The 144179-nt window shown below is 43.7% G+C and overlaps 6 protein-coding genes and 1 long non-coding RNA gene across 9 annotated transcripts in view; 5 read left to right on the top strand and 2 right to left on the bottom strand.

Moving 5' to 3' along the window:
• dnase1l4.1 (deoxyribonuclease 1 like 4, tandem duplicate 1) overlaps positions 1-3503 on the top strand; it is a 4610-nt gene extending 1107 nt beyond the window's left edge. For both annotated transcript variants that reach the window (XM_021610728.2, XM_021610727.2), the window contains exons 2-10: positions 1056-1141; positions 1278-1366; positions 1465-1551; positions 1692-1804; positions 1981-2093; positions 2293-2450; positions 2657-2753; positions 2934-3000; positions 3204-3503. In XM_021610728.2, coding sequence (XP_021466403.2) covers positions 1061-1141; positions 1278-1366; positions 1465-1551; positions 1692-1804; positions 1981-2093; positions 2293-2450; positions 2657-2753; positions 2934-3000; positions 3204-3223 — 825 coding nt within the window. In that variant the 5' untranslated portion in view covers positions 1056-1060 and the 3' untranslated portion in view covers positions 3224-3503. The remainder of the gene's footprint in view (positions 1-1055; positions 1142-1277; positions 1367-1464; positions 1552-1691; positions 1805-1980; positions 2094-2292; positions 2451-2656; positions 2754-2933; positions 3001-3203) is intronic.
• Positions 3504-8550: 5047 nt separating this feature from the next.
• Positions 8551-10623, bottom strand: tma7 (translation machinery associated 7 homolog). Its single transcript, XM_021610731.2, has 4 exons — positions 10461-10623; positions 9946-10001; positions 9691-9778; positions 8551-9239 (listed from the first exon to the last, which is right to left on the bottom strand). Exons 1-4 carry the CDS (start codon positions 10474-10476, stop codon positions 9205-9207), a joined length of 195 nt encoding a protein of 64 aa, XP_021466406.1. The 5' UTR covers positions 10477-10623; the 3' UTR covers positions 8551-9204.
• A 3864-nt stretch (positions 10624-14487) lies between these two features.
• ccdc51 (coiled-coil domain containing 51) lies at positions 14488-17435 on the top strand. Of its 2 annotated transcripts, none has more exons than XM_021610725.2 (4): positions 14488-14643; positions 15199-15603; positions 15966-16130; positions 16363-17435. In XM_021610725.2, the coding sequence occupies exons 2-4, from the start codon at positions 15259-15261 to the stop codon at positions 17167-17169; spliced, it is 1317 nt and encodes a 438-aa protein (XP_021466400.2). In that variant the 5' UTR covers positions 14488-14643; positions 15199-15258; the 3' UTR covers positions 17170-17435. The 2 variants fall into 2 exon arrangements, with proteins under 2 accessions (XP_021466400.2, XP_036840101.1); XM_036984206.1 differs by lacking the exon at positions 14488-14643 and adding an exon at positions 14816-14996.
• Positions 17436-17768: 333 nt separating this feature from the next.
• Positions 17769-37854, top strand: LOC110528595 (DNA replication licensing factor mcm2). The gene is made up of 16 exons (XM_036984205.1): positions 17769-17871; positions 18808-18998; positions 19181-19344; positions 19512-19630; positions 20519-20657; positions 22338-22557; positions 22809-23016; positions 23231-23365; positions 23655-23846; positions 27737-27830; positions 28049-28299; positions 28826-29065; positions 29218-29460; positions 29729-29911; positions 33789-33944; positions 37236-37854. Exons 1-16 carry the CDS (start codon positions 17866-17868, stop codon positions 37344-37346), a joined length of 2652 nt encoding a protein of 883 aa, XP_036840100.1. The 5' UTR covers positions 17769-17865; the 3' UTR covers positions 37347-37854.
• A 7659-nt stretch (positions 37855-45513) lies between these two features.
• podxl2 (podocalyxin-like 2) lies at positions 45514-78814 on the top strand. The gene is made up of 9 exons (XM_021610722.2): positions 45514-45808; positions 63518-63661; positions 64017-64214; positions 66408-67165; positions 67818-67892; positions 69960-70116; positions 70366-70427; positions 74778-74957; positions 76257-78814. The coding sequence occupies exons 1-9, from the start codon at positions 45778-45780 to the stop codon at positions 76509-76511; spliced, it is 1860 nt and encodes a 619-aa protein (XP_021466397.2). The 5' UTR covers positions 45514-45777; the 3' UTR covers positions 76512-78814.
• Positions 78815-80472: 1658 nt separating this feature from the next.
• Positions 80473-87941, bottom strand: LOC118965322. Its single transcript, XR_005052680.1, has 6 exons — positions 87721-87941; positions 87463-87513; positions 87246-87330; positions 86760-86890; positions 85420-85526; positions 80473-82717 (listed from the first exon to the last, which is right to left on the bottom strand). It is a non-coding gene; the product is annotated as an uncharacterized LOC118965322 (long non-coding RNA).
• Positions 87942-89392: 1451 nt separating this feature from the next.
• Positions 89393-95533, top strand: lsm3 (LSM3 homolog, U6 small nuclear RNA and mRNA degradation associated). The gene is made up of 5 exons (XM_021610723.2): positions 89393-89411; positions 89516-89601; positions 90465-90575; positions 90982-91077; positions 94939-95533. The coding sequence occupies exons 2-5, from the start codon at positions 89581-89583 to the stop codon at positions 95017-95019; spliced, it is 309 nt and encodes a 102-aa protein (XP_021466398.1). The 5' UTR covers positions 89393-89411; positions 89516-89580; the 3' UTR covers positions 95020-95533.
• Positions 95534-144179: the final 48646 nt, after the last annotated feature.

Consider the following 144179-nt stretch of genomic DNA (forward strand, 5'->3'; position numbering starts at 1 on the left):
ACTTCCTGGTTAAGTAAAGGATACATTTAAATAATGGTACAACTGCTGGCTCACAGTTGTATTACTGTATTAGAGTTGCAACCACAGACTGTGGAGCTGTGATATTGCTCCATAGAGAAATTGCCCTCTATTCTGTGGTCAGCAGATCAACTAATCTTGGAGCATTTGAATTTGAATGCCTCAGCTACAGTTTATCCAGCTCCATCCTACCTTGATCAACTGGTTTTACCTCCACCCAACCAGGAGTTACCGCTGATATGACAGGACCTTTAACCTAACACAATAAAGGGACATTTTAGCACAATCCCTTGATATACTTAAATAATTTATTGAAGGAGACTCTGGTCCAAATTAGATTTTCACTATTCAATGTACAATGTAATGACCGTCATATTACATAGTTTGTAAACTACTATTATGATCTCTAGCAGATTCATGTGTTGCGCTGTAATAGTCATGTTTTTTTCACACCATGAGGCGATCTTCTGCCATTGAAAATAATGGAGGGTTGTTATAGATCTCACAGGGCCACAGAACAAGGTGGATGACTGCACTCTTAGAAAGAGTTCTATTTACAGGGACCTTCTCTACAGAATGAATGGCTCTAAAAGGGTTCTTTGTTGGGTGAAAAGGTTCTGGAACCATAAAGGGTTCTACAGGGTCATGCAGAATAACCTTTTTTTAAAGGTTCTAAATAAGTGTACTCAGAGACATGCTTTCCAACCCTTTCACTAAAGTAGTTTCATCATGTGACCATGCCAATAGAAACACTACCTTTGCATCAGGAATTTTAACAAGAATGTAGCCAGATGTACTGAGTATATCCTAATGTATGTCCTGAAGCATGTTTTCCTTGTGTTGAGCCATTTATGAGACATTGCTGTTGTGCATTATCATAAAAACCCACACAGAGGGCAATAAACACGTGTAGACTATTAAACTCGTTTTGGTTTAGGTAATTACATCCTTTCTCTGTAATCGTTGCTTGTGTGATCAACTAGCAGTTTCTTATAGTTTTACATGGATTGGATTTTATTTTTCTCTTTTTCAAACAGTAGTCATGAAGGTTGCATCTTTCAACATCCAGAAATTTGGGAAGCATAAGCTATCAAACCCAAACACCCTTGCTACCCTTGTGAAGGTACAGATATATGATTGTATTCATGATTTCAGAATTCCCTCAGATAAACATTTGGCAAACTATCCTAAAACAAGGATGTTATCCTACATATAAACAGATAAACTAATGAACTTTTTCTTATTTTCCTTCCTTTCAGATTGTGTCTCGCTATGACATCATACTGATTCTAGAGGTGGTGGATAAGAGAGAAACTTCAGTGAAAAAGTTCCTGGAGGAATTAAATAAGTCAAGTGATTTCCCTCATGTGACGCTATAAAACATACAACTGGGGAACTCCTGGCCTTACATGATAAGTATCACTCATTACAGGTGTGTCATTACAGGGCCAATAAGAAGCAACACTACACTCTGCAAATCAGCTCTCGTCTGGGAAGAGACAGATACAAGGAGCAGTTTATGTTTCTGTACAGGTACAATTCAAACCCATTCAACTTTACCCTCATAAACCTCTATCTGATGCTATTGATTTTTTCACATTGTTATCTGATTAAAAAAAAGATTTAATGCATGACTAATGCTATTAAATGTGTTGTATTGTTTGTTCTGAAAGGGATGATTTGGTGGACTTGGTTGGTTCCTGGCAATATGAGGACAACCAGGTTGGAGATGTGGACGCCTTCGCCAGGGAGCCTTACATTCTCCGCTTCAAATGTCACAACACTGGTAAGGGGCACAGGAGTGCTAGAATTAAGCATGATCCAGCCATATGGCATTTAATTTAGCAAATAATATGAACGTGAATGGCAAACAGATAGACAGCTGGATATTGCAGCAGAGAATGACAGCCCAATCATAAACAGCTGTAATATATATTTCTCATCTCTTCCTGTGTTTCTCAGTGCTGGAGGACTTGGTACTGATCCCAGTGCACACCAAGCCTGACGATTCAGTGAAGGAGCTGGATGAGCTTTATGATGTCTTCCTGGAAGTGAAAAATAAATGGAAGACTGATGTAAGTTCTGAAATAACCATTGACAGAGCTTAACACCTCTCTTGGGTTTAGAAAGTGCACTTGTCACCAAAAACTATATATGAGCCTTTGACAAGTAAAATACAACACCAGACACATGGTGATTTCAAGATAACTAAAAACAGTTTCCTTATTCTGGATGAAACGTAACTTTGTTGTTGAATGTTTCTCTCTGTACCAGAACGTTATGATCCTAGGTGACTTCAATGCAGACGGTTCCTACCTTTCTAAAAAGGGCATGAAAGCCATCCGTATCCGGAGTGACAAAAATTTCCACTGGCTGATTAAAGATGATGTGGATACCACAGCAAACACAGGCAACGATAACACTTATGACAGGTGGCGCACTGTGATTTGTGAAATTCATTATTGAACGCCTCATGTATGAAACAGATGATCACCTATGGAGTTCATTTGACATTTCTTTGGTATTGTTTAAAGGAGGTTAAAATGTCATAAGAGCTGTCATAAGAACTATTATAAAACTAGTGTACTTGTGTGTAATATGGAATGACTGCTGACTTCCTTTTCTGATCAACATCTAGGATTGTGATCTATGGGGATGACATGCTTGACGCCGTCGTGCCAAACTCTGCCAAACCATTCAACTTCCAGATTGAATACGGGCTTTCAGAAGAAGATGTAAGTATGCAGGTTACAGACTAATTCCATCCTGGAAGATGGTTTGATTACAATATTATAAGTAGATGAAATGAACATGTTAGTAGCCTACATTGTGACAACCTGTCCTAGAAATACAGTGCATGTCAAAGTTGAGCCGTCTGGCTCATGTCTCAACATCTAACTACTCTGCTGTATTAGGCCCTGAAGGTGAGCGACCATTACCCTGTGGAGGTAGAGCTGAAAAGGAAAACACCAGCAGAACAGAGTAAGCAGCATCAACTTTCCTCTTAAAAAAAATAGTCAAAATGGGGTAAAGACAAAAAAACTAAACAGCATCATGTTTACAGACAAATCATTCCACACAGACGTTCACATATCCATCCATACACAGATGCACATACACAGATGCACATATCACCTGACACAGAAAAATAATTGTAGATATAACAAAATAAATCTGATTTTTAGGCTCTGCGACTGGGAAATAGAACCCTGTACATGGACAGGAGGATGGAGGAAGTGAGTGAAGAGGTGATGGTGATGGAGAAGAAGCCTTATCCAACCAGAGATGCTGAATTTAGAGATACTGGTGCTGAAGATTCGGATGGTCAAGCTTAGGAACACTTACGTTGATCTCTGATTAAATCTTACCACAATACTAGTCATATTAATACTGTATATCATGTTTGTATGTCTAGTGTAGCTACTCATCTAATACTGATTTGTATCTTGACAGAATCTCAAATAAAGATGATGGAGTGAAAATCCTGCAGTAGTTACAATACTTTATTATATACAAGACCACACTGGAATTTATAATTCAAAAAGGTCATTTCATTTCTTTTTACAATTGAAAAAAAACTGAGGGAGAGAGACGGAGGGGGGCTGGATTTCACAGGGGGCTGTGATTCAGCAACATATGAGTGCATGTCTTCAAATGCCAAATCTCTTCTTTCTAGACTTCTTGATTGTTCCAACAGCTGAAAAAAGTGAAAAATCTAGACATTGATAAAACCATGCTAAATACTGTACCAGTCAAAAGTTTGGACACACCTACTCATTCCAGGGTTTTTAAAATTATTTTTTACTATTTTCTATGTTGTAGAATAATAGTGAAGACTTCACAACTATCCAGTTTGCTGAGTAGTGTTTGAGGCTATTTTATAGATGACATCGCCGAAGTCAAGGATCGGTAGGATGGTCAGTTTTACGAGGGTATGTTTGGCAGCATGAGTGAAGGAAGCTTTGTTGCGAAATAGGAAGCCGATTCTAGATTTAATTTTTGATTGGAGATGCTTAATGTGAGTCTGGAAGGAGAGGTTACAGTCTTGCCAGATACCTCGGTATTTGTAGTTATCCACGTATTCTAAGTCAGAGCTGTCCAGAGTAATGATGCTGGATGGGCGGGCAGGTGCGGGCAATGATCAGTTGAATAGCATGCATTTAGTTTTATTTGCGTTTCAGAGCAGTTGGAGGCCACGGAAGGAGAGTTATATGGCATTGAAGCTCGTCAGGAGGTTAGTTAACACAGTGTCCACTGAAGGGCCAGAAGTATACAGAATGGTGTCGTCTGCGTAGAGGTGGATTAGAGAATCACCAGCGGCAAGAGCGACATCATTAATGTATACAGAGTATTGTGGCACCCCCATAGAGACTGCCAGATGTCCTGACAACAGGCCCTCTGATTTGACACACTGAGCTCTATCAGAGAAGTAGTTGGTGAACCAGGTGAGGCAATCATTTGAGAAACCAAGGCTGTTGAGTCTGCCAATACGAATGTGGTGATTGACAGAGTAACAAGCCTTAGCCAGGTCGATGAATACGGCTGCACAGTAATGTCTCTTATCGATGGTGGTTATGATATCGTTAAGGACCTTGAGCGTGGCTGAGGTGCACCCATGACCAGCTCGGAAACCAGATTGCATAGCGGAGAAGGTACGATGTGATTCAAAATGGTCAGTAATCTGTTTGTTAACTTGGCTTTCGAAGACCTTAGAGATGCAGGGTAGGATAGATATAGGTCTGTAGCAGTTTGGGTCTAGAGTGTCTCACCCTTTGAAGAGGGAGATGACCGCGGCAGCTTTCCAATCTTTAGGAATCTCAGACTATACGAAAGAGAGGTTGAACAGGCTCGTAATAGGGGTTGCAACAATTTCGGCAGATAATTTTAGAAAGAGAGGGTCCAGATTGTCTAGCCCGGCTGATTTGTAGGGGTCCAGATTTTGCAGCTCTTTCAGAACATCAGCTATCTGGATTTGGGTGAAGGAGAAATGGTGGAGGCTTTGGCGGGTTGCTGTGAAGGGTGCCGGGCAGTTGACCGAGTTAAGGGTAGCCAGGTGGAAAGCATGGCCAACCGTAGGGAAATAATTATAAAAATTCTCAATTATAGTGGATTTGTCGAATGTAACAGTGTTTCCTAACCTCAGAGCAGTGGGCAGCTGAGATGAGGTGCTCTTATTCTCCATGGACTTTAGTGTCCCAGAACTTTTTAAAGTTTGTACTGCAGGATACAAATTTCTGTTTAAAAAAGCTAGCCTTAGCTTTCCTAACCGCCTGTGTATATTGGTTCTTAACTTCCCTGAAAAGTTGCATATCACGGGGGCTATTCGATGCTAATGCAGAACGCCACAGGATGTTTTTGTGCTGGTTAAGGGCTGGTTAAGGGCAGTCAGGTCTGGGGAGAACCAAGGGCTATATCTGTTCCTGGTTCTACATTTTTTGAATGGGGCATGCCTATTTAAGATGGTGAGGAAGGCACTTTTAAAGAATAACCAGGCATCCTCTACTGTCGGGATGAGGTCAATGTCGTTCCAAGACACCCCGGCCAGGTCGATTAGAAAGGCCTGCTCGCAGAAGTGTTTTAGGGAGCGTTTGACAGTGATGAGGGGTGGTCGTTTGCTCGCAGACCCATTACGCATGCAGGCAATGAGGCAGTGATCGCTGAGATCTTGGTTGAAAACAGCAGAGGTGTATTTGGAGGGTGAGTTAGTTAGGATGATATCTATGAGGGTGCCCATGTTTACAGATTTGGGGTTATATCTGGTAGGTTCATTGATAAGTTGTGTGAGATTGAGGGCATCAAGCTTAGATTGTAGGATGGCCGGGGTGTTAAGCATGTCCCAGTTTAGGTCACCTAGCAGCACGAGCTCAGAAGATATATGGGGGGGGCAATCAAATCACATATGGTGTCGAGGGCACAGCTGGGGGCAGAGCGTGGTCTATAGCAAGCGGAACGGTGAGAGACTTGTTTCTGGAAAGGTTAATTTTTAGAAGTAGAAGCTCAAATTGTTTGGGTACAGACCTGGATAGTAGGACAGAACTCTGCAGGTTATCTTTGCAGTAAATTGCAACACCGCCCCCTTTGGTAGTTCTATCTTGTCGGCAAAATGTTGTAGTTAGGAATTCTTCCTAAGCCAGGATTCAAACACGGCTAGGACATCCGGATTGGTGGAGTGTGCTAGGGCAGTGAATAAAACAAACTTAGGGAGGAGGCTTCTAATGTTAACATGCACAAAACCAAGGCTTTTACGGTTGCAGAAGTCAACAAATGAGAGAGCCTGGGGGATGGGAGTGGAGGTAGACACTGCAGGGCCTGGATTAACCTCTACATCACCAGAGGAACAGAGGAGGAGTAGGATAAGGGTACGGTTAAAGGCTAACAGAACTGGATGCCTAGTACGTTCAGAACAGAGTAAACGGAGCAGGTTTCTGGGCACGGTAGAATATATTCAAGGCATAATGTACAGACAAAGGTATAGTAGGATGTGAATACAGTGGGGGTAAACCTGTGCATATAGTCATAATGAAAGAGATATTGTCTCTAGAAGTAGCATTTAAACCATGTGATGTCACTGTGTGTGTGGGAGGTGGAACTAAATTGTTAGCCGAGGTGTGTCGAGCAGTGCTAGAGGCTCTACAGTGAAATAAAACAATAGTTACAAACCAGAACAGCAATCGACACGGCATGGTGACGTTAGGGAAAGGCATGCGTAGCCGGGTGATCATACACGTCCAGTGCGTGGCTTCAGGCAGCTAGCGGCACGGGGCTAGCAGGCTAACAGAAAGGCTTTAGAGGGATGACGCCACGGAGGGAAGTCATACAGCTACAGACCAAGTTGAGTCACGAGTCATAGACGCTCAAATCGAAGTTGAGTGTCAAGTGTTTTTTATTTTTGCCAAGTCATGTCTCAAGTACAACAATTTGCGACCAGAGTAGTACTCCAGTCCAAGTAACGTGACTCGAGTCCACATCTTTGTTATTTGCTAAATCAAATTGCATTTGGATGGATCTTAATTATAGCTCTCCGGTTTCCCCTTACCAGTGTTGAGACATTTTAAAGCAGAGAATGCAAGGCTCCCTGGCGAAAAGAAACCCCATGTTAGTCTAGGTTGAATATAATTCATATGAACAAGTACAAGGCTGCTGCTGTTTGGCAGTTTTCATTCTCCCTAGGGCCATGCATTTTTTGCCGGAATTTCTTCAAAACCATGTGACCTGTTTTGAAAATATCTATACAGCTACGTGGAAGGTAGCGTAGTGATTAAGAGTGTTGGCCCAATAACCGTAAGGTAACTGGTTTGAATCCCCGAGCTGACTTGGTGAAAAATCTGTTAATGTGCTCTTGAGCAAGGCAACTTAACCCAAATTGCTCTGGATAAGGGTGTCTTGCAAAACATTTTTATCTGGTCTAATTGCCCGTATAAAACCCTTTTTACAACTAACTAATCACGGTCAGACCCTTTAGGGTCCTGATTTATACCTGCTTAGGTTATCAGATTAGGAAAAGCTCAGGGCCTCAGGGAAAAAAAATGTCCTCATCACTCTGGGACCTGTGCCACCTCTGGATCAGGGCATCATTGGTCCCAGAATTCGGTGCAGTGGGTTCAAAGACTATGTGGTAGTTCAAAGACTAGGTGGTAGTTCAAAGACTAGGTGGTAGTGGGGGGAAAAGGATGTAGTTTGTAAAACTTGTGGATCCAAAATGACTGATGCATTGCAATTGCAATGACATTTATATAAAACACTTAATCATTGACTTGAGGACAAAACCCCAAATTAGGGACATGTGATGTGACTTGACCTGAGCTGTGGAACATTGGACTACTCTTGAGACTTGCCCATTATTCATTGAAACTTGACTTGAGATGTATAGGTTAAGACTTGAGATCTCTTAGGACTTGCAAAATTGTAATTTGGTCCCATCTCTGGTGAATGACAGACTGACAGAAACACAGGTGGAGATTGCTGCAAATAATAAAAGCCCATTAATAAACAGCTGTAATATATACTTCTCATCTCTTCCTGTGTTTCTCAGTGCTTGGTACTGAGTGCACTTGTCACCAAAGACTATATATGAGCCTTTGACAAGAAAAATACAACACCAGACACATGGTGATTTCAAGGTAACTATGTATGCACCGGAGCTCAATTTTAGGTCTCATAAATGGTCTGAATACTTATGTAAATAAAGTATGTTTATTTGTAACACATTTGCAAAAAAAAAGTCTAACAATCAGTTTTTGCTTCATCATTATGGGTTAGAGGCAAAACGTGATCAATTTTAGGGTAAGGTTAACGTAACAAAATGTGGGAAACAAATCAAGGGCTCTGAATACTTTCCAAATGCACTAGATGAAATGAAAATGTTAGTAGCCTACATTGTGACAACCCGTCTATAGAAATACAGTACATGTCAAAGTTGAGCCGTCTGGCTCATGTCTCAACATCGAACTACTCTGCTGTATTAGGCCCTGAAGGTGAGCGACCATTACCCTGTGGAGGTAGAGCTGAAAAGGAAAACACCAGCAGAACAGATTAAGCAGCATCATTGAACTTTATTCTGAATCTCCCAAACTTTCCTCTTAAAGAAAATTGTCAAAACAGGGTATTAAACACAGAACAAAACAGCAACATCTTTACAAATATCACTCCACACATACACAAAAAAAACTATGCAGAAAAATGCAGATAAGTATCACTCATTTTCAGGCTCTGCGACTGGGAAATAGAACCCTGTACATGGACAGGAGGACAGAGGAAGTGAGTGAAGAGGTGATGGAGAAGAAGCCTTATCCAACCAGAGAAGCTAAATTTAGAGATACTGGTGCTGAAGATGCAGATGGTCAACCTTGGGAAAAGTTACATTGAACTTACCACAATACTTGTCATATTAGTACTGTATGCGTGTTTAGTGTAGCTAATGATCTAATTAATACTGATGTGTTTCTTGACAGAATCTCAATATAGATTGAGTGAAAATACTGCAGTAGTCACAATAGTTTATTTCAGAACTTTCTTGACAAGAACACATTGGAAATGATTCAAAAGGGTCATTACATGTTTTTCCTCTTTCTACAATGGACCCAAATGAAACAAATAGAGTGGGTGGGTGGGGGGGTTAACAGGAGTTGATTTTGACAGGGGGCTGCGATTCAGCAACAAATGAGTACATGGTCTTCAACTGTATAATCACTTCTTTCCAGATTTCTTGATTCCTCCACCAGCTGAAACAAAAAGGAAAATCAAGAGAATGAGAAAACCATGAAAAATATGTTTACCTTTTTCTAGAAAACTTAAGTAGACAGAGGGACTACTAAAACAGCTGTGGCAAGCAGAGTACATTGAATGACAGGTCAAGAAAACCCAGAAAGCTAAACACTGCCACCTAGTGACATCAGAATCACTAGAGCTATTCTCCTCAGCTCAGCGTTGACTTGCAATGCTTTTTCTTTGGGCTAATGGGCGTTATCCACTGCAGTAAAAAACACTTACAAACACAAGGCAAGGGACAATAATACTCTGCATATGTGGAATCAGTGTATGGGGTTGTTGGGTAGATTTGGGGCGAATTGAAAGTCCACCTTTTGATTACTTTTGGCTGTTCAGTGAATCAGAAAAATTTAAGAATCCAGATTAGATTCGGATCGTCAACAAAAACAAATAAATGATTGTTACTTAATGGTCCCTTTCCTGCTGCTTTCGTCTTCAACGCATCCAAGGCTTTCTGGTCTTCTTTCTGCTTCTGTTTGAAGGCCATTTCATCCTGGATTTGACATAAAGCAAATGTGATAAGGATTACAATGGAAATACACTAGGCTGCTATTTAATTCCAAACATTTAGAAAAAAAAACACTGAGTGTTCCCTCATTAGAATAGTTTATTACATGATATAGACTACATATAACATCGTGCAAACAATGACAAACTCACATCATCCATCTCCTTAGTCGCTTTCTTGGCAGCTTTTAAGGGCTTCTTTTTACCACCTGTGAGACAAGAACATATCCCATTCAATCAATATGAATCAATGTATCGTGAATGAAATGAATGAATACCGCATAAGCGCGTCACACACAGAAGCCTTCAGAAGGTAGGAAGCTTGCTAGCTAAACTGATCATGACATGCGGGATAGTTCCACACTTTACACAGCTAACCATCTAGAATAACTTTGATATATGTATTACCTAGGAGCAGTTAGTAAGATGTTTTGAGCAAACAGCAATGTATGGGCATATATGGTACATACAAATGCCATCACAGTTTAAAAAGATTCAGCTTTCTAGCCTAAATTAGTAGTAAGGCTCGCCAGCTATTCCAGCTAGCTAGATACATACATTACGTTGCATGGGTTGCTAACCAACTTTCTATCTAGTAGCGTCAGTATTACTTTTCACCTTAAAATAAATATCGAGGTGCATGTCAAATATGTAAATGTGAATCTCACCTTCTCTTCCGGACATATTTGCGAGTGTTTCAATAAAATCTAAATAAAACAACTGAGCTAGCGTGTCCGCAGTTGCTTTCTAACAGAGAGGAAGAGGCTAAGCGAGAAATTCCACTCTGCCCAAAGTCTGTCCACGAAAATAAGCTTCTTCTTCTTCTTCTGGTTTATTGGCGAACTACACGCAAAAGGTGTATTGTCGCCATCAACTGGACGGGGGTGAAAAACTTCACTAAAGAAAAGTAATTCCGGTATCGGGAAAATATAATGATCAAAAATCCACACAAACAACGAAAAAACAATTAACAGAACCAGTCAAAGGTTTGGACACACCTACTCATTCCAGGGTTGTTCTTTGTTTTTACTATTTTCTACATTTTATAATAATAGTGAAGACATAAAAACTATGAAATAACACATCTGGAATCATGTAGTAACCAAAAAAGTGTTAAACAAATCTAAATATACTTTATATTTGAGATTCTTAAAAGTAGCCACCCTTTGCCTTGATGACAGCTTTTCACACTCTTGGCATTCTCCAGCCTTTTGAAGTGCATTTCAATTAACAGGTGTGCCTTGTTAAAAGTAAATTCATGGAATTCATTTCCTTCTTAATACATCGTTGTGACAAGATAAGGGTGGTAAAATACAAAGTCCATGTTATGGCAAGAACAGCACAAGTAAGCAAAGAGAAACGACAGTCCATCATTACTTTAAGACATGAAGGTCAGTCAATCCGGAAAATTAAGAACTTTGAAAGTTGTTCAAGTGCAGTCGCAAAAACCATCAAGCACTATGATGAAACTGGTTCTCATGAGGACCGCCACAGGAAAGGAAGACCCACAGCTACCTCTGCTGCAGACGATAAATTCATTAGAGTTAACTGTCACTCATGAGGACCGCCACAGGAAAGGAAGACCCACAGCTACCTCTGCTGCAGACGATAAATTCATTAGAGTTAACTGCACCTCAGATTGCAGTCCAAATAAATAAAGTAACAGACACATCTCCAACATCAACTGTTCAGAGGAGACTGTGTGAATCAGGCCTTCATGGTCGAATTGATGGAAAGGAACTACTGCTAAAGGACACCAATAATAAGAAGAGACTTGCTTGGGCCAAGAAACACGAGCAATGGACATGAGACCGGTGGAAATCTGTCCTTTGGTCTGACTAGTCCATATTTGAGATTTTTGGGTTCAAGATGCAGAATAGGTGAACAGATGATCTCTGCATGTGTGGAGGAGGTGTGATGGTGTGGGGGTGCTTTGCTGGTGACACTGTCTGTGATTTATTTAGAATTCAAGGCACACTTAACCAGCATGGCTACCACAGCATTCTGCAGCGACCATACCATCTGGTTTACACTTAGTGGGACTATCATTTGTTGTTCAACAGGACAATGACCCAACACACCTCCAGGTTGTGTAATGGCTATTTGACCAAGAAGGAGAGTGATGGAGTGCTGCTTCAGATGACTTGGCCTTCACAATCACCTGACTTCAACCCAATTGAGATGGTTTGGGATGAGTTGGACCTCAGAGTGAAGGAAAAGCTGCCAACAAGTGCTCAGCATATGTGGGAACTCCTTCAAGACTGTTGGAAAAGCATTCCAGGTGAAGCTGGTTGAAAGAATGCCAAGAGTTTGCGAAACTGTCATCAAAGCAAAGGGTGGCTACTTTGAAGAATCTCAAATATAAACTATATTTTGATTTGTTCAACACTTTTTTGGTTACTACAAGATCCCATATGTGTTATTTCATAGTTTTGATGTCTTCGCTATTATTCTACAATGTTGAAAATAGTAAAAATAAAGAAAAACCATTGAATGAGTAGGTATTCTAAAACTTTTGACTGGTACTGTACATATACATATCTACTGAACAAAATTATAAACGCAAGATTGAACAATTTCAAAGCTTTTACTGAGTTACAGTTCATAGAAGGGAATCATTCAATTTAAATGAATTCATTAGGCCCTAATCTATGGATTTCACCTGACTGTCACCTACTTCTTCGGTCACCAAAATAAGCCCATGAAGTGAGGAATGTTTGTATGGAGGTCATTGTGTCAAATTTGTTAAAAAAAATAAAAAAAAAATTGCTAATTTGCCACCTGAGGCTTATTTGATTTTGTAGAAGTTTCATGATAGTTAGTTAGGTTGTTATAATTGCACTGATATAAGTGGAGTCACATGGCATTTCAGCATTTTTGAAAAATTAATAACATTGGGTGCGTTTGTAAATTCGCTCTGGCTATCTACTCCGATTTCAGAGCACTCTCATCTGAGTGTGCCAGAGCGCAGAACAACTGACGAATTTACAAACGCTCAACAACCATTGAATATGGCCGGTGTCAGTTAACATCAGCAAAAAATGTAATTAAATTGTTTCCAGCAGCACAGTTACAGTCACCAATGCTCTGGATAACATGAACACTGCCTAACCAGCTCTACCAGGGTAAGTAAAATGGTCAGTGAGGTTCTCTCATTTGAGTCTGGAAGTAGCTAACAAGTTAGCCAGTTAGCTTTGGTGCTTGACTGCCATTGTGAGGTCAGAATGATTGCATCAACCCTACTCCTTGGCCAGAGCACCCAGTGTGCACTCTGAACACTCCGAGAGCAAAGCGCTCTGAATTTACAAACTGACAATGCTCTGAATTTATGAACCCCATAGCACATTCTGGCACTCCAGATTGAATTTACAAACACACTCTTTATATCAGAGTTATGACTGTTACTATGGAGATAAATAGAATACAATTTTTTATTTAACTAGGCAAGTCAGGTAAGAACAAATTCTTATTTACAATGACGGCCTACCCCGGCCAATTGTGTGCCCCCATGGAACTCTCAATCACAGCCAGGTGTGATACAGCCTGGATTCAAACCAGGGACTCTAGTGACATCTCTTGCACTGAGATGCAGTGTCTTAGACCGCTGCGCCAGTCATCATGGATATAACCTGTTATAGTGATGACATTGCCAATGAGGGCATCCACCATTTTAAAGGAGTTAACTGGGTGGTGATTCCTGAGTTGGGAGCAATCTGCCAATGAAGAAAAATAAGATGGACTGCTTTAAAATTGAGATAGCCTCAATGACGCTGCCCATGCTGTCGTAGACACTATAATGGCACAGATACAAAGATGAGTCCTAGCTATATCTATCTCTTTGGCCTGTTGTTCGCATGTTTATTTACTCTCTCATTGACTAGAATGGTCCCACCTGATCTGGTCTCTTCCTGCATGCTTTACATCAGAGAGGAAGAGGAAGAGGCCCAACTCGGTGGAAAATCTGTCTCCCTCCAGCAGGTGGCTATTTTCGTTTGTTTCGCTCACCAAGCATGGGGTTTTCAAACGGAGGTCAATGAGAGAGTGACGAATTTGGTCAACCAAAAAATGAATGGCTTATTTGCTATGTGAGGTTTATTTGATCGAATTGAAGTTTCATAATGCTTAAGTTGTTATGACTGTACTGATATAAGTAGGACACGTAACATTCCGGAAACTTTGAGAAAAAACACTTTATATTGGAGTTGTCTCGAGGTTGCAATACATACTCATAAAATAGGTCTCCCGAGTGGCGCAGCAGTCTAAAGCACTGCATCTCAGTGCAAGAGGCGTCACTACAGACACCCGGGTTCGATTCCAACCTGTATTACAACCGGCTGTGATTGAGCGGCGCATAATTAGCCCAGCGTCGTCCGGGTTTGGCTGGTGTAGGCTGTCATTGTAAATTAGAATTTGTTCTTAACTGACTTGCCTGCTTAGTTAAATAAATATATAGCGTCTCTCTTCATTGAATACAGGCTGTTGACGTCAACAACCCTCTTCAAATATTCAAAAAAATATGATAAAAATGAGATCCACTAATCGAAAGAAAGAGGCGGGAGCTAGACAGACGTTTTGTGGACAACGAATGTTAGGGCAGAGACGTGTCAGTATATCCATAATCTTTGCTTACATATTTGAGAACGCGTATTGTCTTTGTCAGAGCGGTCACTTGACTATCTTGGCAATATATTAGACAATCTTTGTTTCTAATCCGCGCTGTTAGGACCTTACTTCCACTCTAAACCGGATGCAGAATGTTTGTGATGTGCCTGATCATAAACATTTTATTATAAAATTACTCTCTACGTTTTGTAACCAGCTGATAATTTGCTTAATACTTGAAGACAACCGGTACGTGATTATTCTTATTATGTACAAAAAACAAACAAACCAGAGAGCAATAGCCAGGATTAAAACATGATGTGTATTTAGCCCTGTGTTGCCTAAAGCAAGTTTGAAAACTCAGCTGCTAGCTAGGTAGCTACGCTGGCTAGGCCGCTATCTATGGTAATTCATTGGGCGTCTAAACCACTGCATCATGGATGACATCCAAAATGGCCATAGATTTTCAATGAATCCATTAACACCAGCATTGTAGAGGTCAACAGAGCTTCTGCAGTGCTGCAGAAATGTAGATATTATCCTCTAGATAGCCCAGCATATTTGAAGCAGAGGTGATACAGGAAATGCCAGGGGGATACAAAGTACAGTAACTAAGATAGTGGCGTTTTGGAAGATCTAACTCTAGCGAACTAGACTGTAACGTTATTAACTGGAGTTATTCAATCATTTTTGACAGCTACGTCGAAACATTGATAAACATTCATTGATACATCAAACATCAACAGGCTTTGACTACTGTACTGTCTTGTTCATTATTATTATTTTTTATTTTTTTGTACACAGGTGGCAGCTCCAATGTCTTGTGCTTTAGCGTCATAGTGAATATAACCGACTGGCTTCTCAATGAGGTACAGAGGTAAACAGCTCCTACCATGGTGCCATGGAACATCATGTCTCTACCGTTTCCACATCACTGGCACGGTTAGAGGGACAGTGTCTTTCAGCAGGGCCTACAGCACACAACAACAACCGCCGCCGCCATCTTCAAAAGATGACGGAGCAGACAAACCTGTTGTTCCTATTCAAGAGCGTGCTGTGGCTACAATACAGAATCTGACCGACTTGGGGAAGCAGTGGGGACAGAAGTCAGTGAGCACGGCCTCAAACACAGTTAACTACTGGTGGGAGAGGTACGAGGAGTTTGTTGGCCTGAATGAAGTCCGAGATGCTCAGTCTCAAGTCACAGAGGTAAGTCCGTATGGAAGGCAAGTCAGGAAACTGAAGGTTGTGGTATTTTTCTCTAACAGTATCTCCCTATTTCATCACTTGAGGCTTAGTTTTTCCTGACCACATGACCTTACAAGAGGGAAAACTCTGGGTCCTGTGTATAGGTGTTGTCTGGAGACCTATAACTAGTGCCCAGAGTTCTTCCTGCTCAGGTCAAGTAGTCAGGGAAACTCCCGTTTCTATTTCTCACACAGTTTCCTAAACTTGTAATCTGAACAGCTCAAGACCCATAGCCTATAACTAAGGTCTATAACTAAGGCCTCTGAGGTTTTTCCGGTCAGATCATATACTTTCCCTACATTTCTAATCATCTGTATATTTAGGCAGAGAGGGCCTTCATGGTGGCCAGAGGCATGGTGCGCGAAGCCCATTGCAGTTTGGAGGCCCTACAGGTCAAGCTGAAGGAGGTGAGGGACCGACTGGATCGGGTCTCACGAGAGGAGGCCCACTACCTTGAGCTGGCCACACTGGAGCACAAGCTGCTGCAGGTAATACTGTTAATAGACATAATCAGATGTACAATCCATTGTTGAATATGACTGTATATTTTTGCTGTCACATTGCCCAATCCCATGAAAATACACACACACACACAGACGCACACACACAGTGTCAGCTGCAAAGCAGTTTGTTGTGCTTGAGTTGAGGAGACTCACATTGGCGACTTTAGTTGTTGTATACATTTCTAATAAATAAAATAAGACATTCTCACTTTTGTAGGAGGAGCGTCGCCTGCGGACAGCCTACGAGAATGCAGAGGGTGCAGAACGAGAGAAGTTTGCCTTATTCTCAGCTGGTGTGCGTGAGAGCCACGAAAAAGAGCGGACTCGGGCGGAGCGCACAAAGAACTGGTCTGTGATAGGCTCAGTGCTCGGAGCTTTGATAGGGGTCATGGGGTCAACCTATATCAACAGAGTACGCCTACAGGAGCTGAAGACCTTACTACTGGAGGCTCAGAAAGGACCTGTTAGTCTACAGGAGGCTATAAAAGTTCAGGCCGGTATGCATAAGTCTCAACAACAGGAGCTGAGAGGCCTTATAGACACTCTGAGGGTTACTCTTCAGCATAGAGCAGCTCAGGTGATAGCTGAGAAGGATGTGAAGAAGCCAGTGGCTGTTCAGGTTCCGGAACCCATTGTGGTTCCACCCCAGCCTTCTCCGAGTGCCTCCGAGGCAGTTCTGAAAGAGATATTGTTCTATAGTCAGAAAGCACAGAGTCTTATAGAAGGCATCCAGCCACAGCTAGGTCAGCTTGAACAGAGTGTTGGGAAGGTGGAATCAGAACTTCTGGCTGTTCAAAACTTGATTGAGACTTATCATAGGGAAGAAAAGCCGTCAGTAGTTATAAGTCAGCAAGATTCCCAGATGTTTGTTTGCGACACTAAGAGCGTCATGCAAGGTCTTGACCAGACGGAGAAAAGACTTGAGGCCTCAATAAGCCAGACTACCATGTACAACACTGTTCTGGCTTACGGTGCGCTTGCTGTCACTGTTCCTGCGCTGTATATCCTCTTTAGAGGTGTTTGACTAATGTTATGTACTGTAAGAGTGATATTAATCTTACAGGGTCCATCTTGATTTACAATGAAATAATTACATATTAATATTGTGATTGCTGTTTATGTTTTTACTACAGGCAAAATGAACCATGCACTGATGTTAAATCAATACTGTATATATTGAGTGTGAAGCTAAAATAATTTGGTTGCATTATCTAGATAAAAAGCAAATGTAATACATTATGAAATATTTGAATTAGAGTACTGTCTATTAAAATGTATTACATTGTCAAATATTTTGTCATCTTTTTAATGTAAATGGTTCTAAACATTAGTGCAGAAATAATGTATAATTCCTGTAAAAAATGAGCGTAATATGTCATGTGTATTTCACAAAGAAAATATGGCCAATATGTGAGAACACGCCACAATTCTGTTTCTCACGTCTTCAGTAAAACAACTGATAATCAGCCACCCGGCTTTTTGAGTGAAACAAATCGAGCGCATCATAGGTATCCTGCTTTGCATTATATTGACCTATCACAGAGTACTCTTTTTGCTCCGACCAATCATAATGCTGCTCTTTGGTACCATTATTACATATTCATGATATTTCGCGCGTTTTGTATATCACGTGATGATTTCGCGGGAAAAGTAAGTGGTAAAAAAAACAAAAAAAAAAAACGTTTTCGTGGCAGCAATAGAGACAAGCAAGCACGAAATAATGGCGGTGAGTGATTATTAGCAAAATCGGCAATATATTCACCTTATACGTTTCAGCATATTTCCTATTTGACAGATAGTTGATTGTTTATTTCACGTTTATCTATTCCACTTGCTCTGGCAATTGTAAACATGTTTCCCATGCCAATGAAGCCCATTGCATTGAAAGTTGGTTATGTTCCTTGATAAATTATCTGAGGATTTCTGTTCGTTCGTGATGTCTTTTGCTCGCCTGTCAAAGTTGAGAAAGTGTTAGGAATCGACTCACGGTGTCTGGGACAGACAACTCATGTGCTGGTTAACGTTGTATCCATGATTGTATTAATCTTCATTAGTTCGCTAGCTAGTCAGACATCAAACTGATCTAAAATCTGTAGTTAATCGTTTATATTATATAGGTAAGTTCAGTGTTCATTGCCATGTAACGGTAACTAAATTACACAAAAAAATGTGATCTGCATGGCTTCTATTGTTAGCCAGGTAGCTAAAGTGTGCCATTTTGTCAGCCATCATAGCTAGGCACATCATTGTCACTATGAAAGTTAGCTGCTAAGAGCGTTGGGCCAGAAAAGTAGCTGGTTCGAATCCCGAAGCCCATCAAGTGAAACATCTGTCACGTGCCCTTGAGTAAGGCACTTAACCCTAATTGCTCCTGTAAATCGCCCTGGATAAGAACGTCTGCTAAATGACTAATTTTAAATGCAGCAATAAATGACTGTTAACGTTAGCTAGCTGGCTAGTAAAACTGCTTTCCATAGTTTGAGCCTTTGTTCACCATTTTTAAGGAATATGTATATTAATCTTAGCTAGCAAGCTATCTAGCACTGAACTGTGTGTTGAGACAATAGCTGGACTCTGTAATATATGAAATGCAACGTCTGTAGCAAATGTAACAATGCAAAAATACATCTGACTTGACTGCTTGTCTTTTTCCCGTTGTCAGGATTCATCTGAGTCATATCACATGGCAACCAGCCCCAGCAGATTCTCCAGGCGGGGGGAACTGACCTCCAGCCCCGGGAGAGACTTGCCCCCCTTTGAGGATGAGTCTGAGGGGCTCCTGGGTGAAGGAACTCTGCCTGGGGAGGAGGATGAGGGAGACGGGGAGGAACTGATTGGAGATGCAATGGAGAGGTGAGCAAGGGAGGGGAGAGAGAGGTGTTCAGACCCTGTAGTCTTGTACTGTAGTGCTTTACATGCAGTGTTTTCAGGTTATAGCTATGTTATCGCATGCTTACTAAGCACTTATACCAGGAATTATATAGGTTTATAATACAATATTTGCTTATACATTCTTCCCATCCCTCCCCATGCAGAGACTACCGAGCCATTCCTGAGCTGGACAGGTATGAGGTGGAGGGTCTGGATCTTGATGAGGAGCTGTCGGAGCTGTCTCCTGGAGCCAGGGCTGCTGCTGAGGACGCTATGAGGAGGAGAGACCGGGAGCAGGGAGGCAGGCTGAGGAGAGGACTGCTGTATGGTGAGAAGTTCTCTTTTTCATAGTCTGTTATATTTTCTGACCATAAGATTAGTTGTTCTACTCTTAGATAGTGGGATTGAAACGACACACAATGGTCAGTTTTTAAGAAACTCCTCATCGCCGTTCAACTCTCCACCTCCTCATCACCTTCCTCTTCCTTCTAACAGACAGTGAGGATGAAGAGCGCCCGGCCCGGAGGCGTCGCCTGGCGGAGCGGGCTGCAGAGGGCACAGGGGTGGACGATGAGGAAATGATCGAGAGCATCGAGAACCTAGAGGACATGAAGGTAATGAAATATTTATTATAATTCATATTATTGATTTATTTTTCTGTGAAGTCCACTGTATTTTTGCCTACCTTACCTTGTACAACACGTGCTATACAAATGGTTGATGGATGAATTGGTTGGTGGATGTATTGATGGTGGATGTATTGGTGATGGATGGATTAATTGGGTGGTGGATGTATTGGTGGTGGATGTATTGGTGATGGATGGATTAATTGGGTGGTGGATGTATTGATGGATGGCTGGATTAATTGGGTGGTGGATGTATTGATGGATGGATGGATTAATTGGGTGGTGGATGTATTGATGGATGGCTGGATTAATTGGGTGGTGGATGTATTGATGGATGGCTGATTAATTGGGTGGTGGATGTATTGATGGATGGATGGATTAATTGGGTGGTGGATGTATTGATGGATGGATGGATTAATTGGGTGGTGGATGTATTGATGGATGGATGGATTAATTGGGTGGTGGATGTATTGATGGATTAATTGGGTGGTGGATTTATTGATGGATGGATGGATTAATTGGGTGGTGGATTTATGGATGGATGGATTAATTGGGTGATGGATTAATTGGGTGGTGGATTTATTGATGGATTAATTGGGTGGTGGATTTATTGATGGATTAATTTTGAGTGGTGGACGGATGGATTAATTGGTTGGTGGATGTATTGATGGATGGCTGGATTAATTGGGTGGTGGATGGATGGATGGATTAATTGGGTGGTGGATGTATTGATGGATAGATGGATTAATTGGGTGGTGGATTTATTTATGGATGGATGGATTAATTGGGTGGTGGATTTATTGATGGATTAATTTTGAGTGGTGGATGGATGGATTAATTGGTTGGTGGATGTATTGATGGATGGATTGCTTGCAGGGCCACTCTGTCAGGGAGTGGGTGGTCATGGCCGCGCCACGTCTGGAGATCTACCACCGCTTTAAGAACTTCCTGCGCACCCACGTAGATGAGAACGGGCACAATGTGTTCAAGGAGAAGATCAGCGACATGTGCAAAGGTACTCATACAAACAAACAAACAAACAAACAAACAAACAAACAAAAATATATGGACACACCTTCAAATGAGTTGATTCGGCTTTTTCAGCCACACCCGTTGCCGACAGGTGTATAAAATCGAGCATACAGCCATGCAATCTCCATAGACAAACACTGGCAGTAGAATGGCCCAGTACTGAAGAGCTCAGTGACTTTCTTCAACGTGGCACTGTCGTAGGATGCCACCTTTCCAACAAGTCAGTTTTCAAATATCTTCCCTGCTAGAGCTGCACCAGACAACTGTAAGTGTTTATTATTGTGAAGTGGAAATGTCGATTCTGTGCTTCCAACTTCGTGGCAACAGTTTGAGGAAGGCCCTTTCCTGTTTCAGCATAATAATGCCCCGTGCACAAGGTGAGGTCCATACAAAAATGGTTTCTCGGATCAGTGTGAAAGAACTTGATTAGCCTGCACAGAGCACTGACCTCAACTCCATTAAACACCTTTGGGATGAATTGAACGCTGACTGTGAGCCAGACATAATCGCCTAACATCAGTGCCCAACCTCACTATAATGCTCTTGTGGCTGAATGGAAGCAAGTCCCCGCGGCAATGTTCCATCATCTAGTGGAAAGCCTTTCCAGGAGAGTGGAGGCTGTTATAGCAGCAATGTTCCAACATCTAGTGGAAAGCCTTCCCAGAAGAGTGGAGGCTGTTATAGCAGCAATGTTCCATCATCTAGTGGAAAGCCTTCCCAGAAGAGTGGAGGCTGTTATAGCAGCAATGTTCCATCATCTAGTGGAAAGCCTTCCCAGAAGAGTGGAGGCTGTTATAGCAGCAATGTTCCAACATCTAGTGGAAAGCCTTCCCAGAAGAGTGGAGGCTGTTATAGCAGCAATGTTCCAAACATCTACTGGAAAGCCTTCCCAGGAGAGTGGAGGCTGTTATAGCAGCAATGTTCCAACATCTAGTGGAAAGCCTTCCCAGAAGAGTGGAGGCTGTTATAGCAGCAATGTTCCAACATCTAGTGGAAAGCCTTCCCAGAAGAGTGGAGGCTGTTATAGCAGCAATGTTCCAACATCTAGTGGAAAGCCTTCCCAGAAGAGTGGAGGCTGTTATAGCAGCAATGTTCCAACATCTAGTGGAAAGCCTTCCCAGAAGAGTGGAGGCTGGTATAGCAGCAAAGGGGGGACCAACTCCATATTAATGCTGAATATTTCAGAATGAGATGTTCGCCGAGCAGGTGTCCACATACTTTTGGTCATGTAGTGTATTTGTATCAGGAGCTTTGTTAGGTCTGTTCTGAAGTCGGACTGCAGAGTCGCAAGGTGATTTGTAATTTTCAGTATCTATAGTAGGGCCGGGAATTGCCAGGGACCTCACGATGTCATAATACGTAGGTGCCGATCCAATATGTATTGCTATTCTCACGACTCTATGTATTGCGATTTGATGTTCCTAACATTGCTCGCCTATACCTCTGCTGCAGAGACGAGAGCCATGAACTAGTTTTGATCAGTCAGGGGGAAGTGCTGAAAACCATGTTGACTCACTATTTTTCTTTAAAAGAGGATAGAGAACAAACTATATGAACTACAACATTAGGGATTCTGCACCTGGCTGTACTCTACTGTGTCCTAAAGGTTCACGGTCTTGACGATAGACTACATTACTGATGTATTTGATCCAACCCCATCCAGAGAACAAGGAGAGTCTGGTGGTGAACTACGAGGACCTAGCGGCCAGGGAGCACGTCCTGGCCTACTTCCTGCCCGAGGCGCCTACTGAGATGCTGAAGATATTTGACGAGGCAGCCAAGGAGGTAGTCCTGGCCATGTACCCCAAATACGACCGCATCGCTCAGGAGATCCACGTCAGGATCTGCAACCTGCCCCTCGTCGAGGAGCTGAGATCCCTCAGGTTAATATTGATCACATGTCTTCCATGATTAAAAAAAAAAACTAGACTCCGCGATTACAAATTTAGCATTAGTAGATCAGGCCGACTTTTGCAATAACAACAGAGCGAGAGGCTCGTCTCCTCTACAGTTGTCACAGAGCTACAACGTGGCAGTAGAGTTAAGGGAACTCACATGCACACAGGCTGATACTGAGCCTCTTGCATCACTTCCTCTCTATAGGATTAATATGAATGCTTTTTCTCCTCTCCAGACAACTCCACCTGAACCAGTTGATCCGTACCAGTGGAGTGGTGACCTGCTGTACAGGTGTTCTACCGCAGCTGGGAATGGTCAAGTACAACTGTAACAAGTGTAACTTCATTCTGGGGCCATTCTTCCAGTCCCAGAACCAGGAAGTGAAGCCAGGTTCCTGCCCTGAGTGCCAGTCTTTCGGCCCCTTCGACATTAATATGGAGTTGGTGAGTCAGACGCCCAATAGAAATACTCTTAAAAAGGTTAGAAACATGAGTGGACCAATAAAAATAGTATCTAATGAGGTTGAACCAGGAAGGGAAGCCAGGCTTATGCCCTCAGCGCCACAGCGGATTCTTCACCAGAGTGTGAAGGCTGAGGGGCTGACTAATAGATAGACTAGGCAAGAAGTAAGATGTTTTTATTGTTTCTTTTTATCAGACTGTGTACCAGAACTACCAGCGAATCACCATCCAGGAGAGCCCAGGGAAGATCGCCGCTGGCCGCCTCCCACGCTCCAAAGATGCCATCCTGTTGGCTGACCTGGTGGACCAATGCAAACCTGGAGACGAAATAGTGAGTTTGACTCCTAACAGAACTAATCTCTCTCATTCTCAACACTGTAGGGCGCTGTAACATTGTCTGCTTGTGGGATGTACGGGGCTGTGAGACGAAAGACTCATGTCATTGCATCAACTATTATTTTAGTAGGTACTTGATGAATGCGAGGCCATTCTGAACAGCCATGTTTATTTTCTCATCCCAGCAACATGTCTGGAGTTAACATTCTAGATCCTTCTTGTCAAAGAGAATGTTGACTTAACCTAGCTAGCTGGTCGTAATAATAACTGCTCTTTTCCTCCAGGAACTGACAGGGATCTACAACAACAACTATGACGGCTCTCTGAACATGGCCAACGGCTTCCCAGTGTTCGCTACGGTCATCATGGCCAATCATATCGCTCGTAGAGACAACAAAGTGGCCGTGGCTGAGCTCACTGACGAGGACATCAAGGCCATCGTGGCGCTGTCCAAGGACGAGCGCATCGGCGAGAGGGTAAGTTAGTAACACCTACTGGTAAACTGTCAGACCACGAGCACATCAGAGTTAGGTGGGTTAGGTGGGACCCTGCTGGTAGGGTGGGACCCTGCTGGTACGGTAGGGGTGGACCCTGGTGGTACGGTAGGGGGGCGGGGGACCCTGGTGGTACGGTAGGGGGGCGGGGGACCCTGGTGGTACGGAAGGGGGGCGGGGGACCCTGGTGGTACGGTAGGGGGGCGGGGGACCCTGGTGGTACGGTAGGGGGGCGGGGGACCCTGGTGGTACGGTAGGGGGGCGGGGGACCCTGGTGGTACGGTAGGGGGGCGGGGGACCCTGGTGGTACGGTAGGGGGGCGGGGGACCCTGGTGGTACGGTAGGGGGGCGGGGGACCCTGGTGGTACGGTGGGGGGGCGGGGGACCCTGGTGGTACGGTAGGGGGGGGCGGGGGACCCTGGTGGTACGGTAGGGGGGGGCGGGGGACCCTGGTGGTACGGTAGGGGGGGCGGGGGACCCTGGTGGTACGGTAGGGGGGGCGGGGGACCCTGGTGGTACGGTAGGGGGGGCGGGGGACCCTGGTGGTACGGTAGGGGGGGGCGGGGGACCCTGGTGGTAGGGGGGGGCGGGGGACCCTGGTGGTAGGGGGGGGCGGGGGACCCTGGTGGTACGGTGGGGGGGCGGGGGACCCTGGTGGTACGGTGGGGGGGCGGGGGACCCTGTGGTCACAAGTCCTTCAGTCTTTTTCTTTTTTTTTGATGTATGGTTTATTTAAAACCTCTGATCTCCCCATCCCGGATCCGGTATCGTGAATATAGACTCAAGCTCATTACCATAACGCAACATTAACTATTCATGAAAATCGCAAATGAAATGAAATAAATATGCCATCTCTCAAGCTTAGCATTTTGTAAACAACACTGTCATCTCAGATTTTCAAAATATGCTTCTCAACCATAGGAAAACAATAATTTGTGTAAAAGTAGCTAGCTAGCGTAGCATTTAGCGTTAGCATTAGCGTTAGCATCCAACACGCAACATTTCAACAAAAACATAAAAGCCTTCAAATAAAATCATTTACCTTTGAAGAACTTCGGATGTTTTCAATGAGGAGACTCTCAGTTAGATAGCAAATGCTCAGTTTTTCCAAAAAGATTCTTTGTGTATTAGAAATAGCTCCGTTTTGTACATCACATTTGGCTACCAAAAAAACCCGAAAATTCAGTCCTCAAAACGTGAACTTTTTTCCAAATTAACTCCATAATATCGACTGAAAACATGGCAAACGTTGTTTAGAATCAATCCTCAAGGTGTTTTTCACATATCTCTTCGATGATATATCGTTCGTGGAAGCATAGTTTCTCCTCTCAATCAAATGGAAAAATACTTGCACCTGGCTTTGCGCACCGATTTCGACGCAGGACACCAGGCAGACACTTGGAAAATGTAGTCTCTTATGGTCAATCTTCCAATGATATGCCTACAAATACGTCACAATGCTGCCGACATCTTGGGGAAACGGCAGAAGGTCTAAGCTTATTCCTGTCGCATTCACAGCCATATAAGGAGACATTAGAAAACAGAGCTTCAGAAATTCTGCTAATTTCCTGTTTGATGTTTCATCTTGGTTTCGCCTGTAGAATGAGTTCTGGGGCACTTACAGACAATATCTTTGCAGATTCTGAAACTTCAGAGTGTTTTCTTTCCAAAACTATGCATAGTCGAGCATCTTTTCGTGACAAAATATTGCGCTTAAAACGGGAACGTTTTTTTATCCAAAAATGAAATAGCGCCCCTAGAGATCCAACAGGTTATTAATAACAGATACAAGCCCATTGACATACTGTGGAAACAATTATTAATGGCTTGTGGCACAATATACACTGAATGTACAAAACATTAGGAACACCTTCCTAATATTAATTTGCACCCCATTCTGTTTTGCCCTCAGAACAGCCTCAATTCATCAGGGCATTGTATTTAAAGCGTTCCACAGGGATGCTGGCCCATGTTGACTCCGATGCTTCCCACAGTTGTCAAGTTGGCTGAATGACCTTTGGGTGGTGGACCATTCTTGATACACACGGGAAACTGTTGAGTGTGACAAACCCAATAACGTTGCAGTTCTTGTCACAAACCGTTGTCCCTACTACCATGCCCTGTTCAAATGCACCTAAATATTTAGTCTTGTCCATTCACCCTCTGAATGGCCACATACACAATCCATGTAGCAAGACTTAAAATTCCTCCTTTAACCTGTCTCCTCCCCTTCATCTACACTGATAGGTGACATCAATAAGGGATCATAGCTTTCACCTGGTCAGTGTCTATAGCAAATGTTAATTGTCTATCTGTAGATTGGCTTTTAGTCATATTTTCTTTCGTCTCATCCCCCCCCACCGTGTCCACCCTGTTCATCCCCCACCCTGTTCACCCCCCCACCGTGCCCACCCTGTTCACCCCCCCACCGTGCCCACCCTGTTCACCCCCCCACCGTGCCCACCCTGTTCACCCCCCCACCGTGCCCACCCTGTTCACCCCCCCACCGTGCCCACCCTGTTCACCCCCCCACCGTGTCCACCCTGTTCACCCCCCCCACCGTGTCCACCCTGTTCACCCCCCCCACCGTGTCCACCCTGTTCACCCCCCCCACCGTGTCCACCCTGTTCACCCCCCACCCTGTTCACCCCCCACCGTGTCCACCCTGCTCATCCACCCTGCTCATCCACCCTGTTCATCCCCCCTGTTCATCCCCCCTGTTCACCCACCCTGTTCATCCCCCCCACCGTGTCCACCCTGTTCACCCCCCCCACCGTGTCCACCCTGTTCACCCCCCCACGTGTCCACCCTGTTCATCCCCCCCCACCGTGTCCACCCTGTTCGTCCACCCTGTTCACCCCCCCCCCACCGTGTCCACCCTGTTCACCCCCCCCCCACCGTGTCCACCCTGTTCACCCCCCCCCACCGTGTCCACCCTGTTCACCCCCCCCACCGTGTCCACCCTGTTCATCCACCCTGTTCACCCCCCCACCGTGCCCACCCTGTTCATCCACCCTGTTCACCCCCCCACCGTGCCCACCCTGTTCATCCACCCTGTTCACCCCCCCCCCGTGTCCACCCTGTTCACCCCCCCCCCCACCGTGTCCACCCTGTTCACCCCCCCCACCGTGTCCACCCTGTTCGTCCACCCTGTTCACCCCCCCACCGTGTCCACCCTGTTCACCCCCCCACCGTGTCCACCCTGTTCACCCCCCCCACCGTGTCCACCCTGTTCACCCCCCCCACCGTGTCCACCCTGTTCACCCCCCCACCGTGTCCACCCTGTTCACCCCCCCACCGTGTCCACCCTGTTCATCCCCCACCCTGTTCACCCCCCCACCGTGTCCACCCTGTTCATCCCCCACCCTGTTCACCCCCCACCGTGTCCACCCTGTTCATCCCCCCTGTTCACCCACCCTGTTCACCCCCCCACCGTGTCCACCCTGTTCACCCCCCCACGTGTCCACCCTGTTCATCCCCCCCCCACCGTGTCCACCCTGTTCATCCACCCTGTTCATCCTCCCCCCGTGTCCACCCTGTTCGTCCACCCTGTTCACCCCCCCCCACCGTGTCCACCCTGTTCACCCCCCCCCACCGTGTCCACCCTGTTCATCCACCCTGTTCATCCTCCCCCCGTGTCCACCCTGTTCGTCCACCCTGTTCACCCCCCCCACCGTGTCCACCCTGTTCATCCACCCTGTTCACCCCCCCCCCCCCCGTGTCCACCCTGTTCACCCCCCCCCCCACCGTGTCCACCCTGTTCGTCCACCCTGTTCACCCCCCCACCGTGCCCACCCTGTTCGTCCACCCTGTTCACCCCCCCCCCGTGTCCACCCTGTTCATCCCCTGGGCTGTCTCCTGTCTCTCTGCAGGTCTTTGCCAGTGTCGGCCCCTCCATCTACGGCCATGAAGACATCAAGAGAGGCTTGGCTCTGGCTCTGTTTGGCGGAGAGCCCAAGAACCCAGGTTGGTGAACCATTCAACATCAGCGGTAGCCAACGCTCCTTCTGGAGAACAACCTTCAAACTGAGTTGGCTGTTGGATAAAATAAAGAAGCATTTTCAGTAGTTTTTTTGAATGAGGGCCACCCTGATTGGCTGCTCAACCCTCTGCTATGATGCTTCTATCATCAATCATTTATCCTTCCTCAGTTCTGGGCTCTTACCTTTCCCTCTTTTCTCCAGGTGGGAAGCACAAGGTGCGTGGTGACCTCAACGTGCTCCTGTGCGGTGACCCCGGTACGGCCAAGTCCCAGTTCTTGAAGTACGTTGAGAAGGTGGCCAGCAGAGCGGTGTTCACCACAGGCCAGGGAGCCTCCGCTGTGGGCCTGACCGCCTACGTACAGAGACACCCGGTCACCAGGGAGTGGACCCTGGAGGCTGGAGCCCTGGTGTTAGCAGACAGAGGGGTCTGTCTCATTGACGAGTTTGACAAGGTGAGAGGGAGAAAGGGTTGATATGAGACAGGCATTTGGGTTAGACTAAGACTCTAGAGGCTAGGACCCTGGTGTTAATGGACAGAGGGGTCTGTCTCATCGACTTTAAGGTGTGGGGGGAGGAAAGAGGTTGTTAAGGTGTGTGGGGGGGGGGGTTGTTAAGGTGTGGGGGAGGAAAGGAGATGGTTAAGATATGTGGGGGGGGGTTAAGATGTGGGGGGGAAAGGAGATGGTTAAGGTGGGGGGGGGGGAAAGGAGATGGTTAAGGTGGGGAGGAAAGGAGGGGGTTAAGGTGGGGGGGAAAGGAGGGGGTTAGACTTGAGAGAGCAAGTATAGTATATTTCCAGCCACATTCAAAGTAAAGGATTTGTTCATTTAAAGCTGTTCAGTGCCTTGTGCAGGGCCATGAGTATTTTCAGGTCAGGAAGATCTCCTAACAATAACATGGAAGTGTAGGTTTTCCTGTCTGTGACACTCCTGTCCCCCTTCTGTAGACTGCAGTGCTCAACATGTCTCTTCTCTCCAGATGAACGATGCAGACAGGACCAGTATCCATGAGGCCATGGAACAACAGAGCATCTCCATCTCCAAGGCTGGCATCGTCACCTCGCTCCAGGCACGCTGTACTATCATCGCTGCTGCCAACCCTATCGGTGGTCGCTACGACCCGTCTCTGACCTTCTCTGAGAACGTGGATCTGACCGAGCCCATCGTGTCTCGTTTTGACATCCTGTGTGTGGTCAGAGATACTGTGGACCCAGTGCAGGTAAAGACTATTGGCCAACTTCTCAGCTTTCTGTTGTTCTCTCTCATCCCTGTAATGATATGACCGGATGTTTTGTTAGTTAGCTGATTGAATTGACACTTGTTCTTTGCAATATTGCAACCTTCTAACTTGTCTTTGTCTCTCATTTACAGGATGAGATGCTGGCTCGTTTCGTGGTGGGAAGCCACATCAAGCATCACCCCAGCAACAAGGAGGGTGGCATGGCTGGTTTGGAGGAGGTGGTTCTGCCCAACACCACAGACGTGCCTCCTATCCCCCAGGAGCTGCTGAGGAAATACATCATGTACTCTAAGGAAAGAGTGCGGCCCAAACTCAACCAGATGGACCAGGATAAAGTGGCTCGCATCTACAGCGACCTGCGCAAAGAGTCCATGGTGAGTGTGTCACAACCGGTGGTTTGAGCCCTCAGCCGGTAAGACCGTAAGCTAGCTAGCTGAGCTAAAGCCTGGGGAGATAATGCAAGGCCCTTAGCTGGCATGGGTCGATTTCATGCTTCAATTCACTTTCTGAGTTGATGCCGAACCTGAAACGGATACTTTAACATGTAGTTAGTTGTATTTTATCCTTGAGGGGTTCGTGACCTTCATCTGTCCAAACTGTCTACTGTCAATAATAATTGAATAACTTAATGTGTCTGTGTAGGCGACAGGCAGCATCCCCATCACGGTGCGCCACATCGAGTCTATGATCCGTATGGCGGAGGCCCACGCCAGGATGCACCTCCGAGACTACGTAGTGGAGGACGACGTCAACATGGCCATCAGAGTCATGCTGGAGAGCTTCATCGACACTCAGAAGTTCAGCGTCATGAAGAGCATGAGGAAGGTAAGCCCCTGGGAATGTGCTAGACTATTCGTGGTTCGCGTTCACTAGAGCAAATTGTAGCAAACCATTTTGCATCGGAAAGGGGTAGTATGTGTTCTTCTAGTTCTGTGAAGGGTAAGATGGTGCAGAAGGGGGGAAAAGCCCAAAATAGATTTGTCTCCACTTAAGTGGTCATACACTATTAATATAGAAGGGTTGGACTGTCTGTCACAATAATAAGGTGAATACAGTATGTCTAACACTGGTTCCTGGTCCTCTTGACGTTACCTGGCACTCAGACGAGATGACAAACTGCTGCTTTTAATTCTGAAACTAATTCGGACCTGCCAACATGTACGCATTTTGCGTACCAACTATGCAATTCTCTGTCCAGGTACGAGATCCGAGTTAAACGTATGCAGAAATGAATAGGGCCTGATTTGGGTTTTTTTTTTACAGAAAAAAAAAACAGAATCTCACATCCCGATTCTCGAACTGCAACACACAGACATGTACGGAGTTTGTGTCAACGGCCATGGAGATGAATACATCATTATTGAACGTAGCTGCCCCCTGTCTGCCCCCCCTCCTGTTTGTTGTGAAGCTGAGTTTGCAGACTGTCAGCTGTACGTCAACACATGGACAAATCCCTTTTCGACCCCGTGTGTTGTGGAAAGGTGAACACTAATTGTTTCAAGCTAACGTCAGTGAACATAAGATGGACATTCAGTGGGCTCTGAAGGGCCAGCAGTTCACTCACATTTTGCTATTGAAATGAAATAAAATGGAAATACGAAAAATAACTGGTTGCGTTTGTGGGAGTGGGATACACATTTTAATTCTGCATCCCATTAGTTGTATTTTCCATTTAACATGACGAGGATCTGATAGACGGTAACTAATTTTGATCCACGTCACAAAAACTATAATCAAAAATACAGTGCCTTGCGAAAGTATTCGGCCCCCTTGAACTTTGCGACCTTTTGCCACATTTCAGGCTTCAAACATAAAGATATAAAACTGTATTTTTTTGTGAAGAATCAACAACAAGTGGGACACAATCATGAAGTGGAACGACATTTATTGGATATTTCAAACTTTTTTAACAAATCAAAAACTGAAATTGGGTGTGCAAAATTATTCAGCCCCCTTAAGTTAATACTTTGTAGCGCCACCTTTTGCTGCGATTACAGCTGTAAGTCGCTTGGGGTATGTCTGTATCAGTTTTGCACATCGAGACTGAATTTTTTTCCCATTCCTCCTTGCAAAACAGCTCGAGCTCAGTGAGGTTGGATGGAGAGCATTTGTGAACAGCAGTTTTCAGTTCTTTCCACAGATTCTCGATTGGATTCAGGTCTGGACTTTGACTTGGCCATTCTAACACCTGGATATGTTTATTTTTGAACCGTTCCATTGTAGATTTTGCTTTATGTTTTGGATCATTGTCTTGTTGGAAGACAAATCTCCGTCCCAGTCTCAGGTCTTTTGCAGACTCCATCAGGTGTTCTTCCAGAATGGTCCTGTATTTGGCTCCATCCATCTTCCCATAAATTTTAACTGTTCCTGCTGAAGAAAAGCAGGCCCAAACCATGATGCTGCCACCACCATGTTTGACAGTGGGGATGGTGTGTTCAGCTGTGTTGCTTTTACGCCAAACATAACGTTTTGCATTGTTGCCAAAAAGTTCAATTTTGGTTTAATCTGACCAGAGCACCTTCTTCCACATGTTTGGTGTGTCTCCCAGGTGGCTTGTGGCAAACTTTAACCCACACTTTTTATGGATATCTTTTAAGAAATGGCTTTCTTCTTGCCACTCTTCCATAAAGGCCAGATTTGTGCAATATACAACTGATTGTTGTCCTATGGACAGAGTCTCCCACCTCAGCTGTAGATCTCTGCAGTTCATCCAGAGTGATCATGGGCCTCTTGGCTGCATCTCTGATCAGTCTTCTCCTTGTATGAGCTGAAAGTTTAGAGGGATGGCCAGGTCTTGGTAGATTTGCAGTGGTCTGATACTCCTTCCATTTCAATATTATCGCTTGCACAGTGCTCCTTGGGATGTTTAAAGCTTGGGAAGTCTTTTTGTATCCAAATCCGGCTTTAAACTTCTTCACAACAGTATCTCGGACCTGCCTGGTGTGTTCCTTGTTCTTCATGATGCTCTCTGCGCTTTTAACGGACCTCTGAGACTATCACAGTGCAGGTGCATTTATACGGAGACTTGATTACACACAGGTGGATTGTATTTATCATCATTAGTCATTTAGGTCAACATTGGATCATTCAGAGATCCTCACTGAACTTCTGGAGAGAGTTTGCTGCACTGAAAGTAAAGGGGCTGAATAATTTTGCACGCCCAATTTTTCAGTTTTTGATTTGTTAAAAAAGTTTGAAATATCCAATAAATGTCGTTCCACTTCATGATTGTGTCCCACTTGTTGTTGATTCTTCACAAAACAATACAGTTTTATATCTTTGTTTGAAGCCTGAAATGTGGCAAAAGGTCGCAAAGTTCAAGGGGGCCGAATACTTTCGCAAGGCACTGTAAATATAAACCTCTTGTAATTAAATGGAGTCGTGAGTTTAGAAGACGGTGCGATGAAGAATGAACGAGTGTCCGTTATAGAGGCAATGCTTCTGAAACGCCTTGGCACTAGATTTGAGATTGTATCAATTTCAAAAATCTGAAATTATGAATGCGCTGCAAAGAAATACAATGAGCACCTTTTACATGGGCTGAAACACCGGACTCTTCTAGCGAACAGCGGTCAGTCTCTTTGTGTTAGCCTACTGAACAGCGGTCAGTCTCTTTGTGGTAGCCTACTGAACAGCGGTCAGATTCTCTTTGTGTTAGCCTACTGAACAGCGGTCAGATTCTCTTTGTGGTAGCCTACTGAACAGCGGTCAGATTCTCTTTATGGTAGCCTACTGAACAGCGGTCAGATTCTCTTTACGGTAGCCTACTGAACAGCGGTCAGATTCTCTTTACGGTAGCCTACTGAACAGCGGTCAGATTCTCTTTACGGTAGCCTAATGAACAGTGGTCAGATTCTCTTTACGGTAGCCTAATGAACAGTGGTCAGATTCTCTTTACGGTAGCCTACTGAACAGCGGTCAGATTCTCTTTACGGTAGCCTACTGAACAGCGGTCAGATTCTCTTTACGGTAGCCTACTGAACAGCGGTCAGATTCTCTTTACGGTAGCCTACTGAACAGCGGTCAGATTCTCTTTACGGTAGCCTACTGAACAGCGGTCAGATTCTCTTTACGGTAGCCTACTGAACAGCGGTCAGATTCTCTTTACGGTAGCCTACTGAACAGCGGTCAGATTCTCTTTACGGTAGCCTACTGAACAGCGGTCAGATTCTCTTTACGGTAGCCTACTGAACAGCGGTCAGATTCTCTTTACGGTAGCCTACTGAACAGCGGTCAGATTCTCTTTACGGTAGCCTACTGAACAGCGGTCAGATTCTCTTTACGGTAGCCTACTGAACAGCGGTCAGATTCTCTTTACGGTAGCCTACTGAACAGTGGTCAGATTCTCTTTACGGTAGTCTACTGAACAGTGGTCAGATTCTCTTTACGGTAGCCTACTGAACAGCGGTCAGATTCTCTTTACGGTAGCCTACTGAACAAGCTTAGCCTAGTTAAGCTTTGTGTAGCCTGACTTCTACCATAGGTGTAAATGGAATGCTGTCAAAGTATTCCAACGTTTTGCAAGACTTGATTTAGTACAATTGCGATCAGACTCACAAACAGCATGCGCACGAGCGTGGGGGGGGGGGATCTCAATTCGGCGTGTGTTGAATCTCATTTGCCGCACGCGTCTGGCACTCTAAAAGGTTGGACAGGGTTGGCAGGTCTGCTAAACTTATCCCTTGTTTCCTCCTCTCTCTAGACGTTTGCCCGTTACCTGGCGTTCAGAAAAGACAACAATGAGTTGCTGCTGTTCATCCTGAAGCAGCTGGTGTCCGAGCAGGTGACGTATCAGAGGAACCGGTACGGAGCACAGCAGGACACCATCGAGATCCCAGAGAAAGACCTGGTGGACAAGGTAATGAAGCCGGTGTCTTAATGAATGGTGTAAAATGTATTCTTTTAATTTCTACTGTAATGTACTATACCGAGCTGCTAACCATGGTGCAATCTCAATCTGAGATGGTTTCCTCTCGGTCTCCTCTCCCTCATTGTATTCTAGCAAGATGCTAACAGCGTCAGCGCCGTGGTAGTAGGATTCGGTCTTAGTCCTGCATTGAAGCTTTGCCTGTTTGATGGTTCGTCTGAGGGCATGGAGGGGATTTCATATAAGTGTCCCGCTCCTTGAAAGCGTCAGCTCTACCCTTTAGCTCTGTGCAGATGTTGCCTGTAATCCTTGGCTTCTGGTTGGGATATGTACGTACAGTCACTGTGGGGACAACGTCATTGATGAAGCCGGTGATGGAAGTGGTGTACTCCTCAATGCCATTTGATAAATCCCGTAACATATTCTAGTCTGTGCTAGCAGAACACTCCTGTAGCATCCTCGTCATCTGACCACTTCCGTATTGAGCGAGTCACTGGTACTTCCTGCTTTAGTTTTTGCTTGTAATCAGGAGGATATAATTATGGTCAGAATTTCCAAATGTAGGGTGAGCTTTGTATGCTTCTCTGTGTGGAGTAACGGTTGTATAGAGTAGTGTGAAGTTGCTTTCTATTTCTGTTCTTCCCCTTGGGGAAAATGTTTAAATTTGTTGTCAATGCTGATATAAACTGAACAAAAATATAAATGCAACATTCTATATCTTGACTAGATTAAACATCATTTGGGGCTATTTGTGAAGTTCAATAGTTTCCCCATATACAGTGCATTCGGGAAGTATTCAGACCCCTTGACATTTTCCACGTTTTGTTACGTTGCAGTCTTATTCTAAAATGAGGGGAAACGAGCAATTTAATCTAATCTACACACACATACATACACACACACACACATTACCTCATAATGACAAAGTGAAAACGGGTTTAGATTTTTTAACAAATGTATTAAAAATCAAACTGAAATATTACATTTTCACAAGTATTCAGACCCTTTACTCAGTACTTTGTTGAAGCCCCTTTGGCAGCAATATCAGCCTCAAGTCGTCTTGGGTATGAGGCAACAAGTTTGGCACACCTGTTTTTGGGGAGTTTCTCCCATTCTTCTCTGCAGATCCTCTCAAGCTCTGTCAGGTTGGACAGGGAGTGTTGCTGCACAGCTATTTTCAGGTCTCTCCAGAGATGTTCGATTGGGTTCAAGTCGGGGCTCTGGCTGGGCCACTCAAGGACATTCTTCAGAGACTTGTCTCGAAGCCACTCCTGCGCTGTCTTGGCTGTGTGCTTAGGGTCGTTGTCCTGTTGGAAGGTGAACCTTCGCCCCAGTCTGAGGTCCTGAGTGCTCTGTAGCAGGTGTTCATCAAGGATCTGTCTGTACTTTGCTCCGTTTATCTTTCCCTCGATCCTGACTAGTCTCCCAGTCCCTGCCGTTGAAAAGCATCCCCACACCATGATGCTGCCACCACCGTGCTTCACCGTAGGGATGGTGCCAGGTTCCCTCCAGACGTAATGCTTGGCATTCAGGCCCAAGAGTTCAATCTTGACCAGATAATTTTGTTTCTCATGGGCTGAGATTCCTTTAGGTGCCTTTTGGCAAACTCCAAGTGGGCTGTCTCATGCCTTTTACTGAGGAGTGGCTTCCATCTGGCCACTCTACCATAAACAGACCTTACAGTAAACCAACAATACGGTTAAAAAAATACATTAAAAAATACGGATAAGAAATAAGTAAGTCCCCAGCACAAGGTGCACCTGTGCAGCAATAAAATAACAATACCGTTTGAGGGAATATGTACAGTTATTGAAGTGACAATGCATAGATAACATGTTTTTATCTTTTTATTTAACTAGGCAAGTCAGTTAAGAACAAATGTATAATGACAACCTACTGGGGAACAGTGGGTTAACTGCCTTGTTCAGGGGCAGAACAACTTTTTTTTTTACCTTGTCAGCTTGGGATTCGATCCCGCAACCTTTTGGTTACTGGCCCAACACTCTTAACCACTAGGCTACCTGCCGCCCCTGATAACAACAGAGTAGCAGCGGTGTAAAAGGGAGGGGAGGCAAAGGGGGGTAGCCATTTGGTGTTCAGGAGTCTTATGGCTTGGGGGTGGAAGCTGTTTAGAAGCCTCTTGGACCTCGTCTTGTCGCTCCGTTACAGCTTGCTGTGCGGTAGCAGAGAGAACAGTCTATGGCTCAGGTGGCTGGAGTCTTTGACAATTTTTAGGGCCTTCCTCTGACACCGATTGCTTAATTTTGGCCAGGCGGCCAGCTCTAGGAAGAGTTCTTGGTGGTTCCAAACTTCTTCCATTTAAGAATGATGGAGGCCACTCTGTTCTTGGGGACCTTCAATGCTGCTAACATTTTTTTGGTACACTTCCCCAGGTCTAAACCGGTTTTTCATTTTGTCATTATGGGGTATTGTGTAATTTTTTTTAAAATAAGGCTGCAACGTAACAATGTAAAAAAAAGTTGAGGGGTCTGAGTACTTTCCGAATGCACTGTACACGGATCAAAAATGTAAACACAACATTTAAAGTGTTGGTCCCATGTTTCATGAGCTGAAATAAAAGATCCCAGAAATGTTCTGTACGCACAAAAAGCTTATTTTTCTCATTTTGTGCACAAATTTGTTGACATCCCTCTTAGTGAGCATTTTTTTGCCAAGATAATCCATCCACCTGACAGGTGTGGCATGAAGAAGCTGATTTTAACAGCATGATCATTACACAGGTGCACCTTGTGCTGGGGACAAAAGGCCACTCTAAAACGTGCAAGTTTGTCACAACACAATGCCACAGATCGCTCAATTTGAGGGAGAATGCAATTGGCACGTTGACTGCACCAATGTCCACCAGAGTTGTTGCCATTGAAAAATACCATAAGCCACCAAGTCATTTTAGAGTTTGGCAGTACGTCCAACTGGCCTTACAACACAGACATGTGTGGGCAAGCGGTTTCCTGTAAAATGAGTGCCCCCTGGTGGCTTTGTGGTTATGGCATTGCCAGACATAAGTTACTGACAACTAACACAATTGCATTTTATCCATGACAATTTGAATGCAAAGGAATACCGTGACGAGATCCTGTTTTTTTGTGGGGGGTGGTATCTGTATTACCAGTCATGTGAAATCCACAGATTAGGGCCCAATACATTTATTTAAATTGACTAATTTCCTCATATGAACTATAACTCAGTAACAATCTTTTTGAAATTGTTGCATTTTTCTTTTCGTTCAGTATAGTTGAATTGTTCTGTTCTCTCCTTCCCCAGGCCAGACAGATCAGCATCCACAACCTGTCAGCGTTCTATGACAGCGACGCGTTCCGATCCAACAAGTTCTCTCACGACATGAAGAAGAAGCTGATCCTGCAGCAGTTCTAAGTCTGTCCATCTGCTGTTGCCTGGGGGGGAAGACTAACTCATGCGTTCTAAATGCACCCTATTCCCTATGTAGTGCACAATTTTGGACCTGGGCCCACAGGGTGCTGTTTGGGGCACTATCTCAGTCTGGATGTGTAAATAATTGTAAATATTTGTCACCCTGTTGGGAGAATTCTAATAAGTCGTAAAATGGCCAATTTCATGGTCTGGATTCATGGTCTGGATTCATGGACTGGATTCATTGTACGACTTGTGTGAGTGTAACATGTATATTTCTTCATAATGAACTTTTCAACTTTCTCCTCTTGGAACACAGCTTGTGTGTTGTCAAATTGAAGTGTTTTTGTAATGTTGTGGTTTAGCTGTATTCATGTTTTTGAAAGATTAACTACAATAGTTCTGGGTTCATTTTGGTCGACCCAGAACTAAAGTATTGCATAATTTTTGACTGCACCATGTACACTTAGCAAAAAAATAAATAAACAGAACATGTAACGTGTCGGTTTCATGATTTGAAATAAAAAAAACTCCATTAAATTGTACATTCCTCTCATTTTGTGAACACATTTGTGTTCCCCTGTTAGTGAGCATTTCTCCTTTGCCAAGATCATCCATCCACCTGACAGGTGTGGTCTATCAAAGTTGATAAGGCATGATAAGTACACAGGTGCACCTTGTTGGATCCATAAAGGTGCTGTTTTGTCCACAATGCTACTGATGTCAAGTTTTGTAGGAGCGTGCAATTGGCATGCTGACTGCAGGAATGTCCACCAGAGCTGTTGCCAGAGTGATTGAGTGGTAATTTCTCTACCATAAGCCGCCTCCAATGTTGTTTTGGCTAATATGGCAGTATGTCCAACTGGCCTCACAACCGTAGACCACATGTAACCACGCCAACCCAGAACCCACACATCTGGCTTCACCTTTGGGATGGTCTGAGGGTGGGTGCTGAGGAGTTTTTCTGTCTAATAAAGCCCCTTTGTTAGGAAACAACTCATTCTGTGCCTGGCTCCCCAGTGGGTGGGCCTTTGCCCACCCATGGCTGCACCCCTGCCCAGTCATGTGTAATCCATAGATTAGGGCCTAATGAATTTATTTAAATTGACTGATTTCCTTTAATGAACTTGTACTCAGTAAAATATTAAAGTTGTTGCATTTTATATTTTCCTGTATATATTTACGTTGTCTGTCCGTGAGAGGTGTTGTGGATAGTCTGATTTCAGGTTGTACTTGTAATATGGTTTTCATCTGTACCAATGACTTTATGCTGACCTTCATGCATTCCAGTTCTGGTCTGGGACTGTAGAATTCAGGGATTTCTTTTTGGTTAATAAATGACAATTATTGAAGCTTGTCACGTGTACTGAAGACATGGTCAGAGAGTGTATTTAGCAGGACCCAAAGTGTAATTTGTGGACAGTGTGTCACCTGCTGCCACTGCAAGGATCAACATCTGTAGTCCTAGTGGCCTGCTGCATGTACAGCTCTATCAGCGAATCGACATTTATGGGTGTGTCGGTGACATAGAATACACATTGTTGTAGCCTCGAGTCTCGCCATTGGTAGAATTTATAAAGGCGGTTTCTTCTGGTTAAAAATCACTGCAAGCCAGGAGTGGCTTCTTTGCGGCCCTTCTTGACACCAGGCCATCCTCCAAAAGTCTTTGCCTCACTGTGCGTGCAGATGCACTCACACCTGCCTGCTGCCATTCCTGAGCAAGCTCTGTACTGGCGGTGCCACGATCCCGCAGCTGAATCAACTTTAGGAGACGGTCCTGGCGCTTGCTGGACATTCTTGGGCGACCTGAAGCCTTCTTCACAACAATTCAACCGCTCTCCTTGAAGTTCTTGATGATCTGATAAAAGGTTGATTTAGGTGCAATCTTACTGGCAGCAATATCCTGGCCTGTGAAGCCTTTTTTGTGCAAAGCAATGATGAATCAATCGCTGGTTGAAAACTGTTTTCTGCCACTCCCAAAATAAAGAATTTTGAGATAATTGTCCCTCTTTCTGGGACTCACCCACAAACAGGCCCAAGCCTGGCCTGTTGAGGAGTGACGGACTGCATCCTAGCTGGAGGGGTGCTCTCATCTTATCTGCGAACATAGACAAGGCTCTAACTCCCTTAGCTCCACAATGAAATAGGGTGCAGGCCAGGCAGCAGGCTGTTAGCCAGCTTAGTGGAGTCTGCCACTAGCACAGTCAGTATAGTCAGCTCAGCTATCCCCATTGAGACCGTGTCTGTGCCTCAACCAAGGTTGGGCGAAACTAAACATGGCGGTGTTTGCCTTAGCAATCTCACAAGAATAAAGACCTCCTCCATTCCTGCCGTTATTGAAAGAGATTGTGATACCTCACATCTCAAAATAGGGCTACTTAATGTTACATCCCTCACTTCCAAGGAATTTATAGTCAATGGACTAATCACTGATCATAATCTTGATGTGATTGGCCTGACTGAAACATGGCTTAAACCTGATGAATTTACTGTGTTAAATGAGGCCTCACCTCCTGGTTACACTAGTGACCATATCCCCCTTGCATCCCGCAAAGGTGGAGGTGTTGCTAACATATACGATAGCAAATTTCAATTTACCAAAAAAAAACGACGTTTTCGTCTTTTGAGCTTCTAGTCATGAAATCTATGCAGCTTACTCAATCACTTTTCATAGCTACTGTTTACAGGACTCCTGGGCCATATACTGCGTTCCTCACTGAGTTCCCTGAATTCCTATCAGACCTTGTAGTCATAGCAGATAATATTCTAATTTTTGGTGACTTTAATATTCACATGGAAAAGTCCACAGACCCACTCCAAAAGGCTTTCGGAGCCATCATCGACTCAGTGGGTTTTGTCCAACATGTCTCCGGACCTACTCACTGCCACAGTCATACTCTGGACCTAGTTTTGTCCCATGGAATAAATGTTGTGGATCTTGTTTTTCCTCATAATCCTGGACTATTGGACCACCATTTGATTACGTTTGCAATCGCAACAAATCATCTGCTCAGACCCCAACCAAGGAGCATCAAAAGTCGTGGTATAAATTCTCAGACAACCCAAAGATTCCTTGATGCCCTTCCAGACTCCCTCTTCCTAGCCAAGGACGTCAGAGGACAACAATCAGTTAACCACCTAACTGAGGAACTCAATTTAACCTTGCGCTAGATGCAGTTGCACCCCTAAAAACAAAAAACATTTGTCATAAGAAACTAGCTTCCTGGTATACAGAAAATACCCGAACGTAAATGGCGCCACACCAAACTGGAAGTCTTCCGATTAGTTTGGAAAGACAGTACCGCGCAGTGTCGAAGAGCTCTCACTGCTGCTCGATCATTATATTTTTCCAACCTAATTGAGGAAAATTAAAACAATCAGAAATGTATTTTTGACACTGTCGCAAAGCTAACTTAAAAAGCAGCATTCCCCAAGAGAGGATGGCTTTCACTTCAGCAGTAATAAATTAATGAACTTCTTTGAGGAAAAGATCATAATCATTAGAAAGCAAATGATGGACTCCTCTTTAAATCTGAGTATTCCTCCAAAGCTCAGTTGTCCTGAGTCTGCACAACCCTGCCAGGACCTAGGATCAAGGGAGACACTGTTTTAGTACTATATCTCTTGACATAATAATGAAAATAACCATGGCCTCTAAACCTTCAAGCTGCATACTGGACCCTATTCCAATGAAACTACTGAAAGAGCTGCTTCCTGTGCTTGGCCCTCCTATGTTGAACATAATAAACGTCTCTCTATCCACCGGATGTGTACCAAACTCACTAAAAGTGGCAGTAATAAAGCCTCTCTTGAAAAAGCCAAACCTTGACCCAGAAAATATAATAAACTATCGGCCTATATCGAATCTCCCATTCCTCTCAATTTTTTTTGAAAAAGCTGTTGCGCAGCAACTCACTGACTTCCTGAAGACAATGTATACGAAATGCTTCAGTCTGGTTTTAGACCCCATCATAGCACTGAGACTGCACTTGTGAAGGTGGTAAATGTCCTGTTTATGGCGTCAGACTGAGGCTCTGCATCTGTCCTCATGCTCCTAGACCTAAGTGCTGCTTTTGATACCATCGATCACCACATTATTTTGGAGAGATTGGAAACCCAAATTGGTCTACACAGAGAAGTTCTGGCCTGGTTCAGATCGTATCTGTTGGAAAGATATCAGTTTGTCTCTGTGAATGGTTTGTCCTCTGACAAATCAACTGTAAAATTCGGTGTTCCTCAAGGTTCCGTTTTAGGACCACTATTGTTTTCACTATATATTTTACCTCTTGGGGATGTCATTCGAAAACATAATGTTAACTTTCACTGCTATGCGGATGACACACAGCTGTACATTTCAATGAAACCTGTGTTTCAGACATAAGGATGTGGATGGCTGCAAACTTTCTACTTTTAAACTCTGACAAAACAGAGATGCTTGTTCTAGGTCCCAAGAAACAAAGAGATCTTCTGTTGAATCTGACAATTAAGCTTGATGGTTGTACAGTCGTCTCAAATAAAACTGTGAAGGACCTCGGCGCTACTCTGGACCCTGATCTCTCTTTTGACGAACATATCAAGACTGTTTCAAGGACAGCTTTTTACCATCTACGTAACATTGCAAAAATCAGAAAGTTTCTGTCCAAAATCGATGCAGAAAAATAAATCCATGCTTTTGTTACTTCTAGGTTAGACTACTGCAATGCTCTACTTTCCGGCTACCTGGATAAAGCACTAAATAAACTTCAGTTAGTGCTAAATACGGCTGCTAGAATCCTGATTAGAACCAAAAAAAAGGATCATATTACTCCAGTGCCTCTCTACACTGGCTTCCTGTTAAGGCAAGGGTTGATTTCAAGGTTTTACTGCTAACCTACAAAGCATTACATGGGATTGCTCCTACCTATCTCTCTGATGTGGTCCTGCAGTACATACCTACACGTATGCTACGGTCACAAGACGCACACCTCCTAATTGTCCCTAGAATTTCTAAGCAAATAGCTGAAGGCATGGCTTTCTCCTATAGAACTCCATTTTTATGGAATGATCTGCCTACCCATGTGAGAGACGCAGACTCGATCTCAACCTTTAAGTCTTTATTGAAGACTCATCTCTTCAGTAGGTCCAATGATTGAGTGTAGTCTGGCCCAGGAGTGTGAAGGTGAACGGAAACGGTTGAGTCACTGACGTGGTCTTCCTGTCTGGGTTGGCGCCCCCCCTTGGGTTGTGCCGCGACGGAAATATTTGTTGGCTATACTCGGCTTTGTCTCAGGATGGTAAGTTGGTGGTTGAAGATATGCCTCTAGTGGTGTGGGGGCTGTGCTTTGGCAAAGTGGGTGGGGTTATATCCTGCCTGTTTGGCCCTGTCCGGGGATATCATCGGATGGGGCCACAGTGTCTCCTGACCCCTCCTGTCTCAACCTCTGGTATTTATGTATGCTGCAGTAGTTTATGTGTCGTGGGGCTAGGGTCAGTCTGTTATATCTGGAGTATTTCTCCTGTCTTATCCGGTGTCCTGTGTGAATTTAAGTATGCTCTCTCCAATTCTCTCTTTCTTTCTCTCTCTTGGAGGACTAGGACCATGCCTCAGAACTACCTGGCATGATGACTTCTTGTTGTCCTTAGTCCACCTGGCCGTGCTGCTGCTCCAGTTTCAACTGTTCTGCCTGCGGCTATGGAACCCTGAACTGTTCACTATGATTACTATTATTTTACCATGCTGGTCATTTATGAACATTTGAACTTGGCCATGTTCTGTTATAATCTCCACCCGGCACAGCCAGAAGAGGACTGGCCACCCCTCATAGCCTGGTTCCTCTCTAGGTTTCTTCCTAGGTTTTGGCCTTTCTAGGGAGTTTTTCCCATCCACCTTGCTTCTACACCTGCATTGCTTGCTGTTTGGGGCTTTAGGCTGGGTTTCTGTACAGCACTTTGATATATCAGCTGATGTAAGAAGGGCTATATAAATACATTTGATTTGATGATGGCACGTGTTTCCTTGCAGGAAACCATGGTTGACAGAGGAAGAACAATAATTCCAAGTACCACCCTCCTTTTTAGGCTTCCAGCCTGTTATTCTTAACTCAATCAGCATGACAGAGTGATCTCCAGCCTTGTCCTCGTCAACACTCACACCTGTGTTAACGAGAGAATCACTGACATGATGTCTGTGTTCTGTCAGACAGGTAGCTCTTTATCCACAATATAGCAGGGGGTGTAAAGCCATAACACATATGTTTTTCCAGCAGCAGACTATGATCGATAATGTCAAAAGCTGCACTGAAGTCTAAGAAAACAGCTCCCACAATCTTTTTAGCATCAATTTCTCTCAGCCAATCATCAGTCATTTGTGTAAGTGGTGTGCTTGTTGAATGTCCTTCCCTATAAGCATGCTGAAAGTCTGTTATGAATTTGTTTACTGTAAAATAGCATTGTATCTTGTGAAATGCCGTTTTTTCCAGAAGTTACTAAGGGTTGGTAACAGGCTGATTGGTCGGCTATTTGAGACAGTAATGGGGGCTTAACTATTCTTGGGTAGCGGGATGAGTTTTACTTCCTTCCAGGCCTGAGGGCACACACTTTCTAGTAGGCTTAAAATGAAGATATGTCAAATAGTAACCATTTTCCTGTTTGACCGCTAGATTTAAGTGTATTATGACACCTCCATAATCTCATGTCGACTAGCCTATCAGCACAGTTGGCTACAGCAGCAGGGGGGACAGCTTTCAAGCTTCATACTCTTGTCCCTGTCGAAGAGTGGAGGGTTTCATTTTTCTGTAGGTATAAATTATATTTCTCAACTCTTAATATTCAGCTCAATAGCAACTATTTTAGAATCAAGATATTTTATATGGCTTTTAGATATAGAGCTGTATCCACGCATTTCACTCACCGGCCATTATGATGGAATAGGCCTATAGGTCTCATTGGGAGTAGACTACAACTGCAACTTTTGTTTTTAGGGCAAAATGTACTGTTGGATGAATACATGGCTACTAGCAGTGGGTATTATATTTAGAGTCGGTGATATAGTTAATGTGTTTTGAGTTTCCACTTCCTCAGGTGTTCAAACCCCAATTGAATTAGCCTATGATATTTTGGGGTGGCAGGTATCCTAGTGGTTAGAGTGTAGCGGGGGCAGGTATCCTAGTGGTTAGAGTGTAAGGGGGGCAGGTATCCTAGTGGTTAGAGTGTAGGGCGGGCAGGTATCCTAGTGGTTAGAGTGTAAGGGGGGCAGGTATCCTAGTGGTTAGAGTGATGGGCCAGTAACCAAAAGGTTGCTGGATCGAATCACCGAGCTGACAAGGTAAGAATTTGTCGTTCTGCCGCTGAACAAGGCAGTTAACACCTCTGTTCCCCGGTAGGCCGTCATTGTAAATAAGAATTTGTTCTTAACTGACTTTCCTAGTTGAAATAAAGGTTACATTTAAACTAACACACAAATAGTCTGGCTGGTTAGGACATAAGGACAGCTAGGCGTGATAAATGGCTGACCTTGGATGCACCGGTTCACGATTATCTGCACTAACTTGTACAGTTGATGGCAACCAGCCCACATCACTGCACCCCTTGGCGTAAGTTGTCACTAACTTGTACAGCCCATGACTTGGTCGGAATCAAATCATGTTATGAAGTCATTCATAATGATTTAGTCTATTTATTATACTTTTTAATAAATCATTATGAATGACTTTATAACATGATTACTCATGATTTGATTCCCGACCAAATCATGTACTGGTGCCGCCGACTGTAGAAGTTAGTGACACAACTGACACCAAGAGTGGAGGGATGTGGGCTGGTGTTAATAAAATGCCAGGGCTGAATTCTTGTCCCAGTCTGCCCCTGACCTATCCCCACTGTATTTGCTAGCTGTTGGCTAGAGTACACATGCCAAGACCTTGCAGGCACATTTGCTATGTATGCAAAAAAAAACAACACTATCGGTATAGTTGAAAATGTGACGGAAACACATTGAACTTTATATTTTTTTCAGTACATGAAAACGTAGTTTCTTTATGCACATTTTTTAATATTCGTATGAAAATCGGTCGCCAATTGGATGGAAACCTAGCTTGTAATGCTTATTATACCACCTCTCTCATTGACTTCCCAAACCTCGGCCTGGTCTGCTTGGTCTGGTCTCCCTTGTAAACGTTCCCGGAAGTCTCGCGATGTTGCGCCTCTGGGATTAGAAACTCTGTGGTAGCAGCGTCTGTCACAGCAAACTTGTCTCCACACAGCCACAGCGCTCAGTTGCAGATAATCGTGAACCGGCGCATCCAAGTTCAGCCGTTTATCACGCCTAGTGGTCCTTACGTCCTAACCAGCCAGACTATTTGCGATGACGTGTCTCCCATCTGTCCGCTACCGCAGCTGAAAAACAACAAATCAAACATCTCAATTTAAACATTTTAGAAGTGTTTATGCTGCCGTTATGGCAGGCCTGCATCGCACGCGTATATTCGGTAAGTATGTTTTTTTATTATGGCAGTTCTGCGCCGCTATTTCAGTGTCGCATGATTGGATACGCGGTCGATTTAGTCTACTCTTCCATTTGTTGCATTTGGTTGTTGAAACATTGGCTGATACAAGATTATGAATGAATCTATCGTTTCAATTATCATTGCAATTGTTTATTCTCACATGATGATGACTGTGGATTATCAACAGAAGCTATAATAAACCCTGCCGTATAGGATTTATAGTGATCATAAGGCTTGCTACCGTATTTTCCAAAGCAATATCCACAGACGCATAAAACTGTCAACATCATTCTAATGCCCAAGAGGCCTGCATGTATGGAAGGAAAGAAAAATAGGCTCAATCTATCATTGGCAACAAACTGCTTTGTTGAACGTGAGGTTCATTAGAAGTGCACTGATGGTTGCAATAGAGTGAATTCAAGAAGACCTGTGTTTGAATTTTAAACCTAAATCTGTCCAAGTAAGAGAAGTGGCATTTTAGTGAATTTACAATAATGTTCTAACAACATTAAATAACCCTAATTTGAATTTAGTTCTTTAACCTTTTTATAATCTAGAATCAGGACACGCTTCATATGATCCTCTAGAATCAGGACACGCTTCATATGATCCTCTAGAATCAGGACACGCTTCATATGATCCTCTAGAATCATGACACGCTTCATATGATCCTCTAGAATCAGGACACGCTTCATATGATCCTCTAGAATCAGGACACGCTTCATATGATCCTCTAGAATCATGACACGCTTCAAATGATCCTCTAGAATCATGACACGCTTCATATGATCCTCTAGAATCATGACACGCCTCATATGATCCTTTAGAATCATGACACGCTTCATATGATCCTCTAGAATCATGACACGCTTCATATGATCCTCTAGAATCATGACACGCTTCATATGATCCTCTAGAATCATGACACGCTTCATATGATCCTCTAGAATCAGGACACGCTTCATATGATCCTCTAGAATCAGGACACGCTTCATATGATCCTCTAGAATCAGGACACGCTTCATATGATCCTCTAGAATCAGGACACGCTTCATATGATCCTCTAGAATCAGGACACGCTTCATATGATCCTCTAGAATCAGGACGCGCTTCATATGATCCTCTAGAATCAGGACGCGCTTCATATGATCCTCTAGAATCAGGACACGCTTCATATGATCCTCTAGAATCATGACACGCTTCATATGATCCTCTAGAATCAGGACACGCTTCATATGATCCTCTAGAATCAGGACACGCTTCATATGATCCTCTAGAATCAGGACACGCTTCATATGATCCTCTAGAATCATGACACGCTTCATATGATCCTCTAGAATCAGGACACGCTTCATATGATCCTCTAGAATCAGGACACGCTTCATATGATCCTCTAGAATCATGACACGCTTCAAATGATCCTCTAGAATCATGACACGCTTCATATGATCCTCTAGAATCATGACACGCTTCATATGATCCTCTAGAATCAGGACACGCTTCATATGATCCTCTAGAATCATGACACGCTTCATATGATCCTCTAGAATCAGGACACGCTTCATATGATCCTCTAGAATCATGACACGCTTCATATGATCCTCTAGAATCATGACACGCTTCATATGATCCTCTAGAATCAGGACACGCTTCATATGATCCTCTAGAATCATGACACGCTTCATATGATCCTCTAGAATCATGACACGCTTCAAATGATCCTCTAGAATCATGACACGCTTCATATGATCCTCTAGAATCATGACACGCTTCAGATTGTAATCTATGATCATGACACGCTTCATATGATCCTCTAGAATCATGACACGCTTCATATGATCCTCTAGAATCATGACACGCTTCAGATTGTAATCTATGATCATGACACGCTTCATATGATCCTCTAGAATCATGACACGCTTCATATGATCCTCTAGAATCATGACACGCTTCAGATTGTAATCTATGATCATGACACGCTTCATATGATCCTCTAGAATCATGACACGCTTCAGATTGTAATCTAGAATCAGTCTAAGGCACTGCATCTCAGTGCTAGAGGCCTCACTACAGACTACGATTCCAGGCTGTATCACAAACAGCCGTGATAGAGCGGCGCACAATTGGCCCAGCGTTGTCCGGTTTAGGGTTTGGCCGCGGTAGGCGGTCATTGTAAATAAGAATTTGTTCTTTAACTAACTTGACCAAGTTAAAAAAAAATAACAAAGAAAATTAAACATACTTCAAATGTTAATCTAGAACTATGACAATCTTTAGATTATAATTTAGAATCATCACATGCTTCAAATGTTAATCTAGAACCATGACAATCTTTAGGTTATAATTTAGAATCATCACACGCTTCACATGTTCATCTAGAACCATGACAATCTTTAGGTTATAATTTAGAATCATCACACGCTTCACATGTTAATCTAGAACCATGACAATCTTTAGGTTATAATTTAGAATCATCACACGCTTCACATGTATGCCTATCAAATACGGTGTTGGTTTAAACATTTTAGGATAAGGGTTACTGTTCAAAACTGTGAATGAAGCATGTCTGTAGACAACTGGAACGCAATCTTTAATGTTGATGAAGAAGTGCTAGAGACTAGTCTAGGTCAAGAGAGGGCTATTCATTCTGATATTGTGGCTATGCTCTTGCAGCCTGGTCAATGCATCAGACATAATTAATGAGCACAGTCAAACCTGGTTGGAGATGAGCCAACTAATAGAGAGCAGACAAATTATCTTCACAAGTTTCCCTCAGATAAATGGCTTACCCTTTAACACATAGGTCTAATAGTGCAGGTTTGGCAAGTAACTGATTACAGCTGCGTGTAATCTGATTACAAAATGAAAATAACAAAACATTTCAGAAAGGATGTTTGCGAAATAAATACATTATGACACCTTTTCTGTTTCTTTCAATGACTTTCAATTCAGCTGTGAAAAAAGACAGAGACCACTATGATGACAAACCAAATGATGACCACCAATCAGAGACCACTATGATGACACACCAAATGCATTTCATGGATCCTTTTTGTCTTCTTCTAATGCCTCTTAAAGGGGAAGTAATCCACCCAACCATGTAAATGTGTTGGGCATCTGGCATGTAATTGCTTGAGACATTGTAAACAGTCATGGCATGCCAGCGACAGATCTGGGACCAAGTAACATCCCTTCACCAGATCCAGTTGAATAATTTCGTAGTTTTCATAGTTTGTATTATTGCCTCTCATATTCTCATAATAGCCAACGAGAATATGACTGATATTACCTCATTGTTCTCTATGACTGATATCACCCCGTTGTTCTCTATGACTGATATTACCCCGTTGTTCTCTATGACTGATATCACCCCGTTGTTCTCTATGACTGATATCACCCCGTTGTTCTCTATGACTGATATCACCCCGTTGTTCTCTATGACTGATATCACCCCATTGTTCTCTATGACTGATATTACCCCATTGTTCTCTATGACTGATATCACCCCGTTGTTCTCTATGACTGATATCACCCCATTGTTCTCTATGACTGATATTACCCCGTTGTTCTCTATGACTGATATCACCCCGTTGTTCTCTATGACTGATATTACCCCGTTGTTCTCTATGACTGATATCACCCCGTTGTTCTCTATGACTGATATTACCCTGTTGTTCTCTATGACTGATATTACCCCGTTGTTCTCTATGACTGATATCACCCCGTTGTTCTCTGACTGATATTACACCGTTGTTCTCTATGACTGATACTACCCCGTTGTTCTCTATGACTGATATCACCCCATTGTTCTCTATGACTGATATCACCCTGTTGTTCTGTATGACTGATGTCACCCCGTTGTTCTAGTGGTCCAGTGCTGTGACATACTGTAGAATACATTTGGGTTCTAGCACAGGCCCAGACAGAACAAGGGCAGCATTTCTGTACAGTTTACTCCTCTATCTCTCCAAATCCCTCGCTTCACCAGCTCTGTGATATGCGTTTACCTCAACACATTGCCTTCTTCTGCACTGGCTGGCTGACTGGCTGACTGGCTGACTGGCTAACTGGTTGGTTGGCTGACTGGCTGGCTAGCTGACTAGTTGGCTGGCTGGCTGACTGGCTAGCTGACTAGTTGGCTGGCTGGCTGGCTGACTGGCTAACTGGTTGGTTGGCTGACTGGCTGGCTAGCTGACTAGTTGGCTGGCTGGTTGGCTGACTGGCTGGCTAGCTGACTAGTTGGCTGGCTGGCTGGCTGGCTGACTGGCTAACTGGTTGGTTGGCTGACTGGCTGGCTAGCTGACTAGTTGGCTGGCTGGTTGGCTGACTGGCTGGCTAGCTGACTAGTTGGCTGGCTGGCTGTCTGGCTGGCTGGCTAGCTGACTAGTTAGCTGACTGGCTGACTGACTCACAACATGAGGAACGATTCAATATCCAAAATACTGTAACGCCGATGTTCCCCCAAATGGAAATAACCTTGACTGAATGCTACTTTTATACAAGAAGCTGGCGATGGAGGGACAGATATATTAAGCCTTATTACATGGTTATTTACTATGCTGACAGTGATATTAAGCCTTATTACATGGTTATTTACTATGCTGACAGTGATATTAAGCCTTATTACATGGTTATTTACTATGCTGATATAGATATTAAGCCTTATTACATGGTTATTTACTATGCTGACAGATATATTAAGCCTTATTACATGGTTATTTACTATGCTGATATAGATATTAAGCCTTATTACATGGTTATTTACTATGCTTACAGATATATTAAGCCTTATTACATGGTTATTTACTATGCTGACAGTGATATTAAGCCTTATTACATGGTTATTTACTATGCTGATAGAGATATTAAGCCTTATTACATGGTTATTTACTATGCTGATAGAGATGTTTAGTAGCTGTTTATGCTTCTCCATCCTGTATTTCACTGACTGCTTCAGAAGGAACCAAGATAGGGTTGTCTTCTACCTCTGACATCCAGACAGATATCAGACCTATCCTGAGTCAGACAGATATCAGACCTATCCTGAGTCAGGCAGATATCAGACCTATCCTGAGTCAGACATATATCAGACCTATCCTGAGTCAGACAGATATCAGACCTATCCTGAGTCAGACAAATATCAGACCTATCCTGAGTCAGACAGATATCAGACCTATCCTGAGTCAGGCAGATATCAGACCTATCCTGAGTCAGGCAGATATCAGACCTATCCTGAGTCAGACAGATATCAGACCTATCCTGAGTCAGACAGATATCACACCTATCCCGAGTCAGACAGATATCACACCTATCCTGAGTCAGACAAATATCAGACCTATTCTGAGTCAGACAGATATCAGACCTATCCTGAGTCAGACAGATATCAGACCTATCCTGAGTCAGACAGATATCAGACCTATCCTGAGTCAGACAGATATCACACCTATCCCGAGTCAGACAGATATCACACCTATCCTGAGTCAGACAGATTCACACCTATCCTGAGTCAGACAGATTCACACCTATCCTGAGTCAGACAGATTCACACCTATCCTGAGTCAGACAGATATCACACCTATCCTGAGTCAGACAGATTTCACACCTATCCTGAGTCAGACAGATATCACACCTATCCTGAGTCAGACAGATATCACACCTATCCTGAGTCACAGATATCACACCTATCCTGAGTCAGACAGATATCAGACCTATCCTAAGACAGACAGATATCAGACCTATCATGAGTCAGATATCAGACCTTTCCCGAGTCAGACAGATATCAAACCTATCCTAAGTCAGACAGACCTATCCTGAGTCAGGCAGATATCAGATATATCCTCAGTCAGACAGATATCAGACCTATCCTGAGTCATATCAGACCTATCCCGAGTCTGTCATATCAGACCTATCCCGAGTCAGACTCATATCTGACCTATCCTGAGTCACTCATATAAACCTTTGTGTATGAGTCTCTGTCCACTTTCCCTGCAGCTCACAGTTTTCTGCTGTGAACAATGTGCACTGCTGGCAGCCATGCCAAGAGACCAGGGACTATAAATCTTACTACTACCCACAGTTAAAGCTACCTAGCAGCCTACGCAGTGCTGCAAAGTCAGCCTCTGTCTGTCTGCAGCCCAGCCGTCCTCCTACAGCAAGCAGCCAGCATCCTGGAACCCATGCAGAGCAGGTAGAATAGTAATTCATCATGAATGCACATTGTAGGACAGATAACTGATTGATTACTGATGGAGATACCAGTTGGTAGTATAACGACCCGAACCATTCACATGTACACTGACACTGATCATGTGGTTTCACTACTTCATCCTTGTAAAGGATGTGAACGATGTCCCCTGTGATGCAGTGGTTGTAAAGGATATGAACGATGTCCCGTGTGATGCAGTGGTTGTAAAGGATATGAACGATGTCCCCTGTGATGCAGTGGTTGTAAAGGATATGAAGGATGTCCCCTGTGATGCAGTGGTTGTAAAGGATATGAACGATGTCCCATGTGATGCAGTGGTTGTAAAGGATATGAACGATGTCCCATGTGATGCAGTGGTTGTAAAGGATATGAACAATGTCCCCTGTGATGCAGTGGTTGTAAAGGATATGAACGATGTCCCATGTGATGCAGTGGTTGTAAAGGATATGAACAATGTCCCCTGTGATGCAGTGGTTGTAAAGGATATGAAGGATGTCCCCTGTGATGCAGTGGTTGTAAAGGATATGAACGATGTCCCCTGTGATGCAGTGGTTGTAAAGGATATGAACGATGTCCCCTGTGATGCAGTGATTGTAAAGGATATGAACGATGTCCCCTGTGATGCAGTGGTTGTAAAGGATATGAACGATGTCCCATGTGATGCAGTGGTTGTAAAGGATATGAACGATGTCCCCTGTGATGCAGTGGTTGTAAAGGATATGAACGATGTCCCCTGTGATGCAGTGGTTGTAAAGGATATGAACGATGTCCCCTGCGATGCAGTGGTTGTAAAGGATATGAACGATGTCCCCTGTGATGCAGTGATTGTAAAGGATATGAACGATGTCCCCTGTGATGCAGTGATTGTAAAGGATATCAAATCAAATATAATTTTGTTGGTCACATACACGCGTTGAGCAGATGTTATTGCGGGTGTCGTGAAATGCTTGTGTTTCTGTCTCCGACAGTGCAGTAATATCTAACAAGTAATATCTAACAGTTTCACAACATACACTCAATACACACAAATATAAGTAAGGAATGGATTAGGAATATACACTATCGTTCAAAAGTTTCACTTAGATATGTCCTTGTTTTTGAAAGAAAACATAACATAAAATTGATCAGAAATACAGTGTAGACATTGTTAATGTTGTAAATGACTATTGTAGCTGGAAACGTCTGATTTTTAATGGAATATCTACATAGGCGTACAGAGGCCCATTATCAGCAATCATCACTCTTGCGTTCCAATGGTATGTTGTGTTAGCTAATCCAAGTTTATATTTTTGAAAGTTTAATTGATCATTAGAAAACCCTTTTGCAATTATGTTAGCACAGCTGAAAACTGTTGTTCTGATTGAAGAAGCAATAAAACTGTCCTTTAGACTAGTTGAGTATCTGGAGCATCAGCATTTGTGGGTTTGATTACAAGCTCAAAAAGGCCTGAAACAAAGACCTTTCTTCTGAAACTCGTCAGTCTATTCTTGTTCTGAGAAATGATGGCTATTCCATGTGAGAAATTGCCAAGAAACTGAAGATCTCGTACAAAGCTGTGTACTACTCCGTTCACAGAACAGCGTGAACTGGCTCTAACAAGAATAGATAAGGCGGGGCTTTACCTAGCAAAGACTTATAGATGACCTGGAGCCAGTGGGTTTGGCGAAAAATATTTAGCGAGGGCCAGCCAACAAGAGCATACAGGTCGTAGTGGTGGGTTGTATATGGGGCTTTGGTGGCAAAACGGAGATCACTGTGATAGACTACGTCCAATTTGCTGAGTAGAGTGTTGGAGGCAATTTTGTAAATGACATCGCCGAAGTCAAGAATCGGTAGGATAGTCAGTTTTACGAGGGTATGTTTGGCAGCATGAGTGAAGGAGGCTTTGTTGCGAAATAGGAAGCCGATTCTAGATTTAATTTTGGATTGGAGATGTTTGATGTGAGTCTGGAAGGAGAGTTTACAGTCTAACCAGACACCTAGGTATTTGTAGTTGCCCACATATTCTAAGTCAGAACCGTCCAGAGTAGTGATGCTAGTCGGGCGGGCAGGTGCGGGCAGCAATTGGTTGAAGAGCATGCATTTAGTTTTAGTTTTAAGATACAGTGCCATAGTATAGAGTACAGTATATACATATGAGATGGGTGATGCAATATTTACAAACAATTAAAGTGACTAAGATACCGTAGAATTGTATAGAGTACAGTTTACACATATGAGATGAGTAATGCAGATACAGATACATTATTAAAGTGGCTAGTGTTTCATTTCCTTAAAGTGGCCAGTGATTCCTAATCTATGTCTATAGGCAGCCGTCTCTGATGTGCTAGTGATGGCTGTTTAACAGTCTGATGGCCTTGAGATAGAAGCTGTTTTTCAGTCTCTCGGTCCCAGCTTCGATGCACCTGTATTGACCTCGCCTTCTGGATGATAGCAGGGTGAACAGGCAGTGGCTCGGGTGGTTATGGTCCTTGATGATTTTCTTGGCCTTCCTGTGGCATTGGGTGCTGTAGGTGTCCTGGAGGGTAGAACGTTTGCCCCAGGTGATGGGTTGTTGATGCAGTTGCCATACCAACCGGTGATACAGCCTGGCAGGATGCTCTCGATTGTCCATCTGTAAAAGTTTGTGAGGGTTTTAGGTGTTAAGCCAAATTTATTCAGCCTCCTGAGGTTGAAGAGGCGCTGTTGCAGTGTGGGTGGACCATTTTAGTTTGTCCGTGATGTGTACACCGAGGAACTTGAAGCTTTCCACCTTCACCACAGCGGTCCCTCTGCTGTTTCCTGAAGTCCACGGTCATCTACTTAGTTTTGTTGACGTTGAGTGAGAGGTTATTTTTCTGGCACCACACTCCCAGAGCCCTCACCTCCTCCCTGTAGGCTGTGTCATTGTTGTTGGTAATCAAGCCTACTACTGTTGTGTCGTCTGCAAACTTGATGATTGAGTTGGAGGCGTGCATGGCCACACAGTCATGGGTGAACAGGGAGTACAGGAGGGGGCTGAGCACGCACCCTTGTGGGGTCCCAGTGTTGAGGATCAGCGAAGAGGAGGTGTTGTTTTCTACCTTCACCACCTGGGGGTGACCCGTCAGGAAATCCAGGACCCAGTTGCACAGGGCGAGGTTCAGACCCAGGGCCCCAAGCTTAATGATGAGTTTGGAGGGTACTATGGTGTTGAATGCTGAGCTATAGTCAATGAACAGCATTCTTACATAGGTATGCCTCTTGTCCAGATGGAACAGGGCAGTGTGCAGTTTGGTGGCCATTGCATCGTCTGTGGAGCTTTTGGGGAGGTAAGCAAATTGAAGTGAGTCTAGGGTGGCAGTTAAGGTGGAGGTGATATGATCCTTGACTAGTCTCTCAAAAACTAGTCTCTCAAAAACACTTCATGATGACAGAGGTGAGTGCTACTAGTCATTTAGTTCAATTACCTTTGCTTTCTTAGGTACAGGGACAATAGTGGCCATCTTGAAGCATGTGGGGACAACAACTGGGATAGGGAGATATTGAATATATCTGTATGAAGGGTGTCCAATGCAGTGCAGTGATTGTGAGTGCACCTACAGCAGACAGCAGGATCCTGGAAACTATTGCGAGCAGAGAATAGTCATTTATCATGCTATTGATCACCATGATGGGAAGACGCCTATGAAAATCCTGTAATGCAGATGACAAAGTAGCTGGAACCTGTGTCATTCTACTACATGTCATTCACACATATATACACACACACACACACACACACACACACACACACACACACACACACACACACACACACACACACACACACACACACACACAAAGATGAAGAATCACACACAAAATCAATGTCCAGTGGGGTACAGAGCAGCGATTGCACATGTGAAGGATGCCCTTGCAGTGTGGGGCCACTGGTTGTGAGAACAGTCCAAAAAGTGAAGGATACGGTTCACTTCCAGATGGTTAACAACATTGGTCCTTACAGAGATCATCAGGAGAGCAGAGAGGAGTCAGTCATAATGACAATCTAGCCTTAACATCACTACTGTAACGCTTGGACTTCATACTTATTTGACTTATTGACATTTTTTATTTGATTACTACTGTAATGTTGATTACTACTGCAATGTTGACTACTGTACTGCAATGTTGATTACTACTGTAATGTTGATTACTACTGCAATGTTGACTACTGTACTGTAATGTTGATTACTGTAATGTTGACTACTACTGTAATGTTGACTACTGTAATGTTGATTACTACTGTAATGTTGATTACTACTGCAATGTTGACTACTGTACTGTAATGTTGATTACTGTAATGTTGATTACTACTGTAATGTTGATTACTGTAATGTTGACTACTACTGTAATGTTGACTACTGTAATGTTGACTACTGTACTGTAATGTTGATTACTGTAATGTTGACTACTACTGTAATGTTGACTACTGTAATGTTGACTACTGTACTGTAATGTTGACTACTGTACTGTAATGTTGACTACTACTGTAATGTTGACTACTGTAATGTTGACTACTGTACTGTAATGTTGACTACTGTACTGTAATGTTGACTACTGTAATGTTGACTACTGTACTGTAATGTTGATTACTGTACTGTAATGTTGACTACTGTAATGTTGATTACTGTACTGTAATGTTGACTAGTGTAATGTTGACTACTGTACTGTAATGTTGACTGCTGTACTGTAATGTTGACTAGTGTAATGTTGACTAGTGTAATGTTGACTAGTGTAATGTTGACTACTGTAATGTTGACTACTGTAATGTTGACTACTGTACTGTAATGTTGACTATTGTAATGTTGACTACTGTAATGTTGATTTCTGTAATGTTGACTACTGTAATGTTTACTATTACTGTGATGTTGACTAATGTACTGTAATGTTGACGACTGTACTGTAATGTTGACTACTGTAATGTTGACTACTGTAATTTTGACTACTGTAATGTTTACTACTGTAATGTTGACTACTGTAATGTTGACTACTACTGTAATGTTGACTACTGTAATGTTGACTACTGTAATGTTGACTACTACTGTAATGTTGACTACTGTAATGTTGACTACTGTAATGTTGACTACTACTGTAATGTTGACTACTGTAATGTTGACTACGGTAATGTTTACTACTGTACTGTAATGTTGACTACTGTAATGTTGACTACTACTGTAATGTTGACTACTGTAATGTTGACTACAGTAATGTTGACTACTGTAATGTTGACTACTACTGTAATGATGACTACTGTAATGTTGACTACTGTAATGTTGACTACTGTAATGTTTACTACTGTACTGTAATATTGACTACTGTAATGTTGACTACTACTGTAATGTTGACTACTGTAATGTTGACTACTGTACTGTAATGTTGAGGGAGCTAGCGCACAACCTTTATACCTGCTGTAAGTTTGATTTGATTTGATACTCCACATGAATACCCTGCAACTCGCTGCAGCTCCCGAGTGGCGCAGTGGTCTAAGGCACTCCATCTCAGTGTTTGAGGCGTCACTACAGACACCCTGGTTTGAATCTAAGCTGCATCACAACCAGCTGTGATTGGGAGTCCCATAGGGCGGCGCACAATTGGCCCAGCGTCGTCCGGGTTTGGCTGGGGTGGGCCCTCATTATAAATAAGAATTTGTTCTTAACTGACTTGCCTTGTTAAATAAAGGTTACATAAAACAAACAAAACATTGGCTGCTATCTGATCCAGTGAACAGAGAGAATCTGACTCCAACAGGGAGATTTAGAGGGAATCTGACTCCAACAGAGAGAGATTTAGAGGGAATCTGACTCAAACAGGGAGATTTAGAGAGAATCTGACTCAAACAGGGAGATTTAGGGGCAAGAGAGAATTGGATCAACTGAAGAAGCAAAATATTTTGCACAATCACTCAGGGATCATCCTAAAATCCTGTTCCAAGTAAAGAAACAATTATCAAGAGTATCAATTTGATTTAATCCACAATGACTATCATTGATGCTGTTCTTGTTGCTGTTGTTTATGTGCATTGGGCGTGTATGAGCTAACTACATGTGAGGTCAGTAGTGTCCATTCACATCACATATTGGTCAATGAAATTACATTGAAAGTAAAGTTTTGTGAGTGGTAAAACTCCAGAAACATGGTCATAGCGGTTGTTTTGGAGTGTCTGAGATGGAACTGCGTTAGAACTGTCAAATCCACAAGTGGCTCCTTGCATTTTACCTAAAGCGGACATTGCCATTGGCTGCAGGGAGTCGCATTAACAGAATACAGCCTGGTTTACAGGTTGGAACACTGGAATGTGAGATGTAATCTACACCTCCATTAGGAACACTGGAATGTGAGATGTAATCTACACCTCCATTAGGAACACTGGAATGTGAGATGGAATCTACACCTCCATTAGGAACACTGGAATGTGAGATGTAATCTACACCTCCATTAGGAACACTGGAATGTGAGATGGAATCTACACCTCCATTATGATGATAGAAACCCTCATTATTTAGTTGAATGATTTTTCTATTTTCTATACAGCCTACACTTTCTCCTTCTGAACTTGTAACGTGAGTGGGACGGGTGTGGCAATGATCGCAAGATGGCTTCCAACGCAGTTCCATCTCCAAAACATCCGCTAATCGGGTGTCTGCTATCGCCAGTTAGCTTGATTTGATTGGACCTATTCCATAGTCTTTCTCCTGTGACCTTCAAGTCTTGTCCTTGAAGCTAAATGTAGAATACAGCACTGTTGTATACGTCAGCCTCTCAGTGATGAAGAGCTGCTTTCCAAATGGCACCCTGTTCCCTGCATAGTGCACTTCTTTTGACCAGAGCCACTATGTAGGTAATGGGGAGTCATTGGGAAGGTACCCAAGGTTAGCCACAGGCGCAGCCATGTGGGAACTTAGGGAGCACAGAGCCAGAGCAGTACTATGATAGTTGGCCAATAGCCCAGTGTAATGGATGTGGTTCAGTGGAACATGTTTCCATGATGCCATTCGTTGCCTGAGACCTGCCTGAAGGCTTGTGTTAGCTCCCTGAGCTCTAGCCTTTAGCTCGGCGGGCTAACACAAGCCGTATGGTGTGACTGTTCAGGAGATGTAGGATCAAACCCAGTTGATCACAGCAGTAGTGTTAGCCCGCTGAGCTAAAACCAAGGCATGCTATGTAGCCTACCAGCAGAGATACCAACATAGGCCCCTAGCCCCCTAAACCCCTAGCCCTTAAACCCCTAGCCCCTAACCCTTAAACCCCAAGCTCCTGTACTCCTAAACCCCTAGCCCCTGCAGACTGGCAAGTTATCCAGTGGAAGGTTGGGGGTTTCTCGCTTCTGCTAACTTTTATTTATGCATTAGCTGCTGAGAGGAAGAGACCCAGAAAAGTCACTTGCTTCTGAACATCCGCTCTGGCTGTATCAGTGAAGGGATTTAAATGTTTACTTCTCTGTGAAGCTTTTTATCTTGCAGCTGGGAGGGATTGGAGCTATTTAGCTGGTGGCTGGGAGAGATTGGAAACTTTTTATCTTGCAGCTGGGAGAGATTGGAAACTTTTTATCTTGCAGCTGGGAGAGATTGGAAACTTTTTATCTTGCAGCTGGGAGAGATTGGAAACTTTTTATCTTGCAGCTGGGAGAGATTGGAACTTTTTAGCTGGTGGCTGTGAGGAATTTAAGCTTTTTAGCTTGTGGCTGGAGGGATTGAAGATTTTTAGCTGGTGGCTGGGAGGGATTGAAGATTTTTAGCTGGTGGCTGGGAGGGATTGAAGATTTTTAGCTGGTGGCTGGGAGGGATTGAAGATTTTTAGCTTGTGGCTGGAGGGATTGAAGATTTTTAGCTGGTGGCTGGGAGGGATTGAAGATTTTTAGCTGGTGGCTGGGAGGGATTGAAGATTTTTAGCTTGTGGCTGGAGGGATTGAAGATTTTTAGCTGGTGGCTGGGAGGGATTGAAGATTTTTAGCTTGTGGCTGGGAGGGATTGAAGATTTTTAGCTTGTGGCTGGAGGGATTGAAGATTTTTAGCTTGTGGCTGGAGGGATTGAAGATTTTTAGCTGGTGGCTGGGAGGGATTGAAGATTTTTAGCTTGTGGCTGGGAGGGATTGAAGATTTTTAGCTTGTGGCTGGAGGGATTGAAGATTTTTAGCTGGTGGCTGGGAGGGATCGAATAATTTTAGCTGGTGGCTGGGTGCGATTGAAGATTTCTGGTACATACAGTACCATGAGCCTCATTCTTTGCTCTGCTTAGGAGCCCTAGCTTTACACACACACACACACACACACACACACACACACACACACACACACACACACACACACACACACACACACACACACACACACACACACACACACACACACACACACACACACAAGTGATGTGTTTGGAGAGCCAGCAGAGACAGAGCCACACCAGGAAGAGAACAGTGATGGGTTTGAGTTTTAATCAATGTGACAGAAGTTCTGCCAGCTCCACTGGCTTGTCCTTATCTAACTACAAGCCTCTGTGACTCTGCATATAAAAGCCACGGCTTGGTAAATGGAAAATGTGTTTTGAAGGAATAAACCTCTGTCTTGTCTTGGTAACTCTTTCTGCCATGTGGCTGGGCCGGTGTCCTGGCGTGTTGAAAAAGCCTGTTTTACAAGACTCCTTGACTCTGCATAGAGAAAGCCATGGCTAGGATGGAAAATGTATTTGGGGAATATGGAATAAACCTCTTTTGGTAGTCTCTCTTAACAGACTGTTAACTTAATCGAGGTAGCTGGCCTGCGCACACAATATTTGGTTCTATGTTCCACGATTGGTATTACTGTCTTGCCTCTTGGTGACACTTATTGCCATGTGGTCAATGACCTGGGCCTGGCCTGGTGACAGAAACACAGGGGATTAAGCCCAGTGTGACACCATAGTGTAGTAAGCATGTTCAGACAGTGTGGAGTGTGATACTACGCTGTTTGGACTCTAGGCCTTACTAAGCCATCTGGGACAGGCTGGGGTTAAGACTATGCTGTGGACAGGCAGCGGACTGCTGGGGTTAAGACTAGGCTGGGGACAGGCTGGGGACAGGCAGCGGACTGCTGGGCTTAAGACTAGGCTGGGGACAGGTTGGGGACTGCTGGGGTTAAGACTAGGCTGGGGACAGGTTGGGGACAGGCTGGGGACTGCTGGGGTTAAGACTAGGCTGTGGACAGGCTGGGGACAGGCAGCGGACTGCTGGGGTTAAGACTAGGCTGGGGACAGGTTGGGGACAGGCTGGGGACTGCTGGGGTTAAGACTAGGCTGTGGACAGGCTGGGGACAGGCAGCGGACTGCTGGGGTTAAGACTAGGCTGGGGACAGGCTGGGGACAGGCAGCGGACTGCTGGGGTTAAGACTAGGCTGGGGACAGGTTGGGGACAGGCAGCGGACTGCTGGGGTTAAGACTAGGCTGGGGACAGGTTGGGGACAGGCAGCGGACTGCTGGGGTTAAGACTAGGCTGGGGACAGGTTGGGGACTGCTGGGGTTAAGACTAGGCTGGGGACAGGTTGGGGACAGGCTGGGGACTGCTGGGGTTAAGACTAGGCTGGGGACAGGCTGGGGACAGGCAGCGGACTGCTGGGGTTAAGACTAGGCTGGGGACAGGTTGGGGACAGGCAGTGGACTGCTGGGGTTAAGACTAGGCTGGGGACAGGTTGGGGACAGGCAGCGGACTGCTGGGGTTAAGACTAGGCTGGGGACAGGCAGTGGACTGCTGGGGTTAAGACTAGGCTGGGGACAGGTTGGGGACAGGCAGCGGACTGCTGGGTTAAGACTAGGCTGGGGACAGGAAGTGGACTGCTGGGGTTAAGACTAGGCTGGAGACAGGCAGCGGACTGCTGGGGTTAAGACTAGGCTGGGGACAGGTTGGGGACAGGCAGCGGACTGCTGGGGTTAAGACTAGGTTGGGGACAGGCAGCGGACTGCTGGGGTTAAGACTAGGCTGTGGACAGGCTGTGGACAGGTTGGGGTTAATAATAAGCTGGGGAAAGGCTGGGGTTGACTAGACTGGGGACAGACTGGGGTTAAGGAGGCAGGGAAGTGGCAGTAGAGTATACTAGACAGGAGAAAGTGTCTTAGCAGGTTAAGTGCTTAGTTACCTCATTGTCCATCTGTCTCGGCCATGCCAGTGTCCTATCCTGTGGCCAGTCACCTACAACAGTTGCTTTAAATACACACAGGCCATATAAGACAGCTGCTTTAAACTGACCATCCTACGGATCCTCGACTTCGGCGATGTCATCTACAAAATAGCCTCCAATACCCTACTCAATAAATTGGATGCAGTCTATCACAGTGCCATCCGTTTTGTCACCAAATCCCCATATACTACCCACCACTGCGACCTGTACGCTCTCGTTGGCTGGCCCTCGCTTCATACTCGTCGCCAAACCCACTGGCTCCAAGTCATCTACAAGACCCTGCTAGGTAAAGCCCCACCTTATCTCAGCTCGCTGGTCACCATAGCAGCACCCACCTGTAGCACTCGCTCCAGCAGGTATATCTCTCTGGTCACCCCCAAAGCCAATTCCTCCTTTGGCCGCCTCTCCTTCCAGTTCTCTGCTGCCAATGACTGGAACGAACTACAAACATTTCTGAAACTGGAAACACTTATCTCCCTCACTAGCTTTAAGCACCAGCTGTCAGAGCAGCTCACAGATTACTGCACCTGTACATCTATAATTTAGCCCAAACAACTACCTCTTTCCCTACTGTATTTATTTATTTTGCTCCTTTGTACCCCATTATTTCTATCTCTACTTTGCACATTCTTCCACTGCAAATCAGCCATTCCAGTGTTTTACTTGCTATATTGTATTTACTTCGCCACCATGGTCTTTTTTTTGCCTTTACCTCCCTTATCTAACCTCATTTGCTCACATTGTATATAGACTTATTTTTCTATTGTATTATTGACTATGTTTGTTTTACTCCATGTGTAACTCTATGTGTCGAACTGGTTTGCTTTATCTTGACCAGGTCGCAATTGTAAATGAGAACTTGTTCTCAACTTGCCTACCTGGTTAAATAAAGGTGTTCTCAACTTGCCTACCTGGTTAAATAAAGGTGTTCTCAACTTGCCTACCGGGTTAAATAAAGGTGTTCTCAACTAGCCTACCTGGTTAAATAAAGGTGTTCTCAACTTGCCTACCGGGTTAAATAAAGGTGTTCTCAACTTGCCTACCTGGTTAAATAAAGGTGTTCTCAACTTGCCTACCGGGTTAAATAAAGGTGATAAAATAAAATAAAAAATACACACTATGGTATAAGACAGCTCTACAGTATGTAGCCACAATTGTAGAACACAACTGTAGAAAAATGGCAGAGAACAAGGCTATTTGACTGCTATTTATCTGATCCAAAAACAGTTGACAGTGAAAATCTTGTCTTGGTTTATTTCCCAGCTGATTTAAGCTGGTACTTACCTGGTATTAACTAAGAACTGTGTGGAAATCTTTCTTTCCTTCACTCTTTCTTTCCAGGCTCCATCTCACTGTTGTTCCTGTTGTCCTGTGACACCCTGTTGAGTGATGGACCACCCACCTTGCTGTCCACCTCCCAGCCCTCTCCTCTGTCCCTCATTGACCTGGATCTAGATGTGGAGGAGCAGCCTGAGATGATGACCGGTAGGTTAGAGAAGCGGGCCAGCAACCAGAGGGTTGCTGGTTCATTTCCAATATCCGACTGAAACATCTGGTATGGCAACTGGAGCCTCACTGGCATCAGTACCCTAGATGCAATCTGGTATGGCAACTGGAGCCTCACTGGCATCAGTACCCTAGATGCAATCTGGCATGGCAACTGGAGCCTCACTGGCATCAGTACCCTAGATGCAATCTCCTGCCGTTGTGCCTTTGAGCAAGGTCCAGGGAGAGTGTTTGTATCTTTGGGGTCGGGCTATAAGCAAAATACAAATGTCTGTGGATTGACAATAAAGTAAATAATAAATCAAGACAATAAAGTATAATTTTTTCTCTGTAGTTCCAGGCAGCCCCACCACGGTACCAGGCCTAACCTCCCAGGGACGGGAGACCTCCCAGCAGGACACGTCCCAGGAGTCCTCAGGGTTCTTCAGTGAGGACGGTGAAGACAACAAGCCTCTCCAGTCCTCTGTTCATCTCTGGGACGATGTCAGAGACCAAGTCAACATCACTGATCTAGACAGGAAGTCCCTCAGAGGTACGTAGACTATGTATATGACAGTGGTATGTCCTTCCTGTCAGACTTCAGAGTTCCCCTGCTACACCTTGTCCATTATTTCGTGCCAAGGACAGGAGAAAGACAAGGAAGACCCTCGATAGCGGGAATACATGGCAGCAGGTAACGTGTCTCAAACAGCAGCTCCAGACACACTGTAGAAGTGATTATGGTACTGCTGAAATGGGTATAGTTCGGCTCAGAACTGTTTATTTTGGTAGGCTGGGCACAGGCAGAGCACTGCAGAGAAAGTGGAGTCTGACTCGTGCATTATGCAGAAGGGGGAATGGGAATATCTTTCACAGGCCAAAGTGGCAGACCTGGATTCAAATCATATTTGAAATAATTGAAAATACTTAATCTGTGCTTGATTGAACTCGCCTAGCTTAAAAGACAAATGGAATAGTCCCAAAATGGCAAATCCCCACCCACATGGTACTCCAGGCAGGCTAGAGCAGACACTAAAATATCTGAAAGATTTCAGTTAGTATTTGAACCCAGGGCTGTACCACGGTGGCAAATGGGATTCCACGCTTCAGATATCAGGTGGAGTCGACTTTCAGGCAAAAAAACACCAGCAGCAGTTTAGTCTCTGTAGCCTGTGTGGTTATATAGTCTAGTTTAGCCTGGTGGTTCAGTCTATGTGCTGTCTATAGGAGTTGGCAAGACAGCACAAACAGATCTGGAACCAGGCTATGGTTTTGGAACCGAGTCTGTTTGTGTTTTTAGCTAGGTCCTCTCTGTCTCTGTTCGTTCAACGACATGACGAACATGAATGACTCGACAGAGATAGAAGAGTTACAGTGTCTGCAGTACAGTTACCGGACTCATTGTTATGCCAGTTGCCTTTCAGCATTAGCTCAGTCCTCCTCTCTTTCTTAGTACTAAAGCCTCTCTCTTTAACCCACTGACCTCAGAGATCACTGAACAGACGACACAAAGGAATCCATGTGGGGACATGCTGTCACTCTCAGTTTTCTATTCCAGAACGACAGGGTTTAATCTGTGGCTGGGAAATCGTTTCTGAATGTACATCGTGTTTCAATGGGACTGACTGTAATTCTGGGGGGGGCTGCCACTTTCAAGTTTCGAGTTTTGTTGTCATGTGTGCAAGTACAGTAGAATGCCTTTCTTGCAAGCTCTTTCCCAACAATGCAGTAATCAGTATCAGTACAAAAAATATTATAATATAAAGTAAAGTAGAACAAAAACACATGAGAAATAGAAATAGGAAGAACACGAGAAATTAAGTAAGCTATATTACAGGCTCAGTTCTAGGGCCAGTACTGATAATGTGATGGGATACTGGAGTGATGGAGGTAGATAGGGGTAAGGGGACTAGGCATCAGGATATATGATAAACAGAGTAGCAGCAGTGTATATAATGATCATATGTGAGTGTGTGTGTGTGTGTGTGTGTGTTTGTATATGTGAGCAAATGAAGTGTGTGTGTGTGTGTGTGTGTGTGTGTGTGTGTGTGTGTGTGTGTGTGTGTGTGTGTGTGTGTGAATGAGTGTGTGTGTGTGTGAATGAGTGTGTAGAGATCTGTGAGTGTACAAAATAAAAAAGGTCAATACCTGCCTGTAGTCCGTATAGCCCTTTTGTTAGCTATACATCAGTCTTATGGTTTGGCGGTAGAAGCTGTTCAGGAGCCTGTTGGTGTTGGACTTGCCGTTTGGAAGCTGAGAGAACAGTCTATGGCTTGGGTAGCTGGAGTCTTCAACCATTTTCCGGGCCTTCCTGTAACACCGCCTGGATGACAGGTAGCTCGGGCCCCAGTGATGTACTGGGCTGTCCGCACCACCCTCTGTAGCGCCATGCGATCGAAGGCGGTGCAGTTGCCATACCAAGTAGTGACGCAGTCAGTCAAGATGCTCTCAATGGTTTCAGCAGTATAACTTTTTTTTGAGGATTTGAAGGCTCATGCCAAACTTTTTCAGTAGGGATTGACATTCCTGTCTGTGTTGTGGATAATAAATGTGTCTCAGACACACTGACACATGTCACATGTCACATCACAGAGTTAAAGAGCCTCCCTGAGTTAAACCTAATCTGTTACCACATTCCAAATAAAACAACAAGTAATTCATCGGTTACTACTGTGTGTACTAGTAAATACCTGGTCATCGCTGTACTCTAAAATCAAGTACTACCATTTCTTCTTGATATTCTCAGGTTACAGTCAAACCCTCTCCCAGTCCTCCGCCTCTCCTATGGAGGAACCCAGACAGGGGAACCACACTTCTCCTTTCATGACTGCGATGGAGAACCTGGAGCGGGAGTTATGGGAGATGGAGAGAGAGTCCAGTGGCCTCCCCGTAGAGCCTGGCTATGCCCAGAACCAGGGCCTGTCTACCACCACCACCATCCCTGCTGCTGACCCGGTGGTTCCTGTAGACTCCACCACCTTAGACCCACAATATGTCCCTGTACACGGGGGCCAGGAATCACCTCCTGGGGATACAGTGGAGGTAGAGGTAGCAGAGGAGGAAGAGGAGATGGATGGGGAGATGAAGAGGGAGAGTCCCACCACTGAGCCTGACGTCTCCAGACCCACCCTCCCAGAGGTGGGTGTCTTCCCCAGCTTTGGGCCCCTCCAGCCAGACAACATTCATACAGAAGACCGGGAGGAGGTGGTGGAGGAAGAGGATGAAGAGGATGAAGAGGAAGAGGAGACAGTGGTCCTTGGAGGACCTGGGAGTGACAGGGGGAGAGGAGGGTCCATCTCTCCCCTGACCACGGTCCCCTCTGCTTCTTTGGCCCCCACAGTTGGCTTCACAGAGGACTCCTGGGATCGTCTGGAGGATGGGAGGGAGGGCCAGGAGGAGGAGGAGAGGAGGCAGGAGGAGCAGGAGGTTAAAAATGGAGGAACAGAGCTGTTAACAGAGACAGAGATCCTCCATGGTGCACACTTCTCACAGGAGATACAGCAGGTACAGGTTCAAGTTCAGGTACAGGTACAAGTTCAGGTACAGGTTCAGGTACAGGTTCAGGTACAGGTTCAGGTTCAGGTTCAGGTACAGGTACAGGTTCAGGTACAGGTACAGGTACAGGTACAGGTTCAGGTACAGGTACAGGTACAGGTTCAGGTTCAAGTTCAGGTACGAGTACAGGTTCAAGTTCAGGTTCAAGTTCCTCCATTCAGGTTCAAGTTCAGGTACAGGTACGGGTTCAGGTACAGGTTCATGTTCAGGTACAGGTACGAGTACGGGTTCAGGTACAGGTACGAGTACAGGTACGAGTACAGGTACGAGTACAGGTTTGGGTACAGGTTCGGGTACAGGTTAGGGTACAGGTTTGGGTACAGGTTCGGGTATGGGTTCAGGTACGGGTTCAGGTACAGGTTCAGTAGTATCTCTCATGTAGTTCAGTAAACTATGACCATATGATGAGTAACCTGAGACCTGAAGACTTTGTTAATTCCCTGAGGTAATGCCCAAGCTTTAGTTCAGCGGGTTACCACTTAGGACACTCTAGTTTGAACCCACTCTGTCACACTATTGAACTGTATATTTTGAGGGTTGTAAATTGGTTTAACAACCTCGTGCTTGCTCATATTAACTCCTCTCTTCATGTAACCACCAGGTGATCTGTGTGGACTGGAGCGATCTGGCTGGGAAGGGCTACATCATCCTCAACATGTCAGACAGCGTTGACTGTGTGAGTACCACAACGAGGACCATAAAGTGACTAACTAAACTCAGCAAAAAAATAAACATCCTCTCCCTGTCAACTCCGTTTATTTCCAGCAAACTTAACATGTGTAAATATTTGTATGAACATAACAAGATTCAACAACTGAGACATAAATTGAACAAGTTCCACAGACGTGTGACGAACAGAGATGGACGAATGTTTCCCTGAACAAAGGGGGGGTAAAAAAAAAAGAAGTAAAGTCAGTATCTGGTGTGGCCACCAGCTGCATTAAGTACTGTAGTGCATCTCCTCCTCATGGACTGCACCAGATTTGCCAGTTCTTGCTGTGAGATGTTACCCCACTCTTCCACCAAGGCACCTGCAAGTTCCCGGACATTTCTGGGGGGAATGGCCCTAGCCCTCACCCTCTGATCCAACAGGTCCCAGACATGCTCAATGGGATTGAGATCCGGGCTCTTTGCTGGCCATGGCAGAACACTGACATTCCTGTCTTGCAGGAAATCACACACAGAACGAGCAGTATGGCTGGTGGCATTGTCATGCTGGAGAGTGTCAGTATGAGCCTGCAGGAAGGGTACCACATGAGGGAGGAGGATGTCTTCCCTGTAACGCACAGCGTTACAAGCTCAGTCCAATGATGCTGGGAAGTTATTTGGATTTTTACTAATTATCTTTGAAAGACAGGGTCCTGAAAAAGGGACGTTTCTTTTTTTGCTGAGATTACATCATGCTGATTTTATAGGACCATAGTAATGCAGCACTATATTGCTGCTGTTTCTCAGACAATTCCCTACAATAATTTCATGCCTACTAGTTGAATCTATAATTGAATCAATATGGCATGATGGGATGCCATCAGCCTGGTTAAACTGTAGTGAGTGTAGTGTTCAGTCTGTTTTTAACCAGGCTCGCCAATAGATTCAGATTAGCTCCATTGTTGTCCTTCACTGTGAGACAAACAGGAGTTAACAGACAGACAGAAGACAGCCCTTCCTGTCCTCTGACAGTCGGTCCTTAAACACAACATCCTCCTCGCCATCCGCCACACCCCATCCATCACCCAAGAGTCTTCCGTCACCATGGAAACAGCACAAAGCAATGCGATTATAATCAATGTGACCTTTTGGGTTGTCACGCCAACCGCTGCAGAGTAACCAGTAGTACCCAGCAGGGAGGAAGAGAGAAACTCTCAGATCCACAGAACGACATGTTTTGTTTTGGAAACAGCAGCTCCTACACGGGAGTGTGATTAATTCAACGCAATACTTGGCAGTAGATTGATTTATTAAAACATGCATGCAATGACAACAACAGACAACATCACCACCTGGCCTTGTCTTTTATCCTCCACTGTTAAACAGTTGTGTATTTGTTTGTCTGTCTGTCTGTTTACTCTACCTTATCCTCAGGCCCCAGATCTTTTTTGTTTCTGCTAGTTCCCTAACTTCATAGGAGTTGGTTAAAAGCACAAAGCAAACTGATCTGACAGCAATCAGGCTACCTGGTTCCCCTGTTTTCACTGTGACCGTGACCTTTGACCTCTCCTTTTGTTATCAGGATGAGATCCGTGTGGAGAGTGGGGACCGGCTTTTGGAGCTACACTGTTAGAAAAAATGGTTCCAAACATTCCAAACAGCTACACAAACCCTTTTGGGTTCCATGTAGACCCCTCTGTAAAAAGGGCTCTACATGGGGTTCTACCTGGAACAAAAAGGGTTCTTCAAATTGTTCTCTTATGGGGACAGACGAAGAACCCTTTTAGGTTCTAAATACATTCTAGAACCTAAAAGAGTTCTACGGCTGTCCCCATAAAATAACACTTTGAAGAACCCTTTTTGGTTCGATGTAGAACCATTTTGGTTCCAGGTAGAACTCTTTTAGGTTCCAGGTAGAATCATTTCACATAGGGTAGAACATGTTAAACAAAAGGTTTCTACCTGGAACCAAAAAGGGTTCTCCTATGGGGACAACCTAAGAACCCTTTTGGAGTGTAGCTTTTAAGTGTAGAGACAGCCTTCTCTAACTAACTAACTTTGCCCTAACCCTGTGACATCTCTGTCTCCTGGTCAGGATGAGTTCCGTGTGGAGAGTGGGGACCGGCTCCTGGAGCTACTAGAAACAGCCTTCTCTAGGAAGATGGACAGTCCTCAGGGCTCCTGGCTCATCTCTCTCTCTAAACCCACCATGCAGGACCACCAGCTGCTCATCACACTGGCCAGCGAACACGGTAAGAGAATGTCTACAGACATACTCTATGACATCATTGGGTAGGACCTATGACTGTGTGTAGGACCCAGCTCTGGTTCACTTTCTCCCTTCATTCAAGTTCCAGGCCTACTTAATGGGCATGTTTCTACTGGAGATCATTAAGCAATGTGTGATTTTGAGTCAAGTTCTTCTGGAGTGGAGTACAAAACATGCTTACTTGGGCTTGTGCATATAATTGATTTATTTCTGAAATCTGCCTGTCTTTTAGGAGTTATTGCCACCAAGGATGTGCTGTCGATGTTAGGTGAGATAAGGAAAGGTTTACACGAGGTAAGACGCTTTTGTTCATTGGAATTTACAACCTTATATATGTTACAGCTAGCTGTACAGTAGTTTTTTAGTCTGATCCACATAGTAGGAATAGACTGAGCATAAACAGCATCTCTGGGACTAGGCTAGTAATTCATCTATCTGGACCAACCAGGCTAGTAATTCATCTGTCTGGACCAGGCTAGTACAGTGCCTTGCAAAAGTATTCACCCCCCTTGGCATTTTTCCTATATTGTTGTCTTACAACCTGGAATTAAAATAGATTTTTGGGGGGTTTGTATCATTTGATTTACACAACATGCCTACCACTTTGAAAATGCAAAATACTTTTTATTGTAAAAACAAACAAGAAATAAGACAAAAACACTGAAAACTTCAGCGTGCATAACTATTCACCCCCCCCCCCAAAGTCAATACTTTGTAGAGCCACCCTTTGCAGCAATTATAGCTGCAAGTCTCTTGAGATATGTCTCTATAAGCTTGGCAAATCTAGCCACTGGGATTTTTGCCCATTCTTGAAGGCAAAACTGCTCCAGCTCCTTCAAGTTGGATGGGTTCCTGTTTGTCTGTCTGTCTGTTTACTCTACCTTATCCTCAGGCCCCAGATCTTTTTTGTTTCCGCTAGTTCCCTAACGTCATAGGAGTTGGTTAAAAGCACAAAGCAAACTGATCTGACGGCAATCAGGCTACCTGGTTCCCCTGTTTTCACTGTGACCGTGACCTTTGACCTCTCCTTTTGTTATCAGGATGAGATCCGTGTGGAGAGTGGGGACCGGCTTTTGGAGTTACACTGTTAGAAAAAATGGTTCCAAAAGGGTTCTTCAGCTGTCCCCATAGGAGAACCCTTTTTGGTTCCAGGTAGAACCCTTTTTGGGTTCCATGTAGATCCCTCTGTAAAAATGGCTCTACATGGGGTTCTACCTGGAACGAAAGGGGTTCTTCAAATTGTTCTCCTATGTGGACAGCCGAAGAACCCTTTTAGATTCTTGACACAATCTAGAACATTAAAGTGTTCTTTGGCTGTCCCCATAAAATAACACTGAAGAACCCTTTTTGGTTCCATGTAGAACCATTTTGGTTCCAGGTACAGTGCCTTGCGAAAGTATTCGGCCCCCTTGAACTTTGCGACCTTTTGCCACATTTCAGGCTTCAAACATAAACATATAAAACTGTATTTTTTTGTGAAGAATCAACAAGAAGTGGGACACAATCATGAAGTGGAACGACATTTATTGGATATTTCAAACTTTTTTAACAAATCAAAAACTGAAAAATTGGGCGTGTACAATTATTCAGCCCCTTTACTTTCAGTGCAGCAAACTCTCTCCAGAAGTTCAGTGAGGATCTCTGAATGATCCAATGTTGACCTAAATGACTAATGATGATAAATACAATCCACCTGTGTGTAATCAAGTCTCCGTATAAATGCACCTGCACTGTGATAGTCTCAGAGGTCCGTTAAAAGCGCAGAGAGCATCATGAAGAACAAGGAACACACCAGGCAGGTCCGAGATACTGTTGTGAAGAAGTTTAAAGCCGGATTTGGATACAAAAAGATTTCCCAAGCTTTAAACATCCCAAAGGAGCACTGTGCAAGCGATAATATTGAAATGGAAGGAGTATCAGACCACTGCAAATCTACCAAGACCTGGCCGTCCCTCTAAACTTTCAGCTCATACAAGGAGAATACTGATCAGAGATGCAGCCAAGAGGTCCATGATCACTCTGGATGAACTGCAGAGATCTACAGCTGAGGTGGGAGACTCTGTCCATAGGACAACAATCAGTCGTATATTGCACAAATCTGGCCTTTATGGAAGAGTGGCAAGAAGAAAGCCATTTCTTAAAGATATCCATAAAAAGTGTTGTTTAAAGTTTGCCACAAGCCACCTGGGAGACACACCAAACATGTGGAAGAAGGTGCTCTGGTCAGATGAAACCAAAATTGAACTTTTTGGCAACAATGCAAAACGTTATGTTTGGCGTAAAAGCAACACAGCTGAACACACCATCCCCACTGTCAAACATGGTGGTGGCAGCATCATGGTTTGGGCCTGCTTTTCTTCAGCAGGGACAGGGAAGATGGTTAAAATTGATGGGAAGATGGATGGAGCCAAATACAGGACCATTCTGGAAGAAAACCTGATGGAGTCTGCAAAAGACCTGAGACTGGGACGGAGATTTGTCTTCCAACAAGACAATGATCCAAAACATAAAGCATAATCTACAATGGAATGGTTCAAAAATAAACATATCCATTTGTTAGAATGGCCAAGTCAAAGTCCAGACCTGAATCCAATCGAGAATCTGTGGAAAGAACTGAAAACTGCTGTTCACAAATGCTCTCCATCCAACCGCACTGAGCTCGAGCTGTTTTGCAAGGAGGAATGGGAAGAAATATCAGTCTCTCGATGTGCAAAACTGATAGAGACATAACCCAAGCGACTTACAGCTGTAATCGCAGCAAAAGGTGGCGCTACAAAGTATTAACTTAAGGGGGCTGAATAATTTTGCACGCCCAATTTTTCAGTTTTTGATTTGTTAAAAAAGTTTGAAATATCCAATAAATGTCGTTCCACTTCATGATTGTGTCCCACTTGTTGTTGATTCTTCACAAAAAAATACAGTTTTATATCTTTATGTTTGAAGCCTGAAATGTGGCAAAAGGTCGCAAAGTTCAAGGGGGCCGAATACTTTCGCAAGGCACTGTAGAACTCTTTTGGGTTCCATGTAGAATCATTTCACATAGGGTACAACATGGAACCCAAAAGGTTTCTACCTGGAACCAAAAAGGGTTCTCCAATGGGGACAACCAAAGAACCCTTTTGGAGTGTACAGCAATCTTTAAGTCATACCACAGATTCTCAATTGGTTGGATTGAGGTCTGGGCTTTGACTAGGCCATTCCAAGACATTTAAATGTTTCCCCTTAAACAACTCAAATTTTGCTTTAGCAGTATGCTTAGGGTCATTGTCCTGCTGAAAGGTGAACCTCCGTCCCAGTCTCAAATCTCTGGAAGACTGAAACAGGTTTCCCTCAAGAATTTCCCTGTATTTAGCGCCATCCATCATTCCTTCAATTCTTACCATGATGATGAAAAACATCCCCCACAGCATTTTTGTTTTATTACCTTAATTTAACCAGGCAAGTCAGTTATGAACAAATTCTTATTTTCAATGACGGCCTTGGAACAGTGGGTTAACTGCCTTGTTCAGAGACAGAATGACAGATTTTTGCCTTGTCAGCTCGGGGATTCGATCTTGCAACCTTTCGGTTACTAGTCCAACGCTCTAACCACTAGGCATGATGCTGCCACCACCATGCTTCACTGTGGGGATGGTGTTCTCGGGGTGAAGTGAGGTGTTGGGTTTGTGCCAGACATAGCATTTTCCTTGATGGCCAAAAAGCTCAATTTTAGTGTCATCTGACCAGAGTACCTTCTTCCATATTTTTGGGGAGTCTCCCACATGCCGTTTGGCAAACACCAAATGTGTTTGCTTATTTTTTTCTTTAAGTAATGTCTTTTTTTCTGGCCACTCTTCCGTAAAGCCCAGCTCTGTGGAGTGAATGGCTTAACGTGGTCCTATGGACAAATACTCTAATCTCCGCTTTGCAGCTGCTTCAGGGTTATCTTTGGTCTCTTTGTTGCCTCTCTGATTAATGCCCTCCTTGCCTGGCCCTTGAGTTTTGGTGGGCAGCCCTCTCTTGGCAGGTTTGTTGTAGTGCCATATTCTTTCCATTTTTTAATAATGGATTTAATGGTGCTCTGTGGGATGTTCAAAGATTTGGATAGTTATTTATAACTCAACCCTGATCTGTACTTCTCCACAACTTTGTCCTTGACCTGTTTTGACCTTGGTCTTCATGGTGCAGCTTGCTTGGTGGTGGCCCTTGCTTAGTTGTGTTGCAGACTCTGGGGCCTTTCAGAACAGGTGTATATATACTGAGATCATGTGACAAATCATGTGACACTTAGATTGCACATAGGTGGACTTTATTTAATGAATTATGTGACTTCTGAAGGTAATTGGTTGCACCAGGTCTTATTTAGCAAAGGGGTGAATACATATGCACACACCACTTTTCATTTAATTATAATTTCTTTTTTTGAAACAAGTAATTTAATTTAATTTCACTTCACCAATTTGAACTATTTTGTGTATGTCCATTACATGAAATCCAAATAAAAATCCATTTAAATTACAGGTTGTGATGCAACAACATAGGAAAAACGGCAAGGGGGGATGAATACTTTTGCAAGGCACTGTATATTCATCTGTCTGGACCAGGCTACTAATTAATCAGTCTGGATGAAACTGAACTGTTCCATATGTCTGGTTCTGCTTCCAGATTGGCATCCAGAGCTACAGCAGTGCTAGCACCTGTCACTCCAGACCCAGTCAGACGCGTAGTGACTACGGGAAGCTGTTTGTGGTCCTGGTGATCATAGGTTCTGTCTGTGTGGTCATCATCGCCTCTGGTCTAATCTATATCTGCTGGCAGAGACGCCTGCCTAAGCTGAAGACTAGGGTAAGACCAGTTTGATGACTGCCTAAGCTAGAGACTAGGGTAAGACCAGTTTGATGACTGCCTAAGCTAGAGACTAGGGTAAGACCAGCTTGGTAACTTTCTAAGCTAGAGACTATGGTAAGACCAGCTTGATAACTACCTAACCTGAAGACTATGGTAAGACCAGCTTGGTAACTGCCTATCCTGAAGACTAGGGTAAGACAAGCTTGATAACTGCCTACCCTGAAGACTAGGGTAAAACCAGCTTGATAACTGCCTAAGCTCGAGACTAGGGTAAGACCAGCTTGATAACTGCCTAATCTGAAGACTATGGTAAGACCAGCTTGATGACTGCCTAATCTGAAGACTATGGTAAGACCAGCTTGATAACTGCCTAAGCTCGAGACTAGGGTAAGACCAGCTTGATAACTGCCTAATCTGAAGACTATGGTAAGACCAGCTTGATGACTGCCTAATCTGACGACTATGGTAAGACCAGCTTGCTAACTGCCTAATCTGAAGACTAGGGTAAGACCAGCTTGATAACTGCCTATCCTGAAGACTAGGGTAAAACCAGCTTGATAACTTGGAAAGTGCTGGAATTTTTTTTGTTAGGAAGGAACGCATTGTAGAGGAGTTATTGGTGTGTTGTGCATACTATGTACTACATACTACAGACACACAAGCTCCCATACTCACAAACACACACGCACAGCCAACGCTCCGCTCCTGTCTCATGTACTATATATATGTAGAGACAATAAACACTGGACACTTCCCATTTCTTTTATACAGTTTTTCACACTGTGTGTATTCATATAGTGGATTATTCACATAGCTTATTCTAATATATCTACAAATGTACGTGGCATTTTGTTACACTATTTATATACACCACGTACTTATATAGTGGGATTCCTAACATTGTAATATATTTCCTGCTCTACATATCAGTCTAAGTACATCTTGTTTGTGTACATACTCAGATTGTATTTGGATTACTGACAGTGTTATTTGGTTTGTTAATTGGATATTCGTTCTGACATTCTTGATTTCTCCTTTTCTAGTTTTGGATTCTTTGTGTACTTGCTTGACATTTGAATGCACTGTTAGGAGCTATTAGCATAACCAGTATTTCGCTGCAGCCGCTATAACATCTGCTAAACAGTGTACTGACCAATAAACTTTGGTTAGATTTGATTTGACTAGTTTTACCAATGCAATGAAAGACTTGCATTCCAGTTTGTTCATGTGTAAGTCATTTTATATCATTGACGTTATTAAAACAAACAAAAAATTCTTCTCCTGGTCTCTCCCAAGACTCGAGGTGAGGAGCTTCATTTTGTGGAGAACGGCTGCCATGACAACCCCACCCTGGACGTGACGAGTGACGGGGGACAGCCGGAGATGCAGGAGAAGAAACATCACCATTACCAACACGCTAACGGACTGACGGCTGGGACCGGGTCTGGGGGGGTGGCCGGGGGGGAGGGAGGGAGTAGTGGCTGGCAGGTCCTGGTCAACAAACCTGGAGGGAAGGAAGAGGATAATATGGAAGAGGACACACACCTTTAGTAAAGAGACGAAGAAGAGTGAAGGAGGATGGAAAAAGGGTAGCCTGGATCCAGATCTATTTGTGCTGTCTTGCCGACTTCTATGGTCATTGTCACATTTGGCTTGGTAAAGACGGCACAAACAGACCTGGGAGTCGGACTAGGTTAGAAAGAGAAGAAGAGAAAGAGAGAGATGAAGAAGCAAAAAATCATCAGTGTTGTGAAACTTGTGAATGCATCGGCTGTCAAATTAGAAACACACGTGAAGTAAACTAATCAGACAAAACAACTTCTTTAAGCTACTTAGATGTTTTATCTATTGACTATGATTATATGATATGGACTTGATCATCTACTCTGCTTTCCTTTTTTGTCAACTAAGCATGATTCACATCTATTACTAAACACTGTACAGCGACAGGGACTTTTCAGAATGTTGAAACATTGAATGTTAGAATATCCAATCAGAGTGAATAGAGGAGATATCCCTCTGTTGTGAGTATGAATGTTCGTAGTGGAACTGCTGAAGTTAGGATATTGTATTTAACATGTTGAATGCAGACGCGATATGCTAGCTATTCTGTATTATGTCACGTTGGAATGACTCCTCTGTATCCGGTCAGTTCACACTGATCTTATTTCAAAATCACACAATAATTTGGAAGCGTCCATTACTCCCAGCCTCCTTACAATCAAGAATACGTCAATGAAATAACTAGTTTGGTTGCCGGATCTGATAGCTTTAGCAAACTGATCTCTGGCTGCTGTGGCATGGTAACAAACAAAGGGGTTGGCTAAAGCACGAGCACATCTGGCAACCAGACTGCAAAACAACAGAGCGAGGCTGGCAATATTTAAAACGCTTTCAGTTATATCACACTGAATTAATTGATTATAAGCACAGCTAATATTGTTTTGGGCTATTAACTGTAGAAGTGAAGGCCTGTAAATATGAATGTATTTTGAAATCATGCTGCTAGAATTTCTTCTGTGGCATTAATGACATTCTGTCATTTAAATGTGAACAATATATCTTCTCTGCCTGGCAGTATTGCCACTGCTTCAAAATGGTGGGATATGTTTTTAGTGCACAGTCAGCTTGAGGTCAGCTTATTTTACAGAAAGCGAACAATATCACCAAGCAGGCATGCTGGCACACATCTCCCATAGCCTACACTGTGCTTGGCCTATAAGTATTTGAAACGCTTAAATCAGTAACACAAGCTAAAACTGTTTTGTGTACGTGTGTTTGTGTGTGTGTGCGTGCGTGCTAGTGTGTTTGTGTGCGTGCTAGTGTGTGTGTGTGTGTGTTTGTGTGTGTGTGTGTGCGTGCTAGTGTGTGTGTATTGTGTGTGTGTGGGGGGGGGGGTAGCTTCCAAAACGAGTAAGATCTTATATTGGAGGGATAGGCTACTAAACCAATGCTGTCCCTTCCTTGTTTGTTGTATTTCGCATGACTAAACAAGCAGATAGCCACTATGTGTTTTAAATTGTGTATTGGAGGGTTGACCTCGCCAGGGTCGTGTTCATTAGGCATCAAACGGAAGAAAACTGACTGAATCAGGGAGGGACTACTTGACTTGTCCAATAAGAAACACAGATTTTCATATTCCGTCGCAAGATGTTTTAAAACATTTTCCATTGCGTTCCCTAATGAACACGACCGAGGAAAGTTCAGAGAATAGGAGAACCAATTCATTTATATATACACTAAATGACTGATAGGGGGCGCTGTGTTGAAGCCTCTGTGCCTCCATCTTGGTACTCCTCCTCCATTGTAATGAAGCCAATGCGCAGCCATCTTGGTACTCCTCCTCCATTGTAATGAAGCCAATGCGCAGCCATCTTGGTACTCCTCCAATGTAAAACATTTTTTGGGAAGCTATATAAATCCATTTATTCATGTCTACATTAGTTTTAAATTACATCATGTGAGCTAAACATATATATATATATATATAAGTAAAACATACTATTTAGAGATTATTAATGTTACTGTCCCCACTACAACCACAAAAATTACTTTAAAATGTAATTTTGTCCTTAAAATGTCATTTTGAAATACTGTAGAATTACATTCATTCCTATGGAGGACTGCTCCTACTGGGGAGTACCAGTATGGCGTCCCGAAGGCTAACAAAACCTCTCAATGGCCAATACATATCATTGGTCTGAGAAATCAGCAGTAGGTCTGTGTGGGCTGCTCTGATGTAATGCTCGTGCAGTGTTGTCTCTATCCACTTGAAAGCTACACTGAAATAAGTGTGGCTCAGTGTTGTTAAAATGTCGATGTTATTGTCGAAGTAATATCGCATCTTTAAGTGTCATCAAGTTTTGTGTGTGTTATTTCTATTAGAAGTGTACTGACCTTGTCCCCAGGCTCCATTGCTACGACAGAGAGAGAGAGAGAGAGAGGGAGAGAGAGAGAGAGAGAGACAGAGAGAGGTAGAGAGAGAGAGAGAGAGAGAGAGAGAGAGAGGGAGATGGCTGGAGACCAGATTAGAATATTTGTTATTTTTGATTTATAAATTAACATGATTTCTAGGTTTTCTCACAACTTTGTGTGATTTTTTTAATATATTTTTTATTCATATTAGTTTTCATTAATCTTTCACTGTTTTGGATTTATGTATCATGTAATATATAGAAAATAAACGTTTGGGAAATGTTCCTTTGGTAAGACTGCTTACAGCCTTTGTGATATTGTAAAATGCTACAATAGTACCATCTAGTGTACACTATCAAAGTAAAGGGCCCGTTCTGGAAGCATGTGTTCTAGAATCTGAATATTCTGGACTTTTTGACAATGGTTTGATGACACCATCTGATTGGTTGATGATGGCTTGATGATGTCAGCAGATTTGTTGATGTCAGCTGACTGGTTGATGATGTCAGCTGATTAGTTGATGGTGTCAGCTGATTGGTTGATGACGGCTTGAGGATATCAGCTAATTGGTTGATGATGTCAGCTGATTGGTTGATGATGGCTTGATGTCAGCTGACTGGTTGATGATGTTAGCAGACTGGTTGATGGCTTGACGATGTCAGCTGATTGGCTGATGATGGGTTGATGTCAGCTGATTGGTTGAAGATTGCTTGACAATGTCAGCGGATTGGCCCAATAGATGATAAGAAACAATGTCAACAAGATTTTGTTTGCTGATTTAATTTATTATTTAACCTTTATTTAAATAGGCAAGTCCGTTATGAACAAATTCTTATTTACAATGACGGCCTACCAAAAGGCAAAAGGCCTCCTGCGGGGACGGGGCGGGAATAAAAGAATAATATATATATATATAAATTAGGACAAAACACACATCATGACAAGAGAAACAACACAACATTACATGAAGAGAGACCTAAGACGACAACACAGCATGGTAGCAAAACAACATGACAACAACTTGGTAGCAGCACAAGACATGGTACAAACATTATTGGGCACAGACAAGAGAGCACCCTTACCTACCGATCTATAAATTATGTCTCCGTAATCTAGCACGGGTAGGATGGTCATCTGAAGCAGGGTTAGTTTGGCAGCTGGGGTGAAAGAGGAGCAATTACGATAGAGGAAACCAAGTTTAGATTTAACTTTAGCCTGCAGCTTTGATATGTGCTGAGAGAAGGACAGCGTACCATCTAGCCATACCCCCAAGTACTTGTATGAGGTGACTACCTCAAACTCTAAACCCTCAGAGTTAGTAATAACACATGTGGGAAGAGGGGCATTCTTCTAACCAAACCACATGACCTTTGTTTTGGAGGTGTTCAGAACAAGGTTAAGGGTAGAGAAAGCTTGTTGGACAATAAGAAAGCTTTGTTGTAGAGCATTTAACACAAAATCTGGGGAGGGGCCAGCTGAGTATAAGACTGTATCATCTGCATATAAATGGATGAGAGAGCTTCCTACTGCCTGAGCTATGTTGTTGATGTAAATTGAGAAGAGTGTGGGGCCTAGGATCGAGCCTTGGGGTACTCCCTTGGTGCCAGGCAGTGGCTGAGACAGCAGATTCTATGACTTTTTACACTGCACTCTTTGAGAGAGGTAGTTAGCAAACCAGGCCAAAGACCCCTCAGAGACAACAATACTCCTTAGTTGGCCCACAAGAATAGAATGGTCTACCGTATCAAAAGCTTTGGCCAAGTCAATAGAAATAGCAGCATTAGTTTGACACATGGGTGAGTAAACAATAAAAAACACTATTGTGGTAGCACTAAAATGTGCTATCAATGTATTTCCAGAGTTTTTTCTGGATCCAAATGGGGCTTAGGTGGTGGGTGTGACTGTTATAAAGCAAATTCTTCACATTTTGCCATGTAACGGAGATAAAATGTTTCAGTTATAAAAACAATTTGACATGGCTTGTGCTATGTGAGTGACTCAAAAAACGATAACAAAATCAATGGGGGCCCCATGCCATGACAAAAATACTCCTGAATGCATCAATTTGGGAATTTAAAATTCTCCCTGACTGTTATTGTGGTGATTGTTAAGTTCTTATAGATAAATATATAAGTCTGCTATCTTTCCAATAAACTTTAGATCTGGTTTAAGTTGTTTTAAGTTTACACTCAAAAACGTTTTACCATTCCGGGAATTATTGGAGATAGGCGGACTGAAAAAACCTTTAGGCCAGAACTTTTCTGTGCAGAAAAAAACCCTGATTTCATACAGATTTGTGCAGGCAGTTTCGTTATATTTTCAGATGTTCCAGCCATGTTGTTGTAATGGTTTTTACATGGAAGATGGGAGAATTTACATATTTTCCCATTAATAAAACACTGCATCATAACATCCAATGGTAGTACATTTAAATAAACGTTTTATTTGTTTTTTAAACCACACAAAGTTCTCAAGACTTGAAATCACATCAGTCCAATAACTGAACTGTCATCTGCAGTCACTCACCAGGCCAGAGTTGTACAATCCAATTACTGGACTGTCATCTATAGTCACTCACCAGGCCAGAGTTGTACAATCCAACAACTGGACTGTCATCTACAGTCACTCACCAGACCAGAGTTGTACAGTCACTCACCAGGCCAGAGTTGTACAATCCAACAACTGGACTGTCATTTACAGTCACTCACCAGGCCAGGTTTGTACAGTCACTCACCAGGCCAGAGTTGTACAGTCACTCACCAGGCCAGAGTTGTACAGTCACTCACCAGGCCAGAGTTGTACAGTCACTCACCAGGCCAGAGTTGTACAGTCACTCACCAGGCCAGAGTTGTACAGTCACTCACCAGGCCAGAGTTGTACAATCCAACAACTGGACTGTCATCTACAGTCACTCACCAGGCCAGAGTTGTACAATCCAACAACTGGACTGTCATCTACAGTCACTCACCAGGCCAGAGTTGTGCAATCCAACAACTGGACTGTCATCTATAGTCACTCACCAGACCAGAGTTGTACAATCCAATTACTGGACTGTCATCTACAGTCACTCACCAGGCCAGCGTTGTACAGTCCAATAACTAATCTACAGTCACTCACCAGGCCAGAGTTGTACAATCCAATAACTAATCTACAGTCACTCACCAGGCCAGAGTTGTACAATCCAATAACTAATCTACAGTCACTCACCAGGCCAGAGTTGTACAATCCAACAACTGGACTGTCATCTATAGTCACTCACCAGGCCAGAGTTGTACAATCCAATTACTGGACTGTCATCTATAGTCACTCACCAGGCCAGAGTTGTACAATCCAATTACTGGACTGTCATCTATAGTCACTCACCAGGCCAGAGTTGTACAATCCAATTACTGGACTGTCATCTACAGTCACTCACCAGGCCAGAGTTGTACAATCCAATTACTGGACTGTCATCTACAGTCACTCACCAGGCCAGAGTTGTACAGTCACTCACCAGGCCAGCGTTGTACAGTCCAATAACTAATCTACAGTCACTCACCAGGCCAGCGTTGTACAGTCCAATAACTAATCTACAGTCACTCACCAGGCCAGAGTTGTACAATCCAATAACTAATCTACAGTCACTCACCAGGCCACCGTTGCAAATAAGAAATTGTTCTTAACTGATTTGCCTGGTTAAAGGAAAGTGGACTAAAATAACTCACCCTCGGAGACAAAGAAGTGTGCTGTGTAGAAGGATGCTCTGACGGAGGCAGCAGAGTGGACCATGCCTGGTTTATCTACCCACTCAAAGGGACTCTTCTCAGGGTGCCACTGGACAGCATAGAACGGATAGCGATTCGCTACCAGAGAGGAAACAGATGAAAATGTACAATCTAGGCTCTATTTACAGTATAGCCACTGGAACAGTCTACAATGGGTAGCGATTCCCTACAACAAGAGAGCAGACCAATGAAAACATTCAGCTTTTTAATAGAACCTCGAGGCTCCGGTTACAGTGTGGCTAACGAGGACCTGGGGTCTTGATAATCAATACACTGAGGTGAATGCATTTTGAACCCCTGCCGTTGCAAGTATCCCATGGTTAGAAGACTCTCACTTGATGACCAAATGAACCTTGTGACTAAAGTCTCTCTAGCCATGTTCAGACACTGTACAGTCCCTTCCATGGTAGAAACTCTTTCTATCTGTCTGTGTTGGTGGTCAGAACCGTGTAGAAATGTTGCAGCTTCAGTGGTTAAGGGCGCTGTACTGCAGTGCCAGCTGTGCCATCAGAGACTCTGGGTTCGCGCCCAGGCTCTGTCGTAACCGGCCGCGACCGGGAGGTCCGTGGGGCGACGCACAATTGACCTAGCGTCGTCCGGGTTAGGGAGGGCTTGGCCAGTAGGGATGTCCTTGTCTCATCGTGCACCAGCGACTCCTGTGGCGGGCCGGGCGCAGTGCGCGCTAACCAAGGTTGCCAGGTGCACGGTGTTTCCTCCAACACATTGGTGCGGCTGGCTTCCGGGTTGGATGCGCGCTGTGTTAAGAAGCAGCTGGTTGGGTTGTGTATCGGAGGATGCATGACTTCCAACCTTCGTCTCTCCCGAGCCCGCACGGGAGTTGTAGCAATGAGACAAGATAGTAGCTACTAAAACAATTGGATACCACGAAATTGGGGAGAAAAAAGGGGGTAAAATTCAAAATGTTGCAGCTTGGCATTCCGGCTGTAGTTCTGCTGACATGAATCACAACGTTCATTCGTTCTTTTGTAACATTCTGGAATCAAAAAGGTTACAGTGATATAATTGAATATAATTGAATGTCTCTCTACGTCACACTATAGTGAGGCTGAGAAGGAAGTTCCTTGCTCTAGTCTAGGTCATGGGAGAACAGAAGAGGGTGGAATTAGCTATATTCTGGTAACTCTGACGCGTTTTCAGATAGCTTCAGACAGGGACGGGTTCAGGTGGTATTATGTCACAGAGGTTTGAAAAATGTATTAGTTGTTCTAACCTTTTTTTTCCCTCCTTTCCCTAAAGCCAGTCAGCCTGAACCTGTAGTCAGTACGTCAGTCAGTCAGCCAGCCAGTCAGAACCTGTAGTCAGTACGTCAGCCAGCCAGTCAGAACCTGTAGTCAGTACGTCAGCCAGCCAGTCAGAACCTGTAGTCAGTACGTCAGCCAGCCAGTCAGAACCTGTAGTAGGTACGTCAGCCAGCCAGTCAGAACCTGTAGTCAGTACGTCAGCCAGCCAGTCAGAACCTGTAGTAGGTACGTCAGCCAGTCAGTCAGAACCTGTAGTCAGTACGTCAGCCAGTCAGCCTGAACCTGTAGTCAGTCAGCCAGCCAGTCAGCCAGTCAGTCAGAACCTGTAGTCAGTACGTCAGCCAGTCAGTCAGAACCTGTAGTCAGCCAGCCAGCCAGTCAGAACCTGTAGTCAGTACGTCAGCCAGTCAGCCTGAACCTGTAGTCAGCCAGCCAGTCAGTCAGAACCTGTAGTCAGCCAGCCAGCCAGTCAGTCAGAACCTGTAGTCAGTACATCAGCCAGTCAGCCTGAACCTGTAGTCAGTCAGAACCTGTAGTCAGCCAGCCAGTCAGTCAGAACCTGTAGTCAGTAAGTCAGCCACTCAGCCTGAACCTGTAGTCAGTCAGCCAGCCAGTCAGTCAGAACCTGTAGTCAGTAAGCCAGCCAGTCAGCCTGAACCTGTAGTCAGTCAGCCAGCCAGTCAGCCTGAACCTGTAGTCAGTCATCCAGCCAGTCAGTCAGCCTGAACCTGTAGTCAGTATGTTAGCCAGTCAGCCTGAACCTGTAGTCAGTAAGTCAGCCAGTCAGCCTGAACCTGTAGTCAGTAAGCCAGCCAGTCAGCCTGAACCTGTAGTCAGTCAGCCAGCCAGTCAGTCAGCCTGAACCTGTAGTCAGTAAGTCAGCCAGTCAGCCTGAACCTGTAGTCAGTATGTCAGCCAGCCAGCTTGAACCTGTAGTCAGTCAGCCAGCCAGCCAGTCAGAATCTGTAGTCAGTCAGCCAGTCAGTCAGAACCTGTAGTCAGCCAGCCAGCCAGTCAGTCAGCCTGAACCTGTAGTCAGTAAGTCAGCCAGTCAGCCAGCCAGTCAGCCTGAACCTGTAGTCAGTCAGCCAGTAAGTCAGTCAGAACCTGTAGTCAGTAAGTCAGCCAGTCAGCCTGAACCTGTAGTCAGTAAGTCAGCCAGTCAGAATGAACCTGTAGTCAGTAAGTCAGCCAGTCAGCCTGAACCTGTAGTCAGTAAGTCAGTCAGTCAGCCGGTCAGAACCTGTAGTCAGTAAGTCAGCCAGTCAGCCTGAACCTGTAGTCAGTAAGTCAGCCAGTCAGCCTGAACCTGTAGTCAGTAAGTCAGTCAGTCAGCCGGTCAGAACCTGTAGTCAGTAAGTCAGCCAGTCAGCCTGAACCTGTAGTCAGTAAGTCAGTCAGTCAGCCAGTAAGTCAGTCAGTACCTGTAGTTAGTCAGCCAGCCAGTCAGTCCATCAGTCAGTCAGTACCTGTAGTCAGTCAGCCATCCAGCCAGCCAGTCCATTAGTCAGTCAGTACCTGTAGCGATAGACTCCAGCTGTGGAACTTGGAGGTGATGTTGTCTTCTGACAGAGACAGGAGCAGGTCTCTGGGAAAGGCCTTGAACAGGCGGCTTTTCATGGAAGCTGTGTTAAAACAAAGATAACGAAAACCTTAAACTAGAATCCTTAGTTGCTACCGACATTTTTGGACTTATAAAGTAATGATATATACCCCTTGATTCTTAAAGAATATAGCTTAGTTCCACTGTCGTACCCCATCAGAAACCAAAATAAGCTTTTTTTGCTCCAATATTTGTAAACAACTTCAATGTAAACAAACACTGTACAGCCTGAAAACATGGTTAAAACAATCATTTTGATATCATCGGTGGTCAGTCCTTGCATCCATAGCTCTGTCTATGCATTTGAAAGAGGTCAGTTAAATCCAGGCACATTCCTCAGCTTTTTAACAAAACAGAGGTGGGCTGATTGCCTTGTTATTGTTTCAATTGCAGAGTCTAGCTATAAAGGATGAAAATCCATTGGCAAGATCAATTATCAGTTCATTTTGGTCAAGAGGACGTTCTCATTTAAAGCAGGCAATGTAAAACGCAATGCAACACGATTTAAAAGGTCTAGGTAGTCCCTCCTGGTTTCAGTCAGTTTTGTTTACTATTTGGTGCCCAATGAACACAATCTTGTACTCCTATGAGAGAACTTGATCTGTGCAAGTGTACAAGTCCAATATGAACAGTGGTGGAAAAAGTACCCAATTGTCATACGTGAGTAAAAGTGTAAAGATACCTTAATAAAAAATGACTGAAGTAAAAGTAAAAGTCACCCAGTAAAATTCTACTTGAGTAAAAGTCTAAAAGTATTGGGTTTAAAATATACTTAAGTATCAAAAGTAAAAGTATAAATCATTTCAAATTCCTAATATTAAGCAAACCAGATGGCACCATTTATTTATTTATTTTTTATTTACGAAAGGTCAGGGGCACACTCCAACACTCAGACATAATTTACAAACAAAGCATGTGTGTTTAGTGAGAGGCCGCCAGATCAGAGGCAGTAGGGATGTTCTGTTGATAAGTGTGTGAATTGAACCGTTTTCTGTTCTGCTAAGCATTCAAAATGTAACGGTTATTTTTGGGTGTCAAGGAAAATGTACGGAGTAAAAAGTACAATATTTTCTTAAGGAATTAAGTAAAAGTAGTCAAAAAATATGAATAGTAAAGTACAGATACCCCCAAAATGACTTAAGTAGTACTTTAAAGTATTTTTACTTAAGCATTTTACACCTCTGAATATCAATATTCATAGGCAAACACAGGCCTATACACATACAGAATGCAGAAACACAGTGTTGTCTCTGACCTGGGGTGAATGTGAAAGGCAGGGCCACAGCCTTGGTCTCTGTCGGAGTCAGAAGGTTCTTGTTGCTGGTCAGTACTGTCATCTGCTGAAGGCCCTGGCACATGCCCCATATGGGGAAGTAATCAGTTGGTCTGGAAGACAAAACACGAGCATGAAACAACAGGAGTACTGCTCAACGGGTGCTGCTCAACAGGTGCTGCTCAACAGGTGCTGCTCAACAGGTAGAAGTAATATAGTGGAAGCTGAACAACTACAATGCTAATACCTAAATCAGACACTTCAGATCTGTAAACATAGAAACATTAGGGACAAGGGGAAGAGGTAGGGCGCAAAATGGAACCCGCTGTCAGTGTCATAAACTGTGGGTACCATATATTGGACATTTAACAATGTATTATTTATTTGAAAACATTTTATAGTTATTCAATACATTTATCGTCAATGAAGGATAAAAAAACAAATATAATTTTGGTGGGTATGGAATACCTTGATAGCCAGATCACAGAAAATCTTTGACAGACGACTGAACTGGGAAGTCTGCAGATCTACACCCCCACCTGGTAGCAGCAGCCTACAACAACCAATCAATGAATCAATGAATCAATCAACCAATCAAATAGCCTATAGTCCTTCACATTTGAATTATTCCCACGAAGGTATCTGATTACAGTTATATAAATAAGTGAACAATAATTTCACTCACCCGTTTATTGAGTTAAATATCTTCTCATACTCTTCATCGATTCTGTTTATTCTATCAGAGGAAGGAATGAAGGAAGTAAATTATTACAATCAGCTAACATACTTTGACACTCAACACACACTGAGAAAAAACTGGGAGGTGGATTACAAAGCCTTTCATTGTGCCTTATTTCCTAGCAAATCACTAGGCTTTGGCTTATCCGGGATAATGCACTGGCATTCAAGAGGCCCCGGTTCAAAGCACGTCAGTCACACATACCTTATGGGGACAACCCTGGCTCCAGCACTCTCCAGGTACTTTACATAGGAAGCAGCGATGTAGGAGGATCCCTGAGCATGAGGGTCTCCCACTATGTTCTCCTGGGCCAGGACACCTGAAATAACAAAACACTACATTACAATAGACTTTACATTACAATATACTTTAGATTACAATACACTTTACATTACAATACACTTTACATTACAATACACTTTACATTACAATACACTTTACATTACAATACACTTTACATTACAATACCATACACTTTACATTACAATACACTTTACATTACAGTACACTTTACATTACAATACACTTTACATTACAGTACACTTTACATTACAATACACTTTACATTACAATACACTTTACATTACAGTACACTTTACATTACATTGCATTACAATACCATACACTTTACATTACAATATACTTTACATTACAATACACTTTAAATCACAACACCCTACACTTTACAACACATTACAATACACATTGCCATGCACTTTACATTACATTCCACTTTACATTTACAACATCACACTTTACATTACACTTTACATTTACAACATCACACTTTACATTTACAATAGACTTTACATTACAATACACTTTACATGTACAACATCACATTTTACATTACAATACACTTTACATCTCAAGAGACTATTTAGTTGCTTAGCCCTACATTCCTTTGGTGCATTTACATACTGTATATAAACTGCTTTAAAACCTACTTTCACAAAACCTGCTTTGCTGCTAGAAACCTTTATTAATGATTGCCATTTAGCCTACCTGGCTACATAAAAGGAACTCCCTATGTAAATATTGAAAAGTCTATAACTATACAATAGCTACATGAGGATTCGTGTTGATCAATGAAAAACATGAAATCTAAAAATTAAAAATAAATATAAAAAAATCGATACAATTTACAGTCAAGATGTCATTCTGATGTGAGAGTTCTCCCTTTCAAATTCATATAAAATGGACAGTTTACATGCTGACATTGGTACAATATGGCCCCAGAACATTCTAGAATAAAACAGATCAAGATGTTACATACGGAGCATTTCTGAGACACATACTGCTATGGGTGTAAGATGGCACAGTGATCAACGCCTCTGTCTCGTCATTTAACATTCAAACACTACAAGACACCGGGAGAAGCACACCGCAAGAACCGCAACCGGAGAACTCATTCACCTCGGATAGCCTACCACACAAACATAAAATAAATAACATAAAAACATATATAATTCCCAGACACTCTTGTCCTCCTGCTTAAATGATCAGCATCACAGTGTGATGATGGTATCGGTGAGAAGGATGATGAGGTGTGTAAGTCTACTGCGGTTGCATGACTCATCCCTGGATTCTCTCCCGCGTGGCGAGGACATGCGGGAAAAATCGCATCTCGGTTTCACTCACGTGTGAAATCATGAAAACCCACCTAATGACACAAATCATATGGACATGCGCGACATATCTCAACCAGGCTATAACACTAAAGGCAAAACCTAAAGTAGGCTATTAATAACATGAAAGGATGGGAAAATCGCACGTTCAATAAACTTTCGACCTCTCAAATCGGATACACCCTGGAACGCACCCATCTGCGTGGTTTTGCGGGGCGCTTTTGCATTGATTGACTGCTATTTATTGTTTATCAGGGTCGAGCTGAGGTAGGTAAATTATTAATCGCCATGAATGAAATCAACATTTGAAGGATACTGAATGTACGCAGCGCTGGTACTGTGCATCTCATGTAAATCTACTTGCTTAACAGTTTACTTCTGTGAACAAATCGAACATACCCTTTCACCACAAGGAATTCTGGGAAACTGTTCAAAAATGGCGGATGAAGTTGAACAGGTTGGCGTTAGCTAAACGTTTTATGATCAATCTTTCTCTGTGCAAAACATTTATTTATTTAGACTCGAGTAGGGAAATAGACTTGTACACCGGTTTGTATCAGTAGATTACGCCAACAGCATCATTGCAAAAACATGGGTGTGGGTTTTAATTGGCAAGAGAGGCTAGCTAGCATGGTGATTAGCAGCCATCGCTATCAATCGTAGCAAACAAGCTAGCTTGTATATTAGTCAAGTCGCTAACCAGACACTAATGTTGAATACAATTATATTGAAACTTACTCTGCCGATTGGCCGTGGTGTTGGTCGAATTTTGAGATAACATATCCATCGGAAAGTAACGCTGTTGATAACCCAACTTCAAAACGCGGGTCTAAGATTATGGCAAATGTTTTGCTCATGAACAAAGGCACGTGCTATAACAATTCGGGTAAACGAGACTGGATACTGTAGATATTTTATAGAAAATGTCGAGTAGTTGAAGGATTAACACCATGGACAATAGGCAGAGTACGTGTAAATAGTAGGTTTTAAACATTCCGGCTTGTAGAGGACCTTAGAGAGACATTTCCATAATCAAACACTGTCATGTTCCAGGCGGTGAATTTAGAAATTCAACGTCTGGTCCCCAGGCAATGGTAATGGGTTTGAATAGATGTAGACCAGCGCACTAACGCCCTGGACCAGAGCTCTACGCGAAGTAGACACACAGAGAGGTCTTGTAACTTTAAATGTATTCATATCTATAGTCTATGCTTGAAATGTGATTCTAACACAAGTTAGGCTACTTATTGACAACCATTTTAGCATGAAAACGATATCTAGTGTGAACAACTTCCTAACCCATTTTGGTTTGTGTTGCAGCAAACGACCACCAACACAGTGGAGGAGCCCCTGGATCTGATCAGGCTCAGTTTGGATGAAAGGATATATGTTAAGATGAGAAACGACCGAGAACTCAGGGGCAGATTGAACGTAGGTAGTTAGTTAGTTGTATGACCGTGGTGATCATCTTGGTTGCTTTTGTAATGTTGCCGAATGTTTGAACAATGATGTAGTCTAAGCAATACGGCACAAGGGGATGTGGTATATGGCCAATATACCATGGCTAAGCCCTTAGCCATGGTATATTGGCAATATATCACAAAACCCTGAGGTGCCTTATTGCTATTACAAAATGCTTATCAATGTAATTAGATCATTAAAAATAAACGTTTTGTCATACCTTGACCTTACGGCTGTCAGCAAATCAGCATTCAGGGCCCGAATCACCTAGTTTATAATGTTGTGTATAGCTGTCACCCTGAATGCGAGCTTTATCATCTTGTCTCGCCGAACTATAGGCCTGCATAAGTCTAATGCGTTTTTATCTTTGTTCCAGGCCTACGATCAGCACTTGAACATGATCTTGGGAGATGTTGAGGAGACGGTGACAACAGTAGAGATTGATGAGGAGACGTATGAAGAAATTTACAAGGTATGAAAAAGGGCTTACGCCACCTTTTCAACTGCAGAAATTTCAGCTACACCAGGGCTTGGCCTAAAGTCTCAGACTTTAGTGAAGGGTTCTCCAACCCTGTTCTTGGAGAGCTGCCCTGCTGTAGGTTAACTCTAACCCTGTTCCTGGAGAGCTGCCCTGCTGTAGGTTAACTCTAACCCTGTTCCTGGAGAGCTGCCCTCTTGTAGGTTTTAACTCCAACCCTAATCTAGCACACCTGCTTCTAATAATTATCTGGTTGATAAGCTGAATCAGGCTAGTTACACCATAGGAGGCCCCTAGATTGTCCTACTGAGAGGAAATGCACCAAAGGGGCCCCCTAGATTGTCCTACTGAGAGGACATGCACCATAGGGGGCCCTAGATTGTCCTACTGAGAGGAAATGCACCGTAGGGGGGCCCTAGATTGTCCTACTGAGAGGAAATGCACCGTAGGGGGGCCCTAGATTGTCCTACTGAGAGGAAATGCACCGTAGGGGGCCCTAGATTGTCCTACTGAGAGGAAATGCACCGTAGGGGGGCCCTAGATTGTCCTACTGAGAGGAAATGCACCAAAGGGGGCCCCTAGATTGTCCTACTGAGAGGACATGCACCATAGGGGGCCCTAGATTGTCCTACTGAGAGGAAATGCACCGTAGGGGGGCCCTAGATTGTCCTACTGAGAGGAAATGCACCGTAGGGGGGCCCTAGATTGTCCTACTGAGAGGAACTGAACCATAGGGGGGCCCTAGATTGTCCTACTGAGATGAAATGCACCGTAGGGGGGCCCTAGATTGTCCTACTGAGAGGACATGCACCATAGGGGGCCCTAGATTGTCCTACTGAGAGGAAATGCACCGTAGGGGGGCCCTAGATTGTCCTACTGAGAGGAAATGCACCGTAGGGGGGCCCTAGATTGTCCTACTGAGAGGAAATGTATTTATTTTATTTATTTCACCTTTATTTAACCAGGTAGGCAAGTTGAGAACAAGTTCTCATTTACAATTGCAACCTGGCCAAGATAAAGCAAAGCAGTTCGACACATACAACAACACAGAGTTACACATGGAGTAAAACAAACATACAGTCAATAATACAGTAGAAACAAGTCAATATACGATGTGAGCAAATGAGGTGAGAAAAGGGAGGTAAAGGCAAAAAAAAGGCCATTATGGCAAAGTAAATACAATATAGCAAGTAAAACACTGGAATGGTAGATTTGCAGTGGAAGAATGTGCAAAGTAGAAATAAAAATAATGGGGTGCAAAGAAGCTAAATAAATAAAATAAATACAGTAGGGAAAGAGGTAGTTGATAGGGCTAAATTATAGATAGGCTATGTACAGGTGCAGTAATCTGAGCTGCTCTGACAGCTGGTGCTTAAAGCTAGTGAGGGAGATAAGTGTTTACAGTTTCAGAGATTTTTGTAGTTTTTGTAGCCAGTGGGTTTGGCGACGAGTATGAAGCGAGGGCCAGCCAACGAGAGCGTACAGGTCGCAATGGTGGGTAGTATATGGGGCTTTGGTGACAAAACGGATGGCACTGTGATAGACTGCATCCAATTTGTTGAGTAGGGTATTGGAGGCTATTTTGTAAATGACATTGCCGAAGTCGAGGATTGGTAGGATGGTCAGTTTTACACGGGTATGTTTGGCAGCATGAGTGAAGGATGCTTTGTTGCGAAATAGGAAGCCAATTCTAGATTTAACTTTGGATTGGAGATGTTTGATGTGGGTCTGGAAGGAGAGTTTACAGTCTAACCAGACACCTAGGTATTTGTAGTTGTCCACGTATTCTAAGTCAGAGCCGTCCAGAGTAGTGATGTTGGACAGGCGTGCAGGTGCAGGCAGCGATCGGTTGAAGAGCATGCATTTAGTTTTACTTGCGTTTAAGAGCAATTGGAGGCCACGGAAGGAGAGTTGTATGGCATTGAAGCTTGCCTGGAGGGTTGTTAACACATTGTCCAAATAAGGGCCAGAAGTATACAGAATGTTGTCGTCTGCGTAAAGGTGGATCAGAGACTCACCAGCAGCAAGAGCGACCTCATTGATGTATACAGAGAAGAGAGTCGGTCCAAGAATTTAAGTAGTTGGTGAACCAGGTGAGGCAATCATTTGAGAAACCAAGGCTGTTGAGTCTGCCGATGAGGATGTGGTGATTGACAGAGTCGAAAGCCTTGACCAGATCAATGAATACGGCTGCACAGTAGTGTTTCTTATCGATGGCGGTTAAGATATCATTTAGGACCTTGAGCGTGGCTGAGGTGCACCCATGACCAGCTCTGAAACCAGATTGCATAGCAGAGAAGGTATAGTGAGATTCGAATTGGTCGGTAATCTTTTTGTTGACTTGGCTTTCGAAGACCTTAGAAAGGCAGGGTAGGATAGATATAGGTCTGTAGCAGTTTAGGTCTAGAGTGTCACCCCCTTTGAAGAGGGGGATGACGGCGGCAGCTTTCCAATCTTTGGGAATCTCAGACGACACGAAAGAGAGGTTGAACAGGCTAGTAATAGGGGTGGCAACAATTTCGGCAGATAATTTTAGAAAAAGAGGGTCCAGATTGTCTAGCCCGGCTGATTTGTAGGGATCCAGATTTTGCAGCTCTTTCAGAACATCAGCTGACTGGATTTGGGAAAAGGAGAAATGGGGACGGCTTGGGCGAGTTGCTGTGGGGGGTGCAGTGCTGTTGACCAGGGTATGGGTAGCCAGGTGGAAAGCATGGCCAGCCGTAGAAAAATGCTTATTGAGATTCTCAATTATAGTGGATTTATCAGTGGTGATCGGAAACACTATCTTCAGTGCAGTGGGCAGCTGGGAGGAGGTGTTCTTATTCTCCATGGACTTTACAGTGTCCCAGAACTTTTTTGAGTTAGTGTTGCATGAAGCAAATTTCTGCTTGAAAAAGCTAGCCGTGGCTTTTCTAACTGCCTGTGTATAATGGTTTCTAGCTTCCCTGAAAAGCTGCATATCACGGGGGCTGTTCGATGCTAATGCAGAACGCCATAGGATGTTTTTGTGTTGGTTAAGGGCAGTCAGGTCTGGGGAGAACCAAGGGCTATATCTGTTCCTGGTTCTAAATTTATTGAATGATGCATGCTTATTTAAGATGGTTAGGAAGGCATTTAAAAAAAAATAACCAGGCATCCTCTACTGACGGGATGATGCACCATAGGGGGCCCTAGATCGTCCTACTGAGAGGAAATTCACCGTAGGGGGGCCCTAGATTGTCCTACTGAGAGGAAATGCACCATAGGGGGCCCTAGATTGTCCTACTGAGCGGAAATGCACCATAGGGGGGCCCTAGATTGTCCTACTGAGAGGACATGCACCATAGGGGGGCCCTAGATTGTCCTACTGAGAGGAAATGCACCATAGGGGGGCCCTAGATTGTCCTACTGAGAGGACATGCACCATAGGGGGGCCCTAGATTGTCTTATCAGTGATGGGGCGACCACCCTCTGTTTTTCTCCCTTCATTGTCAACTGTGTGTCTGAGATCTAACCCAAGAATAGCTGTTATGGCTGAAATGTTTATTTCTGTCGTTAAATATCCCCCTGGAGAAGTGATTTGTAGGTATTTGTAAAAACATTTACATTCATTACCCCTAGAAAAGGAATTGGGGGTTCTTGTTTGTCACAGATCTCCAAACCAAGTCGAAGTGACGATCAAATCTATTTTCATGAAATTCTGCATTGCTTAAATACATGTATTTTTATAGTTGGTAGTGTGCTGGTGCTCCTCTTACCAAGATTTCTGGATCCCAGAAGAGGTGCTCAGACAGCCCTAGGAATGTAACACTGAAATGCTGAAAGAAGGTTCAGTACGGCAATTTAATTTCAATCGTGTGGTTTTCTATTTTTCAGTCAACGAAGAGGAACATCCCCATGTTGTTTGTGAGAGGTGACGGAGTCGTCTTGGTCGCTCCTCCTCTCAGGGTGGGCTAGCAGCTAACCGTGTTCTGCTGTGTTCCTGGATCCTGAAGGATAAAAAAAATGGTGTAGTTGACAAATCGCAAATAATTATTTAGTCGTTACCTTTTGCGAGTTTTGAATGACCAATGGTTTTAAGTTAATGCAGAATAAATATTATTTGGCCTGTTATTTTAGTTAGATCGCTCTGGGAATTGTGTAGAACATTGATATTACCCCATAAAATTAAATGCATTAACCGAGGTAATGGTTTCATTCAGGTTTGAAATTGTTCCAAATACCATTGTCTATTCCCCAACATGTTAGGTTGTTTTAATCTTACATGTTCCACTGTACTGCACAGTATTTTTGGTTTCTGTCAAAGTTTGTGGTCTTTTATGCTTTTGTAATGAACATGTTAACTAACGCTGAGACAAGAAATCATGTCCTCAGATGCGCCAGTAGTCATTTTGTTATTAAGTTCGGTCTGATGGTCACTTGACTGTTAAAGAAAACCCATTGTTAATAAAGTTAAGAGTTTTGAGTATTACGTTTGGAATGAGTCCTGTATTTTCTTCTCAGCCTTGCAACAAAAAAAAAAGTAAAATTTTCACCAACAAAGATGAATTACAACCACCCTTGTAAAGCGTTTATAGTATTAATATGAATGATCAAATGTATTAATGTCAAAAATATCGTAGTGAATACACATTTAAAGCATAGCATTTTTCGTTGCACGTTTTTTTTCAGTCCATTCCTTTTTGATATCGAATGCACCCTGAGGAGAAGCCTGTCTTTACTTCTAGAACCACTAGGTGGCAGTATTAACACACCTAGCGTCTCACAGGGGGGAGGGAATGCACCCCGAGGAGAAGCCTGTCCATTACTTCTAGAACCACTAGGTGGCAGTATTAACACACCCTCTACACGTCTAGCGTCTCACAAGGGGAGGGAATGCACCCTGAGGATAAGCCTGTCTTTACTTCTAGAACCACTAGGTGGCAGTATTAACACACGTCTAGCGTCTCACAAGCCACACACCTCTGTAATTTTCCATTGCTTAAGGGTGGAGGAGATAGCAAATTGTGTTTTGACTTAAAATCCACTTGATTGAGGAGGAGAGGCGGGCAGGCTGAGGTCTGCACTTCCATAGTTTCACATTGAGAGCGTGCCTGTTCAATATGCATTGTATAACAGAGGTGGATGAAACAGAATGCATTTAGCTTTCTTTTGCAAGGAACTCTTGTAGACATCTTCAATATTTATTCTGCCTCTATTCAAACACATGGGTTTACAAACCACCGCCCCACAAAAGTGAAATCTTGTGTGCAAAGGACACAATCTTTCATGTTCACACTTGCCCCATCGGATCATTTCAACAGGCAAATAATTGGGTGCATTTCAATTCTGTAATAATTACACGTAGCTTGCTGCATAGTATCCATTATTACATTGAGTATCAAATAATTACAAATATAATCAGACTGGCAATCAGTTCCTTTGATCTCCCTCTGAACCAACTATGCTAATGGCCACAGAGAAATGTTAAACAACTCTGAAATAACGAAGCAGTTTGACAAAGTTCAGAGCATTTATCTTGTTTTTTTTTGTTTTGACAAGATATAAAGACTACTGCTGTTACTGGGCAGACCTGATGAATCAATTTGATATGACATTTAATTGAAATGTTAAATGTGTCTATATGGATACAATACCAACAAACTGCAGTTATATTGTATTAGGTGCAGAGATGGGGTCAAGACCAGTGCCTTCGGGAAGTATTCAGACCCCTTGACCCATCAATCTAGCTGTACATAGTCTATCGGTAAATAGCCCACCCAGTTTTACCTACCTCATCCCCATACTGTTTATATTTATTTACTTTTCTGCTCTTTTGCACACCAGTATCTCTACCTGTACATGACCATCTGATCATTTATCACTCCAGTGTTAATCTGCTAAATTGTAATTATTCGCCTACCTTCTCATGCCTTTTGCACACAATGTATATAGACTTTTTTTTTTCTACTGTGTTATTGACTTGTTCATTGTTTACTCCATGTGTAACTCTGTGTTGTCTGTTCACACTGCTATGTTTTATCTTGGCCAGGTCGCAGTTGCAAATGAGAACTTGTTCTCAACTAGCCTACCTGGTTAAATAAAGGTGAAATAAAAATAAAATAAAAATCTACACACAATGACAATGCGAAAACAGATTTCATAAAAATAAAAACAGAAATACCTTATTTACAAAAGTATTCAGACCCTTTGCTATGAGACTCCAAATTGAGCTCAGGTGTGTCCTGTTTCCATTGATCATCCTTGAGATGTTTCTACAACTTAATTGGAGTCTACCTGTGGTAAATTCTATTGATTGGATATGATTTGGAAAGGCACACACCTGTCTATATAAATGTCCTACAGTTGACAGTGCATCTCAGAGCAAAACCCAAGCCATGAGGTTGAAGGAATTGTCCGTTGAGCTCTGAGACAGGATTGTGTTAAGGCACAGATCTGGGGAAGAGTACCAAAACATTTCTGCAGCATTGAAGGTCCCCAAGAACACAGTGGCCTCCATCATTCTTAGATAGAAGTTTGGAACCACCAAGACTCTTCCTAGAGCTGGCCGCCCAGGCAATCATCATATCATGCTGTGGGGATGTTTTTCAGAGGAAGGGACTGGGAGACTAGTCAGGATCGAGGCAAAGATGAACGGATAGTACAGAGAGATCCTTGATGAAAACCTGCTCCAGAGGGCTAAGGACCTCAGGCTGGAGAAAAGGTTCAACTTCCAACAAGACAAGACCCTTAGCACACAGCCAAGACAACGCAGGAGTGGCTTCGGGACAAGTCTCTAAGACTCTTTGTGGCCCAGCCATAGCCAGGACTTGAACCCAATTGAACATCTCTGGAGAGACCTGAAAATAGCTGTGCAGCAACTCTCCCCATCCAACCTGACAGAGCTTAAGTGTATCTGCAGAGAAGAATGGGAGAAACTCTCCAAAAACAGGTGTGCCAAGCTTGTACCCAAGAAGTCTCGGCTGTAATCGCTGCCAAAGGTGCTTCAACAAAGTACTGAGTAAAGGGTCTGAATACTTATGTAAATGTGATATTTGAGTTTTGTATTTTTTATAAATTAGCTTCTTTAAAAAAATAATTTTAAAAAACTGGTTTTGTTTTGTCATTATGGGGTATTGTGTGTAAATTGATGATGAAAAAATGACCTCGAGACCCCGACCCTGTAGATCCACCTGTCTACAAGGAATCCCAGTATTCCCTCAACAGGCCTGCCCACCAGTGATTAGTAGTGTAGAGGAGCGATGTTTCAGAAAATCGATGCGAGATATTTGCGTTCCCTCCCAGACAGTGTGTTCTTTAGAGAATAGAAAAGTAACTTATTCTCCAGCCAGGAGGACCAACCTGTGTCCCAAATGACACTCTATTCACCATAAAGTGAACTACTTCTGACCAGAGCATTATGGGCCCCGGTCAAAAGTAGTGCACTATAAAGGGAATAGGTTGCCATTTGGGATGCATGCCAAATCATCTTCTTCCCACAGACTAATAATAACCATGTGACAGCAGTTTATCACCGAATATAGCTGAGAATGGGCGGGGGCCTGTGTTGATACAGTGGTAAGGCATGTGAACCTCACCGGGTAAAATCCCAAGACACTATCTTTCTCTATCCCGTTGCCAGTTGTGCTTCAGTACTACCAGATACACTCACTCCACTGTCTTCTTGTGTAAAGACAACATTCGCCTTGTTCACATCCCAAATAGCACCCCATTCCCTATATAGTGCACTAATCTTGACCAGATCTTATGGGCCCTGGTGAAGTAGTGCACTATATAGAGAATAGGCAGTGGTTGACTTGGGCAGGAGCTCACCGTACCAGCACTTCAAATGTTCTACTGCTTGAGCTCCTGTTCCTCTTATAGAATGTTGGAGGAAAAGTATTGTGGAGCTCCTGTTCCTCTTATAGAATGTTGGAGGAAAAGTATTGTGGAGCTCCTGTTCCTCTTATAGAATGTTGGAGGAAAAGTATTGTGGAGCTCCTGTTCCTCTTATAGAATGTTGGAGGAAAAGTATTGTGGAGCTCCTGTTCCTCTTATAGAATGTTGGAGGAAAAGTATTGTGGAGCTCCTGTTCCTCTTATAGAATGTTGGTGGAAAAGTATTGTGGAGCTCCTGTTCCTCTTATAGAATGTTGGAGGAAAAGTATTGTGGAGCTCCTGTTCCTCTTATAGAATGTTGGAGGAAAAGTATTGTGGAGCTCCTGTTCCTCTTATAGAATGTTGGAGGAAAAGTATTGTGGAGCTCCTGTTCCTCTTATAGAATGTTGGAGGAAAAGTATTGTGGAGCTCCTGTTCCTCTTATAGAATGTTGGAGGAAAAGTATTGTGGAGCTCCTGTTCCTCTTATAGAATGTTGGAGGAAAAGTATTGTGGAGCTCCTGTTCCTCTTATAGAATGTTGGAGGAAAAGTATTGTGGAGCTCCTGTTCCTCTTATAGAATGTTGGAGGAAAAGTATTGTGGAGCTCCTGTTCCTCTTATAGAATGTTGGAGGAAAAGTATTGTGGAGCTCCTGTTCCTCTTTTAGAATGTTGGAGGAAAGGTATTGTGGAGCTCCTGTTCCTCTTATAGAATGTTGGAGGAAAAGTATTGTGGAGCTCCTGTTCCTCTTATAGAATGTTGGTTCCAGGATGAGGATGAGATAGTGAAGGCTTTGTGTTCCATAAAGTGTCCAATGTTGTTGGTCGTGTGGTTTGGCCTCAGGCCAGTAAGTGTGAGCAGAGCCTGCTGAGCATCTGGTACAAGCCATTGGCTTGGGCTGGTGTAAGAGTGGGGGTTGGGCCTGTTTGCCCACTCACTACCTGGGCATATGTGTGACTTCCATGTTGAGGCTGTCTTTGCGGAGGTGGTGTGCATGGGGTGGGCAGGAGGGGCATAGACCTGATCTGAGGGGACGTAAATGGGGTGTGGGCATAGTTGACGTGGGGGAGTGTTGATTGGTTGGGGTGGGGGTGTGGATGTGGCTGGTGGTGCTGTGGTCTGGATGTAAGTCCTCTTGGCGTGGGTCCTCTATGTGTAGGTCCAGGGGGTGGTCCCGCAGGTCTGGGAGAGTGTCTCGCTGGTCTGGGTGGGGTGTCTATTGATCTGTTGCTCCTGTGTGAAGTGTTGGGGATACATTTGAGAGCGATGTCCTTTAGAGTCCAGGCAAAAGTGGGCACTGCTGCCTTGTAGAGGTGCACCTGGTCATAGAGGCTGTTCAAGTCCAGGGTGGAGTGGTGGGCCATGAAAACATTTGGTTTTGAGGCACAGTCACGGGAAATACTTGCGTTTATCTGCTGTATTGTGACAGGGTGGAAGTCTTTTCGTGGTAGCAGGGTGGAGATAACCACTTGTGCGTTGGGGAAAGTAGAAGAAGCCTTTTCAATCACTCCCTTCAGTGCTGTGGCCACCCTTTCCAGCTGTGCTCTCAGGTCATTTGTGCCTGTGTGTATTATTATGTGGCTAGGTGAACCTAGTTGGTCCTCAGACAGAAGGTCTAGGGCACGCTGGGTGTTTGGACACCAGAGTTTAGACACACTGTGTTTGGGAAAAGTTTTTCTTGAATACAGTATATTTCCCATTTGAGTTCATAAGGAGAACAATCAGGGTGGCTGACAGGGGGGGTGCTCAGAGGGGGTGAGAGCCGCTAGGCTTGGGGTTCTTCATTTGTCTGTTCTGCTGTGATGTCGACGCTATGGTCAGGGTCCGGTGTGGACTGTTCCGCTGTGGTGTCGAGACTTTTGTCAGGTGCTGAGGTGGGCTGTTCTGCTGGCTTCTCTGCGGGCGTGGCCACCTCTCTAGTAGGTTGTTCTCTGTCACACGCCACCCCCCTCAACCTCTCCTCCAGCAGTCTGATCCTCTCCTCTAGTGTTCTGTTCTTCTCCTGCTGCTGCTCTTTCTCCTGTTGAAGTTGTCTCACCACTGTCCACAGTGCAGATATGTCTCTCTCCACCTCCAGCATTCCGGGTCTGGTTAAGAGAGTGTTGTTGTGCTGGACTGTTGTCTGGGTCTGTGCTGACTGGAGTGTAATCACCTGCTGTTCCAGCTCCACCTGCCTTACCTCCAGCTGGGTGAATGTATCCTTCCTTTCAATGAGGGAGTTGTACTCTGTGCTGGGAGGTTGACTTTCCGCTGGGGGTGGCTCATCTATGGGGTTATATAATGAAGAGGTCTGGTCTGACCCGCTCGGGGTGGGGGTATCTTTCTCAAGGGAGAGCTGTGCGAATTCCTTGATTAGGTGAAAGTCCAGCTGAAACTGTTTGGGGTTGCCCTGTACCATTACTGTTCCAGACTTATAGAGATTTATATTAGCTGACTCAGAGTCCTCGTTGTCAAGTATCCTGAGTTTCCTCCTCTCATTAACCCCCCCTCTCTTAACAAAGGGGTAGTGTGCTAATATAGCACTGTGCCATGCCAGGGGATGGTTTGTGTGGAAGATGAGGTTGCCGATGTTCCCATTTTTGTAATAGTCAGAAAAAAAGTGTCTCTTGATTTTCCATAAGGAGCTTCATTTTGGAGCCACCCTTTCCAGCTGTGCTCTCAGGTCATTTGTGCCTGTGTGTATTATTATGTGGCTAGGTGAACCTAGTTGGTCCTCAGACAGAAGGTCTAGGGCACGCTGGGTGTTTGGACACCAGAGTTTAGACACACTGTGTTTGGGAAAAGTTTTTCTTGAATACAGTATATTTCCCATTTGAGTTCATAAGGAGAACAATCAGGGTGGCTGACAGGGGGGGTGCTCAGAGGGGGTGAGAGCCGCTGGGCTTGGGGTTCTTCATTTGTCTGTTCTGCTGTGATGTCGACGCTATGGTCAGGGTCCGGTGTGGACTGTTCCGCTGTGGTGTCGAGACTTTTGTCAGGTGCTGAGGTGGGCTGTTCTGCTGGCTTCTCTGCGGGCGTGGCCACCTCTCTAGTAGGTTGTTCTCTGTCACACGCCACCCCCCTCAACCTCTCCTCCAGCAGTCTGATCCTCTCCTCTAGTGTTCTGTTCTTCTCCTGCTGCTGCTCTTTCTCCTGTTGAAGTTGTCTCACCACTGTCCACAGTGCAGATATGTCTCTCTCCACCTCCAGCATTCCGGGTCTGGTTAAGAGAGTGTTGTTGTGCTGGACTGTTGTCTGGGTCTGTGCTGACTGGAGTGTAATCACCTGCTGTTCCAGCTCCACCTGCCTTACCTCCAGCTGGGTGAATGTATCCTTCCTTTCAATGAGGGAGTTGTACTCTGTGCTGGGAGGTTGACTTTCCGCTGGGGGTGGCTCATCTATGGGGTTATATAATGAAGAGGTCTGGTCTGACCCGCTCGGGGTGGGGGTATCTTTCTCAAGGGAGAGCTGTGCGAATTCCTTGATTAGGTGAAAGTCCAGCTGAAACTGTTTGGGGTTGCCCTGTACCATTACTGTTCCAGACTTATAGAGATTTATATTAGCTGACTCAGAGTCCTCGTTGTCAAGTATCCTGAGTTTCCTCCTCTCATTAACCCCCCCTCTCTTAACAAAGGGGTAGTGTGCTAATATAGCACTGTGCCATGCCAGGGGATGGTTTGTGTGGAAGATGAGGTTGCCGATGTTCCCATTTTTGTAATAGTCAGAAAAAAAGTGTCTCTTGATTTTCCATAAGGAGCTTCATTTTGCAATCTTTTCATGTCTTATCATTCTTTACATGCACAGGGTACTGTATTTTAATGACCTCTGAACAGCGGGAGAGAGCTTCTAAGGCCTCTCCATTTGGTTGGGGTAGACTGTGTGACTCTCCTGCCATTGTTGGGCTAATGGGCTTTGACACCTCTCACTTGACACGTCAGTGCTAGTTGAAGCTGTATCAAGTTTGGCAGCCTTAATGTAGCATTCAGTCCTTAATGTAGTATATTTTTCTTCTTGGCTTTTGGAAATAAAATATAGTTTCAGACTGGGATTTCAGGTTTCTGTTGTTTTCCAGAGAATTTGCTGTATAGAATAATAATCCTTGGTAGTTGTAAACCTTCCAGGTGATTCCGTAAATCCATCCAAAATCAGGTTGTAGGTTTTGAGTTTTGATTTGAAGTGGAGGTTATGTTGTAAAGGGTAGCATCCTGTATATGTTCCTGACAAAAAAATCCAAGTTGATCTAACTCTAAATCTATCTTTTGTTAAGAAAATGCTGAAAAATGCAGGAGCTCATCTGATGATGACCTCTCTCTTTCAAGGGGCTTTATTGGCATGGGAAACATGTGTTAACATTGCCAAAGCAAGTGAGGTAGATATTATACAAAAGTGAAATAAACAATAAAAATTAACAGTAAACATTACACATACAGAAGTTTCAAAACAATAAAGACATTACAAATGTCATATTATATATATACAGTGTTGTAACAATGTACAAATAGTTAAAGTACACAAGGGAAAATAAATACGCATTAATATGGGTTGTATTTACAATGGAGTTTCTTCTTCACTGGTTGCCCTTTTCTCGTGGCAACAGGTCACAAATCTTGCTGCTGTGATGACAAACTGTGGAATTTCACCCAGTAGATATGGGAGTTTATCAAAATTGGATTTGTTTTCGAATTCTTTGTGGATCTGTGTAATCTGAGGGAAATATGTATCTCTAATATGGTAATACGTTGGACAGGAGGTTAGGAAGTGCAGCTCAGTTTCCACCTCATTTTGTGGGCAGTGTGCACATAGCCTGTCTTCTCTTGAGAGCCAGGTCTGTCTACGGCGGCCTTTCTCAATATCAAGGCTATACTCACTAAGTCTGTACATAGTCAAAGCTTTCCTTAAGTTTGGGTCAGTCACAGTGGTCAGGTATTCTGCCATGGGAAACATATGTTAACATTGCCAAAGCAAGTGAAGTAGATAATAAACAATAAAAATGAACAGTAAACATTACACTCACAAAAGTTCCAAAAGAATAAAGACATTTCAAATATCATTGTGCAAATAGTACAAAAGGGAACAAAATACATCTCTCTCTCATTTCAATTCAGTTCATAGGGTTTTATTGGCATGGGAAATAAATACATCTCTCTCTCATTTCAATTCAGTTCATAGGGTTTTATTGGCATGGGAAATAAATACATATCTCTCTCATTTCAATCCAGTTCATAGGGTTTTATTGGCATGGGAAATAAATACATCTCTCTCTCATTTCAATTCAGTTCATAGGGTTTTATTGGCATGGGAAATAAATACATCTCTCTCTCATTTCAATTCAGTTCATAGGGTTTTATTGGCATGGGAAATAAATACATCTCTCTCTCATTTCAATCCAGTTCATAGGGTTTTATTGGCATGGGAAATAAATACATCTCTCTCTCATTTCAATTCAGTTCATAGGGTTTTATTGGCATGGGAAATAAATACATCTCTCTCTCATTGCAATCCAGTTCATAGGGTTTTATTGGCATGGGAAATAAATACATCTCTCTCTCATTTCAATCCAGTTCATAGGGTTTTATTGGCATGGGAAATAAATACATCTCTCTCATTTCAATTCAGTTCAAAGGGTTTTATTGGCATGGGAAACATGTTACATTGCAAAAACAAGTGAAATAGATTGTAGTTCTATTGAGATAAGAGTTATTTGTATTTTTCCTGTCTGTCTGTCTGTCTGTCTGTCTGTCTGTCTGTCTGTCTGTCTGTCTGTCTGTCTGTCTGTCTGTCTGTCTGTCTGTCTGTCTGTCTGTCTGTCTGTCTGTCTGTCTGTCTGTCTGTCTGTCTGTCTGTCTGTCTGTCTGTCTGTCTGTCTGTCTGTCTGTCTCTTCATTCATTCATTCATTCATTCATTCATTAATTAATATGGCTGGCCACTGGTAAACAGATGTTTGTTTAGAGATGAAAGGCAACTTATTTTGAAGATAACAATATATTACCCATAGCGTCTCTCTCTGTGTGTCCTTGTGATGCATTCTGGGAATAAATAAAATCCCAGTCAGTTAATTATTCATAAAAGAATAATACTCCCACAGAAACAATAACCTCTCTCACTGGGCAGAACTGGAATCTATGTGGAAAACTAATTGGATTTGAATATGTGGTAACCATATTTCAACATAGACAAACCTTCTATAGCGTATGTTGAATTTGTACCTTTACAAAAACTCAAATGCAATGTTATATTCACTTTCAGAATGTGTTTATCTCTCTACAGCTATCCTTTGCTCTCCCATCTAAGGTTTTAACCGAGCCCTGCTAGGATATTTGTCACTGACTATTACCAATGTGCAAATGATTGTTGAGAGATCTCCACTTAAAAACTAAATAGATTCACTGTTGCTAATAAAGTCATTCTGGAGGGTAGGTTTAACAAATGAAATGTGACCGTACTTTATCAATCATCAATGATGCTATTCAGGCCTTTATAGCTTTTGAAAATTGAACTAAACATAGACAGTACAATAGGCCTAGTGCTTCCAGCTCTGGTTGATTTAAAAGGTAGTGATGTTGAATTGTGTTCGGTTGTCGACGCAACCAGATATCAACAATTGAAGGAGACGTATCTTCTGATTGGATAGTTCCATCTGTACCACTGACTTCGTCTGGCTTTAATTCCAGTTTGTCTACAAATTAATCATTGATATGTTGGATTCACGTCTCCATCTCAACCAACAATCTAAGCTAAAGAATAGGATTAAATCAAGTAAAACTATATTTAAAGTGCATTTAAAATTGTTTTTGATTTAGTCCTATACTTCAACTTAGATTTTAGGATGAGATGGAAATGTGAATCCAACATCTCAATGATTCATTTATAGATTAAAGACAAACTAAGTTGGAACTATCCAAGCAGAAGATAAATATCCTTCAAATGTTGATATTTGCACCATGTACTTTTAATGTAATCTCAAATGCAATCCAAGTCATTTGGTCCTGCTATTCAAATCAACTCAAGCTTTATTTATTCAGCACATTTCAGACGTGAAATGCAACACAATGTTCTTCACAAGAAAAAACGAATAAAAACAATGAAAATAAAAATGGAAGTATTTACTGCACAACAAATATAAGATCAAAAACAAAAGAATATCAATAAAAACGTAATGACTAAAAACCACCCTGAGGAAAAGCTATACTAAAAACCACCCTGAGGAAAAGCTATACTAAAAACCACCCTGAGGAAAAGCTATACTAAAAACCACCCTGAGGAAAAGCTATACTAAAAACCACCCTGAGGAAAAGCTATACTAAAAACCACCCTGAGGAAAAGCTATACTAAAAACCACCCTGAGGAAAAGCTATACTAAAAACCACCCTGAGGAAAAGCTATACTAAAAACCACCCTGAGGAAAAGCTATACTAAGAAGGTGTGTTTTAAGATCTCTTTTAAAAATGTCCACAGTTTCAGCCCCCCTCAGGTTCTCTGGCAGGCTGTTCCAGAGGCTGGGGGCATAATGACTAAAGAACATCTGACAGGTATTGGGCTGCACAATCATGGATTGACTTAAAAATAAACAATAGAAGAATCTTAAAATGAATTATAAAACTCACAGGCAGCTAATGCAGAGACCTTAAACACGGTGTAATGTATAATGTGTGAACCTGGTGCAATGTGTGCTCTCCGTCTGGTCTTGATCAGTACCCATGCTGCATCATTCTGTATGTTTTGCAGCTGACCAATGATGTCTTGGGTAGACCAGACAGGAGAGAATTACAGTAGTCAAGCCTGCTTGTAATCAAAGCATGGATGAGTCTCTCTGTATCAGCCGGAGACAGAAAGGGTTGTACTTTGGCAATGTTTCTCAGGTGGTATAAAGCTATTTTAGTCACATTCCTAATGTTCAGAAAACTAAAATGACACCTAGGTGTTTTTTAACCTGCTGTTTTATCTTCATAGATGAAGTACCACAGTGATATCGCATTTATCTGTTTTATAAATAAACAAAATATCTGACATTTGAACTTTACTGTGCTTGTAAATGGTTGAAAGCACAGTGGTAGACCAAAAAAAACAGAAATAGTTTTTCCATTGGAATTTGGTTTGTGCTTTTAGATAATTGAAAGCATAGTGATAACACATTGGAAATTCAACTAACTTATGGCTGTCTTTTTGAGTGGGTGAAAATAAAGAGTGAGTGAGAGAGTGAGTGAGTGAGTGAGAGAGTGAGAGAGTGAGAGAGTGAGTGAGTGAGAGAGTGAGAGAGTGAGAGAGTGAGTGAGAGCGTGAGTGAGTGAGAGAGTGAGAGAGTGAGAGAGTGAGTGAGTGAGAGAGTGAGTGAGTGAATGAGTGAGTGAATGAGAGAGTGAGTGAGAGAGTGAGTGAGTGAGTGAGTGAGTGAGTGAGTGAGTGAGTGAGTGAGTGAGAGTGAGTGAGTGAGTGAGTGAGTGAGTGAGTGAGTGAGTGAGTGAGTGAGTGAGTGAGTGAGTGAGTGAGTGAGTGAGTGAGTGAGTGAGAGAGAGAGTGAGAGAGTGAGTGAGAGAATGAGTGAGAGAGTGAGTGAGTGAGTGAGTGAGTGAGAGAGAGAGTGAGAGAGTGAGTGAGAGAATGAGTGAGAGAGTGAGAGAGTGAGTGAGAGAATGAGTGAGAGAGTGATTGAGAGAGAGAGTGAGTGAGAGAGAGAGAGTGAGTGACTGAGAGTGAGAGAGTGAATGAGTGAGAGAGTGAGTGAGTGAGAGAGTGAAAGATTGAGAGAGTGAAAGAGTGAGAAAGTCTGCTTTGGCGGTGTTAACATATGTTTCCCATACCAATAAAGCCCCTTGTATTGAAATGGAATTGAATTGAGAGAGTACCTTCTGTCCAGGACATCTACAGCACCTGGTGTCACAGGAAGGCCAAGAAGATAATCAAGGACCTCAGCCACTCGAGCCACTGCCTGTTCAATCCGCTACCCTCCAGTAGGCGAGGTCAGTACAGGTGCATCAAAGCTGGGACCGAGAGACTGAAAAACAGCTTCTATCTCAAGGCCATCAGACTGTTAAATAGTCACCACTAGCCAGCCTCCGCCCAGTACCCTGCCGTGAACTTTAGTCACTGTTACTAGCCGGCTACCACCCGGTTACTGAACCCTGCAACTTAGAGGCTGCTGCCCTATGTAAATAGACATGGAACACTGGTCACTTTAATAATGTTTACATACTATTTTATCCATTTCATAGACACAGTATTCCAGTCAATGACATCCTATTCAACTATTGCTGTTTAAATAGTATTCTATCCTATGTATTCTACAGATATACTAAATATTCTATCAACATAATGTCCATAATGTCTATACATCCAATCATATATTGGACACACCTACTCATTCAAGGGTTTTTCTTAATTGTTTTACAATTTTCTACATTGTAGAATAATAGTGAAGATGTCAAAATTATGAAACACTGTAACACATACGGAATCATGTAGTAACCAAAAAAAGTGTTAAACAAATCTTTTAAATATGAGATTCTTCAAAGTAGCCACCCTTTGCCTTGATGACAGCTTTGCACACTCTTGGCATTCTCTCAACCAGCTTCACCATTTACTACGTTACAATGTGTTAGGCATCTAACAAAGTTTGTTATGTAAAATGGAAATCTGGAATGAGTTAAACCAGACTGCCGGTAGCCTTAGGAACTCAACCAAAGGAATTCTATAAAGTTTATTTACTTGTAAAAGGTTGGAATCAAATCGTTTGGGTCTGTCTGTATTTAAAGGGCTACTGTGGTGTCCTGAAACTGACCGTGTGTTCATGTGCTTTTTTAAACTGTGTCTCTCTCAAGATGATATGTTTATTAACACTGTGTCTCTCTCAAGGTGATATGTTTATTAACACTGTGTCTCTCTCAAGATGATATGTTTATTAACACTGTGTCTCTCTCAAGGTGATTTGTTTATTAACACTGTGTCTCTCTCAAGGTGATTTGTTTATTAACACTGTGTCTCTCTCAAGGTGATATGTTTATTAACACTGTGTCTCTCTCAAGATGATATGTTTATTAACACTGTGTCTCTCTCAAGGTGATTTGTTTATTAACACTGTGTCTCTCTCAAGGTGATATGTTTATTAACACTGTGTCTCTCTCAAGATGATATGTTTATTAACACTGTGTCTCTCTCAAGGTGATTTGTTTATTAACACTGTGTCTCTCTCAAGGTGATATGTTTATTAACACTGTGTCTCTCTCAAGATGATATGTTTATTAACACTGTGTCTCTCTCAAGGTGATTTGTTTATTAACACTGTGTCTCTCTCAAGGTGATTTGTTTATTAACACTGTGTCTCTCTCAAGGTGATTTGTTTATTAACACTGTGTCTCTCTCAAGGTGATTTGTTTATTAACACTGTGTCTCTCTCAAGGTGATTTGTTTATTAACACTGTGTCTCTCTCAAGGTGATTTGTTTATTAACACTGTGTCTCTCTCAAGGTGATTTGTTTATTAACACTGTGTCTCTCTTAAGATGATTTATATGTTTATTAAACTTTCAAGGTGAGTTTTGAATCAAACTGCTTTTTCAAAAAATAATTAAGCCATCAAAACAATATACTGTAGTGACTAACAACAGAAGGAGCAAAAAAAGGCAGTCTGGTTTTGTGTTTGTGTTCTATGTCTTGTGGTTGGATAATGTGCATGTAATCAGCTTCTTGCACAACAACTTGTCTATTCCAAAAAGTCTAGGCCTAATGGTGGATATTTACGATAATACCCAGGAAGGAATTTACTACGAACTGTTTGAAAAACAACACAATCCCAAAACATTATCACTGACATAAAACCACCAACACAAAAGCCCCATGCTGTATATTGCACATGATTTTTTTATATTGCAAATAGGTTTGTAGCTATCCATCACCACAATCTCCTGGCTAGCCGGTATAAAGCCATTCTCTCACCTCACCACCATGTCAACGAGCATTGGCAGATTACTGTCAATACATCCATTTATGTGAGATTGCATCCCAAATATAACTCAGTTTTCTCTTCATAAGACCTGCTTCTAATAATTTTTCATATAGTCTATCTGATATGGCTCCCGAGTGGCGCAGCGGTCTAAGGCACTGCATCTCAGTGCAAGAGGTGTCACAACAGTGGTTTGAATCCAGGCTGCATCGCATCCGATTGTGATTGGGAGTCCAACAGTTGTGGTGCACAATTGGCCCAGCATCGTCCGGGTTTGGCTGGGGTAGGCCATCATTGAAAATACGAATTTGTTCTTAGCTGACAAGCCTAGTTAAATAAAACAATACTTGGAAATGTTATGTTATTGTGTTTTTGTCCAATGTAGCGTGGTCTATGGTTGTCAAAAACGAATGTAGCTTACTGTTGGTTGACAAAAAACAATGTAGCTTACTGTTGGTTGTCAAAAAACAATGTAGCGTGCTGTTGGTTGTCAAAAACCAATGTAGCTTACTGTTGGTTGTCAAAAACCAATGTAGCGTGCTGTTGGTTGTCAAAAACCAATGTAGCGTGCTGTTGGTTGTCAAAAACCAATGTAGCTTACTGTTGGTGTTCAAAAACCAATGTAGCTTACTGTTGGTTGTCAAAAACCAATGTAGCGTGCTGTTGGTTGACAAAAACCAATGTAGCGTGCTGTTGCTTGTCACTGCTGGTCTTTCCCAGTACATTTAAACAGGCCAGTCTAGTACCGTTTGGCTTGGTTTGACTCAGCTCAGGCGTGTGTAAAGGTTTATAAGTGTCTCCTCATTGAGCTGGAGGGGGAACAGTGACTCATCGGTAAGTAGCCTTCTGAAAAAATTGCCTTCTAAAAATGTACAAAACGTCTACATCTAGACTCTGTGGTGCCATCTGAGAAGGTTACGACTGTGTGTGTGTGTGTGTGTGTGTGTGTGTCTGTGTGTGTCTGTGTGTGTGTGTGTGTGTGTGTGTGTGTGTGTGTGTGTGTGTGTGTGTGTGTGTGTGTGTGTGTCTGTGTGTGTCTGTGTGTGTGTGTGTGTCTGTGTGTGTGTGTGTGTGTGTGTCTGTGTGTCTGTGTGTGTGTGTCTGTGTGTGTGTGTGTGTGTGTGTGTGTGTGTGTGTGTGTGTGTCTGTGTCTGTGTGTGTGTGTGTGTCTGTGTGTCTGTGTCTGTGTCTGTGTCTGTGTCTGTGTGTGTGTGTGTGTGTGTCTGTGTGTCTGTGTGTGTGTGTGTGTGTGTGTCTGTGTGTGTGTGTGTCTGTGTGTGTGTGTGTGTGTGTGTGTCTGTGTGTCTGTGTGTGTGTGTGTGTCTGTGTGTGTGTGTGTGTGTGTCTGTGTCTGTGTCTGTGTGTGTCTGTGTGTGTGTGTGTGTGTGTGTGTGTGTGTGTGTCTGTGTCTGTGTGTGTCTGTGTGTCTGTGTGTGTCTGTGTGTGTGTGTGTGTGTGTGTGTAGTCCACTTGACCAGTGTGTAGTGGGCTTCATTTGTTGTTGTGCCCAGTCACGTATGGTTGAAAAAACGATATAATTTGTGTCAGGCAGAGAAGGGCAAAGCCTAAGCCAGCAGCATACCACCCTGCATCCCACTGCTGGCTTCTAAAGCTAAGCAGGGTTGTTTCTGGTCTGTCCCTGGATGGGAGACCAGATGCTGCTAGAAGTGATCTAAAACAAAAATATCCCAATGGCCCAGGGCAATGATTGGGGACATTGTCCTGTGTAGGGTACTGTCTTTTGGATGGGATGTTAAATGGGTGTCTTGACTCTCTGTGGTCACTAAAAATCCCATGGCACTGATCGTAAGAGTGTTAACCCTGATGTCCTGGCTAAATTCCCAACCCGCCCCCCTACCATGTAACTATTCCCCAGGTCTTTGCCTGTAAATGAGAATGTGTTCTCAGTCAACTCACCTGGTAATATAAAAATACTAATGTGCCTCTCATGGTATGGGTTAGGACTTGCTGGAGCAGGAGGCTGGTGGTTGCTCTAACACCATGCACCTTCAAACTGCTCCAACACCATGCACCTTCAGTTTGTTTAAGGTGGGCCCTTATGGCAGCAGTGTTGGAGCAGTTTGTTTAAGGTGGGCCCTTATGGCAGCAGTGTTGGAGCAGTTTGTGGCAGCAGTGTTGGAGCAGTTTGTTTAAGGTGGGCCCTTATGGCAGCAGTGTTGGAGCAGTTTATGGCAGCAGTGTTGGAGCAGTTTGTTTAAGGTGGGCCCTTATGGCAGCAGTGTTGGAGCAGTTTATGGCAGCAGTGTTGGAGCAGTTTGTGGCAGCAGTGTTGGAGCAGTTTGTGGCAGCAGTGTTGGAGCAGTTTATGGCAGCAGTGTTGGAACAGTTTGTTCAAGGTGGGCCCTTATGGCAGTAGTGTTGGAGCAGTTTATGGCAGCAGTGTTGGAAAAGTTTGTTCAAGGTGGGCCCTTATGGCAGCAGTGTTGGAGCAGTTTATGGCAGCAGTGTTGGAGCAGTTTATGGCAGCAGTGTTGGAGCAGTTTATGGCAGCAGTGTTGGAGCAGTTTGTTTAAGGTGGGCCCTTATGGCAGCAGTGTTGGAGCAGTTTGTTCAAGGTGGGCCCTTATGGCAGCAGTGTTGGAGCAGTTTATGGCAGCAGTGTTGGAGCAGTTTATGGCAGCAGTGTTGGAGCAGTTTGTGGCAGCAGTGTTGGAGCAGTTTGTTCAAGGTGGGCCCTGACGCCATTCATGTGCTGTCGACTACTGATTCATGCTTTGATTTAGCAAGTTGAGATGTTGCTTATTTATACTTATGCAGAAGTTTAATTCTATTATATTTTATTAAACTTTATTTATTTTCTTGTTGTTGGGAAAATAACTAAATTAACTTGAACTTGAACTTTCTTGTTTGATCTGCTGTCTGTTTCAGACTGTTTTGAATAACACCATTAGAAGCTGTTTAAGTTGATTTGAATAACACCATTAGAAGCTGTTTAGGTTGATTTGAATAACACCATTAGAAGCTGTTTAGGTTGATTTGAATAACACTATTAGAAGCTGTTTAGGTTGATTTGAATAACACCATTAGAAGCTGTTTAGGTTGATTTGAATAACACCATTAGAAGCTGTTTAGGTTGATTTGAATAACACCATTAGAAGCTGTTTAGGTTGATTTAAATAACACCATTAGAAGCTGTTTAGGTTATGCTGGGGTATTTATGGTTTGCATTATCATATTAGTGTATTCCAGCCAGACTACAGACCTGGGTTCAAATATTATTGGATATCTAGCGATAGGTCTTACCCAATAAATAACTTTCCAAAAAGGACTCATTGGTAAACAGGTTGGAGAACTCAACAGACAGGGATAGATAATCTTCTTAGTTCAGGCTTTATTCCATGATCGGATGAACACACATATACTGATGTTTTGACAGGTATACTGATGTTCTGACAGGTATACTGATGTACTGACAGGTATACTGATGTTCTGACAGGTATACTGATGTTCTGACAGGTATACTGAAGTTCTGACAGGTATACTGATGTTCTGACACATATACTGATGTTCTGACAGGTATACTGATGTTCTGACAGGTATACTGATGTTCTGACACATATACTGATGTTTTGACAGGTATACTGATGTTCTGACACATATACTGATGTTCTGACAGGTATACTGATGTTTTGACATCACATGATGTCGTCATCAGAGTATTTTGAGCATGCAAATACTGTGATTGTTTGCTTTGATTTGAGATAGTCTTCTTCCCTGGTCTGGTCTGGTCTGGCATGGTCTGGCCTTGTCTGGTCTGGCCTGCCTTGTCTGGTCTGGCCTATTCTGGTCTGGTCTGCCTTGTCTGGTCTGGTCTGGCCTGCTCTGGTCTGGTCTGCCTTGTCTGGTCTGGCCTGGTCTGGCATGCTCTGGTCTGGTCTGGCATGCTCTGGTCTGCCTTGTCTGGTCTGCCTTGTCTGGTCTGCCTGTCTGGTCTGGCATGCTCTGGTCTGCCTTGTCTGGTCTGGCCTGTTCTTGCATAACCTCCAGAACCACAGCTGCTCATTTAAAAGATCATAGTAACTGATTGCAGAAGCGGTGAGTTTGTGTGTGTGTTACGGTGCTGATTAAAGAAGCTTTGGCTTGGAAGACTTGTACAGGAGTGCACTACTCGGTGTCGTTATCATTGGCTACACGCGTCAGAGATCAAATGTGACTCCACACAAAGACACCATGTTTCATAACAAAGCTGAAAAAAACAGAAACGTGGCATCAAAACGACTGGCGGGTTTCATAACCACGTCTTTATAGCAGTTCAATAATGATGAGAAGGGAGACAGGAATCAGTTTAACCATTTATCTGGAACGTGATCATCTCAACACACACAACACCCACGATGCTCTGCGACACAACTCCAATACACCACAGACACAACACATAGACATTCGGGGCACCAAAATCATGATAGCTCTGTGTACTGCACAGGACCCAGACATAGACATAGACATAGACACAGTCAGATACAGACACCAATACAGATAGATTATGACACCAATATGGACAGCTGCAGACTGAGTTGGAAGAGGATATGTCCATTGTACTGGCTTTGCTCCAGGCATTTGAGACTGTGTTGGAAGAGGATATGTCCACTGTACTGGCTTTGCTCCAGGCATTTGAGACTGTGTTGGAAGAGGATATGTCCATTGTACTGGCTTTGCTCCAGGCATTTGAGACTGTGTTGGAAGAGTGTCCATTGTGGGAAGCTAATCTTTCTAAAGCATTGTTTGTAAAAAAAAGTTAAATGTACGATGTGTCAGCCTCCATCCCTCCCTCCCTGGCATTGCTCTCGTTGTTTGTACTGTGAACAATAGGATGAATGTCTGTCTGTCTTGTCCCCAAATTACACACCATTCCCTATGTAGTGCACTACTTTTGACCAGAGCCCTTACGTAGGGTTTCATTTCGGATCGCAGACTCTGTGTTAGTCATGCTGTGCGTAGCAGAATAATACTATTTGTCATTGTTGTGATTCCTAAGGTTTTTGTGAAGCCTGCCAGGAACAATGATGGGGATATGTGCAAATTCTGCAGTGATCATTACGGTTGGATTATCCTGGGATATTTTTAACGATGTAAATAATAATTTCAATTGGAATGCCCTTCTGGTTAATGCAATGTTCTGTCTACTCTCTCACAGGCACACACGCATGCACGCACGCACACACGCACACACGCACACACACACACACACACACACACACACACACACACACACACACACACACACACACACACACACACACACAAGGCAAGGAATATTGCTCTGACTGTAATAAAACAATGCTTCTGTTGTTTCCATTGGTTGTTCACTTTAGGTCAACTGTTCCTTGGGCCTTTCAAATCCAATGTAGAGTCTACATCCCAAATGGCACCCTATTCCCTTTATAGTGCACTACTTTTGACCAGGGGGGAATAGAGTGGCGTTTGAGACGCAGTCCAAGTCTTAATTGTTCATGCAACAATAAAAGTGTGGTTCACCACATATGATGGGCAGCAGAGAGGAAGACTGGCAGCAGAGATGAGGACTGGCAGTGGAGATGAGGACTGGCAGTGGAGATGAGGACTGGCAGTGGAGAGGAGGACTAGCAGTGGAGAGGAGGACTGGCAGTGGAGATGAGGACTAGCAGTGGAGAGGAGGACTGGCAGTGGAGATGAGGACTGGCAGTGGAGATGAGGACTGGCAGCGGAGAGGAAGACTGGCAGTGGAGATGAGGACTGGCAGTGGAGATGAGGACTGGCAGTGGAGATGAGGACTGCAGTGGAGATGAGGACTGCAGTGGAGATGAGGACTGGCAGTGGAGATGAGGACTGGCAGTGGAGATGAGGACTGGCAGTGGAGATGAGGACTAGCAGTGGAGAGGAGGACTGGCAGTGGAGATGAGGACTGGCAGTGGAGATGAGGACTGGCAGCGGAGAGGAAGACTGGCAGTGGAGATGAGGACTGGCAGTGGAGATGAGGACTGGCAGTGGAGATGAGGACTGGCAGTGGAGATGAGGACTGGCAGTGGAGATGAGGACTGGCAGCGGAGAGGAAGACTGGCAGTGGAGATGAGGACTAGCAGTGGAGAGGAGGACTGGCAGTGGAGATGAGGACTGGCAGCAGAGATGAGGACTGGCAGTGGAGATGAGGACTGGCAGTGGAGATGAGGACTAGCAGTGGAGAGGAGGACTAGCAGTGGAGAGGAGGACTGGCAGTGGAGATGAGGACTGGCAGTGGAGATGAGGACTGGCAGCGGAGAGGAAGACTGGCAGTGGAGATGAGGACTGGCAGTGGAGATGAGGACTGGCAGTGGAGATGAGGACTGGCAGTGGAGATGAGGACTGGCAGTGGAGATGAGGACTGGCAGCGGAGAGGAAGACTGGCAGTGGAGATGAGGACTAGCAGTGGAGAGGAGGACTGGCAGTGGAGATGAGGACTGGCAGTGGAGATGAGGACTGGCAGTGGAGATGAGGACTGGCAGTGGAGAGGAGGACTGGCAGTGGAGAGTAGGACTAGCAGTGGAGAGGAGGACTGGCAGTGGAGATGAGGACTGGCAGTGGAGATGAGGACTGGCAGTGGAGATGAGGACTGGCAGTGGAGATGAGGACTGGCAGCGGAGAGGAGGACTGGCAGCGGAGATGAGGACTGGCAGTGGAGAGGAGGACTGGCAGCGGAGATGAGGACTGGCAGTGGAGATGAGGACTAGCAGTGGAGATGAGGACTGGCAGTGGAGATGAGGACTAGCAGTGGAGAGGAGGACTGGCAGTGGAGATGAGGACTGGCATCGGAGATGAGGACTGGCAGTGGAGATGAGGACTGGCAGCGGAGATGAGGACTGGCAGTGGAGAGGAGGACTGGCAGCGGAGATGAGGACTGGCAGTGGAGAGGAGGACTGGCAGCGGAGATGAGGACTGGCAGTGGAGATGAGGACTAGCAGTGGAGATGAGGACTGGCAGTGGAGATGAGGACTAGCAGTGGAGATGAGGACTGGCAGTGGAGATGAGGACTGGCAGCGGAGATGAGGACTAGCAGTGGAGATGAGGACTGGCAGTGGAGATGAGGACTGGCAGCGGAGAGGAAGACTGGCAGTGGAGATGAGGACTAGCAGTGGAGAGGAGGACTGGCAGTGGAGATGAGGACTGGCAGTGGAGAGGAGGACTGGCAGTGGAGATGAGGACTGGCAGTGGAGATGAGGACTGGCAGCGGAGATGAGGACTGGCAGTGGAGATGAGGACTGGCAGCGGAGAGGAAGACTGGCAGTGGAGATGAGGACTAGCAGTGGAGAGGAGGACTGGCAGTGGAGATGAGGACTGGCAGCGGAGATGAGGACTAGCAGTGGAGATGAGGACTGGCAGTGGAGATGAGGACTGGCAGCGGAGAGGAAGACTGGCAGTGGAGATGAGGACTAGCAGTGGAGATGAGGACTGGCAGTGGAGATGAGGACTAGCAGTGGAGATGAGGACTGGCAGTGGAGATGAGGACTGGCAGCGGAGAGGAAGACTGGCAGTGGAGATGAGGACTAGCAGTGGAGAGGAGGACTGGCAGTGGAGATGAGGACTGGCAGTGGAGAGGAGGACTGGCAGTGGAGATGAGGACTGGCAGTGGAGATGAGGACTGGCAGCGGAGAGGAAGACTGGCAGTGGAGATGAGGACTAGCAGTGGAGATGAGGACTGGCAGTGGAGATGAGGACTGGCAGTGGAGATGAGGACTGGCAGCGGAGATGAGGACTGGCAGCGGAGAGGAGGACTGTCAGCATGAGAAAAACAAGACTTGAAATGCTTCTGTTTGTGTTTTTAGCTCAGCATGCATAACGCACTGTGGGCTACTCCTTTGCCGAACAGGAAAAATACCACAGTTTAGCCCAATGTGCATTACAAAGCCCAATGAGCATTACAAAGCCCAATGAGCATGACAAAGCCCAATGAGTATTGTGCGTGACATACTGTGTGCTATAGGCCACTCCCAGTGCTGAACCAGACTCTGAATCTGTATAGAACCTGTACAGGAGTCTTTTGATGGCGCTTTTGGAGTGTTTTCTGCTATGTCAGAAGGTATGCTGAGTTCGTATAGTAAATGGTATGCATACAAAACAACAGATTCCATAGGCCATAGAATACATACTGTACAACAATAAACACAACATGCAACAATTTCAACGGTTTTACTGTGTTACAGTTCATATGAGGAAATCAGTCAATTGAAATAAATAAAAATTAGGGCTTCATCTATGGATTTCACATGACTGGGAATACAGATCAGAGTATGTGAGCAGAGCGTGCCCAATTTGACTGGAGTGTGGATCGAGATTCCCAGAGGATGGAGCATTGGCCTTCTCGCCTGCCCTAATTTCTCTCCAGTAGCGTTCCAGTAACACTCGCTTCATGAGCTCAGGCCAGTAACACTCGCTTCATGAGCTCAGGCCAGTAACACTCGCTTCATGAGCTCAGGCCAGTAACACTCGCTTCATGAGCTCAGGCCAGTAACACTCGCTTCATGAGCTCAGGCCAGTAACACTCGCTTCATGAGCTCAGGCCAGTAAAACTCACATCATGAGCTCAGGGTATGCCCGGCCCAGCATTAATGTATAGTCTACTTGTGTGCTGCTATCTATAGCCCCTTGCTTTAGCTATTGTCTAAATATTTTCATAAAGAAACTGATAAAACACACAGGTGCTACATCAAGATGACGTGCAAAGATGAGGACCAATAGCAAGAGAGGGAGTGAGATGTATTGTCCACAATAAAATAATCATTGTGGAATCTGAAAAGACACATATCTAGAGAGCACGATGGTGCACTTACTACAGTTGAAGTCGAAATTTTTCATACACTGTTGCGGGTGCGTAATTGGCGGCAGAGAAGGCAGGCGCGGGAGAGCAGAACTGGGTGAAACCGAAGGCATCCAGCACAACAAGATAAATAGGCACAAAAATAACCCTTTGTGAGCTCACGGGGAACGTGCACAAGCACTACAATAAACAATCCCACACAAAGACATGGGGGGAACAGAGGGTTAAATATACAACAAGTAATTGAGGGAATTGAAACCTGTTGTGAGGAAAAACAAGACAAAACACATGGAAAATGAAAAGTGGATCGATGATGGCTAGAAGACCAGCTACGCCGACCGCCCAGTGCCGCCCGAACAAGGAGAGGACCCGACTCGGCGGAAGTCGTGACATACACCTTAGCCAAAAACATTTAAACTCAGATTTTCACAATTCCTGACATTTAATCCTAGTAAAAATGCCCTGTCTTAGGTCAGTTAGGATCACCACTTAATTTTAAGAATGTGAAATGTCAGAATAATAATAGAGAGATTATTTATTTCAAATTGCATTTCTTTCATCACATTCCCAGTGGGTCAGAAGTTTACATACACACAATTTGTGTTTGGTAGCATTGCCTTAAAATTGTTAGACTTTGGTCAAATGTTGGATGAAGTTGGGAGAAGTTTGGCCCATTCCTCGTGATATAACTGGTGTAACTGTAGCCTCCTTGCTCACACACACTTTTTCAATTCTGCCCACAAATGTTCTATAGAATTGAGGTCAGGGCTTTGTGATGACCACTCCAATACCTTGACTTTGTTGTCCTTAAGCCATTTTACCACAACTTTGGAAGTATGCTTGGGGTCATTGTCTATTTGGAAGACCCCTTTGCGACCAATCTTTAACTTCCTGACTGATGTCTTGAGATGTTGCTTCAATATATCCACATAACTTTCCTCCCTCATGATGCCATATATTTTGTGAAGTGCACCAATCCCTCCTTCAGCAAAGCACTACCACAACATGATGCTGCCACCCCCGTGCTTCACGGTCGGGATGGTGTTCTTCGGCTTGCAAGCCCCCCTTTTTCCTCCAAACATAGTGATGGTCTTTACGGCCGAACAGTTATATTTTTGTTTCATCTGACCAGAAGACATTTCTCTAGAAAGTACGATCTTTGTCCCCATGTGCAGTTGCAAACCATAGTCTGGCTTTTTAAAGGCGGTTTTGGAGCAGTGGCTTCTTCCTTGCTGAGCGGCCTTTCAGGTTATGTCGATATAGGACTCGTTTTACTGTGGATATAGATACTTTTGTACCTGTTTCCTCCATCATCTTTACAAGGTCCTTTGCTGTTCTGGGATTGATTTGCACTTTTCGCATCAAAGTACGTTCATCTCTAGGAGACAGAACGCGTCTCCTTCCTGCGCGGTATGACAGCTGCGTCCTCCCATGGTAACGATCTTCTTCATCTGACGAGCAGGAATATGAAAGATCGTCTGAGGAGGAGTATGAAAGATCGGACCAAAATGCAGAGTGGTACGTGTCCATGTTAAATTTATTACAACTGAACACACAAAAACAAACGTGAAACAACGAAAATCGAAACAGTTCTGTATGGTGAAAACACAGACACAGAAAACAACTACCCACAAACCATAATGGGAAAACAGGCTGCCTAAGTATGGTTCTCAATCAGAGACAATGATAAACAGCTGCCTCTGATTGGGAACCGTACCAGGCCAAACACAGAAATACAAAAACATAGAACAACACATAGAATGCCCACCCCAACTCACGCCCTGACCACACTAAATTAGAGACATAAAAAAGGAACTAAGGTCAGGACGTGACACCCATGGTGTTTATACTTGCGTACTATTGTTTGTAAAGATGAACGTGGTACCTTCAGGCGTTTGAAATTGCTCCCAAGGATGAACCAGACTTGTGAAGGTCTACCATTTTATTTCTGAGGTCTTGGCTGATTTCTTTAGATTTTTTCCCATGATGTCAAGCAAAGAGGCACTGAGTTTGAAGGTAGGCCTTGAATTGTGATACATAAGTGAAACAATCTGTCGGTAAACAATTGTTGGAAAAATGACTTGTGTCAAAGTAGATGTCCTAACCAACTTGCCAACACTATAGTTTGTTAATAACAAGACATTTGTGGAGTGGTTGAAAAATGAGTTTTAATGACTCCAACCTTAATGACCTAACCTATGTGCACATGCTAAAACAGAGGAACAAGGTGGGTAGATAACTGTGCCATTGTAGCAAAGTATTTATAAATAAAAAATCTGATCTCTTAAACATTTTGTTCATTGTTGTTCTATTATCTATACAATAGGCCATAATTGATTTTGGCCCAATAGGCCTGGAATATTCCCAAGTTCAGGGAGCTTTCAGTATTTATTGGGTTATTTTGCCTAAAGATCTTTAGGCCTACCTATAGACTCTGCATCTCTGCCCAGCCTGGCAAGAGCAGCCAAAAGGGTGTTTAGCATCCCCAGTGGCTCTTGAAGTTATGAGAGGATGTTCTCCTCTGCTGACCGGCTCTCCAGGTACCACCACATGAGCCTGAAGCCACAGGCTGGCAAAACTCATGTTTCTAAAAATGAATTCAAAGGCACCAATTTGTCATTTTTCGTTTCATTTGTATTTCATTCTAAGTAATTAAATTCTCAGCCTATTGCGCAATTAATGATTTAGTACAACAAAATGTTGTTTAAATGCCGAGCCTTTTATGTCCCTACCAGCCTAGTGTGTCACACTCGCAAATGCTTCACAATGTATATCTTTATTTGCTACAGCCTTGAAATAATGTAGCTTAAATAATACATTGTTCTTCCTCCTTAGTCTCCCTGTCTGGCCCCTGACCTATTTACAGTGTTTATATGCTGTTTAATTCGACATGTAGCCTTTTTGAAATAATGAGCGCTTCTTACATTCACCTTTTTCATGTTTATTCAAATACTTTTCATTTAAATCCATGTGGTTGGGTTTAGATACTTCAAAACCAAATGGTTCAGAGGCTTGGAACAGCAGTTTTCTTTCTTCCTGTGAGCACGGAGCGGTTTTAAACAGAGCGGTTGTAAAAGCCCATGGAGAGCCTTAGCAGTGCGGTGTGTGTGCACTTACAGATACAGCTATATAACATTGTGGCTTTTTAGATGTGGACAGTGATTCAGGATACAGGGATTTGAAGGGAGGCGCTGGAGTGTTTGTCTAACGCCTGTGTTCTATGTTGACCACGCTCTGTACAGTCCATCCAACGCCGTCCCAACATCATCGTTCATCCGTCACCGTGTCCACAAATCACACACATTTGACAAAGTTGTTGTGCAGTTAGACTCCAGGTGTCAAAGTTGATGTCATTGAAAGTGATTCATTTGGGGTTCAGTCCTGCTCTGCCAACACATGACTTCTTTGGGGGGAAAATACGGTATCTCTGAAGAGAGGTGAATGTTGTTCAGTTCTTAACAGTTCTGGTTCAGGCTACTCCTGAAAGACACTTTCAACAGGAATCCTCCATCCAGCATACTTATTAGACTATGACTAGGGTTAAGTATTAACCCTTGTTTTACCAGATAAATTGACTGAGAACATATTTCATTTTGATTGGACCAAAATAAACTGACGCCATGATGACAGCTAGTCTTACTGGTTTCCGTCACATAACAACAACAAAAAACAACATTACAGCCAAAAATACTTTACAATTGACATACATTAAAAAAAAAAATAAAATACCTGAAATATAACATTTAATAAGCATATTCAGGGATCAGTATCTATCCGGTCAGTTACATGGGGATGAGAAGGGGATAATCTGGGTCTGGGAAACGGTTACAGGGGGAGGAGAAGGGGTTAATCTGGGTCTGGGAAACGGTTACAGGGGGAGGAGAAGGGGATAATCTGGGTCTGGGAAACGGTTACAGGGGGAGGAGAAGGGGTTAATCTGGGTCTGGGAAACGGTTACAGGGGGAGGAGAAGGGGTTAATCTGGGTCTGGGAAACGGTTACAGGGGGAGGAGAAGGGGATAATCTGGGTCTGCGAAACGATTACAGGGGGAGGAGAAGGGGTTAATCTGGGTCTGGTAAACGGTTACAGGGGGAGGAGAAGGGGTTAATCTGGGTCTGGGAAACGGTTACAGGGGGAGGAGAAGGGGTTAATCTGGGTCTGGGAAACGGTTACAGGGGGATGAGAAGGGGTTAATCTGGGTCTGGGAAACTGGCCCTTAGAAGGTACTGTACAGCATCTGAAAATGGAACAGGCATATTGGTGTACTCCATGTAGCTATGTTGTAATAATCTGTCTGGGAAACGGTTACGGGGGATGAGAAGGGGTTAATCTGGGTCTGGGAAACTGGCCCTTAGAAGGTACTGTACAGCATCTGAAAATGGAACAGGCATATTGGTGTACTCCATGTAGCTATGTTGTAATAATCTGTGTCTCAAATGGCCACACTATTCCCTGTAAAGTGTACTACGTTTGACCAAAGCCCTATGGGTGCACTAAATAGGTAAAGGGTGCCATTTGGGATTCAGATATAGTGTTTGTATCAAGAGGATGATAGGATGAGAGGATGATAGGATGAGAGGACGAGAGGACGATAGGATGAGAGGATGAGAGGACGAGAGGATAAGAGGATGAGAGGACGAGAGGATGATAGGATGAGAGGACGAGAGGATAAGAGGATGAGAGGACGAGAGGATGATAGGATGAGAGGATGAGAGGACGAGAGGATGAGAGGACGAGGGGATGAGAGGATGAGAGGACGAGAGGATAAGAGGATGAGAGGACGAGAGGATGATAGGATGAGAGGATGAGAGGATGAGAGGATGAGAGGACGAGGGGATGAGAGGATAAGAGGATGAGAGGACGAGAGGATAAGAGGACGAGGGGATTAGAGGATGAGAGGACGAGGGGATGAGAGAATGAGAGGACGAGGGGATGAGAGGACGAGAGGATAAGAGGATGAGAGGACGAGGGAATGAGAGGATGAGAGGACGAGGGGATGAGAGGATGAGAGGATAAGAGGATGAGAGGACGAGGGGATGAGAGAGAGATAGATTGAAAAGCAGTGAAAACATATGGTCCACAGACCTGGGTTCAAATACTGTTAGAAATCTTTAAATGAATTGAAAGGTTTGCTTTTAGCCTGTCTGCGGTGCCAGATGAGTGTTCTTTCTGGGACTATTCCATTGTGCCAGGCAAGCACCGTCAACCACAGATCAAGTATTTTAAATAATTTCAAATACTATTTGAACCCAGGTCTGCCACAGACAGACTGTAAGGTTCCGTGCAGCAGTAGACACCAAGCCACAGACTATTAGCACTGGCTTGACCACAGCCACAACCAGAGATATTCATTGGCAACTTGTCCTTATTGCTTTACTGAGTTGTTTTGAAGTCAAGTTCACATGGAAAAGTAATACGGTTTGTGGCGAGACAGAGTTATCCCGAGAATGTCCCACGAACCCTGCTCTGTTTTGTTTTGACACACTGGATATTTTTCTTTCTGTCCAGCTCCCAGAGTTGTAGACCATTGTCGAACGATGGAGTTTAGGCATTAACTTTCGAAATCTTAAGGTTAGGCATTAACTCCGAATGGTTAAGGAAAAGGTTAAGGTTTGGGATGGGTTTAAAAAAAACCATTACAAATAAAACTTGCTATCACTAGATTCAAACATGGAGCCTTTGGCACCAAAGGCAGATGCGTATTCCAGTCCACTTCGCCATAGCAAATGCCAAACCTACTTTAAAGTAACAGGGCTTACTGCTGCCCCTAGTGGCCGGGTTTGACATAATCTCCCGACATAATCACACAAGGATAGACTTGTATCACGAGTGACCTGGCTGAATGTGTACCGTGTCTCATCGCACAACAGCCAATAGCTGTACTTGATCTGATACTTTCTGGATTTCATTTGGCTTGATACACTACACAACACAACACAATACAACACAACACAATATAATACAATATAATACAGCAGAATAGAATACAATATAATACAATAGAATATAATAGAATAGAATAGAATACAATAGAATACAATATAATACAATATAATAGAATAGAATATAATAGAATAAAATACAATACAATAGAATAGAATATAATAGAATAAAATACAATACAATAGAATAGAATACAATAGAATAGAATACAATAGAATAGAATACAATAGAATAGAATAGAATAGAATAGAATAGAATATAATAGAATAAAATACAATACAATAGAATAGAATACAATAGAATATAATACAATAGAATAGAATACAATAGAATAGAATACAATATAATATAATATAATATAATAGAATAAAATACAATACAATAGAATACAATATAATACAATATAATAGAATAGAATATAATAGAATAAAATACAATACAATACAATACAATAGAATACAATATAATACAATGTAATACAATAGAATATAATAGAATAGAATAGAATACAATACAATACAATATAATAGAATAGAATAGAATACAATAGAATACAATATAATACAATAGAATATAATATAATATAATAGAATAAAATACAATACAATAGAATACAATAGAATACAATATAATACAATATAATATAATAGAATATAATAGAATAGAATACAATACAATACAATACAATAGAATACAATATAATACAATAGAATAGAATACAATAGAATAGAATACAATATAATAGAATACAATACAATAGAATACAATACAATACAATACAATAGAATAGAATAGAATAGAATAGAATAAGATAGAAGAGTTTGATATCTGGACTCTATCTTGTGAGCACTGGGAGGGTTTGCATTATATAATGCAGGCAAGTATAACCCCAAAAGCTCTCTTCAGTTTGATCACGTCCACTCAAAGCACTGTATCTGTCTGTATCATCCATTCATACTGCATTAAGTGCATGAGATCCAATAGTAGTGTGTGGCACTTATCAGTCTGCTTTAATTCCTAGCCAGGGTCTGAGGAGATCAGCCCAGGAACTTTTCACCTGTCTGCCCACACATTTTTACTCCTGAATTTATTTAAAGCTTGACAAAACAAAATGATTGAAAACATTGACTTACAGCTTTTCGTTTTTATTTAATTTGTAAAAAAAAAATGTATAAAAACATAATTCCCCTTTGACATTATGGGGTATTGTGTGTAGGCCAGTGACACAACATCTCAATTGAATCCATTTTAAGGCTGTAACACAACAAAATGTGGAAGGGGGTGTGAAAACTTTCTGAAAGCATGCCACTACGGGTTTCTTCACAGTAACTAAGCCATTTAATGGATTAAATTCGCCGCTCAATTAGGTATAGAGCCAAGCATCTTGTATCACAAACCCTCTCCTCTTTCTAAAGAGCTAATTTAACTGTATACACAGTGCCTTGCAAAAGTATTCATCCCCCTTTGCGTTTTTCCTATTTTGTTGCATTACAACCTATAATTTAAATTGATTTTTATTTGGATTTCATGTCATGGACATACACAAAATAGTCCAAATAAGTCCACCTGTGTGCAATCTAAGTGTCACATGATCTGTCACATGATCTCAGTATATATACACCTGTTCTGAAAGGCCCCAGAGTCTGCAACACCACAAAGCAAGCGGCACCATGAAGACCAAGGAGCTCTCCAAACAGGTCAGGGACAAAGTTGTGGAGAAGTACAGATCAGGGTTGGGTTATAAATAAATATCAGAAACTTTGAACATCCTACGGAGCACCATTAAATCCGTTATTAAAAAATGGAAAGAATATGGCACTACAACAAACCTGCCAAGAGAGGGCTGCCCACCAAAACTCACGGACCAGGCAAGGAGGGCATTAATCAGAGAGGCAACAAAGAGACCAAAGATAACCCTGAAGGAGCTGCAAAGCTCCACAGCGAAGATTGGAGTATCTGTCCATAGGACCACTTTAAGCCGTACACTCCACAGAGCTGGGCTTTACGGAAGAGTGTCCAGAAAAAAGCCATTGCTCAAAGAAAAATATAAGCAAACACATTTGGTGTTCGCCAAAAGGCATGTGGGAGACTCCCCAAACATATGGAAGAAGGTACTCTGGTCAGATGAGACTAAAATTGAGCTTTTTGGCCATCAAGGAAAACTATGTCTGGCGCAAACCCAACACCTGTCATCACCCTGAGAACACCACCCCCACAGTGAATCATGGTGGTGGTAGCATCATGCTGGGGTGATGTTTTTCATCAGCAGGGACTGGGAAGCTGGTCAGAATGGAAGGAATAATGGATGGCGCTAAATACAGGGAAATTCTTGAGGGAAACCTGTTTCAGTCTTCCAGAGATTTGAGACTGGGACGGAGGTTCACCTTCCAACAGGACAATGGCCCAAAGCATACTGCTAAAGCAACACTCGAATGGTTTAATAAGGGGAAACATTTAAATGTCTTGGAATGGCCTAGTCAAAGCCCAGACCTCAATCAATTGAGAATCTGTGGTATGATTTAAAATTGCTGTACATCAGCGGAACCCATCCAACTTGAAGGAGCTGGAGTAGTTTTGCCTTGAAGAATGTGCAAAAATCCCAGTGGCTAGATGTGCCAAGCTTATAGAAACATACAGCAAGAGACTTGCACCTGTAATTGCTGCAAAAGGTGTCTCTACAAAGTATTGGCTTTGGGGGGGGGGGGGGGGGGGTGAATAGTTATGCACGTTCAAGTCGTATTTCTTGTTTGTTTCATAATAAAAAATATTTTGCATCTTCAAAGTGGTAGGCATGTTGTGCAAATCAAATTATACAAACCCCACAAAAATCCATTTTAATTCCAGGTTGTTAGGCAACAAAATAGGAAAAATGCCAAGTGGTTGAATACTTTCGCATGCCAATGTATGAATATTAATTTGTACATATGAATATTAATATGTATATATAAATATTCATATATACACTGCCGGGCAACCGTTTTAGAACACCTACTCATACAAGTGTTTTTCTTCATGTTCACTATTTTTACACTGTAGAATATTAGTGAAGACATCAAAACTGTGAAATAACACATATGGAATCATGTAGTAACCAAAAAAGTGCTAAACAAATCAAAATACATTTTATATTTGAGATTCTTCAAATAGCCACCCTTTGCCTTGATGACAGCTTTGCACACTCTTGACATTCTTACAACCAGCTTCATGAGGTAGTCACCTGGAATTCACCTGCTTCACAGAGTTCAAGTAACAGACACATCACAACATCAACTGTTCAGAGGAGACTGAGTGAATCAGGCCTTCATGGTCGAATTACTGCAAAGAAACCACTACTAAAGATCACCAATAATAAGAAGAGAGTTGCTTGGGTCAATAAACACGAATAATGGACATTAGACCGGTGGAAATTTGTCCTTTTGTCTGGAGTCCAAATTTTTGATTTTCGGTTCCAACCGCTGTGTCTTTGTGAGACGCAGTGTGGCTAATCGGATGATCTCCGCATGTGTATTTCCCACCGTGAAGCATGGAGGAGGAGGTGTTATGGTGTGGGGGTGCTTTGTTGGTGACACTGTCTGTGATTTATTTAGAATTCAAGGCACACTTAACCAGCATGGCTACCACAGCATTCTGCAGCGATACACCATCCCATCTGGTTTGGGCTTAGTGGGACAATCATTTGTTTTTCAACAGGACAATGACCCAACACTCCTCCAGGCTGTGTGAAGGCTATTTGACTAAGAAGGAGAGTGATGGAGTGCTGCATCAGATGACCTGGCCTCCATAATCACCCAACCTCAACCCAGTTGAGATGGTTTGGGATGAGTTGGACCGCGTAGTGAAGGAAAAGCAGCCAACAAGTGCTCAGCATATGTGGGAACTCCTTCAAGACCGTTTGAAAAGCATTCCAGATGAAGCTTGTTGAGAGAATGTCAAGAGTGTGCAAAGCTGTCATCAAGGCAAAGGGTGGCTATTTGAAGAATCTCATTTGATTTGTTTAACACTTTTTTGGTTACTACACAATTCTTTGTGTTATTTCATAGTTTTGATGTTTTCACTATTATTCTGCAACGTAGAAAAAGGAAAAGTAAACAAAAAACCTTGAATGAGTAGGTATTCTAAAACTTTTGACCGGTAGTGTGTATATATATATATATATATATATATATATATATTCAATTTTTTTATTTTGAATTTAATGTAATATCTTAAGTTGTTCTTGTTTATCTATACCTGTTCTGTACTTTGTCATGTATTTGTACAGTGCCTTGCGAACGTATACTTTGTAGAGCCACCTTTTGCAGAAATAACAGCTGCAAGTCTCTTGGGGTATGTCTTTATAAGCTTGGCACATCTAGCCACTGGGATTTTTGCCCATTCTTCAAGGCAAAACTGCTCCAGCTCCTTCAAGTTGGATATTGCCACTCTGATTATTTATGGATTTAATTATTATTATTATTATTTAAAAAATATATATATTTTCACCCAACCCTGATCTGTACTTCCGCACAACTTTGTCCCTGACTTGTTTGAAGAGCTCCTTGGTCTTCATGGTGCCGTTTGCTTGGTGGTGCCCCTTGCTTAGTGGTGTTGCAGACTCTGGGGCCTTTCAGAACAGATCATGTGATAGATCATGTGACACTTAGATTGCAGCCAGGTGGACTTTATTTAACTAATTGTGTGACTTCTGAAGGTAATTGGTTGCACCAGATCTTATTTAGGGGCTTCATAGTAAAGGGGGTGAATACATATACACACACTTTACTGTTTTTCTTTTTTTTTAATTTTTGAAACACGTTATTTTTTTCATTTCACTTCACCAATTTGGACTATTTTGTGTATGTCCATGACATGAAATCCAAATAAAAATCAATTTAAATTACAGGTTGTAATGCAACAAAATAGGAAAAACGCAAACGGGATGAATACTTTTGCAAGACACTGTACGTTTTATGTGGACCCCAGGAAGAGTAGCTCCTGCATTTGCGGTAGCTATTTGGGATCCTAATAAACTAAACTAAACTCACTTTCTCGCTCCCTCCCTCGCTCTCTCTATCTAATCTAATCACACAGTAATTGAGCCCAGGCTGAATTAGGTCATGCTGTGGGATAATCAGGTTGGGAGTAGAGCAACCACTGTAGAATCTTCATACCTGGTTTGAAATTGTATTTGAAACCTTTTCCACTGCTGGGATTTACACAGCGTACTGCCCAGTACATCACTGAGGCTGAGCTCCCTGCCATCCAGGACCTCTATACCAGGCGGTGTCAAAAGAAGGCCCTAAAATTTGCCAAAGACTCCAGCCACCCAAGTCATAGACAGTCCTCTCTGTTACCGCACTGCAAGTGGTACCAATGCATCGTATCTGGAACCAATAAGACACTGAACAACTTGTAGACCCAAGCCACAATGCTACTAAATAGTTGACCAGATAGCAACCCAGACCTCTCTGCTACAGCACACTGCAAGTGGTACCAATGCACCAAGTCTGGAACCAATAAGACCCTGAACAACTTGTAGACCCAAGCCACAATGCTACTAAATAGTTGACCAAATAACAACCCAGACCTCTCTGCTACAGCACACTGCAAGTGGTACCAATGCACCAAGTCTGGAACCAATAAGACCCTGAACAACTTGTAGACCCAAGCCACAATGCTACTAAATAGTTGACCAAATAACAACCCAGACCTCTCTGCTACAGCACACTGGAAGTGGTACCAATGCACCAAGTCTGGAACCAATAAGACCCTGAACAACTTGTAGACCCAAGCCACAATGCTACTAAATAGTTGACCAAATAACAACCCAGACCTCTCTGCTACAGCACACTGCAAGTGGTACCAATGCACCAAGTCTGGAACCAATAAGACCCTGAACAACTTGTAGACCCAAGCCACAATGCTACTAAATAGTTGACCAAATAACAACCCGGACTGTCTGCATTGACCCTTTTTGCATTCTCTTCATTCATCACATATGTTTCTGCTACTGTCTATTATCTATGATGTTGCCTTGTCACTTTATCCCTACCTATATGTACATATCTACCTCATTTCCCTCGTACGCCTGCACACCGACTCGGTATTGGTAGCCAAGTTATCGTTACTCCTCGTGTTATTAATTTAGCCCGAAATTGAATTCTAAACTGAAGACAATGGTTAGATGTGTTAGCAGAGACCGGGGCAAATGTGTGTCCCCAATCATGTCCCAGAGGACTGGAGTTACCCATCCCTGTTTTAGGCTTTAGATCAGCAGGTTAACACTGTCGTGTTGTGATGCACAGCTAACAAACCCAGTTGGTCCGACTAACTTCCAGCTGGATTAAGCGGGTTAAAAACAGAGCATTTCAGTACTGCTGGCGATGGAACAGTAAATATTCCAATGAATGATTCCCTATATAGTGCACAGTGTTTGACCAGAGACCTATGTGCCCTGGTCAAAAGTAGTGCACTATATAGGGAATAGAGTGCATTTAAGATGCAGGCTTTACATTGTAAATTATTTTGCGACAGCTATAGGAAGGTAACTAGTGGTGCCAGCTATAGGAAGGTAACTAATGGTGCCAGTTATTGGAAGGTAACTAATGGTGCCAGCAATAGGAAGGTAACTAAAGGTGCCAGCTATAGGAAGGTAACTAATGGTGCCAGCTATAGGAAGGTAACTAATGGTGCCTGCTAGAGGAAGGTAACTAATGGTGCCAGCAATAGGAAGGTACCTAATGGTCCCTGCTAGAGGAAGGTAACTAATGGTGCCAGCAATAGGAAAGTAACTAATGGTGCCAGTTATTGGATGGTAACTAATGGTGCCAGCTATAGGAAGGTAACTAACGGTGCCAGCTATAGGAAGGTAACTAATAGTGCCAGTTATTGGAAGGTAACTAATGGTGCCAGCTAGAGGAAGGTTGTCACGTTCTGACCTTTATTTCCTTTGTTTTGTATTTATTTAGTATGGTCAGGGCGTGAGTTGGGTGGGCAGTCTATGTTTGTTTTTCTAGGTTTTGGGTATTTCTATGTTTCGGCCTAGTATGGTTCTCAATCAGAGGCAGGTGTCATTAGTTGTCTCTGATTGAGAATCATACTTAGGTAGCCTGGGTTTCACTGTGTGTTTGTGGGTGATTGTTCCTGTCTCTGTGTTTTGCACCAGATAGGACTGTTTAGGGTTTTTCACGTTTATTGTTTTTGTAGTCAGTTGTTCATGTGTACCTTTACGTATTAAAACAACCATGGACACCTACCACGCCGCATATTGGTCCTCTGATCCTTTTCGCCTCTCCTCTTCGGAAGAAGAGAATCCCTTACAGAATCACCCACCACAACAGGACCAAGCGGCGTGGTAACGGGCAACAGCAACAGCGGCGCAAAGAGGAATGGACATGAGACGATGTATTGGACGGCAAGGGTTGCTACACCTGGGAGGAGATCCTGGCTGGAAAGGATCGCCTTCCATGGGAACAGGTGGAGGCAGCTAGGAGAGCAGAGGCAGCCGGAGAGAGGAGCCGGCGATATGAGGGAACACGGCTGGCAAGGAAGCCCGAGAGGCAGCGACAAAAATGTATTGGGGGGAGGCACACAGGAAGTGTGGCGAAGCCAGGTAGGAGACCTGCGCCAACTTCCTGTGCTCACCGGGGGGCGAGAGAGACCGGGCAGGCACCGTGTTATGCGGTGGAGCGCACGGTGTCCCCAGTGCTGGTGCATAGCCCGGTGCGGTATATACCAGCTCCGCGTATCGGCCGGGCTAGAGTGGGCATTGAGCCAAGTGCCATGAAGCCGGCTCTACGCATCTGGTCCCCAGTGCGTCTCCTTGGGCCAGCTTACATGGCACCAGCCTTGCGCACGGTGTCCCCGGTTCGCCTGCATAGCCCAGTGCGGGCTATTCCACCTCGCCGCACTGGCAGGGCGACCGGGAGCATTCAACCGGGTAAGGTTGGGCAGGCTCGGTGCTCAAGAGCTCCAGTGCGCCTGCACGGTCCGGTCTATCCGGTACCACCCCCACGCACCAGCCCTCTGGTGGCAGCCCCCCGCACCAGGATGTCTCTCCGTCTCATCCCTACAGGTGCTCCGGCCTGTCCAGCGCTGCCGGAGCCTTCCTCCTCTCCAGCGCAGTCGGAGTCTCCCACCTGTTCGGCGCTACCAGAGCTCCTTAGTCCAGCGCTGCCAGAGCCTTCCTCTCCAGCGTTGCCGGAGCTTCCCGTCTGCCCAGCGCCGCCTGAGCCACCCGTCTGCCCAGCGCCGCCAGTGCCGCCAGTCTGCCTGGAGCCGCCAGTGCCGCCAGTCTGCCAGGAGCCGCCAGTGCCGCCAGTCAGCCAGGGGCCACCAGTGCCGCCAGTCAGCCAGGGGCCACCAGTGCCGCCAGTCAGCCAGGGGCCTCCAGTGCCGCCAGTCTGCCAGGGGCCGCCAGTGCCGCCAGTCAGCCAGTGGCCGCCAGTGCCGCCAGTCAGCCCAGAGGCGCCAGAGCCCCTCAGCCCAGAGGCGCCAGAGCCCCTCTGTCCCGAGCTTCCGCCCCTCTCTCCCGAGCTGCCCCTTTGTCCCGAGCAGCTGCACCTCTGTCCCGAGCTGCCCCTCTGTCCCAAGCAGCTGCCCCTCTGTCCCGAGCAGCTGCCCCTCTGTCCCGAGCAGCTGCCCCTCTGTCCCGAGCTGCTGCCCCTCTGTCCCGAGCAGCTGCCCCTCTGTCCCGAGCAGCTGCACCTCTGTCCCGAGCTGCCCCTCTGTCCCGAGCTGCCTCTGTCCAGTGGGGTCATTGACAGGGGTTGCCATGGTTAGAGAGCCACGGAGGCGGACAATGAGGCGGACTAAGACAATGGTGAAGTGGGGTCCGCGTCACTGCCAGCTATAGGAAGGTAACTAGTGGTGCCAGCTAGAGGAAGGTAACTAATGGTGCCAGCTAGAGGAAGGTAACTAATGGTGCCAGCTAGAGGAAGGTAACTATTGGTGCCTGCTAGAGAAAGGTAACTAATGGTGCCAGCAATAGGAAAGTAACTAATGGTGCCAGTTATTGGAAGGTAACTAATGGTGCCAGCAATAGGAAGGTAACTAATGGTGCCAGCAATAGGAAGGTAACTAGTGGTGCCAGCAATAGGAAGGTAACTAATGGTGCCAGTTATTGGATGGTAACTAATGGTGCCAGCAATAGGAAGGTAACTAACGGTGCCAGCTATAGGAAGGTAACTAATGGTGCCAGCTATAGGAAGGTAACTAATGGTGCCAGCTAGATGAAGGTAACTAATGGTGCCAGCTGTAGGAAGATAACTAATGGTGCCAGCTAGAGGAAGCTAACTAATGGTGCCAGCTGTTGGAAGATAACTAATGGTGCCAGCTAGAGGAAGGTAACTAATGGTGCCAGCTAGAGGAAGGTAACTAATGGTGCCAGCTGTTGGAAGATAACTAATGGTGCCTGCTGTAGGAAGATAACTAGCTCTGTGTTGAGTGCTCATGGGAATTCTTTCATTGTTTACACAAACTGTTGTGAAACTGTGACACGTGAGTGAGCTTACAATCATGTGTTTTAGTAGTGACCACCAGACCCAACCAACCCCAACACCAGACCTCTATTCTGGTCTGAATGGCAGCAGCAGCAGCAGCAGCAGCCAGATGAGTTTGTTGAATTCCAGGAACATTTAAGATAATAACATAGTAAAGTAGGGCAATCTGTTTTTTAGCCCCAATCGCTAGAGCACAGTGACAGTCAAGACAGCTGAAATTGAGTGGTAGATAAATGTACCAGTGTTTTTTGGGGGGGATGTGTAGTTGAGAGGCCATTTACATGTATTAAATGGGCAAAGTGACAGTAAAACATGTAGTTATGAAAATGTGTATTTTCCCCGTTGTTCCATCCAGAATGTACCTACTGTATGACAACCATAGGTCCACATGAAACTAACAGACGTGGCTAATGATACTTTGTGCAATAGGATAAAGACTGTAACATTCTTAATCTGTTATGCACGATATCACATAATCATCATTGCCCTTCTATTCATGTGTTATTTATCTAAAACCAATATGGTGGTCGATAGGTCAGCATAGAACATAGGCCTTAGACAAACTACACAACTATCCATTTCCACTGGTCGTAAGCCAAAAACAAAATACGCTAGACAAGGTGGGATCCTTTTGTGTCTGTAAAACTATGTGAGAAATGGCGGTGGAAACGCCTTTTTGTGCAAAAATGAATATAATGACCATCATACCAAAGTAAACTTGGAGTCACGCGATGACATGTTGTGTGGTCCTCCCACTACGACTCGTCAGGAAACCATGCAGTTTATTAGGTTATATATTAAATAAGTCACGATGAACTTCACAGGGTGGTGAAAGTGCACGGTGATGAACTTGATGCTCCTGTCCAATAAATATTGAGGGTCTTATTCTGGTGACATGATGATCGATGCTTGGCTGCCGTTTGACAACTAAAAATAATCCTGCTCTTATCCATAATAACCTCAGCATGTAGACTAGCCTAACCACACTGTTTCTGCGAGCTGTGACAAATCAAATCAAATCAAATGTATTTATAAAGCCCTTCTTACATCAGCTGATGTCATAAAGTGCTGTACAGAAACCCAGCTTAAAACCCCAAACAGCAAGCAAAGCAGGTGTAGAAACACGGCGGCTAGGAAAAACTCCCTAGAAAGGCCAGAACCTAGGAAGAAACCTAGAGAGGAACCAGTCAATGAGGGGTGGCCAGTCCTCTTCTGGCTGTGCCGGGTGGAGATTATAACAGAACATGGCCAAGATGTTCAAATGTTCATAGATGACTTGCAGGGTCAAATAATAATAATCACAGTGGTTGTCGACGGTGCAACAGGTCAGCACCTCAGGAGTAAATGTCAGTTGGCTTTTCATAGCCGATCATTCAGAGTATCTCTACCGCTTCTGCTGTCTCTAGAGAGTTAAAAACAGCAGGTCTGGGACAAGGTAGCACGTCCAGTGAACAGGTCAGGGTTCCATTGCCGCAGGCAGAACAGTTGAAACTGGAGCAGCAGCACGACCAGGTGGACTGGTGACAGCAAGGAGTCATCAGGCCAGGTAGTCTTGAGGCATGGTCCTAGGGCTCAGGTCCTCTGAGAGAGAGAGAGAGAGAGAGAGAGAGAGAGAGAGAGAGAGAAAGAGAGAGAGAGAGAGAGAGAGAGAGAGAGAGAGAGAGAGAGAAAGAGAGAGAGAGAGAGAGAGAGAGAGAGAGAGAGAGAGAGAAAGAGAGAGAGAGAGAGAGAGAGAGAGACAAAGAGAGAAAAAGAGAGAGAAAGAGAGAGAAATAGAGAAAGAGAGAGAATTAGAGAGAGCATACTTAAATTCACACAGGACACCGGATAAGACAGGATAAATACAACAGACTGACCCTAGCCCCTCGACACATAAACTACTGCAGCATAAATACTGGAGGCTGAGACAGGAGGGGTTGGGAGACACTGTGGCCCCATCCGATGATAGACCAGAGTAGGCACATTCGCTGTGTAACGCAACATTTTTTTGTGACAAAACCATCCGTAGAGCTGAAAAGGTGATGGAAACCCATTTCAATTGTCTTTTTCATTCGGTACTTGGAAATTTTAACGACAAAACAAATTTTTATGTGCAATACGGCATCACACACAGCCTTTTATATTTATTATCTTTGTTGGGAAAATGAGTATATTGTTTCCATCCAATTGGTGAACAGATTTTCATGTGAATATTCAAAAATCTGCATTAATACCATATGCGCATTTTCTCAGTGGCATTTTTCCATCAAACTGACTTGTTGCAGATTAAAATAAGTGATGACATGAAAATAACATATTTTAAGGGCAGAGGAATTAGTTTGATCACTTAGGTTTTCATGTACCGAATAAAAATATCAAGTTAATTGTGTTTCCATCTCATTTTCCACTCTATCTGTAGTTTTGTCACAAAAAAAACTGTTGCGTTACACAGCGAATGTGCCCACTCTGGTTTTGGTACGTGCGCTGAAGCCAATATCTTGAGATTATTATGGGATACGAGTGAGAATACTTGTATTTGTCAAACGGCAGTTAATCATTGATCTTCACGTCATCAGAATAAGACCCTTGATATTTATCGCAAAGGATCATCAAGCTCATCACTGTGCACTTTCCCCACCCTGTGAAGTTTATCATCATTTATTTCATCTGTAGCCTTATAAACTTCATGCTCTCCTGACGTAGCGAGGAGGAGCACACACCATGTCATCGCTTGTCAACTTCACTTCGACATGATGTTTAGCAATATCAATATTTAGCATGAAGGTGTTTCCACCGCACTTTTCTTGCATAATTACTTTTACCGACACAAAAAGATCCCACCATGTCGAATGAACAAATGACCGTATTCTGTTGGTATTTATAAAATTCTACCCAAACTTCCTGTTTCCATCACAGCTATCATGATTTTTTGTATATAGTATGACTGTGGATGGAAACGTGGTTAACTGAAACCTTTCGTAGAAAACACTCCAATGGCCCTTCTCTCTATCGGATCTATCGCTGTTGAAGCCAGCGGGCCTGTTCTGCTATTGGCAGGGCTGTATATAATGCCCTTGACTCCTGTTTTATGAGAAATGAGGGCGGCGCTGCATAGCTGAGCTGTAATTCAAAGAGAGAAGTATTGCATTTAAGTAGAGAGGTATTTTAAGGGTGGGGTGGATAGAGGAATCGGTTTGATCTCTAACAAGAAGTGAGTAACAGCTTGGTAATAAAAACATGTTTACAGACTAAGTTCATCTAAACCTCGATATGTAATGGAGAAGACAACTAAGTATTGTGGCTTTGGAAGGTACAACAGAACAAAAGCAGCAAAATGAGAAAAATCATCACGGAAGTCTTTAGAAATTGTCTTTGTAAAAAGCTAAAGAGACCTGGGCCTTGTTTCGATTGGTGAAGGCTCAGCGGCCTTGGAAGGAAATCTGAAGGTATATCAGGAGGAGCAAAATGACAAAATCATTACTGACGTTTTTAGAGAGATTGCCTTTAAACACACGCAAGCACCTACCACACACACACACACACACACACACACACACACACACACACACACACACACACACACACACACACACACACACACACACACACACACACACACACACACACACACACACACACACACACACACACACACACACACACACACACGTAGGGTGAAACCTTGATCTGTAATCGAGAATAGAACTAAACCTTGTGGTGAATACTCAGCGGCCTTGCATAGTAAAAAAAAAAGAAAAAAAAAAAAAAAAGAAGTTGTCTTAAAAAAAACCCACAAAGATAATTTTGCATAATATGCTCATAAATGACTCCTTGTGAACGATGGAAACAAACTCTAGATTGTCCTCATTTGAACTATTTATGAGTTCTGGTTAGAAGGTTTTGGCTGGGCTTCTCTATGCAACAGAAACAGGCAGAACCAACCCAAAGCAATAATCTTTCATTCTCAAATTACTGGATTCTTGTTTAGTGAAAAACTAACCTTGTCCCCAAGCTCAATAGCTACCAAATATATATACGTATAGAGAGAGCCAGCTGGGAACGAGATTAGTGAAAAACATACAGGCATTTATTTTTTGAACAATGTTACAATATTTCAGATAATATAAGACCATAAGCTTTTATTACAATGTTAGCCTGGTGCCATTCTGTGTATATACTGTAGCCAACTCTCCTATCGTTGTCATGTCATACATAACTTTGTTAATAATGTCTGTATCCCAAATAGTACCCTATCATAGATAGGGTATATTATAGATAGGGTACGTCAGTGATAGGGTACATCAGGTATTCCCAATGGAACAAAATAAGTGCACTACATAGGGAATAGGTGGCCATTTGGAAAGCAGCTACGGTAACTCTGATAGATGGCATTATTCCTCCATCTATCCCCTCTGATAGATGGCATTATTCCTCTATCTATCCCCTCTGATAGATGGCATTATTCCTCCATCTATCCCCTCTGATAGATGGCATTATTCCTCTATCTATCCCCTCTGATAGATGGCATTATTCCTCCATCTATCCCCTCTGATAGATGGCATTATTCCTCCATCTATCCCCTCTGATAGATGGCATTATTCCTCTATCTATCCCCTCTGATAGATGGCATTATTCCTCTATCTATCCCCTCTGATAGATGGCATTATTCCTCCATCTATCCCCTCTGATAGATGGCATTATTCCTCTATCTATCCCCTCTGATAGATGGCATTATTCCTCCATCTATCCCCTCTGATAGATGGCATTATTCCTCTATCTATCCCCTCTGATAGATGGCATTATTCCTCTATCTATCCCCTCTGATAGATGGCATTATTCCTCCATCTATCCCCTCTGATAAATGGCATTATTCCTCCATCTATCCCCTCTGACAGATGGCATTATTCCTCCATCTATCCCATCTGATAGATGGTATTATTCCTCCATCTATCCCCTCTGATAGATGGCATTATTCCTCCATCTATCCCCTCTGATAGATGGCATTATTCCTCCATCTATCCCCTCTGATAAATGGCATTATTCCTCCATCTATCCCCTCTGACAGATGGCATTATTCCTCCATCTATCCCCTCTGATAGATGGCATTATTCCTCCATCTATCCCCTCTGATAAATGGCATTATTCCTCCATCTATCCCCTCTGATAAATGGCATTATTCCTCCATCTATCCCCTCTGACAGATGGCATTATTCCTCCATCTATCCCCTCTGATAAATGGCATTATTCCTCCATCTATCCCCTCTGATAGATGGCATTATTCCCCTCTATCCCCTCTGATAGATGTCTGGCATTATTCCTCCATCTATCCCCTCTGATAGATGGTATTATTCCTCCATCTATCCCCTCTGATAGATGGCATTATTCCTCCATCTATCCCCTCTGATAGATGGCATTATTCCTCCATCTATCCCTTGTGATAGATGGCATTATTCCCATCTATCCCCTCTGATAGATGCCTGGCATTATTCCTCCATCTATCCCCTCTGATAGATGGTATTATTCCTCCATCAATCCCCTCTGATAGATGGCATTATTCCCATCTATCCCCTCAGGTAGATGGCATTATTCCTCCATCTATCCCCTCTGATAGATGGTATTATTAATCCATCTATCCCCTCTGATAGATGGCATTATTCCCATCTATCCCCTCATGTAGATGGCATTATTCCTCCATCTATCCCCTCTGATAGATGGCATTAGTCCTCCATCTATCCCCTCTGATAGATGGCATTATTCCCATCTATCCCCTCGGTTAGATGTCTGGCATTATTCCTCCATCTATCCCCTCGGGTAGATGTCTGGCATTATTCCTCCATCTATCCCCTCTGATAGAAGGTATTATTCCTCCATCAATCCCCTCTGATAGATGGCATTATTCCCATCTATCCCCTCAGGTAGATGGCATTATTCCTCCATCTATCCCCTCTGATAGATGGTATTATTAATCCATCTATCCCCTCTGATAGATGGCATTATTCCTCCATCTATCCCCTCTGATAGATGGCATTATTCCCCTCTATCCCCTCTGATAGATGTCTGGCATTATTCCTCCATCTATCCCCTCTGATAGATGGTATTATTCCTCCATCTATCCCCTCTGATAGATGGCATTATTCCTCCATCTATCCCCTCTGATAGATGGCATTATTCCTCCATCTATCCCTTGTGATAGATGGCATTATTCCCATCTATCCCCTCCGATAGATGCCTGGCACTATTCCTCCATCTATCCCCGCTGATAGATGGCATTATTCCCATCTATCCCCTCGGGTAGATGTCTGGCATTATTCCTCCATCTATCCCCTCTGATAGATGGTATTATTCCTCCATCAATCCCCTCTGATAGATGGCATTATTCCCATCTATCCCCTCAGGTAGATGGCATTATTCCTCCATCTATCCCCTCTGATAGATGGTATTATTAATCCATCTATCCCCTCTAATAGATGGCATTATTCCCATCTATCCCCTCATGTAGATGGCATTATTCCTCCATCTATCCCCTCTGATAGATGGCATTAGTCCTCCATCTATCCCCTCTGATAGATGGCATTATTCCCATCTATCCCCTCGGTTAGATGTCTGGCATTATTCCTCCATCTATCCCCTCGGGTAGATGTCTGGCATTATTCCTCCATCTATCCCCTCTGATAGAAGGTATTATTCCTCCATCAATCCCCTCTGATAGATGGCATTATTCCCATCTATCCCCTCAGGTAGATGGCATTATTCCTCCATCTATCCCCTCTGATAGATGGTATTATTAATCCATCTATCCCCTCTGATAGATGGCATTATTCCCATCTATCCCCTCAGGTAGATGGCATTATTCCTCCATCTATCCCCTCTGATAGATGGCATTAGTCCTCCATCTATCCCCTCTGATAGATGGCATTATTCCTCCATCTATCCCCTCTGATAGATGGTATTATTCCTCCATCTATCCCCTCTGATAGATGGCATTATTCCCATCTATCCCCTCTGATAGATGGCATTATTCCTCCATCTATCCCCTCTGATAGATGGCATTATTCCCCTCTATCCCCTCTGATAGATGTCTGGCATTATTCCTCCATCTATCCCCTCTGATAGATGGTATTATTCCTCCATCTATCCCCTCTGATAGATGGCATTATTCCTCCATCTATCCCCTTTGATAGATGGCATTATTCCTCTATATATCCCCTCTGATATATGGCATTATTCCTCCATCTATCCCCTCTGATAGATGGCATTATTCCCATCTATCCCCTCAGGTAGATGGCATTATTCCTCCATCTATCCCCTCTGATAGATGGCATTATTCCTCCATCTATCCCCTCTGATAGATGGCATTATTCCCATCTATCCCCTCAGGTAGATGGCATTATTCCTCCATCTATCCCCTCTGATAGATGGTATTATTCCTCCATCTATCCCCTCTGATAGATGGTATTATTCCTCCATCTATCCCCTCTGATAGATGGCATTATTCCCATCTATCCCCTCAGGTAGATGGCATTATTCCTCCATCTATCCCCTCTGATAGATGGTATTATTCCTCCATCTATCCCCTCTGATAGATGGCATTATTCCCATCTATCCCCTCAGGTAGATGGCATTATTCCTCTATCTATCCCCTCTGGTAGATGGCATTATTCCCCTCTATCCCCTCTGATAGATGGCATTATTCCTCCATCTATCCCCTCTGATAGATGGCATTATTCCTCCATCTATCCGCTCTGATAGATGTCTGGCATTATTCCTCCATCTATCCCCTCTGATAGATGGTATTATTCCTCCATCTATCCCCTCTGATAGATGGCATTATTCCTCCATCTATCCCCTTTGATAGATGGCATTATTCCTCTATATATCCCCTCTGATAGATGGCATTATTCCTCCATCTATCCCCTCTGATAGATGGCATTATTCCCATCTATCCCCTCAGGTAGATGGCATTATTCCTCCATCTATCCCCTCTGATATATGGCATTATTCCTCCATCTATCCCCTCTGATAGATGGCATTATTCCCATCTATCCCCTCAGGTAGATGGCATTATTCCTCCATCTATCCCCTCTGATAGATGGTATTATTCCGCCATCTATCCCCTCTGATAGATGGCATTATTCCCATCTATCCCCTCAGGTAGATGGCATTATTCCTCCATCTATCCCCTCTGATAGATGGTATTATTCCTCCATCTATCCCCTCTGATAGATGGCATTATTCCCATCTATCCCCTCAGGTAGATGGCATTATTCCTCCATCTATCCCCTCTGATAGATGGCATTATTCCTCTATCTATCCCCTCTGATAGATGGCATTATTCCTCTATCTATCCCCTCTGGTAGATGGCATTATTCCCCTCTATCCCCTCTGATAGATGGCATTATTCCTCCATCTATCCCCTCTGATAGATGGCATTATTCCTCTATCTATCCCCTCTGGTAGATGGCATTATTCCCCTCTATCCCCTCTGATAGATGGCATTATTCCTCCATCTATCCCCTCTGATAGATGGCATTATTCCCCTCTATCCCCTCTGATAGATGGCATTATTCCTCCATCTATCCCCTCTGATAGATGGCATTATTCCCCTCTATCCCCTCTGATAGATGTCTGGCATTATTCCTCCATCTATCCCCTCTGATAGATGGCATTATTCCCATCTATCCCCTCAGGTAGATGGCATTATTCCTCCATCTATCCCCTCTGATAGATGGTATTATTAATCCATCTATCCCCTCTGATAGATGGCATTATTCCCATCTATCCCCTCATGTAGATGGCATTATTCCTCCATCTATCCCCTCTGATAGATGGCATTAGTCCTCCATCTATCCCCTCTGATAGATGGCATTATTCCCATCTATCCCCTCGGTTAGATGTCTGGCATTATTCCTCCATCTATCCCCTCGGGTAGATGTCTGGCATTATTCCTCCATCTATCCCCTCTGATAGAAGGTATTATTCCTCCATCAATCCCCTCTGATAGATGGCATTATTCCCATCTATCCCCTCAGGTAGATGGCATTATTCCTCCATCTATCCCCTCTGATAGATGGTATTATTAATCCATCTATCCCCTCTGATAGATGGCATTATTCCTCCATCTATCCCCTCTGATAGATGGCATTATTCCCCTCTATCCCCTCTGATAGATGTCTGGCATTATTCCTCCATCTATCCCCTCTGATAGATGGTATTATTCCTCCATCTATCCCCTCTGATAGATGGCATTATTCCTCCATCTATCCCCTCTGATAGATGGCATTATTCCTCCATCTATCCCTTGTGATAGATGGCATTATTCCCATCTATCCCCTCTGATAGATGCCTGGCACTATTCCTCCATCTATCCCCGCTGATAGATGGCATTATTCCCATCTATCCCCTCGGGTAGATGTCTGGCATTATTCCTCCATCTATCCCCTCTGATAGATGGTATTATTCCTCCATCAATCCCCTCTGATAGATGGCATTATTCCCATCTATCCCCTCAGGTAGATGGCATTATTCCTCCATCTATCCCCTCTGATAGATGGTATTATTAATCCATCTATCCCCTCTAATAGATGGCATTATTCCCATCTATCCCCTCATGTAGATGGCATTATTCCTCCATCTATCCCCTCTGATAGATGGCATTAGTCCTCCATCTATCCCCTCTGATAGATGGCATTATTCCCATCTATCCCCTCGGTTAGATGTCTGGCATTATTCCTCCATCTATCCCCTCGGGTAGATGTCTGGCATTATTCCTCCATCTATCCCCTCTGATAGAAGGTATTATTCCTCCATCAATCCCCTCTGATAGATGGCATTATTCCCATCTATCCCCTCAGGTAGATGGCATTATTCCTCCATCTATCCCCTCTGATAGATGGTATTATTAATCCATCTATCCCCTCTGATAGATGGCATTATTCCCATCTATCCCCTCAGGTAGATGGCATTATTCCTCCATCTATCCCCTCTGATAGATGGCATTAGTCCTCCATCTATCCCCTCTGATAGATGGCATTATTCCTCCATCTATCCCCTCTGATAGATGGTATTATTCCTCCATCTATCCCCTCTGATAGATGGCATTATTCCCATCTATCCCCTCAGGTAGATGGCATTATTCCTCCATCTATCCCCTCTGATAG

Source organism: Oncorhynchus mykiss, chromosome 7 (genome assembly GCF_013265735.2).
Source record: "Oncorhynchus mykiss isolate Arlee chromosome 7, USDA_OmykA_1.1, whole genome shotgun sequence".
NCBI lineage: Eukaryota > Metazoa > Chordata > Actinopteri > Salmoniformes > Salmonidae > Oncorhynchus > Oncorhynchus mykiss.

Coding starts and splice junctions, on each gene's coding strand:
- podxl2 (XM_021610722.2), top strand. CDS start 45,778: ATGGCAGGCCTGCATCGCACGCGTATATTCG. Junction 67,893..69,959: donor TGTCAGACAGCGTTGACTGT/GTGAGTACCACA, acceptor TCTCCTGGTCAG/GATGAGTTCCGTGTGGAGAG. Junction 74,958..76,256: donor TGCCTAAGCTGAAGACTAGG/GTAAGACCAGTT, acceptor GTCTCTCCCAAG/ACTCGAGGTGAGGAGCTTCA.
- lsm3 (XM_021610723.2), top strand. CDS start 89,581: ATGGCGGATGAAGTTGAACAG. Junction 89,602..90,464: donor TGGCGGATGAAGTTGAACAG/GTTGGCGTTAGC, acceptor TTTGTGTTGCAG/CAAACGACCACCAACACAGT. Junction 91,078..94,938: donor CGTATGAAGAAATTTACAAG/GTATGAAAAAGG, acceptor TCTATTTTTCAG/TCAACGAAGAGGAACATCCC.
- LOC110528595 (XM_036984205.1), top strand. Junction 29,461..29,728: donor ACCTGCGCAAAGAGTCCATG/GTGAGTGTGTCA, acceptor GTGTCTGTGTAG/GCGACAGGCAGCATCCCCAT. Junction 33,945..37,235: donor AGAAAGACCTGGTGGACAAG/GTAATGAAGCCG, acceptor CTCCTTCCCCAG/GCCAGACAGATCAGCATCCA.
- ccdc51 (XM_021610725.2), top strand. CDS start 15,259: ATGAGGTACAGAGGTAAACAGCTCCTACCATGGTGCCATGGAACATCA. Junction 15,604..15,965: donor CTCAGTCTCAAGTCACAGAG/GTAAGTCCGTAT, acceptor CTGTATATTTAG/GCAGAGAGGGCCTTCATGGT. Junction 16,131..16,362: donor TGGAGCACAAGCTGCTGCAG/GTAATACTGTTA, acceptor TCACTTTTGTAG/GAGGAGCGTCGCCTGCGGAC.
- tma7 (XM_021610731.2), bottom strand. Junction 9,779..9,945: donor CGACTAAGGAGATGGATGAT/GTGAGTTTGTCA, acceptor TGTCAAATCCAG/GATGAAATGGCCTTCAAACA. Junction 9,240..9,690: donor AGCAGGAAAGGGACCATTAA/GTAACAATCATT, acceptor TTTTTGTTTCAG/CTGGTGGAGGAATCAAGAAA.